This window comes from Dendrobates tinctorius, unplaced genomic scaffold (genome assembly GCF_039654945.1).
Source record: "Dendrobates tinctorius isolate UK_male_01 unplaced genomic scaffold, ASM3965494v1 ptg000292l, whole genome shotgun sequence".
In the NCBI taxonomy this organism is placed as follows: Eukaryota; Metazoa; Chordata; class Amphibia; order Anura; family Dendrobatidae; genus Dendrobates; species Dendrobates tinctorius.
Window position 1 is genome coordinate 7,693,624 of NW_027361959.1, and position 144,179 is coordinate 7,837,802.

Consider the following 144,179-nt stretch of genomic DNA (forward strand, 5'->3'; position numbering starts at 1 on the left):
CCTATGCCAGTTGGAAAACCGTTGGGCTTTTTCCTGAGAGAGAGACAACTTATCCACCACTTGGTCCCAAATCTGCTGCATTCTCTCTACCACTGTGTCCACACTTGGGCAGGTCAAAGATTCCACTTGCCCTGAAGAAAATCGAGGACGAAACCCAAAGTTACAGAAAAAGGGCGACATCAAAGTGGCAGAACTAGCTCTATTGTTTAGCACGAATTCGGCCAAGGGCAAAAATGAGACACAGTCATCCTGATCAGCAGATATAAAACATCTCAAATAAGACTCCAAAGTCTGGTTTGTTCTCTCAGTCTGCCCATTGGTCTGAGGATGAAATGCAGAGGAGAAAGATAACTGAATTCCCAGTTTGGAACAAAAAGCTCTCCAAAATCTGGAAACAAACTGGACTCCTCTGTCCAACACAATGTTCTCAGGAATCCTGTGCAACCGAACCACCTGTTGTAAAAACAAGAGCACCAACTCAGAAGAAGATGGCAACTTTGGGAGTGGTACAAGATGGATCATCTTAGAAGATCTATCACAAATCACCCAGATAACAGTCATTCTCTGAGAGACAGGAAGATCGGAAATAAAATCCATTGAGATATGGGTCCATGGCCTCTTGGGCACCGGCAGGGGCATCAACAACCCACTAGAACAAGAACAGGGTTTGGACCGAGAACAAGTCCCACAGGACTGCACAAAATTCCTGACATCACAAAATAAGGCAGGCCACCAAAAAGACCGACTCACCAAATCTCTGGTACCAAAAATACCTGGATGACCAGCCAACGCGGAGCAATGAATTTCAGACATTACTCTCTTCCTCCACTGGTCAGGGACATACAATTTTCCCATAGGGCAACGTTCAGGTTTGTCCTCCTGAAATTCCTCCAGGGCACGTCTCAAATCAAGTGAGATGGCGGAAAGAACTACACCCTCATTTAGAATGGTAGTAGGCTCGGTCACTATAAGAGAATCTGCAAAGAAACTCCTAGAAAGGGCGTCCGCCTTAACATTCTTAGTGCCCGGAAGAAAAGAGACCACAAAATTAAAACGCGTGAAAAACAAGGCTCACCTAGCCTGTCTAGGATTCAAGCGTTTGGCTGATTCAAGATAAATCAAATTCTTGTGGTCGGTGAGGACCACAACTTGATGTCTAGCTCCCTCCAACCAATGTCTCCACTCTTCAAATGCCCATTTCATGGCCAACAATTCCCGATTCCCCACGTCATAGTTACGTTCAGATGGGGAGAATTTTCGAGAAAAGAAGGCACAGGGATACATTTTAGAAGTCACCGGATCTTTTTGGGACAAAACGGCTCCTGCACCAATCTCAGAAGCATCTACCTCCACCTGAAATGGGAGTGACACATCAGGTTGCCGTAGAACCGGAGCAGAAGTGAATCTCTGCTTAAGCTCCTGAAATGCCGAGACTGCCTCTGGAGACCAATTCACCACATCAGCGCCCTTTTTGGTCAGATCAGTCAATACCAGAAAAATTACTTATAAATTTACGGTAGAAATTAGCAAAACCCAAAAACTTCTGGAGAGCTTTCAAAGAAGTGGGCTGAACCCAATCATAAATGGCCTGTACCTTGGCTGGGTCCATTTCAATAGCCGACAGGGACAAAATGAATCCCAAAAATGAAATCCTCTGTGCACCAAAGAGGCACTTTGCTCCCTTAACATACAGGGAATTTTCCCTCAAAATCCGGAACACAGTCCGGACATGTTCCACATGAGAATCCCAATCACTGGAAAAGATCAAAATATCATCCAGATAAATTATCAAAAACTTATCCACAAAGTCCCGGAAAATATCGTTCATAAAAGATTGGAAGACAGAAGGAGCATTAGTGAGCCCAAAAGGAATCACCAACTACTCAAAATGTCCCTCCGGAGTATTAAACGCCATCTTCCATTCATCCCCATGCTTGATGCGAATAAGATTATACGCCCCCTGAGGTCAAGCTTGGTAAACCAACAGGCACTTTTAACTCTGGAAAATAAATCAGAAATCAGGGTTAACGGGTACTGATATTTAACAGTGATTTTGTTAAGGGAACGATAGTCAATACAAGGCCTTAATGAACCATCTTTCTTGGCCACAAAAAAAACAACACCTAAAGGTGAAGAGGATGGTCTAATATGACCCTTCTCCAACGACTCCTTGATATAAGATCGCATAGTATCATGTTCGGGTACCGATAAGTTGAAAAGCCGACCCTTGGGAAATTTACACCCGGGCATTAACTCAATTGCACAGTCATAACTCCTATGAGGAGGCAAAGGCGCAGACTTACTCTCACCAAATACATCAGAAAAATCAGCCAAATAATCAGGAATATCATGAGACTGGGGAGAGGTGGAGAAAACAGGAGTGTCTCTAAGAGCACACTGACAACCCCAACTCACCACAGACACAGATTTCCAATCCAAAACAGGATTATGAGTTTGCAACCAGGGAAAACCCAGAACAATAGCATCATGCAAATTGTGCAACCCAAAAATGTACAATTTTCTTGGTGGTCCGGGGCGACCCGCATTATCACCAAAACTGGGGCTTATTCTCCGCCAAAGGAGTAGCATCAATACCCCTCAAAGGGATAGGAGTCCGCAGGGGTATCATGGAAAAACTACAACGTTTAGCAAAGTCTAAATACATCAGATTCAAAGCTGCTCCTGAATCAACAAAAGCCTTAGCGGAAAATGTAGACAAGGAGCAGATCAGCGTAATTGCCAAAAGGAACTTAGGCTGTACACTGCCCACGGCAAATGTGTGAGCAAAACATTTTTCTTGTTTAGGGCAGACAGAAATAGTATGAGAGGCGTCTAAATAGAAAAAACTTGCTTACTACCCCTTATAAACTCCTGACGTTGCGCCCTAGACAAAACCCTATCACATTGCATGGGTTCAGACGTTCGTTCAAAAGGCGGCAACGCCTCTCGTGTAGTTTTACGTTCACGTAAACACCGATCAACTTGAATGGCCAATGACATAGAATCGTCAAGACCAGAGGGAACAGGAAATCCCACCATAACATATTTTTCGGTTTCTGCCAAACCCTTCTGAAAGAGAGCTGCTAGGGCATCGTCATTCCATTTAGTAAGGACCGCCCACTTTCAGAATTTTTGACAATATAACTCTGCAGAATCCTGACCCAGGTTCAATGCCAATAAGGTTTTCTCAGCTTGATCAATAGCATTAGGTTCATTATACAACCGCAAGGCTTGAAAAAGTGCGTCCACATTAGTCAGAATAGGATCTTCAGGTGTCAGAGAAAAAGCCCAATCCTGGGGATCGCCACGCAGCAAGGAGATGACAATTTTAACCTGCTGCATGGAGCTCCCCGATGAGTTTGGCTTCAAGGCAAGAAATAGTTTACAATTATTCTTAAAATTCAAAAAATTTAGACCGATCCCCAGAAAACACATCAGGAGTAGGGATTTTTGGTTCAACAGCAGATGATTGAGCGAAATAGGCAGAAATTCTCTGCACTTCAGCAGCGAGCTGCTTAACATGATTAGACAATTGCTTAATCTCCATTAAAGAAAAAATCCTCCTATGACCCCAGAGAAAAAGAGGAAAAAATATATTAAAAAATTCTGACACTTTTTTTTTTACAATCCTTTCCTTCTTTTGAGTACCCTAGAGTCTGCGGTTAGGCTGGTGATTCTGTTATGATTGGGACACCGAGGAGGAGAGCAAGCCCAAGCTAAGCCACAGAAAACCAGAGAGGTTGGTAACTAAGTGGATTGCAGACCCCTGATTCTATCCACACAACTAGCAGTAGCCGTGGAGCGTGCCTACGATGATCCTAGACGCCTCGGCACAGCCGGAGGGCTAACTAAGCCTAAAGCAAGAAAGGGGAAATCTATACTGCCCCAGAGCAGAACCCAAAGGAATAGATAGCCCCCAAACAAATATTGTTGGTGAGACAAGATGAAAACACAAACGCAGATAGGAAAATAGACTGAGCAAATGATGGGGCCCATATTGACTAGACAGGACAGGAAAGGAAAGACACTGTCTGTAATCACGCAAAAAACCCTGCAAAAAAGGCCCAACACGTCTGAATGCAAAAATACTGAAGTCGCACGACTTCGCCCACTATATCAGCACTCTGGTATATTCTGAAAGCAGAGCAAAAAGAGGTCAATCTAATAAGGGACAAAAACAAACTGGCACAAGCAGTAACATATGGATGGTGATTTAGCACAGCACTAGCCGGAGCTGGCTGACCCACACAACACTGAAATAGACAAAACCAGATCAAATGTGAAAAGAATAGCAAAAGAACACTTAGCTGAACATGCTGGGACTGAGCTGGAAACTAAGACCTCAGGTGGCAGGAAAAAATCACCAGCAGGGATAGAGGGAGTCGGCTGTCTTAAATCCAGTCTGAAACCCCAGATCTCCAATCGTTGTCCTCATTATCAGGTGGCAAGCCTCTGTTAATCAAATCAGCTCCACTACCTCCAGTAACCACCAGAAGAAGCCCAGAAGGAGAACTTGCAACCCCTCTGTCAATTTGACCAGCTCCACTACCTTCAGTAGTAACCAGAGGTAGGCCAGAAAGCGAATTCACAACAGTACCCCCCCTTGAGGAGGGGTCACCAAACCCTCATCCACGCCACCAGGCTGATCAGGATGGGCCCGGTGAAAAGCACGAACCAATCTATCGGCATGAATGTCAGAAGCAGAGACCCAAGAATTATCCTCCAGGCCATAACCCTTCCATTTGAACAAGTACTGGAGTCTCCGTCTAGTCAAACAAGAATCCAATATTTTCTCTACATCATATTCCACATTGCCTTTAACCAATACAGGGTCAGGAGGCGCCACCATAGGAACCACTGGCTCCACAAACCTCTTCAACAGAGATTTATGAAACACGTTATGGATCTTAAACGTAACAGGAAGAGCCAATCGAAAAGAAACAGGATTAAGACTCTCCAAAATCTTACAATGTCCAATGAATCTTGGCTTGAACTTTGGAGACGCAACCTTCATAGGAATATTCTTTGACAACAACCAAACCATATCACCCACTTTAAACCGGGGACCAATGGTCAGGTGGCAAGCCTCTGTTAATCAGATCAGCTCCACTACCTCCAGTAACCACCAGAAGAAGCCCAGAAAGAGAACTTGCAACTCTTCTGTCAAATTGACCAGCTCGACTACCTTCAGTAGTAACCAGAGGTAGGCCCGAAAGCGAATTCACAACACATGCGGCTCCACTCCGTACACCTCGTACACACACGGCTCCGCTCCGCAACCCCTTACACACATGGCTCCGCTCCGTATACCTCGTGCACACACAGCTTCACTCCGTACACCTTGGATACACACGGCTCCGCTCCATACACCTTGTACACACTCGGCTCTGCTCCTTACACCTTGTACACACAGCTCTGCTACATCCACCCTGTAAACCCCTCCTGATCCCACACGTAAACTTCCCCCATCCAGCACCATGACAACCAGCACAGCAGAGTCTTGCAGACACTGAGGCCCCTGATCATGTGACCCCAGACTCCTCCCCTCCTGTGACCTCATCACAGGTCCTGTGCACACAGAGCACCCCAGCGACGTCATTGGTGGCTGTGAGTAGCTGTGGAGGGGTCTCTCCTGGAGGGCGAGGATGGGGTGCATGGGGGGTGTGCAGCTTATGCTAGCTCAGTGCTGGAAAAATAGACTCCCGAGCGGGACAGCGGGTGTGGAGGGGGTCAAAATCGGGACTGTCCCGCTGAAATCAGGACGGTTGGGAGGTATGTGTTACATTTGATTATGGCCCAATTCATGAAGATTAGCATTTTACATTTCTATTTTAATGAAGGGTTAACAGTGTTCAAGTTCCTAAAGGAAAAAAATGTGGCACTCTCTAAGCTAGTAAGATATAATCAATTGAGAAGGTATCTATAGGAATTTTCTCACCTGATGCAGTTGTTCAAGCAGAGGCACAACTCCTGCTTGAAGTATGGATGTATTTGCAAAAGACTGCTGCAGACCTGTTTAGGAGAGATTGGACCCTGAAACAGAAGTATACCACAAAGTAGATGTCAGACAGGAGGACCAGGGAATGGCGCTGTCTTTGCTAGTGAGAGAAATCAAGGTGCAGAAATTTCAGGTTGCTTATAGGTAAAATTTTATTCAAACTGATAAAAAAATAAAAACTATATACACAACGCATTTCGGCTGTTTGCAGCCTTCTTCAGGTGTATGGCGAAAATTAATTTGATCCTCCTTATATAGCCCTTTCCCAGTGTGAGAGAGGGGAGACAAAAGAGGATCCATGGTCCCATTCTTATCCTGGTATGATTGACCTCAATCCTTATCCTGGTATGCAGGGCCCGCATCTCTGTCCTGGTATGCACGCCCTCATCCTTATCCTAGTATGATTGGCCCCAATCACTATCCTGGTATGCAGGGCCCCCATCTCTGTCCTGGTATGCATGGCCCCATCCTTATCCTGGTATGATTGGCCCAGATCCTGGTATGCAGGAACCTATCCTTATCCTGGCATGCAGGGCCCCTATCTCTGTCCTGGTATGCATTGCCCCAATCCCTATCCTGGTATGCATGGCCTCAATCCCTATCCTGGTACGCAGGACCCCCATCTCTGTCCTGGTATGCATGCCCCTTATCCCTATCCTGGTATGCAGGGACTCCATTTCCATCCTGGTATATATGGCCCCTATCCTGGTATGCAGGGACCCCATCTACTGTTGAGGAACAAGAAGCCTTAGAAGTATTGGAGTCCCTTATCGACAGTAGTGAAAATCCTTCTGAGGTAGGCAGTTTTCCATCAAAGATGTATAAAAGGTCAAAAAAATTTCCTTCGCTGGGCCTTTGTCCAGCGGTTGATTTTTTTTTACTAAATTACCGGTAATTAAAACAGATATTGAAAAATTATCAACAGTTAAAAATGGGAAATATAATCTAAATAGGGACCAACAGAAAGCCATAAAGGAGATGCAACAATGGCAGGACGTAGTTTTTAAGGCCGCAGATAAAGGGGGGAATTTAGTCATTTGGCCTAATAAAATGTATGAAGAACAGGCAAATTTACTATTAAATGACACTGTTATCGCAGATTGCCATCTAACCCTTTACCATCATATCAAGCGGAACTTATTTTGAGAAATTGGTACCGAAACTCCCCACTTTTTATCTCATTCCCAAAATCCACAAAAATCCAGAGAACCCTCCAGGAAGACCCATTGTGTCCGGTAAGGAAGGCCTATGTGAAATAATTTGTGATACCCTTGAATATTTTCTGAAACTGTTGGTAACCAGTCTACCTTCATATCTTAAGGACACCACGTCTGCTTTAAAAAGACTCGACGATATGCAATTATCAGATGACATACTCCTAGTAACGGCAGATGTGTAGTCCTTATACACTTGTATAAAACATATTGATGGACTGGCTGCCACTTCGTGGTTTCTCAGAGCAAGCAATCTTAAGCCTGAATTAGTTGAAGTATTGCTTGTTCTGTTGGAATTCATACTTACACATAATTGTTTCATATTTGATTACGGATTTATGTGCAGAAACGGGGTACCGCAAAGGGGGCTTCCTGTGCGCCTTCATACTTGAATTTATTTCTCGGTTTTGGGTTAGAGAAATATTTACAAGTAATCCTGTCTTAGGCGCAGAGAACATACATCATTGGATGTGATGCATCAATGATGTCATGATCATCTGGGAGGGCTCAAGACAGGATTTGGAATTGCTCATGACAAGATTGAATGACAACAAATTAAACATCAGATTAACATATGAGGCAGGTAGAACGCTGAATTTTCTTGACTTACGAATTGATGTTGCCTTGAGTGTAACCATTTCCACGGATATTTTCAGAAAACCAACGGCAATGAATACCCTACTACATGCAACATCATCACATGTCCCCTCTGTGATTAGAGGAATACCAACCGGTCAGTTTCCCTGAGCAAAACGTATTTGTTCTGATGAACATGCATTTGAGCGACAATATCGGGATTTGACAAGAAGATTGAAAAATAGGGGGTATAGTAGGGCAATAATCCGGAAAGTTTATCAAAAGGCAAAACATGTGTTAAGAAATGAATTGTTGTTTAAAAATAATAGGGTTAAAGAAGATGATTCCAGCAATCAAGTACGTCTCATTGCCACTTATAATACTCAAAGGCCACAATTTTGTGAGATTGTCCGCAAACATTGGCAAATTTTGTTGACTGATCCTATTCTGAAAAAATGCTTTCCACCTCTTTCTATGATCACTGCCAGGAGATCAAAAAATTTGAAGGATATTCTGGTGCATAGCCATTACAAAACAGTTGGAAATGTAAGTAAAACATGGTTGGACGCAGTGGGCTTTTACTCATGTGGTCATTGTAAAGGGCTGCAGTAATATGATTAAAAGTAAAACCTTCTCTAATGCCATCGGTACAAGAACCTATTCCATCAGATGTTATATCACGTGCTCCACAAAAGGAGTTATTTATTGTGCAGAATGCCCGTGTGGCAAAATATATATCGGATTAACAGCACGGGAACTTAGGATTCGCACGAGGGAGCATGTGCGAGACATCGAAAAAAGTCAAACAGTGGATGATCCATCCACCTTAAAAACTATACCTTGGCATTTTTTTAAATATCATAACTGTGACCCAAGTGCATTGCAAATAAAAGGCACTGATGTTATGCATATGGGAATAAGGGGAGGAAATTTGGCAAAAAATTTAGCAAAACTTGAGAGTAAATGGATCTATAGGTTGGGCAGTACAGCCCCCCATGGGCTAAATGAAAATTTTGGTTTTGGTGCTTTTTTGTAGGCTATAATTAATTTTTTTAGGGGATTGGGTAGTCACAGGGTTTTATAATTTTAACATGGTTTTATTAATTAAGTTCTTTTTTTTCTTTTTATTGATAGTCTCTGTGATTTCGGACATAACTATATGTGAATTACTCCTTTCTGGCATTGGGTCATTATTACATTCGGAAGAACTAAAATCTGAAGATATCAGCTGGAGAACTATGACATTCTAATTGTATGGCTATGAAATTTATTCACTAAATGATTAATTTTTGGCACTTATCACTTTGTTACTAATTATTAATATGGAATTTTATTATTATTATTATTATTATTATTATTATTATATTCTAATTATTTGGCTATGAAATTCAATCAATTAATTTTTAGCACTTAGCACTTTTATCAATTATATAATATGGTATTATTATAATTATGGATATTTTGTTGTAGTAATGTTATGGTGTTTTTTATATAATGTCTACGAAATTTCATCATTATGATATGCTAATTATTTGGTTATGAAATTCATTCACAAAATTAATTTTTGGCACTTAGCACTTTAGTAATTATTAATATGGTACTATTATAAATATGGATATTCTGTTGTAGTGATATGGTTTTTTTTATATGTTTACAAAATTAATATTAAATAGTTACTAATATATATATAATTGCACACTATAAATATCATAAAAAAGATTTTTGTGCACGTTTAACAAGCACTTTATTATAGGGAGATAAATTAATAAATTAGAGATTAGAATTATGAGTTTATTATGTAATTTGCACGTTTAATAAGCACTTTATGAATTAGCAGACAAAAAAAATAGTTTTGCCAGGATATTATATATTGTTATTATATTGTAATATTGTATATTTAATTAGAAACAACAGCCACTAGTGGGTCATTAATTTATTTTATTGAAAAAAAAAACAATTTATCACTTAGTAGACAAATCCTTAGTTTACCAGGCGTGTGCGCGCTATGTGTCTCATGCCGCTTTCATGCTCACCTTTCTCCGGCATCATGTGATCAGCTGGCATGCATTGCGTCAATCACTATGATGCCTGGGTGCTTGTGGTCCAAAGACTGGAGATGACGAGCATATTTTGAGATCGTGGTAGCGATGCTGGGCGCGCCGTGGAAAACTCCCAGGTGACAATTAGGATTTACATGTGACCCGCTTGCAATGAATTGATTGGTCGTCGGAGAGTATTTTATGTCCGTCATCCCTCTTCCCTGACACGCCCCCTGAGGAAGTGTGTAATGAAACGCACGTCGGGGAGAGGAATAAGGACTGGACATCACACTTTATGTAAGTTCAAAAGACATTTTGCAAATAACTAAGGAATTGATTCACCTTTAATTTAAAAAGTTTTATTTACTCAGATAAAGCAGAGACACTTTAATGATTAATTGTTGCTATAGTAACATCTAGTATATGAACATTATAGTGGCATTTAGGTGTTGTCTGGCTCTATACTGGGTGTTGATATAGGCTGCATAATTAATATCAGACATAATTAATGGGCAAACTAGACTCTAATCTTCTGGTATAATATTTAATTCCAAATTGATCATTAAATATATTTATATGAACGTTTTATATAGTATATAATGATGTCCTTAACCTGAAAATTCCTCACATTGGAGGCATTCTCTTTTTATAAAATAATTTTGTTATGTGAAAAATAGTAAAGTGTAAATTTTTTTGTAATTATTGTGGTATCTTGTGCTTTATTGGTCACCTTTCTCTTGAAGTGGAGACTGGATTTCTATATTGCATGTTTGGCACTAAGTATATTTATGGTGGATCATATATGATTAAAAATGTATGCTTGTAAGCAGCACATAGCAGTGGCGTCATGCGCTGCTTACAAGCTGCCGAGGACAGCTGCCGGAATACTCACTGTTCTCTATGCACTATATGCATGGAGCGTAGTGAGTATTCATTGCTCTTTAGCGAGCACGGTGTTAGCAGCAGCCGCTGGCTTTCACGTGTGTCGCTACTACATGGAAGGAATATTCATTGCATTCCACACCTATGGGAGTGGAAAGCAGTGCATATACACTGCCTTAAGTATCCGGCACACTAAAACGCCCGGCTGCTGCGGCTAACACTGTGCTCGCTATTAAAGAGGAATGAATACCGTATATCATCGTGTATAAGCCGAGATTTTCAGCCCATTTTTTTGGGCTGAAAGTCCCCCTCTCGGCTTATACACGGGTCATATACCTGGGGGTCGGCGGGGGAGGGGGAGCGGGGGTGTCAGAAATCATACTTACCTGTCCTGCCGCGGTCTCTGCAGCCTTGCTTCTCCACTGTCTCCCTTCCTGTCTTCAGCGGTCATGTGGTACCGCTCATTACACTCATGAATATGCACATATTCATGAGTGTAATGAGCGGTACCACGTGACCGCTGAAGACAGGAAGGGAGACAGTGGAGAAGCGAGGTTGCAGAGACCGCGGCAGGACAGGTAAGTATAGTGATAATCATGTGTCCCCCGGTCCATCGCTGCTCACCGCTGTCTCTGCTGCATCCTGTGTCAGTGACTTTTAGGCAGCAGGGGGCGCGGTGACGTGGTTAGTGCACGCCGCCCCTCTGCTGGCTGAACAGTCACTGACACAAGAAGCGGAAGATAGCGGCGATGGACCCAGGAGAGGTGAGTATGGCATTTTTTTGCAGCATATGGGGGCATATTTTATGGAGCAGCATATGGGGCATAGTCTATGGAGCAGCATATGGGGAGCATAATCTGTGGAGAAGCATATGGGGGCATAATCTAAGAAGCAGCATATGGGGGGCATATTCTATGGAGCAGCATATGGGGTGCATAATCTATGGAGAAGCATATGGGGGCATAAACTATGAAGCAGAATATGGGGGCATATTCTATGGAGCAGCATATGGGGGCATAGTCTATGGGGCAGCATATGGGGGGATAAACTATGGAGAAGCATATGGGGGCATAAACTATTGAGCAGGGTCACGTGCCCCGTCCTGTGTGACACGGCCAGCAGGCCGCTATCTAATACAACAGGACTTGGCACGTGTAATTGTCCAGTGTGACGTGGCCAGCAGGCCGGTAAATAATACAACAAGACACAGGAGATAGGGAAACATTTACAACGGTGGGCTCTGCGATAGGGAACGGGGAATGTGGAGACCTCCTGTACTCCCCTGAGTCAGTGTCCCTAACACTCATAACATTCCCTACACAGGCTCCTCACCTGTCGTCAATCTGGAACCAGTCACCCTAGCACACCCTACACCTATTCCTTACTAGGGAGCTGGGTGGTGCAGGCACTGGCCCCACCGCTGTACTAACACCAACATGAGGAAAAGTGACAAACAGGCAAACACTTAGCTTTGCTCTGATGCACTTGCTCCAGGCAACAGAGTCCAACACCTGAGTGCATCTTCCTCCCACCGTGTCCAACACCTGGGTGCAGCTGTCCAGCAACGGAGTCCAGCACCTGAGTGCAGCTGTCCAGCAACGGAGTCCAGCACCTGAGTGCAGCTTCCAGCAAAAGAGTCCAGCAACTGAGTGCAGGTCTACACCATAGCTGCTACTCCACCAAGCTTTGCAAGAATTCTTCACTGACACCATAGCTCCCACTCCACCATGCTTTACACGAACTCCTCGCTGACACCATAGCTGCCACTCCATGACTCTGACTGAGCTGTCCTGGACTCTCCTGAGCTCCTTCCCAGCAACGGAGTCCAGCACCTGAGTGCAGCTGTCCAGCAACGGAGTCCAGCACCTGAGTGCAGCTTCCAGCAAAAGAGTCCAGCAACTGAGTGCAGCACTACACCATAGCTGCCACTCCACCAAGCTTTGCAAGAATTCTTCACTGACACCATAGCTGCCACTCCACCATGCTTTACACGAACTCCTCGCTCACACCATAGCTGCCACTCAAGGACTCTGACTGAGCCGTCCTGGACTCTCCTCAGCTCCTTCCTTCACCCAGCATGGTTGGAAAAGACCAACAATATCACCAACGTCAGTGAGCACAACTGACACACCTTTATTGAGTAAACACACCTGTTAGTGATTCCCGTGCAATTACACTAACCACCACCGGGGGCAAAACTATCTCTAAAAACACCAGTGCAATGACCATACTGGCCACCGGGGCAAAACTATCTCGAAGAACACCAGTGCAATGACCATACTGGCCACCGGGGGCAAAACTATCTCTAAGCACAAAGCTTAGAGAGAGGAAAAAAAAGAGGTTACCAGTGCTCTTATCTGACATGATCCCGCATGGATCATGACAGTACCCTCCCCTTAATGAGGGGCCTCTGGACACTCAAAACCGCTCTTCATCAGGAACTACCTACAGAGGGGACGCCCAGATCCAGAGTTCCCCCCAACAACCACCTGCACATCAGGTTTATGACAAACGCACCACTGGTATTGGCAATATACACTCACTGGCCACTTTATTAGGTACACCATGCTAGTAAGGGGTTGGACCCCCTTTTGCCTTCAGAACTGCCTCAATTCTTCGTGGCAGAGATTCAACAAGGTGCTGGAAGCATTCCTCAGAGATTTTGGACCATATTGACATGATGGCATCACACAGTTGGCGCAGATTTGTCGGCTGCACATCCCTGATGCGAATCTCCCGTTCCACCACATCCCAAAGATGCTCTATTGGATTGAGATCTGGTGACTGAGGAGGCCATTTGAGTACAGTAAACTCATTGTCATGTTCAAGAAACCAATCTGAGATGATTCGAGCTTTATGACATGGCGCATTATCCTGCTGAAAGTAGCCATCAGATGTTGGGTACATTGTGGTCATAAAGGGATGGACATGGTCAGCAACAATACTCAGGTAGGCTGTGGCGTTGCAACGATGCTCAATTGGTACCAAGGGGCCCAAAGAGTGCCAAGAAAAAATTCCCCACACCATGACACCACCACCACCAGCCTGAACCGTTGATACAAGGCAGGATGGATCCATGCTTTCATGTTGTTTACGCCAAATTCTGACCCTACCATCCGAATGTCGCAGCAGAAATCGAGACTCATCAGACCAGGCAACGTTTTTCCAATCTTCTACTGTCCAATTTCGATGAGCTTGTGCAAATTTTAGCCTCAGTTTCCTGTTCTTAGCTGAGAGGAGTGGTACCCAGTGTGGTCTTCTGCTGCTGTAGCCCATCTGCCTCAAAGTTCGATGCACTGTGCGTTCAGAGATGCTCTTCTGCCTACCTTGGTTGTAACGGGTGGCAATTTGAGTCACTGTTGCCTTTCTATCAGCTCGAACCAGTATGCCCATTCTCCTCTGACCTCTGGCATCAACAAGGCATTTCCGGCCACAGAACTGCCGCTCACTGGTTTTTTTTTCTTTTTCGGACCATTCTCTGTAAACCCTAGAGATGGTTGTGCGTGAAAATCCCAGTAGATCAGCAGTTTCTGAAATACTCAGACCAGCCCTTCTGGCACCAACAATCATGCCACGTTCAAAGGCACTCAAATCACCTTTCTTCCCCATACTGATGCTCGGTTTGAACTGCAGGAGATTGTCTTGACCATGACTACATGCCTAAATGCACTGAGTTGCCGCCATGTGATTGGCTGATTAGAAATTAAGTCTTAACACAGAGTTGGACAGGTGTACCTAATAAAGTGGCCAGTGAGTGTAAGTTCTGGAGGCACCACACATCTCCAAAGCTCCGTCCTGGGGAACGAGTTATATATGTGTATGTTTAATATGAGATGGTAAGACTCCACAACACACACCCACTAGATGGTTTTTTTTTTTTTGGTGGGACCCATACACACTCGTTCACACACAGATCCGGACCTGAACGTTTATTGCCACACATTCGTTTGTCAATAATCAGGGAACTCTCTCTGGGATTGACGACAGAGGCGTCCCCCTGTGTCACCACACTCACACCCCCACACTCCACCAAGGGGTACACCACCCCCCAACCCTTTCCACCACGAGGTCTGCACCTCCAGGGTTGGCTAATGGCGAGGGTAGAGACTTGCCCCTACTCACCCGCAGCACACCTGCTGCTCACACCAGTGAGGGAGGGGCCTGGGATTTGGAGGAAAAATACACTCCCTGGTCGCCTTCCTCCACACGACCAGGAGGGTCCGGCTTCTTCGGTGGTATGGAAGATTTGGCGTGAGCCCCACGGACTATAACACCAGTCTGCTCACTACCGGAACGTACCCCTTCACCTCGGGGAACCCCAGACAGCACCATGGGGACACCAACTCCACCCACCTGTCTGGGTGCGTCCGCCTGTATGAGCAAGTCCCGCTCCCCAGCAGCGACTCTAGGGGGCTTCATTGCCAGCCGCTATTTGATTTTCCGGTTGAGTCAGAGGGAAGGCCCCAGACCCTGATAACTGCTGCTGGAACTGCTTCAACACACCATGCAGCCCCTCACTCACCTCAGTGAGGCCCAGCAGCAATTACTCACCGGCCTGAACCAAAGGCCTACCAGAAAAAAAAAATGTAAGGTTGGTGATGTCATGGTGACGTGTGACTGGACACACCACCTCCAGCAGGGCGAATTTATATGACACGCGTGACCCTCGATACGCCGCCTCCAGCAGGGCGATTTTAAATAATAGAACGTGCAGCCGGATACACCGCCTCCAGCAGGAGAATTTCAGTAGTACACGTGTGTCTGGATACACTGCCTCCAGAAGGGCGAATTTCAGAATAAAGGGAAAAACCAGGCAAATACAATGGTGGCCCTGCGATAGGGAACAGGGACGTGGAGACCTCCTGCACTCCCCTGAGTCAGGGTCTCTACACTCCTAACGATCCCTAGGCCGGTTCCACACCGGGCGCCGATCAGGATACCTGAAATCCCTAGCTCACCCTGAACCAATTCCTTATTAGTGAAGTGGACGATGCAGAAACTAATCCCACCATTGCACTAAAACACACATTGAGGAAAGTGACAAACAGGAAAACACCACTTAGCTTTGCTCTGTTGCTAATGCTCCAAACAACCAAGCAACAGAGTCCGGCAACTGAGTGCATCTTTTCCTCCAACCGGATCCAACACTTGAGTGCAGCTTTCCAGCAACAAAGTCCCGGATCTGAGTGCAGCTCAGTTTTCCCAGTTTTTTGTGGCAAAATTAGGGGGGTCGGCCTATACACGAGTATATACGGTATTCACTCATTTCCACGCCCATGACCAACTGCTCCGCTGCTGCCATTCCCCCACCTCCCCACCACATCCATAGCAGGGACATCCAGACTATAAGATGCACCCCTCATTTCCCTCCACATTTTGGGAGGAAAAGAGTGTCGTATAGTCTGAAAAATATGGTAATTCATTCTACATTGTTCTTTTAAATATATATACCGTATATACTCGAGTATAAGTCGATCCGAGTATAAGTCGACCCCCCTAAATTTGCCTCAAAAACCTGGGAAAACGTATTGACTCGAGTATAAGTCTAGGGTGGGAATTGCCGAAGATACTGGTAAATCTAATGCTGCACAACATACAGTATGCCCCCAAAATGCTGCACAGTGAATGCTGGCCCAAATAATGCTGCACAACATACAGTATGCCCCCAAAATGCTGCACAGTGAATGCTGGCCCAAATAATGCTGCACAACATACAGTATGCCCCCAAAATGCAGCACAGTGAATGCTGGCCCAAATAACGCTGCACAACATATGCCCCCATAAATGCTGCACAGTGAATGGTGGCCCAAATATCGTAATGCTGCCCCCAAAGTGATAGGATTACCAGTAATCCTATCATGTTGCTGCCGCTGCCCCTGCTGGAATTAAAAAAAAAAAAACACTATACACTCACCTACGTTGATGACAGCTGCTCCTGAGCGTCGCCGGCTCTTCAGTGACTCAGGCAGAGGGCGCGTGCTTTCCACGTCATCGCGCCCCCTGCACGTCACTGCCGGAGGACGGGAGAGAGCGGCGCGCAGAGATTTTGAATGCTGCCGCGACCCTATCATCACCCGCCTCCAGGACGCTGCAGGGGACCGCAGACGAACACCGGGGACCACGGAGATGACTGGGACCGCGGAGACGACGGGGACCAGGTAAGTTGGCACCATGACCCGAATATAAGTCGAGGGGGGTCTTTTTCAGCCCCAAAAGGGGGCTGAAAAACTCGACTTATACTCGAGTATATACGGTAAATGAAGTTAGGATTAGTTTAAAGTAACTGGGCCACTTTGTGCATTCTTTTTGCAATTTAATAAAACATTACACAAAGCGTTGATTGTGCACTTTGATTATTTCAACTTTCCCCGTATGTACACAAGTCTCCGTCAACACCAACATTTTGAAGAGTGTACGTTCTTTTGTGGGAAGTGCCGTGACCATGTAGAAGTACAGGCGACAGAATCATCAAATTTACATCTCAAAAGTGGCATAAATTACAATAGAATAGGCCCCCACATTTCTGTCATATTATACATCACATTTGTGATGTAAATCATGATGTCTGTTTCATGCGCTCCGTTACACTTCTCTCAATGAAGCTCCGACCACTCTTCAAAATGGTGGTGGTGAAGTCAGGACTTCTGAACATATTGGAAAACTTATATTCTGGCAAAACTGAACAATCAGCACTGAGTGTAATGTTTTATGTTACAATAAATTATTAAAAAATGCAAGTCTTATCAGTCAGAAAAACTGAATTCTGCAGAATTTGTTGGCTGTAAAGAAATATGTAAAAAATATAAGCGTAAAAATAAACTAATTTACAGTTTTTGATGTTTACATTAAAAATTAGAGCAATTCTCCAGAAAGACATTAAAAGCCATGAAATCAATACATTTATAAAGCTGGTGTGTGTATGTATAAATACACACATGCATGTCTTTCTCAATATCTGACATGAAATCAGAATAAAACTTTCCCGTTTAAGGTCAATTAGGATTACCATAATTATTAATATTTGCCAAATGCCAGAATAATGAGAGAGAATGTTTTAAGGCATTTTTATTACTTACTGGAAAGTCAAGAGTTTACATAAATTAAGATTACTATGCCTTTAAACAATTCTGGACTGCCCATATGATGATGTCATGTGTTTGGAAGCATCTGAGTTAATTAGAGACACCTGTGGATGTATTTTAATGCTCACCTGAAACACACTGCTTCTTTGTGTATCATGGGAAAGTGTAAATAAATCAGCCAAGATATCAGGAAGAGAATTGTGGATTTGCACAAGTCTGGCTCATCCTTGGGTACAATTTCAAGATACCTGAAGGTGCCTCGTTCATCTGTACAAACAATTTTCCGCAAGTACAAACAAGATGAGAATATCCAGCCATCATACCGCTCAGGAAGGAGAAGGGTTCTGTGTCCCAGAGATGAACATGCTCTGGTCAGATGGAGCGGCCTTCACAAAGCCCTGATATCAATCCTATTGAAAATTCATGGGTAAAACTGAAAAGGCAAATGCTAGCAAGGTGACCTACAAACCTGGATCAGTTACACCAGTTTTGTCAGGAGAAATGGGCCCAAATTCCGACCAACTATTGTAAGAAGCTTGTGGAAGGATATCCCAAGCGTTTCACCCGAGTCAATAAGTTTAAGGGCAATGGTACGAAATACTGAGGCTATGTGCACACGTAGTTGGAAGTGCTGCGGATTTTGAAAAATCCGCAGGTCAAAATACCTGCGGTTTAGGCTGCGGTTTCACACCTCACAATGGTGAAGGTGTGAAACCGCAGCGGAATCCGCACAAAGAATTGACATGCTGCGGATTGTAACCTGCAGCAAATCCATGCGGAAAAAACCGCAGCATGTGCACAGCGTTTTTGGTATTACCATTGAAAACAATGGTATTGTACAATGCAGCAGAAACTGCTGTAGACCCGCAGGGCCAGAAACGCTGCGGATCCGCAGCAGAATCCGCAACGTGTGCACATAGCCTAATGAAAGGTATGTAAACTTTTGACTTTCCAGTAAGTAATAAAATGCCTTAACACATTCTCTCTCTCGTTATTCTGGCACTTGGCAAATATTAATAATTATGGTAATCCTAATTTACCTTAATAGGGAAAGGTTTATTCTTATTTTATGTCAGAAAAACATGCATATGTGTCGTTTTATATAATGTATGTACACTTCTGGTTTCAATTGTATTTATGTATAATATATATATGCACACTGCTCAAAAAATAAAGGGAATACTAAAATACCACATCCTAGATATCTCTGAAATATTCCAGCTGCAAATTTTTATTCATTGCATAGTGGAATGTGTTCAGAACAATAAAACATAAGAATTATGAATGTAAATCAAAATGAATATCCCATGTAGGTCTGGATTTGGAATGATACTCAATATCAAAGTGGAAAATCAAATTAAAGGCTGATCCAACTTCAGTGGAAATGCCTCATGACAATGAAAAGATGCTCAGTATTGTGTGTGGCCTCCACGTGCCTGTATGACCTCCCTACTGTACAACGCCTGGGCATGCTCCTGATGAGGCAGCGGATGGTCTCCTGAGGGATCTCCTCCCAGACCTGGACTAAAGCATCCGCCAACTCCTGGACAGTCTGTGGTACAACGTAACATTGGTGAATAGAGCGAGACATGATATCCCAGATGTGCTCAATCGGATTCAGGTCTGGGGAACAGGCGGGCCAGTCCATAGCTTCGATGCCTTCATCTTGCAGGAACTACTGACACACTCCAGCCACATGAGGTCTGGCATTGTCCTGCATTAGGAGGAACCAAGGGCCAACCGCACCAGCATATGGTCTCACAACGGTTCTGAAGAAGTCATATCGGTACCTAATGGCAGTCAGGCTACCTCTGGCGAGCACATGGAGGGCTGTGCGGCCCTCCAAAGAAATGCCACCCCACACCATTACTGACCCACTGCCAAACCGGTCATGCTGAAGGATGTTGCAGGCAGCAGATCGCTCTCCACGGCGTCTACAGACTCTGTCACATGTGCTCAGTGTGAACCTGCTTTCATCTGTGAAGAGCACAGGGCGCCAGCGGCTAATATACCAATCTTGGTGTTCTGTGGCAAATGCCAAGCGTCCTGCACTGTGTTGGGCTGTGAGCATAACCCCCATCTGTGGACGTCAGGCCCTCAGAACCATCCTCATGGAGTCGGTTTCTAACCATTTGTGCAGACACATGCAGATTTGTGGTCTGCTGGAGGTCATTTTGCAGGGCTCTGGCAGTGCTTCTCCTTGCACAAAGACGGAGGTAGCGGTCCTGCTGCTGGGTTGTTGCCCTCCTAATGTTAGGAACGGCTGAACGCACTAAATAAAAATAAATAATAAAGTGCGTTCACCGCTCGGGGTCCACCATGCAGTAGGTGTTACACCGCTGCTAGGTACTGACAGAGGAGCAATATGGCGGTATGATGCGCACGGGTTCAACTTCACCCGGAGTGCGCAGAGCGGGCTCTCTTCACACACAGAGGTGCCGATATGGCGGTATAATGCGCACGGGTTCAACTTCACCCGGAGTGCGCAGAGCGGGCTCTGTTCACACACAGAGGTGCTGCAACAAAAACATACAAAATGCTGAACCTGTTAGTGACACAGGCCTCAGGTATATGCACACACGGTATCAGGTCACAGGAGCAGGACCCAAGACAGAGGAGCTGCGTCCCTCTAGACCTACCGTGTGTGCGGCGTCGCTTCTGCGAGCGCCAAGAAGGGCTGCAACTGCAGCGCGGCGTAGGACACTGCCGCTCGACGACAAAGCCAGAAAGCAAGCGCAATGTCGGACGATAGCGTAGCGGTGTGCACAGTGGCTTAAGGCTTGCCACTGACTGGCGCTGACTGCTAAACTAATTCCCTATCCACATGCGCAATATCAGAGGGAAGGGGTTTTATAATGAGTCAGTCACCAGTAACATACATCCGTCACCATTCACACATAGCAAGTAAAGTATTGTCTATACTAGCACATGGCCGAACGGTCATGCGTGCTTTTTATAGCCATGCGGGACCTTCCAGATCTCCGAGATGGACCAATGAGATCTGGAGCAGGACCTGGGCACATGACTCCTGATCTCCAATGGGAGATTGTCTCGTGAGCGTGCCCAGTAGGAGCACATAGGAACTTAGTCTCTGGAGCGGTCTGCTGCAAAGTAATCTTGGCAGTAGATAGACAGCAGGAGACCGCGGAATGTGAGGCTCTGGAAAAAAGATAGGGAAGGGAAAGGGAATTTGTGCTCACCAAAAATAGTCCTGTAAGGCCTCTTTCACACTTCAGCTTTTTGTGTCAGTTAAAATCCGCCAAAAAGGCGGACAAGCGGATCCGTTCCTAACTAATGTGAACGGATGCCACAGGATCCGTTTTTTGACGGATCCGCTGAATGCAGAATTTTAAAGGAACCGCTGGCCGGGAAGGAGAGAGAGAGAGAGATTTTTTCGTCCACCAGAAAGGATTTCAGGGTTAATTTTCCGGCTGACTTCCTTTCTCCGTGCATGCGCACTGGAAAATGCGGATCCTACAGCAAAAAAAACGTTGCAGGGTCAGTCCAGGCATGCCGGCGGACGCAAAAAATTTGGCTGATCCGCAAAAAAACGGATCCAACGGATGGCCATCCGTCAAGATCCGCCGGTAATGCAACTCAATGGGGAAAAAAACGGATCCGCCAAGAAAAATGGCGGATCCGTTTTTTTCAAAAACTGGCGGATTTTGACTGGTCAAAAAACGGAAGTGTGAAAGAGGCCTTACGCATTTCGAACCTCACAGCAGGTTCTTCTTCAGAGGCATAAAACAGAATGAACTGAAAACTAATTATAAACATTCCCAACCAACCGAGAGACCCCACACATGTATGTAATCAAAGAGGCAAGCAATTAAGCCCTCAAATAACCGGTGGGGTCACTCCCTTGCTTGAAAAAAAACAAACACCTAAACATTAAATTACATACAACAAAACACATAAGATAGACAAAAAATCTACATTACATACATAGAAATATAGATAAATAACAATATACAAATAATATAATTATTCTGCTCATAATGCATAGAAGTTTGCAATCCTCAAGAGGAGAAAAAGGAATTCAAATTCAGTACTCAATAAAAATACATAAGATCATTTCTATAGTTTAGACCTTGCGGGTACCGTGCATCAAGTGCAAGTATCCAGAACGCTTCCCGACAATGTAATAAATGCTCCCAGTCACCCCCCCCCATAGGGGGTTTTGCTACCCGTTCAATTCCCTTCACTCTGAGACCACATAAATTAACCCCATGAATTTCAAGAAAGTGTTTGGATAAACTAGACACATTCTTGTGGCTAGACATGGACTCTGGATTGGAAGCAGTAAAGTGCTCACTTAATCTTTTCTTCAAACTACGTGTGGTACAACCAATGTAATAAATACCACACAATGTGCATTCTGCCATATACACTAAATGTGTAGTGTTGCAGTTCATATAAGTTTTGATTTTATAGACTTGTTGTGTGCTATAATTAACAAATTTATCTGTGATGTCCATATAACGGCATAAGCCGCACAATTTTTCACCACACTTAAAGTTACCCACATAATTAAGCCACGTTGGTTTGGTGCAATTGGATAAAGCGAGGGAGACAAAAAATGGCTCAGATTTTTAGCTTTTCTTGGGACACACCTATATCCTCCAGCTAATTTTGCGATTATGTGTTCTGTTGCATGTAATTTAATGTTTAGGTGTTTTTTTTTTTTTTTCAAGCAAGGGAGTGACCCTTGATTTGAGGGCTTAATTGCTTGCCTCTTTGCTTACATACATGTATGGGGTCTCTCGGTTGGTTGGGAATGTTTATAAATAGGTTTCAGTTCATTCTGTTTTATGCCTCTGAAGAAGAACCTGCTGTGAGGTTCGAAACGTGTAAGGCGTGGGGGTTCCTTCCCCTTCTGGTTTTATTTTGAATATATGTGAATAAAGTTTCCTGTGGATTTTATCAAGTCTCCAGTGTCGGATCTTCTTCTTCTTATGTGAGGCCCTGGATACCTGCAGAGCAGACGCAGAAACCTGATGCCTAACACCTATGGCCCCCTCCATGTCTCCTGATGTACTGGCCTTTCTCCTGGTAGCGCCTCCAGCCTCTGGACACTACGTTGACACAGTAAACCTTCTTGCCACAGCTCGCATTGATGTGCCATCCTGGATGAGCTGCACTACATGAGCCACTTGTGTGGGTTGTAGGGTCTGTCTCATGCTACCACGCATGTGAAAGCACTACCAACATTCAAAAGTGACCAAAACATCAGCCAGAAAGCTTTGATACTGAGATGTGGTCTGTGGTCCCCACCTGCAGAACCACTCCTTTATTGAGGTAGTCTTGATAATTGCCAATAATTTCCATCTGTTGTCTATTCCATTTGCACAACAGCATGTGAAATTGATTGTCAATCAGTGTTGCTTCTTAAGTGGACAGTTTTATTTCACAAAAGTTTGATTTACTTGGAGTTATATTCTGTTAAGTGTTCGCTTTATTTTTTTGAGCAGTGTATGTATATATATATATATATATATATCCACAATCAAGAACTGCTGCAGGTTTGGCGCTTCGTATTTATGTATTGGATGTGGTAAATAGACTGCAGCGCTTTGGACGCAGCGAACATGCGCTGAATCGAAAGTGCTGCTACTACCGGATCGTGGGCACCCAACCTATGACTTATTCATATTCAAGGAAAAGAAGGTCCTGTAATCTATACCTCCTCACTGCAGTATCTCTTGAAATGCCATTATTCCTGGGCCTCAGTATACCTCCTCTGCAGTATCTCCAGTAATGTCTTTGTTCCTGGGCCTCAGTATACCTCCTCACTGCAGTATCTCCAGTAATGTCATTATTCCTGGGCCTCAGTATACCTCCTCACTGCAGTATCTCCAGCAATGTCATTATTCCTGGGCCTCAGTATACCTCCTCACGGCAGTATCTCCAGCAATGTCATTATTCCTGGGCCTCAGTATACCTCCTCACGGCAGTATCTCCTGTAATGTCATTATTCCTGGGCCTCAGTATACCTCCTCACTGCAGTATCTCCAGTAATGTCATTATTCCTGGGCCTCAGTATACCTCTTCACTGCAGTATCTCCTGTAATGTCATTATTCCTGGGCCTCAGTATACCTCCTCACTGCAGTATCTCCAGTAATGTCATTATTCCTGGACCTCACTATACCTCCTCACTGCAGTATTTCCAGTAATGTCATTATTCCTGGGCCTCAGTATACCTCCTCACTGCAGTATCTCCTGTAATGTCATTATTCCTGGGCCTCAGTATACCTCCTCACTGCAGTATCTCCAGTAATGTCATGTCATTATTCCTGGGACTCAGTATACCTCCTCACTGCAGTATCTCCAGTAATGTCATTATTCCCGGGCCTCAGTATACCTCCTCACTGCAGTGTCTCCAGTAATGTCATTATTCCTGGGCCTCAGTATACCTCCTCACTGCAGTATCTCCAGCAATGTCATTATTCCTGGGCGTCAGTATACCTCCTTACTGCAGTGTCTCCTGTAATGTCATTATTCCTGGGTCTCAGTATACCTCCTCACTGCAGCATCTCCAGTAATGTCATTATTCCTGGGCCTCAGTATACCTCCTCACTGCAGTTTCTCCAGTAATGTCATTATTCCTGATCCTCAGTATACCTCCTCACTGCAGCTTCTCCAGTAATGTCATTATTCCTGGGCCTCAGTATACCTCCTCACTGCAGTGTCTCCTGTAATGTCATTATTCCTGGGTCTCAGTATACCTCCTCACTGCAGGATCTCCAGTAATTTCATTATTCCTGGGCCTCAGTATACCTCCTCACTGCAGTATCTCCAGTAATGTCATGTCATTATTCCTGGGCCTCAGTATACCTCCTCACTGCAGTGTCTCCAGTAATGTCATTATTCCTGGGCCTCAGTATACCTCCTCACTGCAGTGTCTCCTGTAATGTCATGATTCCTGGGCCTCAGTATACTTCCTCACTGCAGTATCTCCAGTAATGTCATTATTCCCGGGCCTCAGTATACCTCCTCACTGCAGTGTCTCCAGTAATGTCATCATTCCCGGGCCTCAGTATACCTCCTCACTGCAGTATCTCCAGTAATGTCATTATTCCCGGGCCTCAGTATACCTCCTCACTGCAGTGTCGCCAGTAATGTCATTATTCCCGGGCCTCAGTATACCTCCTCACTGCAGTATCTCCAGCAATGTCATTATTCCTGGGCCTCAGTATACCTCCTCACTGCAGTGTCTCAAGTAATGTCATTATTCCTGGTCCTCAGTATACCTCCTCAATGCAGTGTCTCCTGTAATGTCATTATTCCTGGGTCTCAGTATACCTCCTCACTGCAGTGTCTCCTGTAATGTCATTATTCCTGGGTCTCAGTATACCTCCTCACTGCAGCATCTCCAGTAATGCCATTATTCCTGGGCCTCAGAATACCTCCTCACTGCAGTGTCTCCAGTAATGTCATTATTCCTGGTCCTCAGTATACCTCCTCACTGCAGCATCTCCAGTAATGTCATTATTCCTGGGCCTCAGTATACCTCCTCACTGCAGTGTCTCCAGTAATGTCATTATTCCTGGGCCTCAGTATACCTCCTCACTGCAGTGTCTCCTGTAATGTCATTACTCATGGGCCTCAGTATACCTCCTCACTGCAGTATCTCCAGTAATGTCATTATTCCCGGGCCTCAGTATACCTCCTCACTGCAGTGTCTCCAGTAATGTCATTATTCCCGGGCCTCAGTATACCTCCTCACTGCAATGTCTCCAGTAATGTCATTATTCCCGGGCCTCAGTATACCTCCTCACTGCAGTATCTCCAGTAATGTCATTATTCCCGGGCCTCAGTATACCTCCTCACTGCAGTGTCGCCAGTAATGTCATTATTCCCGGGCCTCAGTATACCTCCTCACTGCAGTATCTCCTGTAATGTCATTATTCCTGGGCCTCAGTATACCTCCTCACTGCAGTGTCTCCAGTAATGTCATTATTCCCGGGCCTCAGTATACCTCCTCACTGCAGCATCTCCAGTAATGTCATTATTCCTGGGCCTCAGTATACCTCCTCACTGCAGTATCTCCTGTAATGTCATTATTCCTGGGCCTCAGTATACCTCTTCACTGCAGTATCTCCAGTAATGTTATTATTCCTGGGCCTCAGTATACCTCCTCACTGCAGTATCTCCAGTAATGTCATTATTCCCGGGCCTCAGTATACCTCCTCACTGCAGTGTCTCCAGTAATGTCATTATTCCCGGGCCTCAGTATACCTCCTCACTGCAGCATCTCCAGTAATGTCATTATTCCTGGGCCTCAGTATACCTCCTCACTGCAGTGTCTCCTGTAATGTCATTATTCCTGAGCCTCAGTATACCTCCTCACTGCAGTGTCTCCAGTAATGTCATTATTCCTGGGCCTCAGTATACCTCCTCACTGCAGCATCTCCAGTAATGTCATTATTCCTGGGCCTCAGTATACCTCCTCACTGCAGTGTCTCCTGTAAAGTCATTATTACCGGGCCTCAGTATACCTCCTCACTGCAGTGTCTCCAGTAATGTCATTATTCCTGGGCCTCAGTATACCTCCTCACTGCAGTGTCTCCAGTAATGTCATTATTCCTGGGCCTCAGTATACCTCCTCACTGCAGTGTCTCCTTTAATGTCATTATTCCTGGGCCTCAGTATACCTCCTCACTGCAGTGTCTCCAGTAATGTCATTATTCCTGGGCCTCAGTATACCTCCTCACTGCAGTATCTCCAGTAATGTCATTATTCCTGGGCCTCAGTATACCTCCTCACTGCAGCATCTCCAGTAATGTCATTATTCCTGGGCCTCAGTATACCTCCTCACTGCAGTGTCTCCTGTAAAGTCATTATTACCGGGCCTCAGTATACCTCCTCACTGCAGTATCTCCAGTAATGTCATTATTCCTGGGTCTCAGTACACCTCCTCACTGCAGTGTCTCCAGTAATGTCATTATTCCTGGGCCTCAGTATACCTCCTCACTGCAGCATCTCCAGTAATGTCATTATTCCTGGGCCTCAGTATACCTCCTCACTGCAGTATCTCCAGTAATGTCATTATTCCTGGGTCTCAGTATACCTCCTCACTGCAGTATCTCCAGTAATGTCATTATTCCTGGGCCTCAGTATACCTCCTCACTGCAGTATCTCCAGTAATGTCATTATTCCTGGGTCTCAGTATACCTCCTCACTGCAGTATCTCCAGTAATGTCATTATTCCTGGGCCTCAGTATACCTCCTCACTGCAGTATCTCCAGCAATGTCATTATTCCTGGGCCTCAGTATACCTTCTCACTGCAGTATCTCCAGTAATGTCATTATTCCTGGGTATCAGTATACCTCCTCACTGCAGTATCTCCAGTAATGTCATTATTCCCGGGCCTCAGTATACCTCCTCACTGCAGCATCTCCAGTAATGTCATTATTCCTGGGCCTCAGTATACCTCCTCACTGCAGTGTCTCCTGTAATGTCATTATTCCTGAGCCTCAGTATACCTCCTCACTGCAGTGTCTCCAGTAATGTCATTATTCCTGGGCCTTAGTATACCTCCTCACTGCAGCATCTCCAGTAATGTCATTATTCCTGGGCCTCAGTATACCTCCTCACTGCAGTGTCTCCTGTAAAGTCATTATTACCGGGCCTCAGTATACCTCCTCACTGCAGTGTCTCCAGTAATGTCATTATTCCTGGGCCTCAGTATACCTCCTCACTGCAGTGTCTCCAGTAATGTCATTATTCCTGGGCCTCAGTATACCTCCTCACTGCAGTGTCTCCTTTAATGTCATTATTCCTGGGCCTCAGTATACCTCCTCACTGCAGTGTCTCCAGTAATGTCATTATTCCTGGGCCTCAGTATACCTCCTCACTGCAGTATCTCCAGTAATGTCATTATTCCTGGGCCTCAGTATACCTCCTCACTGCAGCATCTCCAGTAATGTCATTATTCCTGGGCCTCAGTATACCTCCTCACTGCAGTATCTCCAGTAATGTCATTATTCCTGGGTCTCAGTATACCTCCTCACTGCAGTATCTCCAGTAATGTCATTATTCCTGGGCCTCAGTATACCTCCTCACTGCAGTATCTCCAGTAATGTCATTATTCCTGGGTCTCAGTATACCTCCTCACTGCAGTATCTCCAGTAATGTCATTATTCCTGGGCCTCAGTATACCTCCTCACTGCAGTATCTCCAGCAATGTCATTATTCCTGGGCCTCAGTATACCTTCTCACTGCAGTATCTCCAGTAATGTCATTATTCCTGGGTATCAGTATACCTCCTCACTGCAGTATCTCCAGTAATGTCATTATTCCCGGGCCTCAGTATACCTCCTCACTGCAGCATCTCCAGTAATGTCATTATTCCTGGGCCTCAGTATACCTCCTCACTGCAGTGTCTCCTGTAATGTCATTATTCCTGAGCCTCAGTATACCTCCTCACTGCAGTGTCTCCAGTAATGTCATTATTCCTGGGCCTCAGTATACCTCCTCACTGCAGCATCTCCAGTAATGTCATTATTCCTGGGCCTCAGTATACCTCCTCACTGCAGTGTCTCCTGTAAAGTCATTATTACCGGGCCTCAGTATACCTCCTCACTGCAGTGTCTCCAGTAATGTCATTATTCCTGGGCCTCAGTATACCTCCTCACTGCAGTGTCTCCAGTAATGTCATTATTCCTGGGCCTCAGTATACCTCCTCACTGCAGTGTCTCCTTTAATGTCATTATTCCTGGGCCTCAGTATACCTCCTCACTGCAGTGTCTCCAGTAATGTCATTATTCCTGGGCCTCAGTATACCTCCTCACTGCAGTATCTCCAGTAATGTCATTATTCCTGGGCCTCAGTATACCTCCTCACTGCAGCATCTCCAGTAATGTCATTATTCCTGGGCCTCAGTATACCTCCTCACTGCAGTGTCTCCTGTAAAGTCATTATTACCGGGCCTCAGTATACCTCCTCACTGCAGTATCTCCAGTAATGTCATTATTCCTGGGCCTCAGTATACCTCCTCACTGCAGTATCTCCAGTAATGTCATTATTCCTGGGTCTCAGTATACCTCCTCACTGCAGTATCTCCAGTAATGTCATTATTCCTGGGCCTCAGTATACCTCCTCACTGCAGTATCTCCAGCAATGTCATTATTCCTGGGCCTCAGTATACCTTCTCACTGCAGTATCTCCAGTAATGTCATTATTCCTGGGTCTCAGTATACCTCCTCACTGCAGTATCTCCAGTAATGTCATTATTCCTGGGCCTCAGTATACCTCCTCACTGCAGTATCTCCAGCAATGTCATTATTCCTGGGCCTCAGTATACCTCCTCACTGCAGTGTCTCCAGTAATGTCATTATTCCTGGGCCTCAGTATACCTCCTCACTGCAGTATCTCCAGTAATGTCATTATTCCTGGGTCTCAGTATACCTCCTCACTGCAGCATCTCCAGTAATGTCATTATTCCTGGGCCTCAGTATACCTCCTCACTGCAGTATCTCCAGTAATGTCATTATTCCTGGGTATCAGTATACCTCCTCACTGCAGCATCTCCAGTAATGTCATTATTCCTGGGCCTCAGTATACCTCCTCACTGCAGTATCTCCAGTAATGTCATTATTCCTGGGTCTCAGTATACCTCCTCACTGCAGCATCTCCAGTAATGTCATTATTCCTGGGCCTCAGTATACCTCCTCACTGCAGTGTCTCCAGTAATGTCATTATTCCGGGCCTCAGTATACCTCCTCACTGCAGTGTCTCCAGTAATGTCATTATCCCAGGCCTCAGTATACCTCCTCACTGCAGTATCTCCAGTAATGTCATTATTCCTGGGCCTCAGTATACCTCCTCACTGCAGTGTCTCCAGTAATGTCATTATCCCAGGCCTCAGTATACCTCCTCACTGCAGTATCTCCAGTAATGTCATTATTCCCGGGCCTCAGTATACCTCCTCACTGCAGTGTCTCCAGTAATGTCATTATCCCAGGCCTCAGTATACCTCCTCACTGCAGTATCTCCAGTAATGTCATTATTACCGGGCCTCAGTATACCTCCTCACTGCAGTATCTCCAGTAATGTCATTATTCCTGGGCCTCAGTATACCTCCTCACTGCAGTATCTCCAGTAATGTCATTATTCCTGGGCCTCAGTATACCTCCTCACTGCAGTATCTCCAGTAATGTCAGTATTCCTGGGCCTCAGTATACCTCCTCACTGCAGTGTCTCCAGTAATGTCATTATCCCAGGCCTCAGTATACCTCCTCACTGCAGTGTCTCCAGTAATGTCATTATCCCAGGCCTCAATATACCTCCTCACTGCAGCATCTCCATTCTAGCCCGCTCTGTAATGAGGTACCTATCCTGGAGTCTATGACAAGCTCCTATAATCTCCTCCATTCTGGTCCTGTCACTAATGAGCCGCATACATTGGAGTTGCTCCTGTAACGCCACTGCCGTCTCCTCAGCCCTGGACTCTGCCTGGAGAGGAGGCTCCGGGGAGATCTCTCTGCAGCCTCTGTCGCCGTCTCCTCCTCACCAGTGAGCCGCCTAGAATGGAGTTGCAGTAAGTTACAGGATCAACTCCAATCTAGATACACCAGTATGGAGAACGCCTCCTTTCTACACTCAGTTCTTCGTCTCTGTGTCCTGGCGCACTTTCCGGTGACGTCAATGTTTTGCGACAAGCAGCAAGTCGCGCCTTCCTGTCTCCACGTGATTGCTGTGGTGCAGCGTGTGCGAGGTCGGAGCTAGAGTCATGGCGGATCAGCGTGTGGTGCCCAGCGATCTATTCCCTCACGTGCTGCGGTTTTTGCGCGATAATCAGTTCACTAATGCAGCGAAAGAGTTCATGAAGGCGACTGGAGTGGTGAGTGCCGGGGGCCATGTAATGGGGGTCGCAGAGCGTGTGCAGCCCGGGGCTACCGGAGCTGCCTGTACAGGGGGGCTCAGCATTGCTGTCTGGCTGTAGTGGGGGGAGGCGAGCGTCGCTCTGTGGTTGGAGTGGGGTGGCTGAGCGTCGCTCTCTCTGGCTGGAGTTGGGGGGGGCTGAGCGTCGCGCTCTCTGGCTGGAGTGGGGGGGGGCTTAGCGTCTCTCTCTGGCTGTAGTGGGGGGGTGAGCGACGCTCAGCCCCCCCCCCACTGGAGGGCTGTGTTGCTCTCTCTGGCTGGAGTGGGGGGGGCTGAGCGTCGCTCTCTCTGGCTGGAGTGGGGGGGGGCTGAGCGTCGCTCTCTCTGGCTGGAGTGGGGGGGGGCTGAGCGTCGCTCTCTCTGGCTGGAGTGGGGGGGGGGCTGAGCGTCGCTCTCTCTGGCTGGAGTGGGGGGGGCTGAGCGTCGCTCTCTCTGGCTGGAGTGGGGGGGGGCTGAGCGTCGCTCTCTCTGGCTGGAGTGGGGGGGGCTGAGCGTCGCTCTCTGGCTGTAGTGGGGGGGGCTGAGCGTCGCTCTCTCTGGCTGGAGGGGGGGCTGAGCGTCGCGCTCTCTGGCTGGAGTGGGGGGGGCTTAGCGTCTCTCTCTGGCTGGAGTGGGGGGGGCTTAGCGTCTCTCTCTGGCTGGAGGGGGGGGCTGAGCGTCGCTCTCTCTGGCTGGAGTTGGGGTGGCTGAGCGTCGCTCTCTCTGGCTGGAGTGGGGGGGGGGGCTGAGCGTCGCTCTCTGGCTGGAGTGGGGGCTGAGCGTCGCTCTCTGGCTGGAGTGGGGGGGGGGGGCTGAGCGTCGCTCTCTGGCTGGAGTGGGGGGGGGCTGAGCGTCGCTCTCTGGCTGGAGTGGGGGGGGCTGAGCGTCGCTCTCTGGCTGTAGTGGGGGGGGCTGAGCGTCGCTCTCTCTGGCTGGAGGGGGGGCTGAGCGTCGCGCTCTCTGGCTGGAGTGGGGGGGGCTTAGCGTCTCTCTCTGGCTGGAGGGGGGGGCTGAGCGTCGCTCTCTCTGGCTGGAGTTGGGGTGGCTGAGCGTCGCTCTCTCTGGCTGGAGTTGGGGGGGGCTGAGCGTCGCTCTCTCTGGCTGGAGGGGGGGGGCTGAGCGTCGCTCTCTCTGGCTGGAGGGGGGGCTGAGCGTCGCGCTCTCTGGCTGGAGTGGGGGGGGCTTAGCGTCTCTCTCTGGCTGTAGTGGGGGGGTGAGCGACGCTCTCTGGCTGGAGTGGGGGGGGCTGAGCGTCGCTCTCTGGCTGGAGTGGGGGGGGCTGAGCGTCGCTCTCTGGCTGGAGTGGGGGGGGCTGAGCGTCGCTCTCTGGCTGGAGTGGGGGGGGGGGCTGAGCGTCGCTCTCTGGCTGGAGTGGGGGGGCTGAGCGTCGCGCTCTCTGGCTGGAGTGGGGGGGGCTTAGCGTCTCTCTCTGGCTGGAGGGGGGGGCTGAGCGTCGCTCTCTCTGGCTGGAGTTGGGGTGGCTGAGCGTCGCTCTCTCTGGCTGGAGTTGGGGGGGGCTGAGCGTCGCTCTCTCTGGCTGGAGGGGGGGGCTGAGCGTCGCTCTCTCTGGCTGGAGGGGGGGCTGAGCGTCGCGCTCTCTGGCTGGAGTGGGGGGGGCTTAGCGTCTCTCTCTGGCTGTAGTGGGGGGGTGAGCGACGCTCAGCCCCCCCCCCCCCCACTGGAGGGCTGTGTTGCTCTCTCTGGCTGGAGTGGGGGGGGCTGAGCGTCGCTCTCTCTGGCTGGAGTGGGGGGGGGGCTGAGCGTCGCTCTCTCTGGCTGGAGTGGGGGGGGGGGCTGAGCGTCGCTCTCTCTGGCTGGAGTGGGGGGGGGGGCTGAGCGTCGCTCTCTCTGGCTGGAGTGGGGGGGGGCTGAGCGTCGCTCTCTCTGGCTGGAGTGGGGGGGGGCTGAGCGTCGCTCTCTCTGGCTGGAGTGGGGGGGGGCTGAGCGTCGCTCTCTCTGGCTGTAGTGGGGGGGTGAGCGACGCTCTCTCTGGCTGGAGTGGGGGGGGGCTGAGCGTCGCTCTCTCTGGCTGGAGTGGGGGGGGGGCTGAGCGTCGCTCTCTCTGGCTGGAGTGGGGGGGGGCTGAGCGTCGCTCTCTCTGGCTGGAGTGGGGGGGGGCTGAGCGTCGCTCTCTCTGGCTGGAGTGGGGGGGGCTGAGCGTCGCTCTCTGGCTGGAGTGGGGGGGCTGAGCGTCGCTCTCTGGCTGGAGTGGGGGGGGCTGAGCGTCGCTCTCTAGCTGTAGTGGGGGGCTTAGCGTCTCTCTCTGGCTGTAGTGGGGGGGTGAGCGACGCTCAGCCCCCCCCCCACTGGAGGGCTGTGTTGCTCTCTCTGGCTGGAGTGGGGGGGGCTGAGCGTCGCTCTCTCTGGCTGGAGTGGGGGGGGCTGAGCGTCGCTCTCTCTGGCTGGAGTGGGGGGGCTGAGCGTCGCTCTCTCTGGCTGGAGTGGGGGGGGGGCTGAGCGTCGCTCTCTCTGGCTGGAGTGGGGGGGGGCTGAGCGTCGCTCTCTCTGGCTGGAGTGGGGGCGGGCTGAGCGTCGCTCTCTCTGGCTGGAGTGGGGGCGGGCTGAGCGTCGCTCTCTCTGGCTGGAGTGGGGGCGGGCTGAGCGTCGCTCTCTCTGGCTGGAGTGGGGGCGGGCTGAGCGTCGCTCTCTCTGGCTGGAGTGGGGGGGGCTGAGCGTCGCTCTCTGGCTGGAGTGGGGGGGGCTGAGCGTCGCTCTCTGGCTGGAGTGGGGGGGGCTGAGCGTCGCTCTCTGGCTGGAGTGGGGGGGGCTGAGCGTCGCTCTCTGGCTGGAGTGGGGGGGGCTGAGCGTCGCTCTCTGGCTGGAGTGGAGGGGGGGCTGAGCGTCGCTCTCTGGCTGGAGTGGAGGGGGGGCTGAGCGTCGCTCTCTGGCTGGAGTGGAGGGGGGGGCTGAGCGTCGCTCTCTAGCTGTAGTGGGGGGGGTGAGCAACGCTCAGCCCCCCCCCACTGGAGGGCTGTGTTGCTCTCTCTGGCTGGAGTGGGGGGGGGGGGCTGAGCGTCGCGCTCTCTGGCTGGAGTGGGGGGGGGGCTGAGCGTCGCTCTCTCTGGCTGGAGTGGGGGGGGGCTGAGCGTCGCTCTCTCTGGCTGGAGTGGGGGGGGCTGAGCGTCGCTCTCTCTGGCTGGAGTGGGGGGGGGCTGAGCGTCGCTCTCTCTGGCTGGAGTGGGGGGGGCTGAGCGTCGCTCTCTCTGGCTGGAGTGGGGGGGGGGCTGAGCGTCGCTCTCTCTGGCTGGAGTGGGGGGGGGCTGAGCGTCGCTCTCTCTGGCTGGAGTGGGGGGGGGCTGAGCGTCGCTCTCTCTGGCTGGAGTGGGGGGGGGCTGAGCGTCGCTCTCTCTGGCTGGAGTGGGGGGGGGGCTGAGCGTCGCTCTCTCTGGCTGGAGTGGGGGGGGGGCTGAGCGTCGCTCTCTCTGGCTGTAGTGGGGGGGTGAGCGACGCTCAGCCCCCCCCCCCACTGGAGGGCTGTGTTGCTCTCTCTGGCTGGAGTGGGGGCGGGCTGAGCGTCGCTCTCTCTGGCTGGAGTGGGGGCGGGCTGAGCGTCGCTCTCTCTGGCTGGAGTGGGGGGCGGGCTGAGCGTCGCTCTCTCTGGCTGGAGTGGGGGGCGGGCTGAGCGTCGCTCTCTCTGGCTGGAGTGGGGGGGGCTGAGCGTCGCTCTCTGGCTGGAGTGGGGGGGGCTGAGCGTCGCTCTCTGGCTGGAGTGGGGGGGGCTGAGCGTCGCTCTCTGGCTGGAGTGGGGGGGGCTGAGCGTCGCTCTCTGGCTGGAGTGGGGGGGGCTGAGCGTCTCTCTCTGGCTGGAGTGGGGGGGGCTGAGCGTCGCTCTCTGGCTGGAGTGGGGGGGGCTGAGCGTCGCTCTCTGGCTGGAGTGGGGGGGGCTGAGCGTCGCTCTCTGGCTGGAGTGGGGGGGGCTGAGCGTCGCTCTCTGGCTGTAGTGGGGGGGTGAGCGACGCTCAGCCCCCCCCCCCACTGGGGGGCTTAGCGTCTCTCTCTGGCTGTAGTGGGGGGGTGAGCGACGCTCAGCCCCCCCCCCACTGGAGGGCTGTGTTGCTCTCTCTGGCTGGAGTGGGGGGGGCTGAGCGTCGCTCTCTCTGGCTGGAGTGGGGGGGGGGGCTGAGCGTCGCTCTCTCTGGCTGGAGTGGGGGGGGGGGGCTGAGCGTCGCTCTCTCTGGCTGGAGTGGGGGGGGGGCTGAGCGTCGCTCTCTCTGGCTGGAGTGGGGGGGGGGCTGAGCGTCGCTCTCTCTGGCTGGAGTGGGGGGGGGCTGAGCGTCGCTCTCTCTGGCTGGAGTGGGGGGGGGCTGAGCGTCGTTCTCTCTGGCTGGAGTGGGGGGGGGCTGAGCGTCGTTCTCTCTGGCTGGAGTGGGGGGGGGCTGAGCGTCGTTCTCTCTGGCTGGAGTGGGGGGGGGGCTGAGCGTCGTTCTCTGGCTGGAGTGGGGGGGCTGAGCGTCGCTCTCTGACTGGAGTGGGGGAGGCTGAGCGTCACTCTCTCTGGCTGGAGTGGGGGGGTGAGCGACTCTCTCTGGCTGGAGTGGGGGGGCTGAGCGTCTCTCTCTGGCTGGAGTGGGGGGGCTGAGCGACTCTCTCTGGCTGGAGTGGGGGGGCTGAGCGACTCTCTCTGGCTGGAGTGGGGGGGCTGAGCGTCTCTCTCTGGCTGGAGTGGGGGGGCTGAGCGTCTCTCTCTGGCTGGAGTGGGGGGGCTGAGCGTCGCTCTCTGACTGGAGTGGGGGAGGCTGAGCGTCGCTCAAGGGCTCAGCTCTGTATTAGCCAGTGCTTATCATCTGTCAACTAACATGGATGAGTGCTGTCTATACAGTGTCAGTGATGAGGTGCTACTGTGTGTGTGAGATTGTGCTCAGCATGGTCCGGAGTCACAGCGCTGCACACAGGAGTATTTACCCGTCCGAGCGACTGAAGTCACTGGACTCCATTACTCCTTTGCTCTGATATTTGCCTAGCTCGGACGTTATGTCGTACTATAAATCCAGCAATATTTCCTGTCCACGCAATAACGCGGCCATTTCCAGACTAGCATTCTATAAGCTAATTCAGATGTCACACTTTGGCATGTGACTTCTATTTGTGTTTACGAATAGAACTTGTAGCTTTTGTAGTCTGTTGGGATATTCACAAGTCAGTGAGCCCCATAACATATGTTATGGCGCCTATAGAGTGGGAAAAATGTCTGCTGCTCATGGTCCTGATTGGCTACTATAGTCTGGTGACAGCCGTCACGTCATGCTGGTGTAAAGCTGTGGTCAGTAAATTAGGTGTTGTTTTGGGCTTAGTTCACACTGTATTCTGTTGAAGCCATCTCAGGCATATATTTGCTATTGATTCACATTGTAAAAAATGTACCGCCCAGTTTCCTTTTTTCCTCTAGAACGCTTCTATATACAATATACGAAGGGTTTTTTCCACCGAAATTTGGCACATTTTTATCTGTTTGATAGTGAGAAAATGAGGTTATATAACCTGCATTTTGTTACGAAACTCTACACTTTTCTTGTCACTTCCCACTTTGCAAAATATGGATTAACCCCTTAACCCCCAAGGGTGGTTTGCACATTCATGACCGGGCCAATTTTTACAATTCTGTATTAGTGGTAAAAATTCATTCATATAACTTGCGTTTTTATTTGTGAAAAAAATGGAAATTTGGTGAAAATTTTGAACATTTTTCAATTTTCCAACTTTGAATTTTTATGCCCTTAAATCACAGAGATATGGCACACAAAAAACTTAAGTAACATTTCACATATGTTTACTTTACATCAGCACAATTTTGGAACCATAAATTTTTTTTTTGTTAGGCAGTTACAAGGGTTAAAAGTTGACCAGCGATTTCTCATTTTTGCAACACCATTTTATTTTTACGGACCACATCACATTTGAAGTCACTTTGAGGGGTCTATATGATAGAAAATACCCAAAAGTGACACCATTCTAAAAACTGCACCCCTCAAGGTGCTCAAAACCACATTCAAGAAGTTTATTAACCCTTCAAGTGCTTCACAGGAATGTTTAAAAAAATGAACATTTAACTTTTTTTCACAAAAAAATAACTTCAGGTCCAATTTTTTTATTTTACCAAGGGTAACAGGAGAAATTGGACTGCAAAAGTTATTGTGCAATTTGTCCTGAGTACGCTGATACCTGATATGTGGGGGGGGGACCACTGTTTTGGCGCATGACAGAGCTCAGAAGGGAAGGAGCGCCGTTTGACTTTTTAAAGGGAAAATTGGCTGGAATTCAGATCGGATGCCATGTCACGCTTGGAGAGCCCCTGATTTACCTAAACAGTGGAAACCCCCCACAAGTGACCCCATTTTGGAAACTAGACCCCCCCCCCCCCCCCCCCCCCCCAGGAACTTATATAAATATGTGATGAGCTCTTTGAAACCCCCAAGGGCTTCACAGAAGTTTATAATGCCCGGGCGTGAAAATAAAAAAAATCTTATTTTTTCCACAAATATGATCTTTTCACCCCCAATTTTTATTTTCCCAAGGGTAACAGGACCCTAAAAGTTATTGTGCAATTTGTCCTGAGTTCGCTGATACCCCATATGTGGGTGTAAACGACTATTTGGGCGCATGGCAGAGTTTGCAAGGAAAGCAGTGCCATTTGACTTTTTTGGCTGGAATTGAGATCGGACACCATGTCACGTTTGGAAAGCCCCTGATGTTCTAAAACAGTGGAACCCCCCCCACAAATTACACCATTTTGGAAACTAGACCCCCAAGGAACTTATCTAGATGTGTGGTGAGCACTTTGAACGCCCAAGGGCTTCACAGAAGTTTATAATGCCCGGTCATGAAAATAAAAAATCATATTTTTTCCACAAACATGATCTTTTAGTCCCCAATTTTTTTATTTTCCTAAGGGTAACAGGAGAAATTGGACCCCAAAAGTTGTTGTCCAATTTGTCCTGAGTATGCTGCTACCCCATATGTGGGAGAAAACTACTGTATGGGCACACGTCGGGGCTCGGAAGGGAAGTAGTGACGTTTTGGAATGCAGACTTTGATGGAATGGCCTGCGGGTGTCATGTTGCTTTTGGAAAGCCCATCCTGTACCTAAACAGTGGAAACCCCCCACAAGTGACCCCATTTTGGAAACTATACTCCCTAAGGAACTTATCTAGATGTGTGGTGAGCACTTTGAACCCCCCAGTGCTTCACTGAAGTTTATTACACCCGGGCGTGAAAATAAAAAAATCATATTTTTTCCACAAGCATGATTTTTAGTCCCCAATTTTATTTTCCCAAGGGTAACAGGAGAAATTGTACCCCAAAAGTTGTTTTGCAATTTGTCCTGAGTAGGCTGATACCCCATATGTGGGAGTAAAACACTGTTTGGGCGCATGGCAGAGCTTGGAAGGGAAGGAGCACGATTTGACTTTTTCAGCGCAGAATTGGCTGGAATTGAGATCAGACGCCATGTTGCATTTGTAGAGCACCTGATGTGCCCAAACAGTGGAAACCCCCAATTCTAACTCCAACCCTAACCCCAACACACCCCTAACCCTAATGGGAAAATGGAAATACTTTTTTTTATTTTATTATTTTTCCCTAACTAAGGGGGTGATAACGGGGGTTTGATTTACTATTTATAGCGGGTTTTTATATTTGGCAGCTGTCAAACGCTAAAAGACACTTTTTATTGTAAAAATAGTTTTTGCATCACCACAGTTTGAGAGCTATAATTTTTCCATGTTTTGACCCACCGAGTCATGTGAGGTCTTTTTTTTTGCGGGACGAGTTGTCGTACCATTTTCGGGCACGTGATATTTTTTGATCGCTTTTTATTCAGATTTTTGGGACGCAGAATGAGCAAAAACCAGCATTTCAAAAATGTCTTTGGGGGGGGGGGGGGTGCGTTTACACCGTTTCGTGTGCGGTAAAATTGATAAGGCGGTTTTATTCTTCGGGTCAGTACGATTACAGCGATACCTCATTTATGTCTTTTTTTATGTTTTGGCGCTTTTATGCAATGAAAACAATTTTATATAAAAAATAATTATTTTTGCATCGCTTTATTGTGCGAGTTATAACTTTTTTATTTTTCTGCTGATGATGCTGTGTGGCAGCTTGTTTTTTTTTCGGGACAAGATGACGTTTTCAGCGGTACCATGGTTCTTTATATCCGTCTTTTTGATCGCGCATTATTGCACTTTTTGTTCAGCGGTATGATGATAAAGAATTATTTTATTTTTTGCTTTGTTTTTTATTTTTTAAGGGGTTCGTTAAAGGGGTTAACTAATGGGACAGTTTTATAGGGCGGGTCGTTATGGACGCAGCGATACCAAATATGTGTACTTTTATTGTTTTTTTTTTTGTTTTTTTTATTTCCAAGAAATGAATTTATCAGGGAATATTTTTTCCTTTTTTTTAAACTTTATTATACTGTCCCAGGGGGGACATCACTGTCATGTGACAGATCGCTGATCTGACACATCACAGATCGCTGTGACAGATCAGCGATCTGACACAGGCATTGAAGCAGACTTTCTCATGCCTGCGCTCAGAAGGTCCCCGCCGCCTTATTGGATCCGGGGACCTGCAGGGAAGGAGGCCCCTCCCTGCCGATGCTTCCCTAAACCCCCAGTACACTGCGATCGTGTTTGATCGCAGTGTGTCAGGGGTTAACATGTCGCGGGCGGTTCGTGAACGCCCTTGACACATAGTGCCGGGTGTCACCTGTGATAATCAGCTATGACGTACTATCCCGTCCTTGGGAATTAAGTCCCAGGGCACATGGACGGGATAGTACGTCATATGACAGAAAGGGGTTAAAGACTGAAGGTTATAGATAAATTGTCGGCCATTATGATCTCACTTGTTGCATCTTTACTGACAGCTAAATTTAAGAAGTATTTGGTACCTGATCTGTCAAACAGTAATTAAAAGGTACATAAAGGGAAGATCTCGATAAGTTTTTTTTTCTTTTATTGTTCTTGTTAAAGGGACTCTATCAGCAGGATTTTGCCACCTAATCTGAGAGGCACATAATTAGAGGCCTGCTCCCTCCTCTGACGCTGGCCGGATCGCTGTATTCGGCCAGCTTCAGTTCCCCTGTGGTTCTTCCATGCTGCAAGAGAGAAATCTCCTTTCTCCTACGCCTCATTGGGGGACACAGAGACAGTGGGTGTTATGCTGCTGGCCACTCGGAGGACACGAAGTAAACACAGAAAGAAGTTAACTCCTCCCCTGCAGTATACACCCTCTCGCTGGCTGGGAATTCCCCAGTTCTTGCTTAGTGTCTGCAGGAGGCACTTGGGTCTGGTTTCAGACCCCACCGTTTTTATTTTATTTTTGAATTTTCTGTAAATTTTTATTTTTTAGTTAACGGAGTGAAGGGGGCGACGGTTCCTTTCTAAGGCCCGCTCTCCCCCGAACCAACAACAGGCAAGCACGTGGAGTATACCTCCCCGTACACTTTCCTGCGACGATTGGGGCTGATTCTTCTGGCGATGGTTCCTTTACGGTCCCGGTACCCCACACGGATACGAGGGCGAGCGCATGGAACGCACGGAGAATAATTCACCAGCACTTTCGGATGCGCTGAATCAGCCCCATAGGCCTCAGAATCCGAGATGGGATGAAACCTGCAGGCTCCTAGACAGCACAGACGGCGCGAGCACCGGATTGGAGGTATCGGGCCGGGTCTTGGTCCCTGGGAGAAGCGCTGACCGTGTCTCAGCGGCGGCATACCGACGCCCCGTCGCGGCTCCCCCCTTCGCCCGGCGCTCGCCGCGGGTAGGCCCAAAAATTTAGTACCCGGCTTTTCGGCCTACCAGGTCTTAATTTACATAGCGCCGCCGACCACGTCTTTGTTGCCTCTCGCTCTGTACGAGACGCACCCTGCTAGTCTCGGGTGCCATGTCCTTAACCCCTTCTCTGCTCCTCGGGCTCTGGGACGGCTGCGGGGGGTGCGCGCACGGATGGACAACACCTGATGACGCTACAGGGCCACCGATATTCCTCCCAGGGACACAGCATTTGGACCACGGGTAAGGCCTGTTTCACACATCAGTTTTAGTGTTCAGTCAAAATCCGCTAAAATGGCGGATAGCGGATCCGTTCCTGAACTGACCACAATGTTTGTGACCGGACCGTTATTTTAACGGATCCGTGAAAGGAAGAATTTTAAAGGAACCTCTGCCTGGGGAGAGAGAGAGAGATTTTCCAGCCGCCAGAACAGAGTTTAGGGTTAAATTTCCGGCTGAGTGAAGTCTTTCAGCCATGTGCAGTGAGGAGTGCGGATCCTTCCGCCCGAAAAAACGTTACATGCTCCGTTCGGGCATGTCGGCGAACGTCAAAATTTTGGCGGATCTGCAAAAAAACGGATCCAACGGATGGCCATCCGTCAAGATCCGCCGGTAATGCAACTCAATGTGGAAAAAAACGGATCCGCCAAAAAAATGGCGTATCCGTTATTTTTTTTTTTTGCATAACGGCGGATTTTGACTGATGGACAAAAACTGATGTGTGAAACAGGCCTAAACTGCATCTGCCTCAGAGCAAAGCTTAACCCCTTCGCTGCACATTCCCTGCAGCCCAGGCTCTGCTTGTTACCCTTTCACGGGCACTATGTCTCAGTCTAAGAAAGCAAAAGGGGGCTAATAAGCGCACTGCGTTCTTTACCTCTGGAACTTCTTGCAAGACTGCCTTGCCCAGTACCCAGACTAATCAGCTATGCACGGATTGCGACCCGGCTTGTGCTAAAACGCCATCCGCCGCCGCTGTAAGGTGCTCCCTGCATTTAGTTCCTCTGTGTGGGCTGCGTCCTTGTCACGGTCTGTGTAGTCACTGACCAAGGCTATAGACTCCTCCGGGAATCCTCTTTAAGTCACAACGCATCTTTACCGCCCGAGGAGGGCTTTTTCGACGGCCGGGAACCGTCTGCCTGCAGGCACCGTGCTCGTTCAAGGGATCCTCAGGTCTCTAGAAAGCAGACCAATGACACGTCCCCTAGTCACGCTCGCGATTCAGCATCTGCGAGTTCTGGCTCTCCCTCTCCTAATGTTCGCAGAGAACATGTCTCTGAATTCGAGTCTGACACATCAGTCCCTCAGAATTCCCCAAATGTCCATGAATCGCTTGATTCTCTGACAGTCAACAAGTTTCTGACGTTGGACAAGGAGAATATTCCCGCTTCTGAACACGTTATCTCCTTTAAGAGGACTAAACGTGAACGCAGGGTATTTGCCAGCCATCCGGAGTTGAAGGACATTGTCTAGAAACGTAGGAACCGACCACATAAGCGGTTCACAGGGCAAAAGCCTATTGAGGCTGAATACCGCTTTACTCCATATCTGCTGAAGAATTGGTTACAGTCCCCCACGGTGGATTCTCCTGTATTGTGCCTTGCTCCTAAAACGCTTCGATCCGTTTCTGAGGGCTCTTCAGTCAGAAACCCCTCCAATCGTCAAATTGGCTCCCTCGCCAGTTCAGTTTTTGGAGTTTCAGGTGCCGCATTTTTCCCATCTTTCGCGGCGACTTGAGTGGCTAAGGCATGGCCACTTGGGCAGAAGTCTTAATTACTGCCTTCGAATCAGATAATTCACGCAGGGGATTTTGCAGTAGACGCCTCTTTAGATGCCGCTAATTGCGCTGCTAAGGCAGACGCTAATGCACTATCGATCAGTAGAGCCCTATGGCTACGCAACTGGCGGGCAGATTCCACCTCCAAGAGATTAAAGGCTTCTCTGCTGTATCAAACTGGTCTCCTGTTTGGACAAGAACCTTGACCAGCTCATTTCTGACACTTCTGTGGGGTAAGAGTAGGTTTCTTCCCCAACAAGGGGCTGCCCGGCCGTTTTCGGAATCAACAGCCGACTAGTTTTTCGACCTTTTTTCGACCTTTTTTCGCAACAGCTCCAGCTGGTCCTCCACAACCTTCTCTTCTGGATCAGGTCGGTTCCCAGATCTGTCACAGACCTAACCGGTCTTGGAAACCCAGGCCAACAGCATCTGGATCTAAGGAAGCGGTTCCCATAGATCCTCCACTCAGTGACTTGTGGTATCCAGCCGACACCGACAAAGTAGGCGGCCGTCTGCTGTCATTGAGAATGATTCAGCGGTTTTTATTCAAACCTTTCTTTGTGGTTCCAAAGAAGGAAGGAATGATGCGGTCCATACTGGACCTCAGGCTGTTAAATCAGTTTGTCAAAGTACGGCGATTCCGAATGGAATTCCTCCGGTCGGTGTCGCTTCCATGCAAAAGGGGAGAGCCCCTATCATCCAGCAGTTCCTGCATTTTGCAATTCGAGAAGAACACTTCTAGTTTGTTGCCGCCCCCAGGGTCTATACCAAGGCCATGGCGGCTGTCATGGCCATTCTCCACGCTCGGGGAGTGGTGGTACTGCTGTATCTGGACGACCTGCTAATCGAGGGTCCATCCCTTCCAGCCTGCGAGAAATCCGTGGATATCACAGTAAATACACTTTCTCACCTGGTTCTGAAGATAAACTTCGAAAAGTCTTCCCCAACACCGGTCCAGCAGATTTCCCTTTTGGGAATGGTCTTGGACACCTCCCGTGGGTTGGTCATTCTCCCTCAAGAGAAGGCCCGAGCTTTGCAACAGGCAGCGCGGACTCTTTCCCGTCTGGTCTCTCATTCTATTCGTTTCAGCATGAGAGTTCTCGGTAAGGTGGTGGCAGCAATGGAAGCTGTACCATTCGCACAATTCCATCTCCGCCCTTTGCAACAAGCCTTGCTGTTGACTTGGGACAAGAACCCGTCTTCCCTGGACCGTCGGTGCCTTCTGTCCCTGCGGATCAGACAAGCCCTCAAGTGGTGGACACTGAAATCCTCCCTGAGGCAAGTGAGGTCTTTTCTCCCAGTACAATGGTTGGTGGAGACCACCAACGCAAGTCTTCTGGGGTGTGGTGTTTCGTCACCACACGGCACAGGGTCGTTGGTCAATTCGGGAGTCGCGTCTCCCCATAAATGTTTTGGAGATACGAGCAATCAAAATAGCCCTACTGAGTTTCCACCATCTCCTCGCAGGTCTCCCCATCAGGATCCAATCCAACAACGCCACAGCTGTAGCATATATCAACCATCAGGGGGGTACTCGGAGCAGGATGGCCATGCACGAAGTGAGTCACATCCTCTATTGGGCATAGACCAACCGTTCGCCCATCTCAGCGATCCTCATCCCGGACATAGAGAATTGGGCGGCAGACTTTCTCAGTCGCCAAGCCCTTGCCTCGGGAGAGTGGTCTCTTCATCCGGAAGGTTTTTAGCAGATTTGCCATCGTTGGGGCACTACGGATGTGGATCTTATGGCCTCAAGGCTAAACAACAAAATTCCTCGATTCTTTGCCCGATCGTGTGATCCAGGCGCCATCGGAGCTGTCGCCCTAGTTCTGCCGTGGCACCAGTTCCGGCTCCCGTACATCTTTCCCCCTCTCCCCTTGCTCCCGAGGGTCATCAAGAAGATCAGAGCAGAGGAAGTATCAGTGATCCTAATCGCGCCAGATTGGCCAGGTATGGTACGCAGAACTTGTACAACTAGTCGCCAACGTCCCTTGGCGACTTCCAGATCGCATGGATCTACTCTCTCAGGGTCCGATTTTGACGGCGTGGTCATTGAATCCTGGATTCTAGCACAGGCTTGGTTTTTCTCATGACGTGATTTCCACCATGATTACTGCTAGGAAGTTCGTGTCCATGCGCATTTATCACCGCACCTGGAAAACCTTCTTTTCGTGGTGCAAGGATCATGGTCGATCCCCTCTAGTGTTTTCCATTCCTGCAATATTGGAATTCCTTCAGTCAGGATTAAAGTAAGGCCTCGCGCTTACTTTGCTCAAGGGCCAAATTTCTGCCTTGTCAGTGCTATTCCAACACAAAATTGTCACCAAACTTCAGGTCAAAACGTTCATTCAGGGAGTTTCTCATGTAGCGCCTCCCTATAAAGGGCCATTCGAATCATGGGACCTTAACTTGGTTCTCGGGGCCTTACAGGAGGCTCCTTTCGAACTGTTGCAGGACGTATCACTACCTATTCTCTCTTGGAAAGTGGTGTTTTTAGTGGCAAGTATGTCAATCACACGAGTTTCGGAATTGGGGGCCCTGTCCTGCCGTCAACAGTTCCTGAATTTTCATCAGCACAAGGCAGTTCTCAGGACGTCCCCGTCCTTCCTGCCCAAAGTCGTATCCTCTTTCCATCTCTATGAGGAAATTGTTTTGCCCTCGTTTTGTCCTGCATCGGTCCATCGCATTGAGAAGGCCCTCCACACCCTGGTTAGGGCTCTGAGATGGTACATCTCGCGGACAGCTCCCTTCCGCAAGTCAGATGCCCTGTTCATACTTCCAGAGGGGTATGGGAAAGGTCTAGCCACTTCAAAAACCACGCTAGCCAGGTGGATTTGCTTGGCTATTCAGGAATCCTACCGTGTCTGGGACACACCTGTCCCAACAAGGATTAAGGTGCATTCTGTCCGCTCAGTGGGCGCCTCTTGGGCCATTCAACTCCAGGCGTCGGCAGAACAGGTCTTCAATGCTGCGACTTAGTCCAGCCTACATACCTTTACAAAACATTACCAAATTCATTCTCAGGCCTGTCCGCAAGGCTGCGACTTGGTCCAGCCTGCATACCTTTACAAACATTGCCTAATTTCATTCTCAGGCCTCTGCGGATGCAGCTCTTGGCAGACGCATCCTGCAATCGGCAGTACCACAGTATTGAGTCAGTGGTACATGGGGTATTGGCAATTTTATGTTCCCCACGCAGGGACTGCTTTATGACGTCCCACTGTCTGTGTCCCCCAATGAGGCGTAGGAGAAATATGGATTTTTGTGTACTCACCGTAAAATCCTTTTCTCTGAGCCAATCATTGGGGGGCACAGCACCCACCCTGTTTGGCCTATTGGCTCACTGTAGCATTATTAGGTTTTGACAGAGTTATGATTGTCATTCGTTTAATGCTCCTACTGCTTTTCAACCGATCTGGGGAATTCCCAGCCAGCGAGAGGGTGTATACTGCAGGAGAGGAGTTAACTTTTTTTGTGCTTACTTAGTGCCCTCCTAGTAGCAAGCAGCATAATACCCACTGTCTGTGTCCCCTAATGATTGGCTCGGAGAAAAGGATTTTACGGTGAGTACACAAAAATCCCTATTTTGCTATCAGCCTGTTAGGCCTATCAGTTTGCAGCATAACCATACCCCTGGCTTGTAGTGCCAGTCTTCAGGAGCACACTACTCTTAACAACCAGGAATTCGGGAGGCAGAAAAGCTGTGTGCTCCTGAGCATATAGCATGAGAAAACCCTTTTAATTATATGTTTAAGTATTTGTTTGCACAGAAACCTCAGCAGTCTCCTGTGTGTAACAAATGTCAATGTCTCTAATTTAACTTTTTTTTTTCCCCCTATGACAGAAGGATCAGGACGCTAGCCCGGCTTCACTTCTAGATATCTTCAGTGACTGGATTAAGTAAGTTACTTAGTCTCTTTTCCACAACCTACTTGTATAAAAACTAAAGTAAAAGTTGTAAAATGACTGTGTATGTGCTAGTTTGACTTTTCCAGCCACCAGGAAATAAAATCTTCTATATTGATAAATAGAAGATAACCTGAGAAGTGACATTTTATCCTCATACAAATGTCTAAACAGAGCAACACAATTTGTTTAAAGCAAACCTATCACTAGGTTTAGCTGATACGAGATATGGTCAACACCTTTCAGTGCTGATATACAGTATTCTAAAATGCTGTATATCAACCCGACTTGTAAGGGGAGAGAAAGAACTTTTCTTATACTCGCAGGGGCGGTCGGGTCCTAGTCTGGCGCCTCCCATCTTCTTACAATCACCGTCCACCACCTTGCTTCATGTTGATGGCGTGTTCCTTCATCATTCACATAACCTCCTTGGCATCGCGCTTCTGCACAGGCGTACTTCTCTTCCCTGTTGAGGGCAGAATAAAGTGTGCATGTCTGTTTGACCTTTCCTGGCGCCTGCGAACTGCAGTACTTTTCTTTGACCTAGTCAGGGCCAAGAAATACGCCTGCTCAAGAGCGCGATCACGAGGAGGCTGTGGATGACTAAGGGACGTGATATCAAAACGAAGCAAGAAGATGGGAGGCACAGGACCAGTGACACACCTCGACCTGGATCGCCCCACAGGTGAGTATAATAGAAGGTCTTTTTCTTCTCTTGCAGGTTGGGTTGGGGGCAGATATACAGAATTATAGAATGCTGTGCATCAGGGCTGAAAGGTGGTGGCCGTATCTCATATCAGCTAAACCTAGTGATAGGTTCGCTTTAAAGAAAAGACTCAATAGTCTAAAATATTTTTAAGGCTTATTCCCACAGTAACTCTCGCCCCTGTGGCCTGTTAGGGTACAAGGATGTGTCAACTTTACCTTCTGCTCATGACTTCTTCTAGACAGTGGATAGGTTGTCTTGGATTAGAGATATATGGCTGCTTTCTGCCAAAATCACTGCATATTCTGCTTTATTGAATTGAATGAGGCAGAGCTGCTACTTTAATTATTATTTATTTATATAGTGCCATTAATTCCATGGTGCCGTTCATGAGAAGGGGGGTTACATACAAAGTTATAGATATCGTTTACAGTAAACAAATTTACAATGACAGACTGGTACAGAGGGGAGAAGACCTTGTCCTTGGTGACTTACATTCTACTAATGTAATAGATAATGGGGAAGAGACAGAAGGTAGGGGGTGCAGCAGCTCGGGTGGTGGTGAGGTGGCAGAATGGCTATAGCAGGCTGTAAGCTTTCCTGAAGAGATGGGTTTTCAGGTTCCGTCTGAAGGATCCGAGGGTGGTGGATAATCGGACGTGTTGAGGCGTGGCATTCCAGAGGATGGGGGATATTCAGGAGAAATCTTGGAGGCGGTTGTGCAAGGAACAAATAAGTGTGGAGGAGAGAAGGAGATCTTTGGAGGATCGAAGACGTGAGGGAAGATATTGGGAGATAAGTTCAGAGATATAGGGAGGGGAAAGGTTGTGGATGGCTTTTTAGGTCAGTGTTAGTAGTTTGAACTGGATTTGTTGGGGAATTGGGAGCCAGTGGAGGGATTTGCAGAGGGGAGGAGAGAGGTGGATTAGATGGGCAGCAGAGTTGAGGACAGACTGGAGTGGTGCAAGAGAGTTGGAGAGGAGGCCACAGAGGAGAGTGTTGCAGTAATCGAGGCGGGAGATGATGAGGGCATGCAGAAGAGTTTTAGTAGAATGAGGGCTAAGGAAGGGACCAATTCTGGAAATATTTTTGAGTTAGAGGCGACAGGAGGTGGCAAGAGATTGGACGTGTGGTTTGAAGGACAGGGAAGAGTCGAGACTTACTCCGAGGCAGCCGATTTCAAGTGCGGGAGAGAGCATGATACCGTTTACCATAATAGATCAGGTAGGGAAGATACGTGAGAAGGAGGAAAGATGTTGAGTTTGGTTTTGTCTACATTGAGTTTTAGGAAGCGAGAGGTGAAAAAGGAGGGTATGGCTGATAGACACTCCTGGATTCTGGACAGCAGAGAGGTGACATCTGGGCCAGAGAGGTAGATCTGAGTGTCATCCGCATATGAGTTGTCCTAGGCCAAGGGTATGGATAGAAAAAAGTAGGGGTCCCAGGACAGAGCCTTGAGGGACTTCAACAGAGAGAGGGTGGGATGAGGAGGTAGTGTGGGAGTGGGAAACGCTAAATGTGTGGTTGGAAAGGTAAGAGGCGATCCTGGACAGGGCAAGGTCTTGATGCCAAGGAAAGAAAGAAAAAATCTGTAGCAGTAGACCGTGGTCTACTGTGTCGAAGGCAGAAGACAGGTCGAGAAGGAGGATGGAGAACTGTCTGTTAGCTTTGGCTGTGAGAAAGTCATTAGTAATTTTGGTCAGGGCAGTTTCGGTGGAGTGGTGGGGGCGGAAGCCAGATTGGAGGTTGTCAAGGAGAGAGTTAGATGAGAGGTGGGAGGAAAGTTGAGCATGGACATGCTGCTTAAGGAGTTTGGAAGCAAACGGGAGCAGTGATATGGGGCGATATATGGGCATAGCAGTTGGGTCAAGGTTTGTTTTTTTTTTTGAGGAAAGGTGTGATGTTGGCATGTTTGAAGGCATAGGGGAAGGTACCAGAAGATAGCGATAGGTTGAAGAGATGGGTTAGGGCTGGAATGAGCGTGTTAGTGAGGTTGGGGAGCAGGTGGGAAGGGATGGGGTCAAGTGCACGGGTGGTGATATGTGATTTGGAGAGGATGTGATTTGAGGAGGATATGAGTTGGCTCTCCTTCAGTGATGTTGGAGAGAGAGGTGTTTAGGGAAGGGCAGAGGTCTGGTATGTGGGGTGGTGGAACAGTAAAGGTTTGCCTTGTTTGGTCAATCTTATTTTTGAAGTAGGTGGCAAAGTCCTCAGCAGAGATGGGGGTAGTTGGAGGGGGCATTGGTGGGCGGAGGAGAGTTGAATTTGCTGAACAGTTGTTTTGGATTGTAGGATAGTGAAGATACAAGATTTGTGAAATAGGTCTGTTTAGCAGAGGTGAGGGCTAATTTAAAGGCAAGTGTAGCTTGTTTGAAAGCAGTGAAGTCGTCTGGCAGGTGTGTTTTCTTCCAACGCCGCTCCGTGACCCTGGATGATTTTTGAAGTTTTTTGGTGAGATTGTTGTGCCAGGGTTGCCTATTGATTTGTTGCACTTTGCCATGCGTGAGGGGTGACGGAGTCTATGGCTGATGTGAGGGTGGCGTTATAGAAAGCGGTGGCACTGCACGTGTCATGGACTGAGGATATGGAGGACAGAGGTGGAAGAGAGTCTGACAATCTATGGATGTTTGGTGCTGTATGCGGAAAAAGGCAATCCTGAACAACAATATTAAGGCTTTGTTCACAATAGCAGATTACATAGCATCATTATTGCCGACCAGTGACTGATAAATCCATCATGTATGACCGCTACTTCCCACATCATAACTACAGTATAGCCATCACTGCTTAGAGTTCCCACAAGGTAAATATCATTTATAAAAATAAACATAAACAGACTATAGTGATGTCTGGTAACACAAATAAAAATATCAGTTCTTGAAACCACAACCTAAGAGTGGTATGAGTGGTGGTATCAGGGCTGTGGAGTTGGAGGCAGTGTAAAATGTACCAACTGACTGCTAAAATATATAAAACGTGTACAATAGCACAATGCATGGTGTGATGTAAATTTTTTCATATGAATTTGGGAAAGTTATGAAATGTCCTATAATGTCTGCTCTGTTCCTGATCTAAGGATCTCGGCTTTTAGCGGAGATAATCTGTGCTGCACTTTATGTACATGCTCAGTAGGGGGGCAGTGCTGCTGAGTCAGTCAGGGAATTTGTGGAGTCAGAGGTTTGGCTTACCAACTCCACAGCCCTGGGTGTTATCCCCACTGACATAAATCGACCAGCTCCCTCTATAATGGTCCTCTTTCCCCCCCCCCCCAAAAAAAAAAAAAAAATCTGGAATCACCCTCTGTCACCAGGCTGCCAAACTCCCAGAATGGTCACGAAGAACAGCTCACAGAAAATAAAAATTCTCTTTATTCCCACAAAAATTCAGTGCACTTAAAAATGTTTAAAAAGAAGCTTATTGGGAGGGTCTTCATGTGGTGCTGTGCTTAGCGATTCATAATGCGGACTGCTGAGTGGTCACTGGTCACTCACTGACCTGCCCCCTAGTTTACATAATGAATATTTTATATATTTGTATTTAAAAAAAATCCCCATCTGCAAGCAGGTGCTGGCTCTTCACTGAGTAGTCTTTTTGATGGTATCCATAGATTCCTGAAAAAAAATCAGTCTGCGCAGTAGCAACTAACGAATCGCCTCACGCTTAAAGGAAAGTATGGAGCTATACAGCCTTTGTTTGACTCTGTGTAAGGCCAGGATCAGACATGCGAGGAATGCGGCCAAGTCTCACATGTTAATACCCGGCACTGCCGCCGGCACTCGGGAGCGGAGTGTGCGGCCGTATTCCTGGCATGTGTGATCCCGGCCTTAGAGAGATTCTCCCCATAAGATCAATGCTTCTGAGGGGTGATATTTCTGTATAGTGTCTTGTGAAAGTATTCACACATCACCCCCTGGGCATTTTTTGTGTTTTTCTATCCCACAACCTGGAATTTCACTTTTTTGAGGGTTTGCATCACTTCATGTAAAGAACATGTCTACAACTGTGAACATTTGGTTTTCTTATTGTGAAGCGAATGGGTAAAACAAAATAATTGTAAACCATTAGTGAAACAGCTGCCTGTGGATGGATACCTGGCCTTGGTATTTCCCTTGTCATATCTGTAAACTCGTAAAGAGCTGGATATTGACTTAAAGGGTCACTTAATATGGTGGTAATGGTGGTTTCCGAAAGGTGCCACCCGTTGGCTGGGTCCTTCCCTGGAGGAAGATCTGGCTAGTCCCGTGTTTGAGACTCTTAAATGAGGCTCCACGGACTTTATTTGCATATTCGTAATAACCTGACCAAGCAAGACAAGACAGTACAGGAGGAAGAGGTAAAGAGCGTTACTTAATCTGCCTGTATTACCCTGCCTGTGTCATTTTTAATATCTATAATCACTGACAATCTCTTTGAACCCACTGTATCCCATAAAGTCCAGATTACTTCAAAACACTCAGTAGTGGTGTTTATTAAAGCTGTGAGATATTCCATACTTAAGGCTAGTTTCACACTAGCGTTTATTCGACGCAGTGCACGTCGCCGCTAAGCCCCGCCCCCTGCCGGCTCCCTGCCCGCCCCATCCGGTCATTGCCGCCTACTATCGCACATGGACGCTTGCGATCTGCGCACCCTATCTTTAGCATAGGGTGCACAGATCGTGCGCTAGTAGGATTTTGGTGCGCGCTGCACACTTTTGAAGGTGCGCGCTGAACGCAGCATGTTGCATTTCAGCGCGCACGGCGCACCTTCAAAAGTGCGCAGCGCACGATCTGCGCACCCTATGCTAAAGATAGGGTGCGCAGATCGCAAGCGTCCATGTGCGATAGTAGGCGGCGATGACCAGATGGGGCGGACAGGGAGCCGGCAGGGGGCGGGGCTTAGCAGCTCCGTGCGCTGCGTCGAATAAACGCTAGTGTGAAACTAGCCTAAAGCATCCCGTATTGGTGAGTATAACTCACTGCTTGATGGAGATTGCTGACCTCCATTTACAATCTTTCAAACATCTTACAGCTGATTTTTTTTTATAACCCAACCCTGACTCGTTCTTCTCAACTTTGTCCATGACTTGTTTGGAGATCTTGATCTTCATGGTGTTTGGCTAGTAGTGCCTCTTCCTTAATGGTGTTGCAACCTCTGTGGCCTTTCAGGAAAGGTGTGAATATACTGACAGATCATGTGACACTTAGATTGCACACACATGGACTTCCTGTCACTAAGTATGTGACTTATGAAGGTAATTGCTTGCACCAGATATTTTTAAGGGCTTCATTGCAAAAGAGGTGAAAACATATGCACATGCCAATTTTTAGTTATTTGATCCCATAAATTTAACTCCTTACTGCCATGTGACGTACTATCCCGTCCATGTGCCCTGGGACTTAATTCCCAGGGACGGGATAGTACGTCACAGCGATTATCACAGCTGACACCCGGCACAATGTGTCAGCTGATTATCACAGCTGACAACCGGCACAATGTGTCAGGGGTGGTCACGGACCGCCACGACACGTTAACCCCTTGCACACCGCGATCAAACACGATCGCGGTGTACCGGGGGTTAAAGGGAGCATCGACAGGGAGCTCCCTCCGTGCTTCCCTGAGCCCCCCACAGCAGCGCAATGTGCAGCGCTGCTGCGGGGGGGCTCCATCCCTGCAGGTCCCCGAATCCAAGATGGCGACGGGGAACTTCGGGGGCCTGCAGGGAGCTGGCTTCCTCATGCTTGCAAAGCGCAGGCAAGGAGGAAGCCTGTGACAGATTTCTGATCTGTCACAGTGATCTGTGATGTGACAGATAAGCGATCTGTCACATGACAGCTATGTCCCCCCTGGGACAATGTAATAAAGTTAATAAAAAAAAAAAAGTGTAAAAATAATTTAAAAAAATTGCTAAATTAAAAAAAATAAAAAATTCCCTAATTCATTTTTTGGAAATAAAAAAAAAAACTATAAACATATTTGGTATCGCCACGTCCGTAACGACCTGCCCTATAAAACTGTCCCATTAGTTATCCCCTTTAGCGAACCCTTTAAAAAAAAAAAAGAAGCAAAAAATATTTTATCATACCGCTCAACAAAAAGTGCAATAACGCACGATCAAAAAGACGCATATAAATATCCATGGTACCGTTGAAAACGTCATCTTGTCCCGCAAAAAACGAGCTGCCATACAGCATCATCAGAGAAAAATAAAGTTATAGCTCACAGAATAAAGCAATGCAAAAATAACTATTTTTTATATAAAATTGTTTTTATTGCATAAAAGCGCCAAAACATAAAAAAATGACATAAGCGAGGTATTGCTGTAACCGTACTGACCCGAAGAATAAAAGGGCTTTATCAATTTTACCGCATGCGGAACGAAATTCATGAAACGCTGGTTTTTGTTCATTCTGCGTCCCAAAAATCGGAATAAAAAGCGATCAAAAAATGTCACGTGCCCGAACATGATACCAATAAAAGCGTCAACTCGTCCCGCAAAAAATAAGACCTCACATGACTCAGTGGGTAAAAATATGGAAAAATTATAGCTCACAAAATGTGGTGACGCAGAAACTATTTTTACAATAAAAAGCGTCTTTTAGCGTGTGACAGCTGCCAAACCTAAAAACCCGCTCGCTATAAATAGTAAATCAAACCCCCTGTTATCACCCCCTTAGTTAGGGAAAAATAATAAAATTAAAAAAATGTATTTATTTCCATTATCCGGTTAGGGCTAGGGGTGTGTTGGCGTTAGGGTTGGAGTTATAATTGGGGGGTTTCCACTGTTTGGGCACATCAGGTGCTCTCCAAATGCAACATGGCGTCTGATCTCAATTCCAGCCAATTCTGCGTTGAAAAAGTCAAATGGTGCTCCTTCCCTTCCAAGCTCCACCATGCGCCCAAACAGTGTTTTACCCCCACATATGAGGTATCAGCCTACTCAGGACAAATTGCAAAACAACTTTTGGGGTCCAATTTCTCCTGTTGCCCTTAGGAAAATAAAAAATTGGGGGCAAAAATATCATTTTTGTGGAAAACAAATGATTATTTTATTTTTACGCCTGGGCGTTATAAAAGCGCTCACCACACATCTAGATAAGTTCCGTGGGGGTTCTAGTTTCCAAAATGGGGTCACTTGTGGGGAGTTTCAATAGTTTAGGCACATCAGAGGCTCTCCAAACGCACATGACACCCGCAGACCATTCCATCAAAGTCTGCATTCCAAAACATCACTGCTTCCCTTCCGAGCCCCGACGTGTGCCTATACAGTAGTTTTCTCCCACATATTGGGGTATCAGTATACTCAGGACAAATTGGTCAACAACTTTTGGGGTCCATTTTCTCCTGTTACCCTTGGGAAAATAGAAAAATTGGGGACTAAATGATCATGTTTGTTCAAAAAATGCAATTTTTTTATTTTCACGTCCGGGCGTTATAAACTTCTGTGAAGCACTGGGGGGGTTCAAAGTGCTCACCACACTTCTAGATAAGTTCCTTAGGGGGTCTAGTTTCCAAAATGGTGTCACTTGTGGGGGGATTCCACTGTTTAGGTACATCAGGGGCTTTCCAAACGCGACATGGTGTTCGATCTCAATTCCAGCTAAAAACGTCAAATGGCGCTGCTTCCCTTCCGAGCTCTGCCATGCGCCCAAATAGTCTTTTACACCCACATACGGGGTATCAGCGTACTCGCGAGAAAATTGCCCAATAAGTTTTAGGGTCCTGTTACCCTTGGAAAAGTAAGAATTGAGGGTGAAAAGATCATTTTTGTGGAAAAAAAGATTTTTTAATTGTACGGCTGTACGTTATAAACTTCTGTGAAACCCTTGGGGGTTCAAAGTTCTCACCACACATCTAGATAAGTTCCTTGGGGGGTCTAGTTTCCAAAATGGTGTCTTTTGTTGGGGGTTTCCACTGTTTTGGTACATCAGAGGCTTTCCAAACGCGGCATGGTGTCCGATCTCAATTCCAGCCAAAAAAGTCAAATGGCGCTGCTTCCCTTCCGAGCTCTGCCATGTGCCCAAATAGTCATTTACACCCACATATGGGGTATCAGCGTACTCAAGACAAATTGCACAATAACTTTTAGGGTCCTGTTAACCTTGGGAAAAAAAAAAGTGGGGGTGAAAAGATCTTTTTTTGTGGAAAAAATATGATTTTTTAATTGTACCGCTGTACGTTATAAACTTCTGTGAAGCCCTTGTGGGTTCAAAGTTCTCACCACATATCTAGATAAGTTTCTTGGGGGGGGTCTAGTTTCCAAAATGGGGGGGTTTCCACTGTTTAGGTACTTCAGGGGCTCTCCAAACGTGACATGGCATCCGATCTGAATTCCAGCCAATTTTGCATTGAAAAAGTCAAACGGCGCTCCTTCCCTTCTGAGCTCTGTCATGCGCCGAAACAGTGGTTCCCCCCCACATATCAGGTATGAGCGTACTAAGGACAAATTGCACAATAACTTTTCCAGTCCAATTTCTCCTTTTACACTTGGTAAAATAAAAAAAAATTGAACCTAAAGTATTTTTTTTGTGAAAAAAAAAGTTAAATGTTCGTTTTTTTTTGTTGAAATATTCAAAAAATTCCTGTGAAGCACCTGAAGGGTTAATAAACTTCTTGAATGTGGTTTTGAGCACCTTAAGGGGTGCAGTTTTTAGTGTCTCTTTTGGTATTTTCTATCATATAGACCCCTCAAAGTGGCTTCAAATGTGATGTGGTCCGTAAAAATAAAATGGTGTTGCAAAAATGAGAAATCGCTGGTCAACTTTTAACCCTTATAACTGCCTAACAAAAAAAATTTTGGTTCCAAAATTGTGCTGATGTAAAGTAAACATGTGGGAAATGTTAGTTATCAAGTTTTTTGTGTGCCGTATCGCTGTTATTTAAGGGCATAAAAATTCAAAGTTGGAAAATTGCGAAATTTTCGCCAAATTTCCTTTTTTTTCACAAATAAACGCAAGTTATATGAATGAAATGTTACCACTATCGTGAAGAACAATATGTCACGAGAAAACAATGTCAGAATCGCCGGGATCCACGGAAGCGTTTCAGAGTTATTACCTCATAAAGGGACAGTGGTCAGAATTGTAAAAATTGGCCCTGTCATGAACGTGCAAACCACCCTTGGGGGTTAAGGGGTTAATCTTTGCTTATATTTTTCTCATTTCACCAACCAAATATGTTGGTTGTAATGTAACAAAATGGGTAAAAAGCCAAGGGGGCGAATACTTTCACAAGCCACTGTATATATGAGCCCTATAGAACATGACTTTTTTTTTCCTGATGGGTTTGCGCAGAATGAAACATCTGTATGTCTTTGATGCCTCTATATAAAACTTGAGGCAGATGGAGCTTGTCAGCCTCCCAATTCCCACAAACAAATGGCGCTATATTAGTGCGACGTGAACACTTACAAGAAGTGACGTGTATACACAGGATGCAGAAATATATGTATCCTATATGCACGATATAGATATACAGATATATGTTCTGCCGCTGTTGTTTAACGCATTGAAAAAATAAACAATTATACTGACCTCTCCATCCACTCCCCGCCATTCAGTGTCCTCTTCGGAAGCAGGCAGCTGACTTAAGCCCCCCAGTCGCATGCGTGCCGATGTCAGCTGCCGGCCTCTGCATTGCCATACGCTGTGCCACAATAGACTGCAGCTGAATGTGTGTCTGCCCGGTCACATCTTCTGAGACTGCGGTTGTTACGCCGCTGCTTACAAGGTGTATGCACGTGTTGTTTCGGGTGCACTAGTCTTAAATCCAGGCTTGCTTTTCCCCTTTCTGTGTAAAGTTTCATATCTTTTGATGTAACCTAATTTCAGATCACCAGATTCAAAGAAAAGGAAACATCCTGTCAACGGTTTACCAACTAAGAAATCTGGAAAGGAATCCAGCAGCGATGAGAGTTCCAGTGAAGAAGATGAGCCACCTGCAAAGAAGCAAGGTAAAACATCAGATTGATATGTTGCTTTTCTCAAATCTTTAAATGCTTGAAAGGTGACGTACACCTTCACATGGAATTTATATTTGGATCATTTGCTTCCTGAATGCAAATTTCACCCTTTAAATAGCTGGGAATTTTGTTTTTGGCTTTTTTTTTTCACCTTCTACCAAGAGCGTAAACATTTTTTTATTTTTCCATTGCCATGGACATCTGAGGGCATGATTTTTGCAGGCTAAGCAATAATTTTGAATTCTGCCATACCATGTACCGAAAAATGGAGAAAAAAAATATATATGGCATGGGGTAAGATGGTGGGAAAAAAAAAAGCAGTTCCGCTGTTATGATTACTTATTAAATTTGTTTAGGCAGGTGAGGTGACTGCAGTTATGGCATTTTGATTTTTCCGCCCTTTTTTTACTGTGTGAATTTTTTTTTTTTTTTAAAGTCTTTAAATAATATGACTTTAGTCCTGTTAGGGGACCACTTGTTTTAGAGATTGTCTAAAAACAGTTTATAATGCTGCGTTCACACGTCGCGTTTTTTTCACGTTTTCTCGGCGGTTTTAAACGCACGATATTGCCGCGAAAACGCAAAAAATAAGCATCCCATGCAATCCTATGGGATTCCACAGTGCTGTGCTAATGCTGCGGTTTTTTCCGTGGCGGAATCGCTTTGCGGTAAAAAACGCAGCATGTTCATTAATTTAGCAGAATCGCGGCGATTCCGCCCACATAGGAATGCATTGTTCTGCTTACTTTCCGCATGTTGCTGTGCCCACCATGCGAAAAGTAAGCAGAACATTTGCGGATGGTACCCACGGTCCGGAGGAGAGGAGACTGTCCTCCAGGCTGAGAGTACCATATCCCTGTAAAAAATAGAATTAAAATAAAAAATATTGTTATTCTCACCTTCTGGCGTCCCGCGCAGCCTTCCCGCATCTCTCCACGCTCCCGGCATCTTCCGGTCCCAGTAATCCTTTGCGAGATTGACCGCGATGATGTCACGGGAGCACGACGTCTCGCGGTCATTCGCGATGACGTCACGGGAGCACGACGTCTCGCGGTCATTCGCAATGACGTCGCGGGAGCACAACGTCTCGCGATCATTCGCGCAAAGAATTACTGGGACCGGAAGATGCCGGGAGCGTGGAGAGAGGCGGGAAGGCTGCGCGGGCCGCCGGAAGGTGAGAATAACAATATTTTTTATTTTTTTTAATTATTTTTACATCCTATCTTTTACTACTGATGCTGCATAGGCAGCATCAGTAGTAAAAAGTTGGTCACACTAGTCGAACACTATGTTTGATCAGTGTGACCAACCTGTCAATCAGTTCTCCAAGCGATGCTCCAGATCGCTTGGAAAACGCTAGCATTCTGCAAGCTAATTACGCTTGCAAATCGCTAGTTTTTCCGCGGGAATTTAAAATGTGATTTTCCCGCGGAATGGAATTCCGGAATTCTCGCGGTTACTTCTGCGGGAGTTCCGCTACGTGTGACCGTAGCCTAAGGGAATTCTCTGTCTCTTATAAAGCTCACAGGAGCGCTGACATGACAGAAACGGGGGCTTTCAGCATTGTAACCCATCAGTACCCTCCGATTGTGTTGTGGGGGCTGGAGGGAACGGATACGTGCAAGAAATTGCGCGCATACTATTTAAGTGCTGCTTTTAAATTTGACAACATCATTTGAATGTTTAACAGCATCAGCTAATATAGCTGGCATCACAGCAACATGTGGTCGGAGCTCAGTTCCTGAGCAGCCTTCATTTACGCAGACCCCTTCCCTGGATGTTAATTCACGTCGTAATGTGGAAAGGGGTTAAGTAAATAGTCTTCATAAAAATAATTGCACCATATTGAAGCTGCATAGTGTCTGAAAGGCTTTTGGCTGAGTACTTTTGCACACTTGATGTTGTATCCCTGAAAAAACCCGAATAGCACACATACACGTGAATGAGGCCTTGGATAGCTAGAGCCAGTGGTTGTACACATCTGGAGTAGAAACGAAAGTATCTAAACTGTAAGGCTATGTTCACATGTGACATTTTTTTTTCTTCTTTTTGCTGTAAATTTTAAACTGCATTTTACAGTTCCAGCAAAGTCTGAGATTTCAGAAATCTCATGCAGACACATTGGGTTTATTTTCCTGACTGATTTGGAAAGTAAGTGAAGACTGCAGCACTCTGGTACCTACAGCTCACAATAGGAAATTACAGAAGGCGACACTTCCACAAGAGAAAAATCGGAAACTAGTATCAGGCTGCAAAGTATATATCAATGGGTCTGAAAATGAATGATTGAAGATTGCAGACAAAGTTTTATTAAATACTAGCTGAAGAGCCGGCGCTGCCCGGGCATATAAACTAACTACAGTTGATTATAACAAATTATAATGTGTATGTGTGTGTATGTATGTATATATAGCTGAGTGTATAGCACCACCCACTCCGCATAGCCACATTCACTGTAATATCCCACATCATCCCGTCAGCTAGAGCTACCGGACTACTACCCCTAATATCCCACATCATCCTGTCAGCCAGAGCCATCGGACAACTACCACTAATATCCCACCTGGGGTGAGAATCAGAGCGCTGAGGGATTCACCCTAACTTCCATACCGGAGATCCCTTTAAGAGAGCCTGGGGTCCGTACCAGAGCATTTGAAGGCAATTGCCCTGACTTCCATACCGGGGATCCCTTTAAGAGAGGCCTGGAGTCAATACCAAAGCGCAGAGTGGATTTGCCCTAACTTCCATACCAATGATCACTTTAAGAGACCCTGGAGTCAGAACCACAGCGCTGAGTGGAACGGTCCTAACTTCCATACTGGGGATCCATTTAAGAGAGACCTGGGGTCAAAACCAAAGTGCTCTGTGCTTCTTTCTAGGGGGCAGACAATGGCTGGGAGCTTTTGTTCCCAGGAATGCTAGATTTCTTCCACCCAGTCAGTGTCTGCTTAGGTGTTGTCAAGTGGGAAAACTTGTTCATAGCAACCAATCACAGCTCAGCTTCTTTTAACCAGCTCTGGTGAAATGAAAGATGCTTCGTGATTGGTTGGTGATACACACAAACATACATTCAGTTTTATATATATATAGATAGGCAACCAATAGCACGAAAAACAAAAAAAATTTAATGAATCTTTCTCTTGTGTATTTTAGCCACTTCAGCAAGCAAAAAGCCCATATCCAAAACTCCTCCTTCTAACAAAGCCAAAAAAAGCAGCAGCGAAGACTCCAGTGATTCTGAGGAAGACACTAAGAAAGCTCCACTGGTATGTTACACATTCTATTAACTCCTTAATCACCCATGATGTACATTTGTACAATGTAAGTCGCTAATGTAAGTATGAAGCTGGCTTAGCAGCTGAGCCAGCTTAACCCCTTCATGACCGTAGCAGTTTTCGTTTTTCGCTCCCCTTCTTCCCAGAGCCATAACTTTTTTTATTTTTCCATCAATATGACTGCTTATTTTTTATGGGATGAGCTGTACTTTTGAACGACACCATTGGTGTTTTACCATGTCTTGTACTCAAAAACGGGAAAAAAATTCCAAGTGCCGTGAAATTGCAAAAAAAAGTGCAATCCCACATTTGTTTTTTGTTTTGGCTTTTTTTTTTTGCTAGGTTCACTAAATGCTAAAACTGACCTGCCATTATGATTCTCCAGGTCATTGAGTTCATAGACACCAAACATGTCTAGGTTCTTTTCTATCTAAGTGGTGAAAAAAATTCCAAAGTTTGCTTAAAAAAAAATTGCCCATTTTCCGAGACCCGTAGCGTCTCCATTTCTCTATCGCCTCATTGGGGTACACAGGAACCATGGGTCTATGCTGCTGTTGCCACTAGGAGGCTGACACTATGCACATGAAAAAAGTTTGCTCCTCCTCTGCAGTGTACACCCCACTGACTGGCACTAAGTTTATCAGTTTTAGCTTAGTGTCAGTAGCAAGTGAATACTGGTCTTTCATTAGACCTTTATCTACCTCAGTGTGCGTCGTTCCTTTTCAGGCACCCAGAGGGATGTTGTGAACAGTCACTACTGTACTCCCACAAAGAGACTGAGTATGGCGTGTACTGCCATCTCGTATCCTCATATGTCTGGCCGGCAGGACCACAGCCCCTAACACAGAAGCGTATTCAGGTGAGCTGGATCCTGTCCTGCCTTCGTCCCTCTACCCACTCGCCCACCAGAGCCTGTCGGTTTGTGGAGACGCGGACATCCCGCACCGCTTGATCTTCGGACGTCCGATATTCAGGAGTGGAGGTATTTCTCTCTTTCCCCCCTCCCCTCCAGGACCCGGAGTAAAATAAGAAATTGAAGATCAGGGAGATAAAAAAAAAAAACAAAAAAACATGCCTTTATTTCATTTTTGGGTATTCCCCTTTAATCCTCCTTTTCCAGTCACAATGCTGGATATCTGACCGAGATCCAGCTGGTGGAGTATTGATTACACACAGGGCACGTCTCATACCTTGCTCTGTGTCCTGCCCGCAGCTGCGCATTTGGATCTGTGCTTACTGGCTACCGTGCCGCTCTCCCATGCTCCAACGGTCACCAGCGCTAATCTAGGTCCCGGCTTCGGCTGGGCCTAGCTGCAGAGTTGGCTCCGCCCCCTTTTCCTTGTTCTTCGGGCGGGCTTTTCTCCCACCCGTCGCTTCAGATGTTCCCTTCCGGCCTGCGGCTAGTCTCGCCTCCCACGGCTTCTTCTCTCCGCCGGAGCCAGCGCCATCTTACTGCTCCAGGACCTGGTTCTTTGCTCCGCCCCCTCTTCTCCTCCCTGCTTTTCGGGAGTTTGTTCTCCCGTCTCCTGAGGTTTCTGCTGGCCTGTGGCTAGCTCCGCCCCTCGGCCTCATCCCCCTCTGGAGTCAGCACCATCTTGCTGCTCCAATGCCTGGCGCTTAGCCCCGCCCCCTTCTCATCTGGCTTTTGGCACGGGCTTTGCAGCATACACCAGCAGCGCGTGCTTTTTGTCCCATGGATCTTGCCTCCCTCCTCGCAGGATCCTGTTGGTGCCTTCGTTACTACCTGGACCGAATACCTCACGGGGGACATGAGTTCTGACGTTCTACACGAACTGTGAGTAGCTGCTCTGCAGCCTGACACTCTCCTCTGCATCTTTTCTGTCCCCTAACCTGGCATCAGTTAGTGGGTCTGCTCATCATGCCTAAGCATAAAGGAGAGCCTGCTCGTCTCCCTGCTTCCTCTTCCTCTGACTCCTCCACCCTTGTCAGACACTTCATGTGCTCTTTGTGCAAAACCAAACTCCCCTAAGGTCAGTCCTCTCCCTCTGTCAGGACTGCAGCAACCCCACTGTGCCTACTGCCCAGGAGTCCCTTCCCACCCCAGGCGAGACTGAGACACCTGTTTAAAACAGGTGACATGTCGCGACTCACCGCCAGAGCCCACCTCAAAGCGGGGGATACTGCCAGCTGACGTACTATTCCGTCAGCTAGCAGTAGGAGGTTAATACCAGGCAGACCTTGGATGTGTTATTTAGCTGGCATCTGTCTGTGACTGCAGCAACTGGAGTTGGTTCTGATCTCTGCAGTTAAACCACTTAAATGCTGTTGCTAATCTGTAATAGTGGAATTTTCTTGCTGCCATTGCAGGGAAATGTCACTATGGCAGCCAGGGGACTGCGGGAAGACCATGTAACTGCTATCTTTGTTCTAAGAAATTCAGCCCACAAGCTGATCTTAGAACATTGATTTCTCTATCTATTGGAATACTGTGGTGTTGCATAGTATAAAGCATCAAACAATTGCAAGTTGAAGTCCCCTAAGGGAATTTAAAAAAAATAGGTAAAAATGGGGAAAAAAATCTTTATGAACAATACATAAGAAAAATAAAAGCTTAAATCGCCCCCTATCTTCCCTTGCAAAAATACATAAAAAAATAAACGTTAGACACAGATGCCAATATCTATCAAAACGTAAAATTACTTAAACTGCACATTTAACACATAAAAGAAAATTGGAATGCTATTTTTCTGACGCTGTACTTCTCCCACAATATTTAGTTAAAAAACAAAATGACACTTGTATCCCAAATTAGGATCAATTAAAACATCAAGCTCTCATACAGTTAAGTCGCCGATAATATAAAGGTATGGCTCTTGGAATGAAAGGGGAGCAAAGAAATATCTAAAAACAATAAACTGTGTAGTCATGAAGGGGGTTAAACATGCGTCTTGCGTCTTTTTCTCGTCGTAATATTGTGATCAGGAATGGATTGTAAACTGATAAAGAGTCCAATGAAAGAGTTCCACAAAGGCCATTTTCAAACGTCTCTAAAAGATGAGCTGTATTCCGATTGCAATACCCGGGCCGACCGCTGGTTCTCCTGACCTGAGCTAACCGCCACACAGTCATATGTGAGGCAGCTCAGCTTGGATCAGGAGGGGGAGCCGGGTATTGCAATCCAATTATGATCTGTTTTCATGGATGTGTGGAACTACAGTCATATGTTAAAGTTTGGGCACCCCTATTAATGTTAACCTTTTTTCTTTATAACAATTTTGGTTTTAGCAACAGCTATTTCAGTTTCATATAGCTAATAACTGATGGACTCAGTTATATTTCTGGATTCAAATGAGGTTTATTGTACTAACAGAAAATGTGCAATCTGCGTTTAAACAAAATTTGACCGATGCAAAAGTATGGGCACCTCAACATAAAAGTGACATTAATATTTCGTAGATCCTCCTTTTGCAAAAATAACAGCCTATAGTCGCTTACTGTAGCTATTAATGAGTTCCTGGATGAAGGTGTTTGTGACCATTCCTGTTTACAAAACAATTCCAGTTCAGTTAAGTTTGATGGTCGCCGAGCATGGACAGCCCGCTTCAAATCATCCCACAGATGTTCAATGGTATTCAGGTCTGGGGACTGGGATGGCCATTCCAGAACATTGTAATTGTTCCTCTGCATGAATGCCTGAGTAGATTTGGAGCGGTGTTTTGGATCATTGTCTTGCTGAAATATCCATCCCCTGCATAACTTCAACTTCGTCACTGATTCTTGCACATTATTGTCAAGAATCTGCTGATACTGAGTTGAATCCATGCGACCCTCAACTTTAACAAGATTCCCGGTGCCGGCATTGGCCACATAGCCCCAAAGCATGATGGAACCTCCACCAAATTTTACTGTGGGTAGCAAGTGTTTTTCTTGGAATGCTGTGTTTTTTAGCCTCCATGCATAATGCCTTTTTGTATGACCAAACAACTCAATCTTTGTTTCATCAGTCCACAGGGCCTTCTTCCAAAATGTAACAGGCTTGTCCAAATGTGCTTTTGCATACCTCAGGCGACTCTGTTTGTGGCGTGCTTGCAGAAACGGCTTCTTTCGCATCACTCTCCCATACAGCTTCTCCTTGTGCAAAGTGCGCTGTATTGTTGACCGATGCACAGTGACACCATCTGCAGCAAGATGATGCTGCAGGTCTTTGGAGGTGGTCTGTGGATTGTCCTTGACTGTTCTCACCATTCTTCTTCTCTGCCTTTCTGATATTTTTCTTGGCCTGCCACTTCTGGGCTTAACAAGAACTGTACCTGTGTTCTTCCATTTCCTTACTATGTTCCTCACAGTGGAAACTGACAGGTTAAATCTCTGAGACAACTTTTTGTATCCTTCCCCTGAAAAGCTATGTTGAATAATCTTTGTTTTCAGATCTTTTGAGAGTTGTTTTGAGGAGGCCATGATGCCACTCTTCATAGGAGAATCAAATAGGAGAACTACTTGCAAGTGGCCACCTTAAATACCTTTTCTCATGATTTGATACACCTGGCTATGAAGTTCAAAGCTCAATGAAGTTACAAAACCAATTTAGTGCTTCAAGAAGTCAGTAAAAAGTAGTTAGGAGTGTTCAAATCAAGAAAATAAGGGTGCCCATACTTTTGCATTGGTCAAATTTTGTTTAAATGCAGATTGCACATTTTCTGTTAGTACAATAAACCTCATTTGAATCTAGAAATATAACTGAGTCCATCAGTTATTAGATATATGAAACTGAAATAGCTGTTGCAAAAACCAAAATTGTTATAAAGAAAAAAGGTTAACATTAATAGGGGTGCCCAAACTTTAACATATGACTGTAGCTAAAGGGTACTTCACACTAAGTGAGATCGCTAGCGCGATCGCTGATGCGTCACCGATGTGACACAACAGCGATCTCGCTGTGTGTGGCACGCATCAGCGACCGCCCCCCCCCTCGCCGGGTATCGCTGATCGTGCAGGAATGTCCTGGGCCATTTTTTGATTGTTGGTCTCCCGCTGGCCAGCATGCATTGCTGCGTGTGACAGCGGGAGACCAACGATCAGCGAGCTCCCAGTGCTGTAAGCTGGTATCCAAGGTAAACAGCTGGTAACTAAGCGCCGGGATGTCACAGTGGCTGTGACCAGGTTCGTGGACCCAGGCGGTCATTGCAAATGTTGGAGTGTAATAAAATGAGAATAAAGTTTATATATGAATACGTGACGCCACCTGTGGTATTCTGGTCAGAGGTGACCAGCGCTGCGGTGTTGTTCCCCTGAGACTGTTGATCTGTCGCAGCTGAGGTGAAAATGGCTCTCCACAGGTAGAGCAATAGTCCCAGGGCCGTTGAGAGTTCTTTTTAGGGGTGATGATGTCAGGTGGAGTGGACGATGTAGCAGTGCTAGGTGCAGAAAGGAGACAAAGGACTTAGTTGAATGTAGTTCCAAGGGGCTTTACTCACAGTCTGGTGCACACAGATGCCCACTTCGGTGCTGAGTCCTCCAGGCAAAGGGGTCCAGTCAACTTTCAGGCAAAATGAAGTACACCCTTCCAGCACTCCCTGTCAGTTTGTACCTTTCTTGGCCGTCTCCTCACACTATGCTGATTATACTCCTTCCTTCCTTTCAGCTTCTCACAATCAAGTGTAAATTCGCTATGGCCCATAAAGGAACCACAGCTGTCAGCTTGCTAGTTAAGTCACAATGTCTACTCCACTAGGCTAGGGGCTGAGACCCTCCTGCGACCTGGATTCTTCCCCCACCTGACGGCCGTCAGCGTGGGACGAGCCCCACGGGGAGCACTCTCCACCCGTGCCTCTAGAAGAACCACTCTTTCCTTCAGGGAGCCTTTCTTAGAAAACAATCCGTCCACCAGCCCTCCTGACAGGAGCTGCGCCAGACACGTCTTGTCACTTCCCCTCCCTCTGAGGGAACTCTCCAACTGACTACAAATCTCCCGCTCTTTTCCTAAGCTCCGCCCACCTCCAAGCAGGGACCATAAAGGATGCGCTGCTATGCTCGTGTGTGCGGGATGTGAGTGTTGGAGTCTGGTCGGGTGCCCCCATCTTACCTGGTCGTGAGATACCACACCTCTGGATGAGGTGCAGTACCTCTGTGGCTACTGGACCCGCAGGGGCGCCACACAAGCTCTTAGTTACTTGCTATTTACCCTGGATACAAGCGTCCTCGCTGGTCCTGATCACTGTTGAGTTTGCCTGTTTGACAGTTCCCCAGCAATCATGTAGCGACGCACCAGCGATCCTGACCAGGTCGTATCGTTGTCGGGATCGCTGGTGCGTCGTTTAGTGTAACGGGACCATTACCCTGTGTTTTGCGTCCACTTCTGGTGCTGACTGATGTGACTTTCTTTATCGCCTTATTGGGGGACACAGATTACCATGGGTGTATGCTGCTGCTGCTAGGAGGCTGACACTATGCAAAACAAGAAAATTAGCTCCTCCCCGGCAGTATACACCCACCGACAGGCACCAAGCACCTCAGTTTGTGCTTAGTGTCTGTAGGAGGCGGACCGGGATCTCCCCAGATCCGCAGTTAACTTTTTTCCCTTAGGTTTTCTAGTAGAACGTTTTTAATTCTTTGTCTTTTGTCTTTCAGATTCAAGTCGGGAAACAGGGTGTAAGTTTCACCCTGATTTCCCATATCAGGCGGCTGAGCGAGCAGTGTGGCGTACCCCACATCGCAACTCTCAGTACCGCTGGCAGGACTTTTTCCCTATCACCTTCTGGTGCTATGGGTTGTGGGCAGGTGGCTGGTCCTTGCCAAATCCCCCTCCTCACCCCTCTCTCGGGACAGGGCTGAGAGGAAGACGGCGATCGCAAGTAGTGCATCCTCCACATCCAACAAGAGGTTAACGCCGTCTTCTGCAGGATGCGGGTACAGAGGACATTTCCCAGCGGCTTGCCTTATGCTCGTGGGCCCCTGTGATCATCCTCTTCAGGGACGTCAGGTAAGTGCCTGTACGATCCCTCCAGCCCCGCAGTGTTACCAGAGAACCCATCGGGAGTAACAGCTACAGGCTTCCCTGTTTGAATCTCCCGCCTCTCTCCCCTGCCTGCCGCGCACCGCTCTCATCAGCCGCGCGCCTCCCTATCTATATTCAGGGGGGCACAGAACAATTCACAGCCTGGGCAGGGATTTCAAGGGAATCTGCCGGCATTGTACCGTAATATCGGCGTTTTTTATTGTCCTGAGTAGTTATCAGGCACCGGGCTGCGGCGGCATCAGTTTCACTTTCACTTTCGTTTCAGCTGCTTTCAGCGCGTTTCCTCCTCCTTCTGAGCGCGCTTTCCTGCGCGCCTTTCCTATCCTATCACAGGGCTCCTTTCTATTTTGCCATAGCCAGCTCCCTTCTCCCCGCGCCCTCCTTACTGCCCTTATCCAATCGCGGCTCAGCTGCTAAGCTCCGCCCGCCGCTTCCTTTATACAGTAGTTCCTGGTCGTCTTTTCTCTTCCTGTGTTGCGTGGGGGACACGTCGGCTTTCTCTGCTCGCCTGAATCTCGGTAGGCTCTGCGGCTCAAATTAGCTCCTCTCCGCATTTTTTCCCCCTAACTCGTCTGGCCATTCAGCGCAGGTTACTTAGGCCCAACCCTTCAAGGGGTCTCAGCTTCAGGCCCACAGCTACCCACTACGCTTGTGCGCGCTGTAATAAGAAGTGGGCTTCAGGTCAGTCATCCCCCTTCTGTCCGTCCTGCAGGCCTTCCATTATGTCTGCCTCTCAGGAGCACACCGAGTCCCGGGATGAGGATGCTCCACCTCCCCCAGAGTGGACCGTGGTAATGTCTCAGTCGGTCGCTGACTTGACTAAAGTTTCTCAGTCTCTGGTCCAGGTCTTAGAACGATTGCCTCAGCTAGCTACAGCCACCTGCGCACCGACCGCCTCTCAAGGTGAGTCGTCCGCACCTGACCGCGACCTTCAGAGAGAAAGATCGGGCAGGAGTTCTAGGCGATGACTCCCAATCGGGGTCTAGTCCAGACGCCGACAACGCATCTAAAACACGGGACATGGTCGATAGTCTCATTTCGGCTATCTTCCAAACCCTTAAAATTAAGCAAGATAAAGCTCCCCCTCAGGAAGGCTCTGTGCTCTTTAAACGAGCAAGGCCCCCATCTCGAACCTTTCCCAATCACAAAGAGTTCGAGACTACCTTGTCCAAACACTGGGAGCGCCCTGAGCTACGTTACTCAGGCCGCAGGTATTTAGACGTCCTGTATCCCTTTGATGCGGACCTGCTCACAAAGTGGACCAAGACTCCCGAGGTGGATCCCCCAGTGTCACGGATAGCCTCAAAAACGGTTCTATCCCTGACAGATGGGGCATCGCTTAAAGATCCTACTGACAGGCAGATTGAATCTCTGGCTAAGTCAATCTTTGAGGCATCCGGCGCCTCCCTCTGTCCTATTTTCGCATCCGCCTGGGTGGTGAAAGTCATTTCCGCTTGGGCTAAAATTCTTCGCAAGGGCATCTTAGCGACAGCTTCTCAAGACAAGTTAGCAGATCTGGTAGATCAGATTAACCATGCGGGTAAATACCTTTTGGCCGCCTCCTTGGACGCGGCCGGGTGTGTAGCTATGGCTAACAGCAACGTAGTCGCTATACGCCGAGTCCTTTGGCTAAAGTCATGGAATGAGGATACTACTTCAAAAAAGTCGCTTACTAATCTGCCATTCCATGGCTCTAGGCTCTTTGGAGCCAAGCTGGATCAGATAATCTCCGATGCCACTGGCGGTAAAAGCACTTCTCTCCCCCAATTCTTGACCAAAACGCTTTTTTAACAGAAAGGGTTTTCGGCCGTTCAGGTCCTTTCGTCCCTTCTCTTCCACGGAAAGATCTGCTCCGCAAGATCGCTCTTCCACCACTAGGGAGAAGAAAAAGGAAAAAAAAAAAAAAAACCTTCTTGCAAGCCCCGCTCCCCGCTGGAGATCTAGAGGTCTTCAGGCGCCAGTTCCGGCAGGTTTTCCTCCAAGTGACGGGTCACCCCCACCTGGAAGTTCTTCCAGGGTGGGAGGCAGACTTTCCCTTTTCGTCGATGCTTGGCTGTCCGCTGTCGACTACACTTGGGTCAGAAAAATCGTCGCATCCGGTTACAAGATCGAATTTGCTTCCCCCCCAAACAGACGGTTTTTCCTGTCTCGACCCCCGAGACAGTGGTCCCTTATTCCAGGGTTTCTTCAGGCCATTTCCTCCCTTCTTTCCGCCGGAGTGATTGTTTCCGTCCCCCCAAACGAACGGGTTTCAGGGTTTTACTCAAATCTCTTCGTAGTCCCGAAGAAAGACGGCTCCCTTCGCCCAATCCTGGACCTCAAATTGCTCAATCGCCACGTGAAGATTCTTCATTTCAAAATGGAGTCCCTTCGGTCGGTGAGAGCCTCAATGGAACCCGGAGAATTCCTCTGCTCGGTGGACATATGGGATGCCTATCTTCACATACCTGTTTGTTTGCAACATCAGAAATATCTTCGGTTTGCGATTCAGGAAAATCACTACCAGTTCACGGCTCTCCCCTTCGGCCTAGCCTCCGCTCCCTGTGTTTTCACAAAGGTGATGGCAACAGTCATGGCCATCCTTCGCTCCAGGGGGATCCTCACCATCCCTTATCTGGATGATCTCTTGATCAAGGGCTCGTCCCGCCAAGACTGCCTTCAGAGTCTTCAGATAACCCTGGACACTCTCTGCGTTCTCGGATGGCTAGTCAACAAGGAGAAGTCCATTCTGATCCCCACGCAGCGTCTGACTTTTCTGGGCATGGAATTCGACACTAACCTGGGCCGGGTGTTTCTCCCGAGGGAAAAATTTACGGCTCTTTCCAAGGGTATCAAAATCCTCAAACGGCCAGCGCCCATCCCCCTTCGGTCCTGCATGAAGGTTCGGGGGAAGATGGTAGCTTCCATGGAAGCAGTGCCCTTTGCACAATTTCATCTTCATCCCCTCCAGCTATGCCTTCTTTCAGCCTGGGACAAGTCCACGCTGTCCTTGGACCGTCCCATTCTCCTCCCTCTCAGAGTGAGGCAATCCCTGACTTGGTGGGCAATGCCAGCGTCGGTTCTACAAGGGAGGTCTTTCCTTCCGCTTCAGTGGCAAGTCATCACCTCCAATGCCAGCCTTCTAGGCTGGGGAGCGGTGTTCCATCAGAAAGCGGCCCAAGGCCGCTGGAATCCACAGGAGTCTTTTCTGCCTATCAATCTTCTGGAGATCAAAGCAATCTTCCTGGCCCTTCCTCGCTGGCAGCCTCTCCTCGTCGGCAAGCCAGTCCGCATTCAGTCGGACAATGCCACGGTGTGGCGTACATAAACCACCAGGGGGGCACTCGCAGAAAGCAAGTAATGTCAGAAGTGGCCAAGATACTGCACTGGGCGGAATGTTACGTTCCGGCAATCTCAGCCGTTCACATTCCAGGGGTGGAAAATTGGGCAGCCGACTTTGAGTCGTCAAGGTCTAGCGTCAGGCGAATGGGCTCTTCATCCCAAAGTCTTCGATCAGATATGACAGCGCTGGGGCTCACCGGATATCGATCTCATGGCATCTCGGATGAACCACAAAGTTCTGCGCTTCGTAGCCAGGTCCAGGGACCCTCTAACCGTCACTTGCGACGCCCTAGTAATACCGTGGTCCCAGTTCCGACTTCCTTATCTGTTTCCGCCTCTTGCCTTGATCCCACAAGTGGTCAAAAAGATAAGATCGGAAGGCGTACCAGTTATTCTAGTGGTGCCAGACTGGCCGAGACATCCTTGGTACGCGGAACTGGTGAACATGCTCGCGGACGTTCCCTGGAGGCTTCCAGACCGTCCGGATCTTCTCTTGCAAGGCCCTCCTTTACCACGAGAATTCTCAGTCTCTGAGTTTAACGGCATGGCCATTGAGGCCGCAATTCTGAGAGAATCAGGTTTGTCTGACCAGGTGATTCAGACTATGATCAGAGCCAGAAAACCGGCCTCTTCCCGCATTTACATAGGTACTGGAAGGCTTTTTTCCGTTGGTGCGACGATATCTTTCAGATGTCCTTTTCTATTTCATCCATACTTGGGTTTTTCCAGTCTGGTGTAGAGGCGGGTCTGTCCATCAGTACCCTCAAGGGCCAGGTCTCCGCTCTATCTATCGTCTTCCAATGAGAGCTCGCTTCCTTGTCGCAGGTTAAGACCTTTCTCCAAGGGGTCGCCCATGTGGCTCCCCCTCATCATTCGCCGATAGACCCGTGGGATTTGAATCTCGTCCTTAGTACTCTTCAAAAGGCGCCGTTCGAGCCTATCCAGGACATTCCTTTATCAATTCTCTCATGGAAGGTAACCTTCTTGATTGCCATTACATCCATCAGAAGAGTTTCTGAGTTGGCGGCCTTGTCATGTCGTTCCTTCACTTCTTCCGAAGGTGGTGTCCTCTTTCCACATCAGTGAGGATATCGTTCTCCCATCTTTGTGTCCTGCTCCTTCTCATCCTCTTGAGAAGTCTCTCCACAAACTGGACGTAGTTAGAGCCTTGCGTGTCTATCTCGCCAGGACCTCTTCTTTTCGTCAGTCCGATTCTTTGCTGGTCATCTCTGAAGGTCACCGGAAAGGGCTTCCGGCTTCTAAATCCATGATCGCTCGCTGGATTCGTTCGACCATTCTGGAAGCTTACCGTCTTCAGGAAAAACGGCCCCCTCCGGGAGTGAGAGCTCACTCCACCTGGGCTGTGGCGGCTTCGTGGGCCGTTCGTCACCAAGCTTCAGCTTTACGAATTTGCAAGGCCGCGACCTGGACGTCCTTGCACACCTTTGTGAGGTTCTACAGGGTTCATACCCAGGCCTCGTCTGATGCAGTTGTTGGAAGGAAGGTTCTGCAGGCGGCGGTGGTACACCGGCCGACCTAAGCCTTTCCTATTCTTTCGTTCCTTATTGCTGTTCCCGCCCTTGGGACTGCTTTGGAACGTCCCATGGTAATGTGTCCCCCAATAAGGCGATAAAGAAAGATGGATTTTTGGTTCTTACCGTAAAATCTCTTTCTTGGAGCCTTCATTGGGGGACACAGCACCCGCCCTGTTTAAGTTGTACTGTGTTGGGTCTTTGAAACACTTGTTGGGTTAGTACATATGTTTAGTGTTTTCTCGTTGCTTCTCCTACTGCTTTCTCACCAACTGAGGTGCTTGGTGCCTGTCGGTGGGTGTATACTGCCGGGGAGGAGCTAATTTTCTTGTTTTGCATAGTGTCAGCCTCCTAGCAGCAGCAGCATACACCCATGGTAATCTGTGTCCCCCAATGAAGGCTCCAAGAAAGAGATTTTACGGTAAGAACCAAAAATCCATCTTTTCTTCTACACTCTATACAATTGGAGCCTCCCACCCATATCATTGCCCTTCATTTTTCATCTCCTTTTTTCCTTCAGAAAAAGGCCACCCCTGTGGTTAAAGCAGTGAATGTGAAAGCTGCACGTCAGAAAAAAGCTGAGGTCTCCAGTTCTGAAGACGAAGCTCCCAAGAAGAAGCAGCCACCTGCTGCCAAGTCCCCAGGTACAAGCTGCTTGCTCACCTCTTTAGGTTTTGCTCTTTCATTTATAAATCTATAAGCAGCAGAAAACTTTCTTAGGTTTTTAATCTGTTGGTGATGTGTGATGTACGTTAATGTCACGTGTGCAGGGAGGAGGGGTGGTGTTTGGGTTGTCTAATGAAGGTACTCAAGTCTCCCAACTTGGTACTCTTGCAAAACCTCTGCTGCATAATAGCAAAACGTGCTATGTATCCCAAAGTAGTGCCAATAAAATCTACAGCTTACCCCACAAAGACAAGCCCTCAAGCTGCTTAATGCAGTGTGCCTAGTACTAGTAAGTGATGACCATATGATTTTACTTTAAAGTAGCAGCAAAGGCAACTCCAGTGGCAAAGACTGCCGCAGCAGCGAAATGTAGAAAATCTGACACTAGCAGCAGTGAAGAGTCTGATGACCGCGAGCCAGCCAAGGTAAAGCACTATTAATCATACAGTCAAATTGCACAGTGCCATTAAGCTTGACTACGTTGGTTATACTAAGGGTTTTTCTTTTCTTGTATACTAAAGACCGCTCCTGCAAAGACTCCACCAATCAAGTCCCCTGCAGCTGCTAAACCACAGGTTAATAAGGTAGCCAAGGGAAAGAAAAGCTCCAGCAGTGATGACTCTGACAGCTCTGAGGATGAAGCCCCAGCTGCGAAGGCCAAACCAAAGCCAGGTAATAGATTTTCCCTTACAATTAGAAATGGTCCAGCATCGTACGTGACTGCACCATCCCGTCTTCAGCTGGCCTTAGTTTTGAGTTGCATTTCCAAAACTGTTAGGACGTTAGGTTATCCCGAGCTGCAAATATTCAGATTTGGTTTCAATCACACAGTTTTTACAGGTGAATAAAATTAGTTTCACCTGTGAAAATTGCATGACCATAATCCACATTACGAACCACAACAATTTTCTTGAAGAATTGATGTTTGTTTGTTTTTTTCCCTCCATTTTGACTACACAGTATAAAAAAAACCAAAAGGCGAGCTCTTCTGCAGAACCTGACCTCCATTATTTGGGTTCAGGCAAATGTCCGATCACCCGCAATGCATGGACGGGTCACGGGGCTCCTGACCAGAGTTTGACATTCTCCTAGAAGTATAGGGATGTATCATGCTCTGGCTGTGAGACCCGCGGCCAGTCCGTGCATTGCGGTCCATGATCAGACAGATCCACGCACGTCTGCATGAGCCCTTTGTCAGTATATGGCAGAGCACAGTAGCTCCTGGTGAACCTAGTTGGCTACAGAGAGTTACCGTTATGAACATGTATGTTTTGGACAGTCCTCACACCTCACAACTGGAACCATACATATGATCAGATATTTTTTATTTTATTTTAGTGGTTGACTTTGCATATGCTAGGCATAGAAATGTATTATTAGGTTTCCTGTATGTTTTGAGATTATTTCTAGCATAAGTTTTAGAACCAACCTTTTTGTTATCTGCTTTTTATTTTATTTTTATTTTGTTATCTGCAATGAAGGCGCATACAGTGCTGTTCCTCCCCCTGCAATGGTAAAGAAAGTCAAAGTGGGTGCAAAAGCTACTCCCAAGGCAATTGCTAAAAAGGCAGAAAGCAGCAGTGACTCTTCGGATAGTGAAGAGGAGGAAGAACCACCAGCCAAAAAAGGTACATTTATTTATTTTATTCTTGGCAATTGCTGGTTAAGTATCAAATTTAACCCTTTGCCGTAAAATAATGTACATGTTTGTCAGCAATGGGTTTACCGTGTGTGGAGGGGCTTAAAAGCTTTCTCCACATGCGATGGATGCTGGCAAAGTGGTATTTTTTTTCACCATGTTATCCCACTAGGATTTTTTTCCCTCAAGGATATGTAAAGAGAAAAATAAAATTAAACAAGGGGAGGGAAAAATGCAACTATAAAAACTAAAATTAGCTGTGGAGACAAGGGGTAAATCTGAACTGATTTTTTTTTTTAAATATATATAATAGGGGGCTGAGATCGAATACCCCTCCTGCACTTGAATTAACAGTTGAAGATTTCTGTGGTGTAAAGATGATGCTTTTTGTGTTTTGTAGGTAAGACCACTCCAGGCAAATCCCCTGCACAAGCCGTAAAGCCAGCCGCTAAGAAGGCACAAGAACCGTCCAGAGATTCAGGTTAGTTTTACAAACAAGTAGAGCTTTTTCTTTCTTTAACCCCTTCACGACCTTTCGATTTTCCCTTTTTTACGCTTTGGTTTTAATTTTTCCGTCAATATAGCTGTATGAGGGCTTTTTTTTTTTATGGCGAGATGAGTTGTACTTTTAAATGACTACATTGATTTCACCATATAGTGCAGTGGAAAACTGGGGAAAAATTTCCAAGTGCAGTGAATTTGCAAAAAAAAGTGCAATTCCACAATTGTTTTGTTTGTTTTTTTTTTTATTTACCATGTCCACTAAATACTAAATAAAACTGACCAGCCATTGTAATTCTCCAGGTCTGCACAAGATATGCAGATAAGAAACATAGGTTCTTTTTTTATTTAAGTGGTGAAAAAAAAAGTCAACATTTTTTGTGGGATTTGGGGCTCGGTGAAGGCTTACTTTTTGTGCCCTGAGTTGTTTTTATTCATGCCATTTTGGGGTAAATATAATGTTTTAATCGCTATTGTTATTGCACTTCATTGCAATATTGCGGCTGCCAGAAACAAAAAAAAAAATTCTGGCGTTACTTTCGATTATTTTTTTTCTCGCTACACCGTTTACCAACAGATTAATTTACTTTATATTCTGATAGATTTGACATTTTTAAACCCAGTGATACCAAATGCGTTTTTTTTTTGTTTTGTTTTATTTTAAATGTGGCTAAAAGTGGTGATTTGAACTTTGATCCTGCTATGTGCAGTATAAATCATGATCTCCTATGAACGCCGACCATCAGCGCCCCGTCATCACGTGGAGCAGCATATGGGGGCATAAGCTATGGAGCATCTTATGGGGGCAGCATATGGGGGAATAATCTATGGAGCATCTTATGGGGGCAGCATATGGGGGAATAATCTATGGAGCATCTTATGGGGCATAATCTATGGAGCATCTTTTCCAACCTAGGCTTATACTCGAGTCAATAAGTTTTCCCATTTTTTTTGTGACAAAATTAGGGGGGGTCCGCTTATACTCGGGTCGGCTTATACTCGAGTATATACGGTATTTATTATTGCAGTTTCCATAAAAGTGTCTAGTATATGAAAATATAAAATTACACGTGCACTAAAAAAATGGCCAAATGCCATTTTTTTGTCACCACGTTTACCCCCAAAAATGCAATAAAAAGTAATTAATGCCTGGGAACTCCAAAATGGTATTAAAAAAAAATAAATAATGCAGCTCGGCGCAGCCCCATCTATGGAAAAATAAAATTTATGGGTCTTGGAGTATATTGTAAAATATTTTTTGGAGTGATTCATGTTGCCAGAATATTTTTACAACACAATAAAAGCCTTTAGGCTGTGTGCCCACGATGCGATTGTTAAGCGTTTTTGCCGCGATTTTCGGTGCAAAAATGTTTAAAAATCATGTACAGAACACACCCCATGCATTCCGCACATGCTATGCTAATGCTGCGCTTTTTTCCGCGGCGGAATCGCATCGCGGAAAAAATCGCAGAATGATCACTATTTTGTGCGGAACCGCAAAGAATTGCCGCGATTCCGCACCCATAGGAATGCATGAGAATCGCTTACTTCCCGCATGTGGCTATGCCCACCATGCGGGAAGTTAAGCGTCTCATGTGCGGTTGGTACCCACGGTGTGGAGGAGAGGAGACTGTCCTCCAGGCCCTGGGCACCATACCCCTGTAAAAAAAGAATAAATAAAAAATCGGGGTATATTTACCTTCCAACGTCCCGCGCTGCATCCCCGGCCTAAGCGTTCCCAGTAATGCCTTGCGGCAAGGTCCTGTGATGACGTGGTCTCGCGAGATCGCTATAGTAGCGCGAGACCAACGTCATCACAGGTCCCGCAAGGCATTACTGGGAACGCTGAGGCCCGGGATGGCAGCGCGGGACGTCGGAAGGTAAATATACCCCGATATTTTATTTTTTTTATCATTTTTAACATGTTATCTTTTACTATTGAGGCCGCATAGGCGGCCTCAATAGTAAAAAGCTGGTCACACTTGTCAAACACTATGTTTGACGAGTGTGACCAACCTGTCAATCACTTTCCAAGTGATGCTTCAAATCGCTTGGAAAGTGCTTGAATTCAGCACACGAAAATCGCGGTGAAATCGCGCGGAAAAAAACGTGCGATTTCTGGGAAGGAGTCTGGTTTTCAGTGTGCGTTTTAACACGCAACTTGGGCACATAGCCTTAAAGATGAACCTGAAAAACAAAGCTGCATTTTTTATTACCCATTTTTTAGTACATTTTTTGGTAAAGTGAATGATGTCATTCAAAACCATAACTTGATCAGCAACAACAAGCTCCTGTAGAGCGATGCCTGCAAAAAGTTTTTACTCTTGGAGGAAGAAAAAGAAAAAAGACACAGTTAAAATGAAAATTGGCTGTGACTTCAACCGGATAGAAACTGTAATCTTAAACCCTTCCCCAAATATGACATACTAGTACATCAGATGTCAGGCCTGTTCTTTGACGCTGGCTCAGTAGTTGAGCCCGCATTTTTGTCAGCTGATGATGGCTGTTATTCAGCGAACTGCCTCTAACAACAGCATTTGGAGCAGAGCTCCGCCCGTGGCTGTTAACCTGTTAAATGCTGCCGTCAGTCTGACACGAGCATTTATTTCATGCAAGCTGTCCAGAGGGCCAGCTGCCTATTGGCCCGATTTCAAGATGATAATCGTGGGTTTACTATCATCATGGTGCTTCCTTGAAGGCCCACATATTGCTGGCATTTATGGGAGACACTGATTCTTGCTGTACACGGAATTGCTGTGTATTGTACAAGTGACGAGAGGATCACAGATTCAAGTCCCCTTACAAAATACAGCCAAAAAATATATATATTTTTTTACTTCAAAATTAACCAGATATAATAAACTTTTTAATTAGAAAAAAAATCAAAACCCCAGAAATGCATTTTTTTCGCGTGCTGAAAAACCTGAAAAGTATGCAATATGAGGTAATCAAAACTGTTTTTAACCCAAATGGCGCAATAAAAATGTCAGTTCAGGATGCAAAAAAACAAGCCCAGCTCCAAAAATTCTAACAAAATGTTATAGGTCTCGAAAAAGAGAGTCAAAAGGTTTTTTTTCTTTTTTTAGTACAAATTTCCATATTTAGTATCTATGCTCTCATTAGCTATGTAATCTTACTGTTCTGTAGAATCTTATTGCCAGGTATTTTCTACAATATAAAGACACTGAAAAAGTTATAAACTATTGTTGAATTGTTCTTTTTTTTTTTTTTCCCTCAATTTTGTTGCGCCTAGAATTTTTTTTTTCTAAGTATATCACTTGATAAAATGGATGGTGTTATTCAAAAGTACAACTCGTCCCGCCTGAAAAACAATTCATATGGCTATATTGACAGAAATATTTAAATAAAAAAGTTATGGTTCTTGGAAGAAGGGAGGGTTAAAAAGCGCAATAGAAAACCACATTTGCCATGTCGGGAATGACATAGTTCTTTTGGTTGAAAATTCTTTGTCATTTAATTCAGTTGCAAGTTGTTATTCACACCACTCGTAGGACTTAATGTCATCTTATGTCTAAGAATAAAAATTGATTAATTTCCATTAGATTCAAGTGATGAAGATGAAAAAAAAGTGTCCAAACCAGCACTAAAAAATATTGCTGGCAAGGTTTCCACCCCCTCAGCGCAGAAAAGTGCACCTGTAAAGAGTGCTGCAAAGCCCACTCAGAACAAAAAAGACTCCAGCTCCTCTGACAGTTCTGGTGAGTGTTTCATTTTTTTTTATAGTAATATTATTTCAATGGTAGGGATATGAAAATTTTACACTGAATGTAATGTTATTTTAATTATATGAGCCATATGCCTTTATTCTTGCAGAATTCCTTTAACTTCTATTATCCAGCACAGATTTAACCCCTTTACAACATGCGCTGTACATGTACTATGCATGTCGTGTCCTTCCCTTTGATGTGGGCTCTGGCACATGTCAACTGTTTGAGCAGCTGACATGTGCCCCTAACAGCTGTGGGTGGAAACGCCATTAAATGCCGCTGTCCATCTCTGACAGTAGCATTTAATGGGATCGTGCCTTAAGCGCGTCACTAATTCCACCCATCGGTGCCCATGTCACCTGACTGTGGGTCGCCGATAGGTTGGCATGACAACTCGGGGTCTACAGGAGACCCCTGTGGTTGTCATTGCTGGATTGCAATGAGCGCCACCCAGCAGCCAGTGGTCATGTCAAGTGAGCATTTCTGCCACACACAGGCGATCTGATCATTGCCTGTGTGTAGCGGAGACGATCGGATTATCACAGCTTCTAGTCTGCCATAGAAACTACCATGGAGACTATTGAAGTAAAAAAGAAAAATTGTTATTAAAAATATTAAAAAAAAAGTTCAAGTCGCCCCCCCTTTCGCCCCATTCAAAATAAAACAAATAAAAAAAATCAAACATACACGTATTTGGTATCACCGCTTTCAGAATCGCGCGATCTATCAATATTAGAAAAAGAATTAACCCAAACGCTAAATGGCGTAATGAGAAAAAAATTCTAAACACCAGAATTACGTTTTTTGGTTGCAACATAGCATTAAAATGCAATAACGGGCGACTAACCCAAAGATAGTATATCTGCACCAAAATGGTATCATTAAAAACGTCAGCTCGGCACGCAAATAATAAGCCCTCACCCGACCCAAGATCACGAAAAATGGAGACATTATGGGTATCGGAAAATGGCACAAGTTTTTTTTTTTTTTTTTTTTTGTGTGTGTCTATGAACTTGTAATGACCTGGAGAATGATAATGTCAGGTTAGTTTTAGCATTTAGTGAACATGGTGAAAAAAACAACTATGGAATTGCGCTTTTTTGGCAATTTCACCACACTTGGAGTTTTTTTTTTTCCCGTTTTCAGGTACACGACATGGTAAAACCAATGGTGTCATTCAAAAGTACAACTCGTCCCTCAAAAAACAAGCCCTCACATGGTCATTTTGACCAAAAAATAAAAAAAGTTATGGCTCTGGGAAGAAGTGGAGCTAAAAATGAAAATGCAAAACCAAAAATACCTCTGGTCATTAAGGGGTTAAATAAAAAACAATCTAGACATGTGTGGTATCTACAAACTCAAAATGACCTGGAGAATAATAATGGCAGGTCAGTTTTAGCATTTGGTGAACATTGTAAAAAAAATTAAAAAAAAATCCCCAATAAACAGTTGTGGAGTGGCACTTTTTTTTTGCAATTTCACTGCACTTGGAATTTTGTTCCCGTTTTCGAGTACGTGATATGGTAAAAGCAATGGGTTCGTTCAAAAGTGCAACTCGTCCTGCAAAAAACAAGCCCTCACATGGCCATATTGACAGAAAAATAAAAAAAATTATGGCTTTGGGAAGAAGGGGATTGAAAAACAAACGCAAAAACAAAAAAGAGCTACAGCTTGAAGAAGGGGTGATAGAAGTTAATTTAAAGGGAACCGGCCAGCTGATATACATGCTGCCCAAACAGTGGGCATTGTGTATCCGCTCCTGGCTTTCAAATCACAGCCATGTATGGTTTACTCTGAGACACTGCGGCGTTCCAGAGAAAACCTACATTTTAATTATCGCCAGGGACTGAGCCACGTGGGTGACTAGTCGTACAGGCAGGTCCCTTGGCGGCTTCTTCCCACCTGCTGACAGTGACTGATAAGTGTCTGCCTATAGGCAGAGGCTTGTCAGTGAGTCATCGGGCGGGGAGAAGCCGCCGGAGCACTAGGTGTGCTGCTAGTCACACGCGCAGCGGTGATTAAAAGTATGTTTTTCATACATACAATAAAAAATACATGGCTGTGATGGCACAGTCAGAGGCTGATATATGCTGCCCACAGTTTGAGCAGCATATATCCTATAACATTCATAGCTGTGGCTATACAGTCAGTAAAATGACTCTTATTAACAGACTCAAGCGATGAAGACAAGGCACCTGCAAAGCCAGCTGCAAAAACTCCACCTGCAAAGCCCGCTGCAAAAGTGACCCCTGCAAAGCCAGCTGTAAAAGTGACCCCTGCAAAAGCCGCTGCAAAAGTGACCCCTGCAAAAGCCGCTGCAGCCAAAAAGGAGTCAAGTTCTGACAGCTCAGGTGAGCAGCCTGTTTCAGGCATGTCTAACAAACATGGCAGTGCACAGCCATAGTGCTGAGCAGACGGAGATGTACATAGCAGAGAATATCTTCATATGTGTAGCTTACAGCGACACACGCCAGGGTTTTTTGTCAGATTTGTACCAAACCATTAGAAAAAAACTAACGTTTTCATGAAGTCTGATTCTTATGGAGATACAGGAAGTATGAAATAGAGCCATAATGCAGTCGTGACTCAGGGTTTTCCCACCACTAATTTTGCTTTTGCGTGAAGATTTGCTGTGGTGGGTAATATTATCCACAAATCTGCAAGGTTATGAGCACATTGTGGAATGAAAGTTTTACGCCTACTGCTGTAAAATCTAGGCAATTTTTTTCCCTGCACTGTATTTATTTTGGAAAGTTATCCACATTAACAATCTTTACCAAATCCACCATGGCTAACCCCTTCATGACTGGGTGATGTTTGTTTTTTGCGCTTCAATTTTTTCCTCCCATTTTGTCAATAGCCGTAAATTTTCCTATTTTGCCGTCGACATACAGCCACATGTTTTTTTTCTATGGGACGTTGTAGTTTTGAACTGCACCTTTATATACTGTAAAAAAAAGTTTACTGAAACCGTGAATAAAAGATGACTCCACCATTGTGTTTTTTTGTTTATACGGTATTCATTGCCCCCTAAAAAAGTGACTTGACAACATTAATTTCTCAGGTCAGTACAATAATGGCATGCATAGTTCTTTTTATGTATAGGGGTATTCTGAAGTTTGGAAGTAATCTCTAGCTACAAAATAGGGGATAACTTCGAGATTACTAGGGGTTTGACCACTGGGCCCACCGCCCATCTCAATAGCCAGTGTTCTTAGGAGCCCCATGTGAACAGAGCGGTGGGCCATTCACTCCCTTTATTCTTAGTGGGACTGCTGGAGATAGGACCGCCATTGTCTGTGCTGGTTTACGGCATGCCCCAACTTTATTGAAGTTCATTGCCCTGTTGAAAGTACTGGAAAGCACTAGTGCAGTACTAGTACTAGTGCAGCACTGGCAGACTGCTAAGTGTACACTTCCCCTGTAAGAGAGATCAGCAAGTTAGTGAGCAGAGGCAATTGGGTATGGAGTGCTAAAAAAGAACCTGTCACAGTGATAACATGTCTGACAGCCACTGAGCACATAACTACAGAAGCCCTTGGACTTTGTCAAGTTTTGAATTGAAAGACAGGTACACTCTCAAAGGGTAAAAATCCGCCATAAGGCCAGCTCCAGTCGCTGCTGTTAGAGGAAAATGCTGGCACTGTATCAGCATGTGTGGGCTCCAAACACTGGCACCCAAACCTGTGATGTACGCACAGTGTCACACATAGGGAAGGGTTTAAAATATGGGCATAATTTATAGAATTTTTTTTTTCACTTTTCTCAGTATTCTCTGTAACGCCATGTGATTTGGAGCAGAGATGGCGCAGGTTTAGGCGTTCTGCCTATGTAATCACTTGTGGGCGCCCATTGTACTATACAGTCTACAGTTTGCTGTGGTGAAAAGATATCTGCTGGCTGCAGTATAACACCTTATATTCCACTCTAAATGATGATTATATCTTCTAAGCGTTCTTATAAAGGACTCCTTGTTTTGCAATTGTAGGATGCCAACCAGATGCTAGACAGTTGTGGACCTCCTGATTTCCCTTGTGTGTGATTATCACAGGCACTGCAACTTCTATCATGTAACATAGATTTAATATTTAAGAGTAATATTCATCTTTCAACTGTCAAATCTGATGTGCTGTGTCATGGCCATGTTGTGTTGTAAACTTGACATACAAAGGATTTATTGTATTGCCGCTCTTTGTGTTAGTGTATTGCAGTAGCACTTGTGTTAATAGCTATGCTTATAAGGTTAGAAAAATCTAAATGGAGACTATAAATTCAAATAGGCTGTATATTACATTGATCATCCCTTTATAAACAGAGTCAAGTGATGAAGAAGAAGAGGCACCAGCGAAGTCCGCTGCAAAACCTGCTGCAAAAACTCCACCTGCAAAAGCTGCTGCAAAAGTGATCCCTGGAAATGCTGCTGCAAAATTGACTCCAGGAAAAGCTGCATCAGCTAAAAAGGCCGCCAGCTCTGACAGCTCAGGTGAGTGGTGGTTGTATTCCTTGACAGTCTCAAAGAGGATCTTTCACCACTTTTAGCATGTCACTTTCATGTGCCCTGATAATTAGTAGCCGTGAGCAGGTTTTTTCCGCAAGCTGTTGTACTATTACTGAGCACTCAGTATGAACATAGAAGTTTTATTATACAGCCAACAATTTATTTTATTGGCCCAGAATGATGGTTTTCTCTTCCAGCTATTTAACTTCTTAGATGCTGCTGGTGGTATCAGCTATGGCATATGCATTTTTTGGGGGTTTTTTTTGCAGAAGCAGGAGGCTCCCCACAATGCAATTTCGTTTTCTGTTAGCCCAGGCGACATCAGTCATGTAATAATTACATTTTTATCAGACAAATCCAACACTGTAATGTACCTGTGTTGTGTTGCAAACTTATACCTAAAAACAAGTGCTGTCCTATTCCTGCTATGTCATAAACATCCATAGTTAAGCCTATAAGGTTGGAATAGCAAAATGGAGATTACAGATTCCTGATTGGCCGTGTGTTAATGTATTTACAGATTCAAGTGATGAAGAGGATCAGAAGGCACCAGTGAAGCCCCCTGCCAAAACTCCAGCTGCAAAGCCTGCTGCGAAAGTAACCCCTGCAAAGGCTGCTGCCAAAGCTGCAGCAGCAAAGAAGGATTCAAGCTCTTCTGACAGCTCAGGTGAGATTACTCTAATATCCCTACAGCAGATTATAGAATTTTCATTCTTTTTAAAGGGAACCTGTCACTTAATTTTTTGATATTAAATCTACTCCAGTGTGGTGTTAATGATGCAATGTGTTATTTTCAAGCAAAACGGTGCCGCAATAGTCTCCAAAAAAAAAAATCCGTATTGTTATATTCTACCTTGTCTTCCAGTCATGGGTGTGGGTTCGCGTTGGTTTCAGGCACCGTCTCATCATCTTATCCACGCCCACCCACTTTGATCAATCTGCACTAACTGGCCCAACATCACAGGAATCCTTTCTGTATCCCGCACTTGCGCAGTGATGAGCAGCTCTCGGGCATGCGCACTGAATCCTGGTGTACATCTCCAGGTTTATTTACAGTGTTCGCATGCTCCTGAGCCGCTGCGAGTCACTTGGTTTCTGATGTCGCAGTTGAGTGGCGCATATGCGGTACATGGGCTGTCTCCCCGCCACTCAGATGCCACCGCAGACTGCAGTACATGTGGGCAGGATCTGCTCACATGCCTGATGTCAGCCCTCCATCCTCTTCTGTGTGTTTGCAAAAAGATAGGGAAGGATGAAGTTTAGGATCACAGTGCAGGGCCATTTTGTTGATGACTGCAAAATGATACTGAGTTGTGGACAGTGTAACCAAGAACAGCCGGCAGAGCTGATTCTGTTAGTTGGTGCTGCTTTCTGTATCTTAAACTGTGATTAAATACAAGGAGTGTATCACGTGCTGCAATTAATACCAGCGTGTTACACACCTCATATCTAGATAACAGGGCTCAGTGTAGTGTATCAAATGATGGAGTTAGAATCACATATCTGGGGTGTATCACACGTGATGAGATTATATATACAGGTCTGGGGCGTATTATGCATTATGGGATAAGATACACGGAATTTGGATGCATCACACAGGATAGAATTAGATATGCTGGTCTGGGGCGTGTCAAGCATGATGGGATTAGATACACTGGTCTTGGGCAATGATGCATCTATATATTACCTTGAAAAATAACTTGTATCTTAAAAGATATTGACAACATAGGGACATTTTTGTTAAATTTTCATATTTTGTAATAAAATTTATTTTAGTAGTTTTCATTAATAATGTGGCCTTGTAATGCATATTTTATTGCTGGCGGCAGAATAGTTTCATATGAGATTTGGGGCTGGGGTGTACATTAAAATCATGGGGCCCCATAGCAGAAGTTGTAATTGCCCCCCATCACCCCACCCCCCCAAAAAAAAAAAATTCTACTGGGTGGCAGAAGTGTATGTCTCACAGCTTTGCATCCCTTACCAAACTAATTTTCCTTTTATTAAAGCACCTAGATTACCCTTTCAGGGCCTCCATAAAGTATGATGCCAACAAAAGTGCCACACAAACACAATTTTATTTCTTCACAGTTCCTTCCCCAAGTAGTGTGTTGACCCTACTGTACCCCCCTCAATTCCGCAGGCAAAGTACAGATACCCCAACACAGTATGACCCCCCCCCCCCCAACAGTATTATAGACTCCACACAAACCTTTATATTGTAGAATTGCTTGCATACATTATCAAGGCTCCCTTTAAATATAATGGACCCCACATATCCTTCCATATAGGTACAATGCACCTCATATTCTTCCATATAGTATAATGCACTCCCCATACTCCGCCATATATTATAATGCACTCGCCATAGTCCTACATATTGTATAATGCACTCACCATAATCCTCAATATAATTTAATGCACATCCCATAGCCCTTCATATAGTATAATGCACTCCCTATAGTCCTCCACATAGTATAAGGCACTCCACCTACTCCTCTATATAGTATAAGGCACTCCACCTACTCCTCTATATAGTATAAGGCACTCCATCTACTCCTCCATAGAGTATGAGGCACTCCAACTACTGCTCCATAAAGTATAAGGCACTCCACCTACTCCATATAGTATAAGGCACTCTCCATAGTGGTCCATATAGCATGAGGCACTCTCCATAGTGGTCCATATAGTATAAGGCACGCTCCATAGTGGTCCTTATAGTATAAGGCGCTCACCATAGTGGTCCATATAGTGTAAGGCACTCTCCATAGTCCTCCATATAGTGTAAGGCACTCTCCATAGTCCTCCATATAGTGTAAGGCACTCTCCATAGTCCTCCATATAGTGTAAGGCACTCTCCATAGTCCTCCATATAGTGTAAGGCCTGTTTCACACTTCCGTTTTTGTGTCCGCCAAACGGATCCGTTTCCGTTTTTTTGACGGAAACTGATGCAAACGGATCCGTTTTTTAAAAACGGATCCGTTTTTTTGACGGATCCGCGGTAACCGTAATGGAAGTCTATGGGACAAAAAAAACGGATCCTGCAAAAAATGGCGGATCCGTTTTTTTACGGAAAACAACGGATTTTGACGGATTTGAAAAAACGGAAGTGTGAAACAGGCTTAAGGCACTCCCCCATAGTCCTTAACTTGCGCTCCAAAGCAGTTGAGGACTATCACAGATTTTATTGCATACACAGCTTTGCTATGGCAGTGTATGCCTCCGTCAGAGAAAGATTTTACGGTGAGTAACCAAAAATCCAATTTTTTGAGGATACATTGTCAGTATTAGCCAAGGAAACTATATTTTATCATGTGCATTTTAAACTGTTGATGTATAAAATCGGATGCCACACAGAGGTAAAAAGCGGACACATGGATGGCAATATGGATGAAAATCGGATTATTTTTCATACTCTCGTCTCCCCAGCCTTACGAACCCCCTGTGTTGGTTATACTGTATATAGTTAGTAGTGCAAAGCTTCATTTATTGCAACACTTCACCCTTTTCAAAGTGGTATTATATCGACAAGTAAAGCATTGTGTAAGTGTTACATGAATTCCAAACTTTTATTTTGTAGAATCTGACAGTGAGGAAGAAGCTAGCAAGAAACCTGCACCTAAACAGACTCCTGTAGCAAAATCTCCGGCAGTCCCTAAAGGCAAGACTGCAGAGAGCAGTTCAGATTCTGACAGCTCAAGTGACGAAGAGGAAAAAAGAAAAGTAGTTAAAACGGTCAAAAACCCTGCTTCTGTGCCTGTTTCTGCAAAAAAAACCATTGCTGTAAATAAATCAAAGGCAAGTAGTAGCTCCTCATCAGATACTTCCAGTGATGAAGAGGAGAAACCTAAAAAACCTGCTGTGAAAAAGAAAAAGTCCGTCCCAGTAAAAAAAGCAAGTAGCAGTTCTGAGGAAAGTAGCTCAGAAGAGGATGAAGCTGAGCAGCCCGCATCCACAAAAAAGGCTAAAACAGCTACTCCAAAGACTGCAAACTCCACACCAAAAGCAGTGGCCAAAAAAGCTGCAGAGAAATCAGAAGATAGTTCCTCCAGCGAAGATGAAGAAAGTGGTACGTTTCTTTCTTTTATGAGTTAAAACCTTTACGTCTTGCTTTCTGACATTGCTAATCACTAGAACGGAGTGACAGAGGGGCTAGGAATATGCCATGATACTTAACGTTACAGCTCCACCATTTACGCATCCTTCCAGGAGAAAACTTAGGTGGAGATAAAATGGCTATGTAACACTCTTAAATAGTTGAAGGGGTTGTGTTTTCACCTATCTCTAGATTTTTTTTTGGGTCCGACCATAAAAATCTGCACTAATCGGCAGAAGGTGGATCGTGTATCCCTGTTATGACTGGCATTGTGTATGGCCGACTTCCACTCCATTCATTCTCTGTGGGATTGCCGGAAAAAGCTAAGCGCAACGCTCAGCATAAGGAACACTGGCACTCATCATAACTGGGATAAAAGTTCCCCGTTCTGCCAATAGGATGGGTGACCCGCAACAATCAGCCAGTTATTGCCTATCCCTATAAGTTTTTCCACTGGACTTCACCTACTCTGTTTAAATAAATTTTATAATTATTGGGGTCTGACCACAGGGGACCCCCACCAAACAGCAGAATGGGGAACGGTTATCCCTTTAATAATGTACGACAGTGCGATTGCTTGTCTTGTGCTCTTTTCATTCCCTATGGGGCTGCTTAGCGCTATGCTTCACTATTTCCAGCAATCCCATAGAAAATGTAGCGGCGGTTATAAGTGGGATAAAATTCCCTATTCTTCTGTTTGGTGGTGTCCAAGCAGTCAGACATTCACTGATCAGCAACTTATCACATATTCTGCAGATAAATGATAACTTTTATATCACTGGACAACACCTTTAACCCCTTCCTGACATGAGACGTACTATCCCGTCCACGGTACCCGGGCCCGTATGACCGGGGACGGGATAGTACGTCTACCGCGATCAGCGGCGCCCACGTGGTGAGCGCCGCTGATCGCGGCCGGGTGTCAGCTGATTATCACAGCTGACACCCGGCACTATGTGTCAGGGGCGGTCACGGACCGCCCCCGACACATTAACCCCTTGCACACCGCGATCAAACGCGATCGCGGTGTACCGGGAGTTAAAGGGAAGCATCGGCAGGGAGGGGGCTCCCTCCGTGCTTCCCTGAGCCCCCCACGGCAGCGCAATGTGCAGCGCTGCTGCGGGGGACTCCTATCCTCCAGGCCCCCGAATCCAAGATGGCGACGGGGGCCTTCGGGGGCCTGGGGAAGCTGGCTTCCTCAGTGCCTGCAAAGCGCAGGCATGAGGAAGCCTTGTGCACTGCCTGTGACAGATTGCTGATCTGTCACAGTGATCTGTGATGTGACAGATCAGCGATCTGTCACAGGACAGTGATGTCCCACCTGGGACTATGTAATAAAGTAAAAAAAAATTTAAAAAAAAGTGTAAAAATAAATTAAAAAAAATCGCCAAATAAATTAGTAAAAAAAAAAAAAAATATTCCCCAATAAATTCATTTTTTTAAAATAATAAAAAAAAAAAACAATAAATGTACACATATTAGGTATCGCCGCGTCCGTAACGACCTGCCCTATAAAACTGTCCCATTAGTTAACCCCTTTAGCGAACCCCTTAAAAAATAAAAATAAAAAACGAAGCAAAAAATAATGATTTATTATCATACCGCCAAACAAAAAGTGCAATAACGCGAGATAAAAAAGACGCATATAAATATCCATGGTACCGCTGAAAACGTCATCTTGTCCCGCAAAAAACAAGCCGCCACACAGCATCATCAGCAAAAAAATAAAAAAGTTATAACTCGCAGAATAAAGCGATGCAAAAATAATTATTTTTTATATAAAATAGTTTTCATTGCATAAAACCGACAAAAACATAAAAAAATGACCTAAATGAGGTATCGCTGTAACCGTACTGACCCGAAGAATAAAAGCGCTTTATCAATTTTACCGCACGCGGAACGGTGTAAACGCACCCCCCCCAAAAGAAATTCATGAAACGCTGGTTTTTGTTCATTCTGCGTCCCAAAAATCGGAATAAAAAGCGATCAAAAAATTTCACGTGCCCGAAAATGGTACCAATAAAAACGTCAACTCGTCCCGCAAAAAATAAGACCTCACATGACTCGGTGGGTCAAAATACGGAAAAATTATAGCTCTCAATATGTGGTGATGCAAAAACTATTTTTACAATAAAAAGCGTCTTTTAGCGTGCGACAGCCGCCAAACATAAAAACCGCCATAAATAGTAAATCAAACCCCCCGTTATCACCCCTTTAGTTAGGGAAAAATAATAAAATAAAAAAAATGTATTTATTTCCATTTTTCCATTAGGGTTAGGGCTAGGGTTAGGGCTAGGGGTGTGTTGGGGTAGGGTTAGGGCTAGGGTTAGGGTTAGGGCTAGGGTTAGGGCTAGGGCTAGGGTTAGGGCTAGGGCTAGGGTTAGGGCTAGGGCTAGGGTTAGGGCTAGGGTTAGGGCTAGGGTTAGGGGCGTGTTGGGGTTCGGGTTGGAGTTAGAATTGGGGGTTTCCACTGTTTGGGCACATCAGGGGCTCTCCAAATGCAACATGGCGTCTGATCTCAATTCCAGCCAATTCTGAGTTGAAAAAGTCAAATGGTGCTCCTTCCCTTCCAAGCTCTGCTATGCGCCCAAACAGTGTTTTACCCCCTCATGTAGGGTATCAGCCTACTCAGGACAAATTGCAAAACAATTTTTGGGGTCCAATTTCTCCTGTTACCCTTAGGAAAATAAAAAATTGGGGGCAAAAATATCATTTTTGTGGAAAAAAAATGATTTTTTTATTTTCACGTCCGAGTGTTATAAACTTCTGTGAAGCACTTGGGGGTTCAAAGTGCTCACCACACATCTAGATAAGTTCCGTGGGGGGTCTAGTGTCCAAAATGGGGTCACTTGTGGGGAGTTTCAATAGTTTAGGTACATCAGGGGCTCTCCAAACGCACATGACAACCGCAGACCATTCCATCAAAGTCTGCGTTCCAAAACGTCACTGCTTCCCTTCCGAGCCCCGACGTGTGTCCATACAGTAGTTTTCTCCCACATATGGGGTGTCAGCGTACTCAGGACAAATTGGACAACAACTTTTGGGGTCCAATTTCTCCTGGTACCCTTGGGAAAATAAAAAAAATGGTGACTAAAAGATCATGTTTGTGGAAAAAATACGAATTTTTTATTTTCACGCCCGGGCGTTGTAAACTTCTGTGAAGCACTGGGGGGGTCAAAGTGCTCACCACACATCTAGATAAGTTCCTTGGGGGGTCTAGTTTACAAAATGGTGTCATTTGTGGGGGGTTTCCACTGTTTAGGTACATTAGGGGCTCTCCAAAGGCAACATGACACCCGCAGACCATTCCATCAAAGTCTGCATTCCAAAACGTCACTACTTCCCTTCCGAGCCCTGACGTGTGCCCATACAGTAGTTTTCTCCCACATATGGGGTAGCAGCGTACTCAGGACAAATTGGAAAACAACTTTTGGGGTCCAATTTCTCCTGGTACCCTTGGGAAAATAAAAAAAATGGTGACTAAAAGATCATGTTTGTGGAAAAAATACGAATTTTTTATTTTCACGCCCGGGCGTTGTAAACTTCTGTGAAGCACTGGGGGGGTCAAAGTGCTCACCACACATCTAGATAAGTTCCTTGGGGGGTCTAGTTTACAAAATGGTGTCATTTGTGGGGGGTTTCCACTGTTTAGGTACATTAGGGGCTCTCCAAAGGCAACATGACACCCGCAGACCATTCCATCAAAGTCTGCATTCCAAAACGTCACTACTTCCCTTCCGAGCCCTGACGTGTGCCCATACAGTAGTTTTCTCCCACATATGGGGTAGCAGCGTACTCAGGACAAATTGGAAAACAACTTTTGGGGTCCAATTTCTCCTGGTACCCTTGGGAAAATAAAAAAATGGTGACTAAAAGATCATGTTTGTGGAAAAAATACGAATTTTTTATTTTCACGCCCGGGCGTTGTAAACTTCTGTGAAGCACTGGGGGGGTCAAAGTGCTCACCACACATCTAGATAAGTTCCTTGGGGGGTCTAGTTTACAAAATGGTGTCATTTGTGGGGGGTTTCCACTGTTTAGGTACATTAGGGGCTCTCCAAAGGCAATATCACACCCGCAGACCATTCCATCAAAGTCTGCATTCCAAAACGTCACTACTTCCCTTCCGAGCCCCGACGTGTGCCCATACAGTAGTTTTCTCCTTCGTCTCATTGGGGGACACAGAGACTGTGGGTGTGTGCTTCTGCCGTCTGGAGGCCGACACTAAGTGTACAAAAAAAGAGTTAGCTCCTCCTCCGCCGCATACACCCTCGCCCCTAGGCCGGGCGTAACTCAGTTTTTTGCTTAGTGTCTGATGGAGGCACACGCAGTCTGGAGTTCCAGACTAGATTTTTTTTTTTTTTTTTCCCTTTTTTCTATGAAGATAAGATAGGGGCGACGGATCCTATAGAGAGGATCCGATCTCCCCAAATCACCAACGGGCGACCACGTGTGAGTAACCCTCCACGTGTCCTCTCCCGCACCGAGGGACACATCTGGGACTTTTTTCCAGACATCTATTTTTTAACGAAAGAGGGGCAACGCGTCCTGATTAGAGGACTCGGTTTCCCCACAACTTCATCAGGCGCGTGTGAGCAGAACCAGTGGTCAGCCTCCACGTTGTTCCTCTCCTACAACAGCAGTGTATGGAGGCCCCGTCCACCCCTTGGTTGTGAGTCCAGGGGGCTGAATCGGAGACGCAGGTGAGAGCGGGAGCGGGGGTTCCGGTACGCCGCGAGTAAAACCGACAGAGCCCCCCCCCCCCCTCCCCCCGCCTGCACGGCGGATGGTCCTGCTCACCTTTTAATATATGGGGGATCCGCTCCTGGAGCGCACCGCAAGTTGGCGTTGCACCCGGGCTCCGCACGCCGCGTGTATCGGAGCGCGGCCGGAAGCCCGCCGGCGGTCGCGGCCCCGCTGCAATCGCGCGAAGCCGCGCGCCGACTTCCGGTGGTAGCCGGAAGTCCCGCCCGCTGACTTCCGGTGGTAGCCGGAAATCCCGCCCGCTGACGAGACGCGCGATATAGGTTCCGGAGAGACTTCCGCCCTAACACCTCGCATCCACGCAGGGGTACTGCAGACAGGAGCCGGTGGGTGAGTGTATCTCCGTTTGGAGAACCACGCTGCTTGTCAGGGAAGAGGTTACCCTCCTCCTCCTTCTACTCTGCCTTCAGCCTGTGCAAGTATGTCTGCCAAAGGGAAAGCTCACTCTTTCCTTTACGCGGTTTGCGTGTCCTGTGGGGTCAGGCTGCCAAAGGCACAGGCGGGTAAATATTGTGAAGCCTGTGAGTCGGAGCGCGCCCAGGAGCCCCCCACTGTTTCTGAACCCAGGGGTCAGGACCCCCCGGAATGGGCGGTGTCCTTATCGCAGTCTATGCTGTCCCTTACAAGGGCAATTGAATCCCTTCAGGGCCCGGGCAGGAGCAGGGAGGGGGGTCTGCCGGCGGAAGAGAGCTCGTCCTCGTCTCAGGACCCTCCAACCATTAGAGGTCGCTCCAGTACCAGGCAAGCTCATATCAAGAGGGTTCGTTCCCCGTCAGCCGGACCCTCCGGGGCTTCGGCGGCGGGTATTAGGGCATCCCGTTCCCCGTCACTGAGCTCTGGGAGCGATCAGGATGAAGGAGAGGAGGAAGAGGCCTGGAATCTAGAAAGTCTGGGGTTCCAGGATTCGGTGGACAGTCTCATTGAGGCAGTCAACCAGACATTAGAGATCGAGGACGATGTGCCCACAGCCTCAGGTCACAAGGTCTCTTTTAAGAAATCCAGGCGACCACATAGAAGATTTGCCACGCATCCGGAGTTTGAGGAGCTAGTCCAGAAACATAGAGATCACCCGGATAAGCGTTTTGCAATGCAAAAAGCGCTGCAGGCAAAGTATCCGTTTCCTCCTGAGCTCCATAAGGCTTGGGTAGAGTCGCCAGTAGTGGACCCTCCGGTATCACGTTTAGCATCAAGATCGCTATTGTCGATACCCAGTGTTTCCTCTATAAAGGACCCAACTGATCGCCTCATGGACGGGCTTGCCCGCTCGGTATATGAGGCAGCAGGGTCGGCTCTGGCCCCCTCCTTTGCGGCGACTTGGGTGGCTAAGGCCATGGTTTCGTGGGGGGACGCTCTGTATAAGGCCCTCCAGGACAGGGATCTCCCCGCGGAGGTCTTAGAGGTGGCAAATCAGATGTCAGGAGCAAGTGATTATCTTGTCAGCGCCTCACTGGACGCGGCCGAGTGCTCGGCGGTGGCGGCGGCGAATGCGATCGCCATTAGGCGTGCATTATGGCTGAGACTGTGGAAAGCGGATTCTATCTCTAAAAAATCCTTAACCTCATTGCCGTTTCAGGGCAATCGACTGTTCGGTGAGAAGCTGGACAAGCTTATCTCAGAAGCCACAGGGGGGAAAAGTAGTTTCCTTCCGCAGCAGAGAAGTTGCCCGGCATTCAGGCAAACGCAAAGGCGTTTTCGACCCTTTCGTAGCCCCTGGGGGGGGACTTCGGCCAGGGCGTACTCCTCCGCAAACGATGGCCAGAGTAGGGAAAAACAAGTCTCTTACAGGGCCAATCCGCTGGGTAGAGGCCGAGGCCATTTACCCAGAGCGAAGGGGGCCAAGCCCCAAAAGCCTCCAGCTAAATGACTGGAGGCACTCCGTACCTACGGACGACAGAGTGGGCGGACGCCTACTAAGGTTCAGCCACGTTTGGGTCGCAGTGACACGCGACACTTGGGTGGCAGAACTTGTATCGTCCGGGTACAAGATAGAGTTTGTCGGACGGCCACCTCAGCGATTCTTCCGTTCGCGACTTTCCAAAACAGATTCGCAGGCGGAGAGTTTGTTACAGGCTGTAACATCGCTACAGCACAAAGGGGTCATCGCCCCAGTGCCGCAGGGCGAAGAGTCGCAGGGGTTTTACTCCAATCTTTTTTCGGTCCCCAAAAAAGACGGGACTGTGAGGCCGGTTCTGGATCTAAAGATCCTAAACAGATTCATCAGGGTCAGGCGATTCCGGATGGAATCCCTCCGCTCGGTCATTGCAGCCATGGATCCAGGGGAATTCCTGGCCTCAATCGATGTGCAGGATGCATATCTGCATATTCCGATATTCCCCCCACACCAGAGGTTCCTGCGATTTGCGATCGGAGGACGTCACTTCCAATTCGTGGCTCTGCCCTTCGGTCTGGCCACTGCCCCCAGAGTCTTTACAAAGATAATGGCGGTGGTTATGGCCATCCTGCATGCACGGGGCATAACGGTGTTACCTTACCTGGACGACCTTTGGGTAAAGGGGCCGTCGTTTCAGGAGTGCCAGGACAATGTCAGTATTACTCTGGATACCCTGGCCCGTCTGGGCTGGCTGATCAATTGGAGCAAGTCGTCTTTGGTTCCAGCCCAAAAAATCGTGTTCCTGGGCATGATTTTCGACACCTCCCGGGGGCTGGTGATCCTCCCTCAGGACAAGGCGCAAAAAATCAAGCAAGGGATACGGAACCTTCTACAGCCGGGCTCCAGATCCATCCGGTATGGCATGAGTGTTTTGGGCAGAATGGTGGCGGCGATAGAAGCAATCCCGTTTGCCCAGTTCCATCTCCGGCCGCTTCAGCATGCGCTCTTGACAGCATGGGACCGGAGGCTGCTGTCTCTCAGTCATCGGTGCAAGTTGTCTCCGCTGGTACGGGGTTCACTCCGGTGGTGGACTCGCGACTCGTCTCTGGTCCAGGGGAAACCCTTTCCCCCGGAACAATGGTTGGTGGTGACGACCGATGCAAGCCTGCAAGGTTGGGGAGCAGTTTTCCAGAGTCACATAGCCCAGGGGCGGTGGTCCGTTCAGGAGATAGTTCTCCCGATCAACATTCTGGAGATACGGGCAATACGATTGGCCCTACAACATTTCCAGTGTTTCCTGAGACACCGGCCGGTGCGCATCCAGACGGACAATGCTACAGCAGTAGCATATGTCAACCATCAAGGGGGCACGCGCAGCCAGGCAGCCATGCGCGAGGTCGGACTGGTACTATGTTGGGCGGAGAAGAACCGCGTGGTAATTTCAGCGGTGCACATTCCAGGAGTCGAAAACTGGGCGGCAGATTTTCTCAGCCGACAGGGGGTCGCGGCAGGGGAATGGTCCCTGCACCCCGAGATCTTTCAGCAGATCTGCCAACGGTGGGGGACACCAGACGTGGACCTTATGGCATCCAGAGAGAATGCCAAAGTACTAAGGTTTGTCGCTCGATCCCTCGATCCGCAGGCAATCGCAGCAGACGCGCTGGTGCTCCCGTGGAACCAGTTTCGTCTCCCGTACTTGTTCCCCCCGCTGCCGCTGCTTCCAAGAGTTATCAGGAAAATAAGGAGAGAGAAGGTTCCAGCAATTCTGCTGGCCCCAGACTGGCCCCGGCGGGCCTGGTACGCAGATCTGGTCCAACTAGTGGTGGACGTACCCTGGCGTCTTCCAGATCGGCCGGACTTACTGTCCCAAGGGCCGATCTGCCATCCGAACTTAGGGGCCCTGTGTTTGACGGCGTGGCCATTGAATCTTGGCTGTTAACACAGGCAGGATTCAGACGCGATGTGGCGGCCACGATGGTGAGTGCCCGAAAGCCTTCCTCGGCGAGGGTGTATCATCGAACTTGGGAAGTTTTCTTCCGTTGGTGTAGGGATCGTGAAGTGGCTCCTCTGGTTTTTTCGATCCCCAACGTACTGGCTTTTCTACAGGCAGGGCTGGACGCAGGGTTGGCCCCGAGTTCCCTCAGAACGCAAATCTCGGCCCTGTCGGTACTTTTCCAACGAAAAGTCGCTTCCGTCTGGCAGGTTAGGACGTTTATGCAGGGGGTCGCACATTTAGTACCCCCCTATAAGGCGCCGACGGAATCATGGGACCTGAACTTGGTGCTCAGAGCCCTTCAGGAGGCCCCTTTCGAACCATTGCAAGAGGTCTCCTTACCTTACCTGTCCAGAAAGGTCGTTTTTCTAGTAGCCATAACGTCTATTAGGCGGGTTTCGGAATTGGCGGCCTTATCTTGTAAACCACCGTTCCTAACCTTTTATAAGGATAAGGTAGTTTTAAGGCCAGCTCCCCCCTTCTTGCCGAAGGTTGTGTCTGCATTTCATATCAACGAAGACATCGTCTTACCCTCATTTTGCCCGGCACCGGTGCACAGGGTAGAGAAGGCTTTGCACACCCTGGATCTGGTAAGAGCTCTTAGGAGGTATGTGACAAGGACGGCGCCATTCCGCCAGACAGACGCTCTATTCGTGGTTCCAGAGGGACGGCGGAAGGGGCTCGCTGCGTCCAGAGCGACTTTGGCCAGATGGGTTCGCCTGACGGTCCAAGAAGCTTATCAAATCAGTGGCACGCCGGTTCCGGCAGGGATCAAGGCTCACTCGGCACGGGCAGTGGGTGCCTCATGGGCACTACGACACCAGGCTTCAGCGGAGCAGGTATGCAAAGCAGCTACCTGGTCCAGTTTACATACGTTTGTCAAACATTATAACGTACATACCCAGGCATCCTCGGATGCAAGCCTGGCAAGAAAGATTCTCCAGGCAGCAGTTGCGCACCTCTAATCAGGGGCGCAAATTAGCAGGGATTGGGTGAGCTAAGATCCCGCCCAGAGGACTGCTTTAGGACGTCCCACAGTCTCTGTGTCCCCCAATGAGACGAAGGAGAAACATGGATTTTTGTGAGTACTCACCGTAAAATCCTTTTCTCCGAGACGCTCATTGGGGGACACAGCACCCACCCTATCAGCCAGTTGGCATTTACTTATTTTGAGTTTTACAAATCCTTGTACAAGGTTTAGGGTGGCCCCCTTTTTCAGACATATAGTTTCTTGCCTGAGTTTAAGGCGCGTTCTCCTACTGCTTATGCACTAAACTGAGTTACGCCCGGCCTAGGGGCGAGGGTGTATGCGGCGGAGGAGGAGCTAACTCTTTTTTTGTACACTTAGTGTCGGCCTCCAGACGGCAGAAGCACACACCCACAGTCTCTGTGTCCCCCAATGAGCGTCTCGGAGAAAAGGATTTTACGGTGAGTACTCACAAAAATCCATGTTTCTCCCACATATGGGGTATCAGCATACTCAGGACAAATTGGACAACAACTTTTGGGGTCCAATTTCTCCTGGTACCCTTGGGAAAATAAAAAAATGGTGACTAAAAGATCATGTTTGTGGAAAAAATACGAATTTTTTATTTTCACGCCCGGGCGTTGTAAACTTCTGTGAAGCACTGGGGGGGTCAAAGTGCTCACCACACATCTAGATAAGTTCCATGGGGGGTCTAGTTTCCAAAATGGTGTCATTTGTGGGGGGTTCCACTGTTTTGGTACATCAGGAGTTTTCCAAACGCGACATGGTGTCCGATCTCAATTCCAGCCAAAAACGTCAAATGGCGCTGCTTCCCTTCCGAGCTCTGCCATGCCCCCAAATAGTGGTTTACCCCCACATGTGGGGTATCAGCGTACTCAGGACAAATTGCACAATAACTTTTAGGGTCCTGTTACCCTTGGAAAAATAAGAATTGAGGGTGAAAAGATCATTTTTGTGGAAAAAATATGATTTTTTAATTGTATGGCTTTATGTTATAAACTTCTGTGAAGCCCATGGGGGTTCAAAGTTCTCACCACACATCTAGATAAGTTCCTTAGGGTGTCTAGTTTCCAAAATGGTGTCATTTGTGGGGGTTTCCACTGTTTTGGTACATCAGGGGTTTTCCAAACGCGACATGGTGTCCGATCTCAATTCCAGCCAAAAACGTCAAATGGCGCTGCTTCCCTTCCGAGCTCTGCCATGCGCCCAAATAGTGGTTTACCCCCACATGTGGGGTATCAGCGTACTCAGGACAAATTGCACAATAACTTTTAGGGTCCTGTTACCCTTGGAAAAATAAGAATTGAGGGTGAAAAGATCATTTTTGTTTAAAAAATATGATTTTTTAATTGTATGGCTTTATGTTATAAACTTCTGTGAAGCCCATGGGGGTTCAAAGTTCTCACCACACATCTAGATAAGTTCCTTAGGGGGTCTAGTTTCCAAAATGGTGTCATTTGTGGGGGGTTTCCACTGTTTTGGTACATCAGGGGTTTTCCAAACGCGACATGGTGTCCGATCTCAATTCCAGCCAAAAACGTCAAATGGCGCTGCTTCCCTTCCGAGCTCTGCCATGCGCCCAAATAGTGGTTTACCCCCACATGTGGGGTATCAGCGTACTCAGGACAAATTGCACAATAACTTTTAGGGTCCTGTTACCCTTGGGAAAATAAAAATTGGGGTGAAAAGATCATTTTTGTGGAAAAAATATGATTTTTTAATTGTACCGCTGTACGTTATAAACTTCTGTAAAGCCCTTGTGGGTTCAAAGTTCTCACCACATATCTAGATAAGTTCCTTGGGGGGTCTAGTTTCCAAAATGGGGTCACTTGTAGGGGGTTTCCACTGTTTAGGTACATCAGGGACTCTCCAAACGTGACATGGCGTCCAATCTGAATTCCAGCCAATTTTGCATTGAAAAAGTCAAACGGCGCTCCTTCCATTCTGAGCTCTGCCATGCGCCGAAACAGTCGTTCCCCCCCACATATCAGGTATCTGCGTACTCAGGACAAATTGCACAATAACTTTTGCAGTTCAATTTCTCCTGTTACCCTTGGTAAAATAAAAAAAATTGAACCTGAAGTATTTTTTTTATGAAAAAAAGTTAGATGTTCATTTTTTTTTAAATATTCAAAAAAATTCCTGTGACGCACCTAAAGGGTTAATAAACTTCTTGAATGTGGTTTTGAGCACCTTAAGGGGTGCAGTTTTTAGAATGGTGTCACTTTTGTGTATTTTCTATCATATAGACCCCTCAAAGTGGCTTCAAATGTGATGTGGTCCTAAAAATAAAATGGTGTTGTAAAAATGAGAAATCGCTGGTCAACTTTTAACCCTTATAACTTCCTAACAAAAAAAAATTTTGGTTCCAAAATTGTGCTGATGTAAAGTAAACATGTGGGAAATGTTAGTTATCAAGTTTTTTGTGTGCCTTATCTCTGTGATTTAAGGGCATAAAAATTCAAAGTTGGAAAATTGCGAAATTTTCAAAATTTTCGCCAAATTTCCGTTTTTCTCACAAATAAACGCAAGTTATTTGAATGAAATTTTACCACTAACATGAAGTACAATATGTCACGAGAAAACAATGTCAGAATCACCGGGATCCATGGAAGCGTTCGAGAGTTATGACCTCATAAAGGTACAGTGGTCAGAATTGTAAAAATTGGCCCGGTCATGAACGTGCAAACCACCCTTGGGGGTGAAGGGGTTAAACTCCCTCTTACCAATGTCTGTGCTGAAAAAAAGCCCTTTCATCCCTTCATAACTTGGATATTTGGAGTAACCTGTTGTATAGGTATGGGGGCAATTGTGTTCTTAGCTTGTAAAACTTTACGCCATCTGATTCATCTGTTACAATTTTGGTGTCTGATTTAAAGTTTGATTTTGTATTTTAGGAAAAACACCCGAGAATAAGAAAATTAAAGTTTCAACTCCAAACACATTCCCCAAGGCTAACAAGAAGGTGAGAAAATAAGTACAGTTGCAAAGAAGAGTATCTGCTGGCTGGGAAGTCAATTGAATGCCTTTATATTAAAGGTTTAATTTTACCATGTATTTAGAAACCATGAATAAAATCCTGATCCTTTACAAACATGTCTGTATTGTGTTTATTGCGCCAACATGGCTCCTACGAGGATCTCAATAAAAGAACTGGCCTTGATTTATTAAATGTAGTCATTAATCCGTTAAGGAACAGGGAATTTTTTGTTTTTTGTTAGCTTCTTCCAAGAGCCATCACGTTTTATTTTTTTTATTTTTTTTGTGTAGACAGACATATGAGGGCTTTTTGCGGAATAAGATGTTTTAAATACCATCAATTTTGACATACAGTGTACTGAAAAACGGGAACAGAATTCCAAAGTGGGATGAAATTGTGCAAAAATGCAATTCTGACTTTTTTTTTTTTCTTTTGGATTTTGTTTTTATGCCTTTCATTGTACTGTAAAAATGACATGAAAATTTGATTCTCCAAATCAGTGCTATTATGGCCATGCCAAACTTGCATAAATGTTTTTTCTATTTACATAATCAAAAAAAAATATGACTATTCTAAAGATATTTTTTGCTTTGTGCTGCCATTTTTTTCAAGACTAAAAACATTTTTTCTGCTGATTTGAGCTGTCCGTTTTTTGCCTGGTGAGCTGATGTTTTTATTGATACTGATTTCGTGTACGTACGTTTTGATTTCTTATTCTTTTTTAAGGAGATGAAGTGACCAAAAATAAGCAATTCTGACTTTTTGATTATTTTTTTGTTTCCTTTGTTTTCTAATTGGGTTAATTTAATTCCATATTTTGATAGATTGAACTTTTTTTTCTGGACATAACAGTTTTAATTTTCCTCTCCAATTTTTTTTAACTTTTTACAAATATTTTACTTTTTTTTTGGTTTTTTAACATAACTCGAACTGCCGATCTTTTGAATGCTTTTACTTTATATACTGCAGTACTTCTGTGTATAGTGAAAATCTCAGTCTCCTATGGAGGTTAGCTTGTGGCTGAGCTTCATGGGAGAACTGAGATTACGGCGATGGTACCTCAGCAGGCCCCCACACTGCCATTGTAACCAATCGGTCCCCAGCGTTTGCATCGTTGTAAGCCATTGAGGGCCAATGCACATGAGGATCAGCACGTGCTCCATTTAAATGATGCTTTCAAAGATTAACAACCGCAGCTGGAGCCATATAAACACATTTAAAGGGGTAGTCCCATCTCAAAGGTCCTATCCCAATATGTAGTAGGTATAATATTGGCAAATACAATTAGAAATGTAGTGTAGTTCTTCCGATTTGCTATGTCGCTTACCCCATATAGGGCACTGTCACCAGTCGTTACCATAGATACCTAAGCTACATGGAGTAAGCGACAACAAATCAGAAGAACTATACTACATTTCTAATTGGAGGTATTTGTTAATATTATTACATCTACCACATACTGGGATAGGCTTTTGGAGATGGGAAAACCCCTTTAAGCAGTTAACAGCAGAGTAGGGAGCTCTGCTCCTGCCACTGCTGTTAGACAGATGCCGGCTGTGTAATATTCTGAACCCCCTCCACCCATAGGACCTCTTTCCAGAATGTTAATTCTTATCCTGATATGGGAAGGGGTTAATACCACATGAATTTACAGCCATTACCTTTGTAGGCACTTCAAGATCTATAAATGGGAGATACTTATTGTATTTATGCAGTTGAATGTATTGTAATCATAGGTTTTTAGATTTAGAACAAATTTAGACATTGAATTGAAAACCTATTGTTACAGAACTGGAACTAAATGTTGGTGAAAGGTTATTACTTTAACACCTTAAAATCCTGCATTACAGTTAAGAATCCCTGCAAAAGTGATGGCTACACATATGCATTTATCAAGTGAAGAAAATAGGGATTTTTGTGTACTCACCGTAATATCCTTTTCTTCGAGCCAACCTATGGAATCTGAGAAAAGGGAAAAAAACCCTATGAACCCTCAAATTTCCTTGGGTACGAACTATGAGAGAATGCCGGGCTTAATAGGAATAAACAAGAACACAAGACTTGCACACACATCTCAGAGCATATGGCTATTGTAGAGGAAGTGTGGAGGCCTCAACCCAACACCGTTCCACACTCCTTTCCATGGGCACAGGAGAAAAGATGGGTCATCTGCAACTTCAACCAATGTTAATTGTGTGTATAGCATGCAAGATAAGTTTTCATAAATGACACTGGTGTGATTTTACTCTGTCGCTTTAGCCTTGTATCCATAAATACAGGACTTGAAAGGTGTCCAAATACAAGTTTCAATGAAAAGCAACGTACCGTCATCTTTGTCATTTGTAATAAAACTTGTGCTTTTTGGGTGTGATGCAGGAAGGTGCCAAAAACATCCCGTTCCGAAGAGTAGTTGAAGAGGAAGTGGAAATTGATCCTCGGGTTGCTAACAATTCATTTGAAGCAAAGGTATGATACTAATATTTTTTGTTTGCAAGAATTCCAGCTATTCATTTTGTTGCATCTGTTGTCTATCCAAATTGTGCATGTGGTAAAGTCATGACGGAGGCTCATACTCTACCTGTACAGCAGCCTGTAAAAAATGTCCTATAGTGCAGCAGACACTAGCAGCCATGGGGCTCAATTCACTTGAATATTTTCCATCTGCATTCGTCTGCTAATACTAGGAACTAGGCACTCCCTGTAAAATCTTTCTCTGAGCCGTAGGCGTGGCCTAGGCAGCAACAGAGCAGGACGTGTTTTGTCTGCGCTCCCATTCTGAGGCCACAAAATTCACTAAAAACAGGACTTTTCCTAGCAAAAAGGACCACACCACCCCTCATCTGAAGCCCTGAGAGGGGAGGGAGGAGGCAGACTCACCGGAATCGCTGCTTCGGTGAAAACGTACCGGGATTGCTTTGGTGGAGGCCTGGGGACGCCGTCTTTTTCCCGGGTGCTGTGACGGAGGAGGAGGTGGGCTGTGTGGCTGAGCTGCTGGAGGTCTGAACCGCTGGAGATCTGGGTCTGGCCCCGACCGCTGACGTCCGACAGGCGAGCAGGAGCTTGATTGACCAGCGCCACCCGGTAGCGGCCTGGAAGCGCGTGTGGCTGGGAGAGGGAGACTCGTGGAGCCACGGATGCAGTGTTTGTGAGTGGTTAGCAGCGGTGCTGTGGGAGACTTCTGAGCCTGGTGGCGAGACCAGAACCAGCTGAAACCCGTCCGGGAGTCTGCGGGCACATTCCTACAGGAGACACGTTACTGTGCGGCCCTTTTCTCTCTTTTCCCGCCATAGAGCGGACAGCGCCATCTTAAGGAAAAAAAAAGGGAAGACAACAAGCCCCATATTGGAATCTTCCTGTCGCTGAATAAGCTGCTGGGTGCGTCGCATAAATTAGGACTGAGAGCACCTCTTTAATTTGAGCCTACGCTGCTGGCAGCGAACATCCAGTTCAATTTTTCATGAGTAACCCAGGACTTTAACTTCTCTTATTGTTCTGATAATATTCTGGGGTTGCTCTGTTTGTTTCATTATAACACAATAGCGACATCTACTGGCCACAATAAGAAGTATGCTGCATTTTTAGCCAAAATGAATAACTAACTTTTTCTTTTTTTTATGTCCAAGTGGTGATCCTTGCATACCACGCTATCAGAAGCTCAATTATGGTAAAAAATCTTTCTCTGAGCCTTCATTGGAGGACACAGGTAACATGGGTGTATCCCGCTGCCACTAGGAGGCTGACACTAGGCAGAAAAAGTTTACTTCTCACCAGCAGGCTACACCCATCAACTGACAAGGAGCAAATCAGTTTGTGAGAAAGCAGTAGAAAAGGACATTACCCTAAATTGAACCAATAGAGGCACAAACAAGGGCATGTGCTGTGTCCTCCAATGAAGGCTTCAAGAGATTTTACGCTGACTGCCCAAAATCTTATTTTCACTTCATCCATGACAACATACCTGAAAGAGAGTGCCAAGTGATGTCAGGTGGGTATATGTCCGATAAGATGACTGCTCGCATCGCTGGAGCGGGCGCTTCATCCAACCCTGGGAAAACATCTCTTAAGGCAACTGGATTTTGGAAATAATAAGGACAGGCTTAAAGATAAAATTTTGTCTGATTCAATGACGGACCTTCCAAACGTTTCAAGAGTCGCTTTATTTTATACAAGGAGATATAAGGTAATATCAATTCAAGGCCCTGCCATTCGGTTTGTCTGTGCCGCCAAGAGCATTCACCAAGTACTCTTATTATTCCATACATAAATGACTTCCTGATCATGGGGAAATCAGAAAAGCACTGCACAGCACAGCTGTGAAAAGTTGGGGTCATCTTAAGAGCTTGGCTGGATTTTAAAGACATACAATTCAAATTTATGTCCGCTAAAGATAGTCCTTTTTGGGTCTCATTCTAGGTTAAGTCAGACTTGCCTTTTGTTACCTGAAGGGAAGAAAGACCACATAGTAGCCCTAACCTCAATGGCAATGTACCTTCCAAAAATGACATTGAGGATGGATGCAAGCAAGTTAGGTTTGGGGGCACATCTTAGAGATCAGATGATTCAGGATTCTTGGTCGTTTCACAAAAGGGGTCAGCCTTCAGACCTAAAGGAGTAGTGGGCAGTAGACAGAGCACTGAAAGGGTTTCTTGCGTCCCTCCTCGGTCGCCACGTTCTCGTCATGTCAGACAATCGCGTTACAGAGGCTTATATCAATCACCAGGGAGGAACAAGGTCCCACTTCCTAATGGTAGCAATAAACACTCATTTTCAACTAGCAGAACACCTTCTGTCCCTAACAGCGTTGCATATAAAGGGGACAGAAAACACCAGAGCAAACTTCTTAAGTCGGAACAGACTGAGGCAAGGGGAAGGGACCCTAAATTCTGAGGCGCTTCAGCAGATGATAGACTTGTGGGGGTTTCCAGAGAGAAATCTGTTTGCCAACAAACAAAAGGAGAGTGAAGAAGTTCTGATCATTGAATCAAAAAGAAAACCCTACTGCGATAGATGCCCTGGAGATCCCTTGGAACTTCAGGATAGCATATACCTTTCCTCCATTAGTTATGATCCCGGCAGTTTTAAGTATTATCAGGGGGGATCAGGCAAGAGTGCTTTGATAGCTTCATTTTGGCTGAAAAGGCCATGGTTTTCCTTAATGAGGTGAAGGCCGACGTCCGATCCATGGCTCTTCACGTAGATTCGGGACCTTCTCACTCGAGGTACAGTTTGTCATTCTCAAATGAAAGGCTTTACATCTAACATTATGGAACTTGAGAGGGCACTATTGAGTCAAAAGGAGTTCTCTCCAGAATTCGTCTCCACCTTATTGGAGTAGAAAACCGATAACAAAATTTTTTTGGCAGAACTTGGAAAAAGTTTTTCGAATTTTCAGGCAAGAAATTAGTAGGAAAGGTTCCAATTAAGCCCATTTTAGAAATTCGCCAAAGGGGTTTAGAACTTGAGTTAGCTACTAATACCCTTAAGGTTCTCGTGTCAGCCCTGGGAGTACTATACGATTACAATCACAGTCTGGCAACTAACAGGTGGATATCGAGGTTGGTGACAGATCTGGACAAGTCCCAATTCCAAAAGTTCCCCCGTGGGACCTAAACTTGGTGCTAGGGGCGTTACATAAAAATCCATTTAAACCATTGCAATAATAATCAGTAAAATACCCCATACTCTGAAGACCATAATATTTGATATCAAGGTGGATCAAGGAGACTATTACTTTCGCTTACTCTGCTCGTAAGGTGCCAGTTCCAGACTACATCAAAGCTCATTCCTCCAAACCTTTGCGGCCTTCTTGGCAGAGAAGGCAGAAGTATCTATTAACCAGAGATTGTAAGGGCGCAACGTGCTTCTCACCTTCTACATTCTTTAATCAATACAGAATAGATCTATCCTCCTCTGCTGTCCTAACCTTTGGTAGAAGGGTACTGCAAGCAGTGGTCCCTCCCTAAGGTGATTCGTTCTTCTGTAATTCAGATGGGTATGTAATTGATGAAGGGAAAACATCAAGGTTATTTGACTGTAGCTGGTTTTTCCAGAATCCATGACAGCAGCCTTATATCCCCATCACCGCCTTTGTTTGTTTTCTTTTTTTGTGTTTTTTTTTCTTTTCACTGTGTTGGTGTACACTGTAGAGTTGGGTGAAATAATGATTTGGTGCTGGTTGTGTACTCATTTTTTTTTTTAGGTGCTTTCATGCTCTTTAGCACAACTGATGTCGGGTGTTTATACCGCCCTTTTATTTCAGTAGGTTTCCTGTCCTTAGTGAAGGGATCCCTCTCTCTCTTAAGGCCCCGTCTCACTAAGCAATCTCGGTAGCGAGATCGCTGCTGAGTCACAACTTTTGTGACGTAACAGCGATCTCACCAGCGAGATTGCTGTGTGTGACAGCGATCAGCGAGCGGCCCCCCTGCCGGTATCGCTGATCGCTGCAAGAAATCTCTGGACATTTCTTTGGTCGCTGGTCTCCCGCTGGCCAGCACACATCGCTGTGTGTGACAGTGGGAGACCAGCGATCAGGTGTAAAAAACAATAAAAAAAATAAAAAATATAGTTATTCTCACCTTCCGACGTCGCGTTCAGCCATCCTGCCTCTCTCCACGCTCCGGTCCCAGTGATCCTTTGCACGAATGACCGCGAGACTTTGTTATCCCGCGAGACCGTGACATCTCGCGGTCATTCATGCAAAGGATCACTGGGACCGGAGCGTGGAGAGAGGCCGGAAGACTGCGCGGGACATCGGATGGTGAGAATAACTATATTTTTTATTTTGATTCTATTTTTTACAGGATGGCCAGCGATGCCGGGCGCTCGGCATCGCTGTGCTGATCGCTGGTGAAGCTGTCTGTGTGACAGCTCATCAGCGATCACATAGCGACTTACTAGCGATCCTGACACCTTGATATCGGTGTCTGGATCGCTGGTAAGTCGCTTAGTGAGACAAGGCCTTTAGGTGGGCGGTCATTGGCTCTGGAAAAACCAGCTACTGATAAGTAACCTTAGTGTTTTTCCATCGCTTCATTGGGTGTGAAAGGAAACCATAGGACATCCTAAAGCAGACCCTAGTGTGGGGAATAAAACAGCTACTCGCGGATCTGATTTCAGTCTGCTGTTGTACGCAGAACTTTCCTGTTCAGGCTGACATTTACTGAAGCATAGGTGAGTACAGTGTAGAACTTGGAGAAGGTATGGACACAGACCAGAAAGCATCCTAGCAGCTGTAAGGCAGAGGCCTGATGGCAAACAACCCGGGAAAGCTCCAATGCACATGAGGTATGAGCAGTGACCCTGAGCTGGAGCAGATTTTCCTTCATTTTGCACCCTACCATGACGTGAGTTTAAATCCATCGGGCAATGTGAGTCTTGAAAGCGGGTAGACCACCTTCAGAAATCACAAAGATATCCGAACGTCTGTAGGATGCTGTCCTTATGAAGAAAGGATGGGACACAACGTGGGTGTACCTTATCCTCATGGCTGACCAGGAAAAACACAGTGGGAAAAGATTCAAGTTCAGAGACACGCCATTATGGAGGTGATTGCTACAGGATCGAAATCTTCCAGGTAGGCAAAGAGAGGAACATTGTAAATGGGTTCAAAGAGTGAACCTTGGAGAACGGGCAAGACTGTGACATTTCACGACTCCAGGATGAGCAACTCCCTGTAGCAAAATTCTGATTTGGGCACTAGAGGCCAAGAAGTTTTGGAAGAGGATAGAAAATGGTGGGGACCTGACCTTTTTAGGGGGCTGAGATACAGTAGAGTCTAGGCATGAAACACAAATAGACCCAGCTACGCTCACAGGATCTCCACAGTCTTTTGCGTCAATAGGTAAAGTTCTATTCTATAACTTTGTATATAGATTAACATGCCTTCATATTAATATAATAGTGGCCACTTGGCTTTGTATCTGAGCATGTATGTAAACCTTTGTTGTCATGCACTCGCACTTTTGATATGAGGGTATCTGATATGAAGTTTCATTATATTAAAAAATATTTTTGATTATACAATGATTGTAGTTACAATTCCATACGTAACCTATGTATTACATGACTAGTTTCTATAATCTTTTGGACTTCTTTTATAAACTAGTGAATTAATTAACCATTACAAGTGTATGCAAAAGTCTAGCCTGTAAGGATGACCCCAGGATAGTGCGGAGATGTTGAGTTCAGCCAAAAAAAAAAATGCGGTAAAGCTCTGATAAGACTACTGTGCTCAGTGTTCTGCCCTGGTGATTGATGTAAGCCACGGCTGTGGCGTTGGCCAGATAAATGGCCCTAAAGGTTGAAAGGAAGAGAGGATTCCTGTGTTTCCAACAGGCCTGGGCCGCAAGCTCCTGGAAGACAGCTCCCCAACCCTGAAGACTGGACTCTTATGACGACCTTTTGGCAGAAAAGGAGAGTCACGTGATGAATGAGGAGAGGAATGCCAAGTCATGAAATGCTTTACTCAAGGGGGAAGGACAAAGGGCAGATCTAGGAATGTTACCGTACTTTCAAGTTGTGAAGGGTCAGCTGAAAAGAACGAGTGTGAACTGAGAAAACAGAACTGCTTCCAATGCTGTCACGATTTTGCCCAACATGCTCATGCAGAGCTGAAGGGGACAAGGGAGATCGTTACTTGAGAGACTAGATCTTGAGGAGAAGGTGGGGTTTTTCTGCCTCGTAGACCAGAAAGGATACAGTACTGACACAACTCCACACACTGCACTCGGTCTATTGGTAAAATATCATAATGACACAACTTCACTTTTCTGCCCTCACAAGCCGTATCTGAAAGAAATAAAAAATCAAAGAAAAGAAATTATTAAACAGCAAAACCCCAAAGGTAGAAACAAAACTTGGTCCAGACTCATTTCTGCCTCCTACTGACACTGAGCTAAAACTTATTGATTAGCTCCTTGACAGTTGGTGAGCGTACACTTTTGGGTATGAGTTAATGTTTTTTTGCCTAGGGTCAGCAGCATACACCCATGGTTTCCTGAGTCCCCCTATGAAGCGATAGAGAAACTACAATTACATATATTTGCAAGTGTTTTTTTTTTGGTCCTGCTAGTGGTTTTGTTTTAAAAATACGCAAGGAAATTGTGCCTATAATACGTTTCAGTGACCAAGGTTTCATCACTTTTTCTGTGAAGTTGTAGCTTTTTCCTGTGAGGGAAAATCCTCTATTTGACTGTGATGTGTTAGTAGACCTTTATACAAACCATTTACTTGGCATTTGTTAAGTTTATACTGTTTTTAATTTTTTCCCTTTTTTTATAGAGAGGAGCAGATGGCGACTGGGGGCAGAAAGCCAATAATGTTTTAAAATACACAAAGGGAAAATCTTTCCGACATGAAAAGACAAAGAAAAAGCGAGGCAGCTACTGTGGAGGCGCAATTTCCACATCTGTAAATTCTATTAAGTTTGATAGTGAATGAACTAAACTCTAAGTTCCTATGGACATAAATGAAATTATACTTTAATCCCTTTCTGGACTCATGTTGCGTCCGTTCAACATTTTATTTTTTTATGGCACAGAGAATCTGACTTGTTTAAAACATTTTTTCTGTATACAGTGAAAAGTCTTTCAAGCAGTCACCCAGATTTGCATTCAAAGTGGACTTTTAGGGAGGTAGTCTTCTCTAAGATGTCCAGAATTTATTTTGGAATGTAGTCTAGTGCAGAAAATCTGGTCTCAATAAGGGTGGTATTCTGGGGAATATTTACTATATTTATATATTTGGAATTATTAGGCTTTTTTAACTCCTCATTACAGCTGATTACCCAGTCCTAATTTAATTTTTTTGTGTGTGCTGATTTTGTAGAATTGGAAAATGAATACAACCTTGTTTTTTTTTTTGTTTCAAACCTATCTTATGAATTTATTTGTGCTGGATTTAAAAGGAAAAATAAATGAATGGAATTAAATGTCTTTAAAATACAAAGAACAAGAGTCAGACAGTCATATATGCACTTTGACGGGGATCTCTACTCAAAGGTATTTAAAGTGATCCTGACACCTGATACATTCTGCCCAATCCACAGGCAGCATTTATCAGGCACTGTTTGCATGATTTCAGCCATGTATGTATGTTTACTCTGTCGCCTCATTGGGGGAGACAGAACCATGGGTGTTATGCTGCTGTCCACTAGGAGGCGACACTATGCATAATCTGAAAAAGATTAACTATGGCTCCTCCTCTGCAGTATACACCCCTGGACGGCGTCAGCCTTCTCCAGTTTTTGCTTAGTGTCGCAAGGAGGCACACCTAAATAATTTTTTTTTTTCACTCTGTTTTTTTCCCGGATGACAGATGAAGAAAAGCGGGTCTCCTGTGAGACTCCCGGCATGGCTCTTTCCTCGGCCCCCTATTATGGGGTGCCCGGTTGAAGTAGAGATGGTCGTTCCCCATGTCGCTCCTTCCCCAGTCCTGCGGGTGCTGGCTCGAAGTTGAGTCAACCTACAAAAGTCAGTGACTACCCAGAGTCAGTCCCTGACCTTCCTGGGGATGCTATTCGACACCTCCAGGGGGCTGGTGCTCCTTCCCAGGGACAAGGCACTGGCTCTCCGTCTGGGAGTTCGCATACTCCTCCGCAATCCCCCCCGATCTCCGGTTTGCCATGAGAGTCCTCAGCAGGATGGCAGCAGCAATGGAGGCGGTACCATTTGCCCAGTTTCACCTCCGGCCTCTTCAACTAGCCATCCTCAGGTCCTGGGACAGGAATCCTTTCTCCCTCGACCGGGAGTTCCGGCTAACATCGTCCACCAGGAGGTCCCTACACTGGTGGCTCAAGCCAACTTCGCTTGCAAGGGGAAATCCTTTCTCTCAGGTCAATGGAAGGTCCTGGCCACCGATGCAAGCCTGACAGGTTGGGGTGCGGTGCACCTACATCACAGGGCACAAGGCAAGTGGTCACCAGTGGAAGCAACCTTGCCCATCAACATCCTGGAAATTCGGGCCATCCCCCTGGCATTGAGAGCCTTTCATCACTTGCTGGCAGCCTCTCATATCAGGATACAGTCAGACAATGCCACGGCGGTGGCATATGTGAATCACCAAGGAGGGACCCGCAGTACCCAGGCGATGAGAGAAGTGGCTCATATCCTCCACTGGGCGGAAGACACGAGGTCGGTACTCTCTGCAGTCCACATTCCGGGTGTGGACAACTGGGAAGCCGACTTCCTCAGCAGACAAGGAATGGACTCGGGGGAGTGGTCTCTCCATCCTGAAATTTTTCACCAGATCTGCCATCGCTGGGGGACCCCGGACGTGGATCTAATGGCATCCCATCTCAATGCCAAGGTCTCCAATTTCATAGCCAGGAAACGCGACCCGCGGTCGCTCGGAGCGGATGCCCTGGTTCAGGACTGGACCCAGTTCCAGCTTCTCTACATTTTTCCACCCCTCCCCCTGATCTCAAGAGTCGTGAGGAAGATCAAGCAAAAGGGAGTTCCAACCATCCTGATCGCGCCGGACTGGCCCAGACGTACATGGTACGCCGACATCGTACAACTTACAGCAAACGCCCCCTGGCGTCTCCCCAACCGTCACGACCTTCTGTCACAAGGTCCGTTCTACCATCAGAACTCGGGCTCTCAATTTGATGGCGTGGCCCTTGAGACCTGGGTTCTAGCCCAGGCAGGGCTCTCACCGGACGTCATTACGACCATGATTAGGGCAAGGAAGCCAGCCTCCGCCAAGATCTATTACCATACCTAGAGAGCTTTCTTTACCTGGTGCCAATCTCGCGGACAGGTCCCACTCTTATTCCCTCCCAAAGGTACTTGGTTTTCTTCAATCGAGCCTGGACGCCAGGCTATCTCTAGGCTCGCTTAAGAGCCAGGGTGTCGGAATTGTCAGCACTCTCCTGCAGACTGTCCTTCCTAGCTTTTCACCAGGACAAGGTGGTTCTCCGTACAGTACCATCCTTCCTTCCGAAGGTTGTGTCCAACTTTCACCTCAATGAGAAAATTTCACTGCCGTCCCTTTGCCCGGTCCGGTTCATAGAGTGGAGAAGGCTCTGTATACGCTTAACCTCGTCGGGGCATTGCGTATATACGTGTCTAGGACTGCACCCTTCCGGAAGTCTGATTCCCTTTTCCTTCTTCCGGAAGGCGTTCGCAAGGGTCTGCCGGTTTCCAAAGCTACCCTTGCCAGGTGGATCAAGTCCACCATACAAGAGGCTTACTGCCTTAACAATTCTCTTCCGGCCGGTATCACGGCACACTCTACGTGGGCAGTAGGGGCCTCCTGGGCCATTCAGCACCAGGTTTCGGCACAAGTGTGCAAGGCTGCCACTTAGACTAGCCTATACATGTTTACGAAACACTACAGTGTTCATACCCAGTCCTCAGCAGATGCGAGCCTGAGTAGACGGGTTCTGCAGGCAGCAGTGCCTCAAGTTTAGGGACCTGCTAGCACAATATTCGTCCATTGCTTCCCACCCAGGGACTGCTTTGGGACGTCCCATGGTTCTGTGTCCCCCAATGAGGCGACAGAGTAAAGGAGATTTTTGTGTACTCACCGTAAAATCTCTTTCTCAGCCTCTAATTGGGGGACACAGCTCCCACCCTGTTGCCCTTACGGGCCGTTGTTACGGTTCAGTTCTCATATTGTTCTTTGAGCTCGTAGAGAGTGGCCTTCTTACAGGCATGGTTATGTTTCTGTTAATGTTCCTCCTAATGCTTTTGCACAAAACTGGAGAAGGCTGACGCCATCCAGGGGTGTATACTGCAGAGGAGGAGCCATAGTTAATCTTTTTCAGATTATGCATAGTGTCGCCTCCTAGTGGACAGCAGCATAACACCCATGGTTCTGTGTCCCCCAATTAGAGGCTAAGAGAAAGAGATTTTACGGTGAGTACACACAAATCTCCTTTTTTATCAGGGCTGTGAAGTCTGAATCGGAGCCCATTTTGGTGGAGTCGGTGTCATGGAAATTGAGGAGTCGGAGTCTGAGGTTTGGTTTATCAACTCCACAGCCCTGTTTTTGACTCTAAAAAGCTGCAACAACTCACAGAAAAACATCTTATTTCTCAGATTAGAAGATGCACACAGGAAAGCAGGGAGAAAAAAATAAATGTCATAGTTTTGTTGCCACAAAGTGGGAAATCCTGAGAAGACGTGCTTATTCCAAATTAAATTGCAAAAATTCAAATACGTGCATGGAAGAGCCACTGTAATAAATTAAGAATCCAAGCAGATCTCTCTTTATTACATAATCCGTTCAGTCTTTATATAGGTTATTAGTATTCATGCATTGTAACAATATAATTGGCTAATCTTATCTAAATATGTGCTTGTATTAGCATACATACATCTAATTGGCAAAGTTAACACCCAGCTTGTGGTCTGTGTCCTACTGCTCCTAAATTTCATTTCTCTGATTTTCTATGTCTTTACACAAAGACATTACTGAGGCCCCCTTATCTGATCATGGACTCCATATTGGAAGGAAAGATATACATGTAGAAAGAAACAAATGTGAAGTCAGGATAGATAAAATATAAATCCTGTTCTCACAATATAATAATTAAACCTCCATGAGTATCTAATAATTAGGAATAAGTAACACTTTTAAGGGTATGTGCACACATTGGCTATTTGCAGCAGATTTTTCTGCACAAAATACAAGAGGCTTTGCAAGGAAAACTCACAAGTACATTTTTAATTGTATTTTGTTACCATTCATTTGAATAGTTGAAAATGAATGACAAAAATGCACAGCGACAATAAATAAAATTGCTTAATCAGTGCTTAAATGCACGTACCAGAGAAGAAAAAAAGAGCATTACAAAAATGATACGAACGTGTGTAAAATTAATATTTACTTGTAAAAATATAACATCAATTAAAACCAAAAATTAGCCTGAAACACTGACGTGCAAAGGCTGCTGTAATGCCAAAATGACAAATATACATGGATCAAATAGCACATCTGGAAAATGAATATGGATTAAACTAAATGTAGCAAGTAATGTGTATTAAATTACAATATCCATAAAACAAGCAGAATCTCAAACAAATCTCTATCTAAATAAATAAAATTTGTGCTTAATAATGACCCCTTTAGCTTGTGAACTAAAAAATACACACAAATGAATTGGATTGCTCCAAGTTAGGAGCACCTTAAGGTGTAATCTGAGTGGATGTCTGGACTCCAGAGGACCAGTAGAGAGCGCTGTATATCTTGATGTGAAGTCAGATTAAATGATATTTGCCAGATAAACGTGGGTTAATACCACGGCTCTTCCACAATGTGAAGCTGTGGCATGAGATGAGCCAACAGGACCTTCTTGATGTCACCGGTCACGTGATAGATTACAGGGAGCGTCGTGGACCAATTCCTCTTCGACTAGTTTAGGAAAAAACACGGTTTCCTTCATCAGGGATGGTCCAATGGAGGAATTGGTCACCTTAAATATCTTCTGGTGCAACCCTTAATTGAATCCAAATAATTCAACCTCAGTTTAACCCGTTAGGTGCAAGAACTGTCCATATTAACCCCTTTCTGCCATGAGTCGTACTATCCCGTCCATGTGCCCTGGGACTTAATTCCCAGGGACGGGATAGTACGTCATAGCGATCAGCGGCGCCCACGTGGTGAGCGCCGCTAATCGCGGCCGGGTGTCAGCTGATTATCACAGCTGACACCCAGCACAATGTGTCAGGGGCGGTCACGGACCGCCCCCGACACGTTAACCCCTTGTACACCGTGATCAAACACGATTGCGGTGTACCGGGGGTTAAAGGGAAGCATCGGCAGGGAGGGGGCTCCCTCCATGCTTCCCTGAGCCCCCCACGGCAGCGCAATGTGCAGCGCTGCTGCGGGGGGGCTCTTTCCCTACAGACCCCCGGATCCAAGATGGCGACAGGGGCCTGTAGGGAGATCGCTGATCAGTCAGTGATCTGTGATGTGACAGATCAGCGATCTGTCACAGGACAGTGATGTCCCACCTGGGACAATGTAATAAAGTTAAAAAAAAGAAAAGTGTAAAAATAATTTTAAAAAAATCGCTAAATTAGTAAAAAAAAAAAAAAAATATTCCCAAATAAATTCATTTTTTGAAAATAAAAAAAAAAATAAAAGTACACATTTGTATCGCCGCGTCCGTAACGACCCGCTCTATGAAACTGTCCCATTAGTTAACCCCTTAAAAAATAAAAATAAACGAAGCAAAAAATGATTTATTATCATACCACCGAACAAAAAGTGCAATAACGCGCGATCAAAAAGACGCATATAAATATCTGTTTCCACTGTTTAGGTACATTAGGGGCTCTCCAAAGGCAACATGACACCTGCAGACCAATCCATCAAAGTCTGCATTCCAAAACGTCACTACTTCCCTTCCGAGCCCCGACGTGTCCCCATACAGTAGTTTTCTCCCACATATGAGGTATCAGGGTACTCAGGACAAATTGGACAACAACTTTTGGGGTCCAATTTCTCCTGTTATCCTTGGGAAAATAAAAAAAAATGAGGACTAAAAGATGTTTGTTGAAAAAATACGATATTTTTATTTTCACGCCCGGTCGTTATAAACGTCTGTGAAGCACTGGGGGGTTCATAGTGGTCACCACACATCTAGATAAGTTCCTTAGGGGGTCTAGTTTCCAAAATTGGGTCATTTGTGGGGGTTTCCACTGTTTAGGTACATTAGGGGCTCTCCAAAGGCAACATGACACCTGCAGACCAATCCATCAAAGTCTGCATTCCAAAACGTCACTACTTCCCTTCCGAGCCCCGACGTGTCCCCATACAGTAGTTTTCTCCCACATATGAGGTATCAGGGTACTCAGGACAAATTGGACAACAACTTTTGGGGTCCAATTTCTCCTTGTACCCTTGGGAAAATGAAAAAATTGGTGACTAAAAGATCATGTTTGTGGAAAAAATACGATTTTTTTATTTTCACGCCCGGGCGTAATAAACTTCTGTGAAGCACTGGGGGGTTCAAAGTGCTCACCACACATCTAGAGAAGTTCCTTGGGGGGTCTAGTTTCCAAAATGGTGTCATTTGTGGGGGGTTTCTACTGTTTTGGTACATCAGGGGCTTTCCAAACGCGACATGGTGTCCGATCTCAATTCCAGCCAAAAACGTCAAATGGTGCTGCTTCCCTTCCGAGCTCTGCCATGCGCCCAAATAGTGGTTTACCCCCACATGTGGGGTATCAGCGCACTCAGGACAAATTGCACAATATCTTTTAGGGTCCTCTTACCCTTGGAAAAATAAGAATTGAGGGTGAAAAGATTGTTTCTGTGGAAAAAATATGATTTTTTAATTGTACCGCTGTACGTTATAAACTTCTGTGAAGCCCTTGTGGGTTCAAAGCTCTCACCACATATCTAGATAAGTTACTTGGGGGTCTAGTTTCCAAAATGGGGTCACTTGTGGGGGGTTTTCCACTGTTTAGGTACATCAGGGGCTCTCCAAACGCAACATGGCGTCCGATCTGAATTCGAGCCAATTTTGCATTGAAAAAGTCAAACGGCGCTCCTTCCCTTCTGAGGTCTGCCATGCGCCGAAACAGTGGTTCCCCCCACATCAGGTATCAGCGTACTCGGGACAAATTGCACAATAACTTTTGCAGTCCAATTTCTCCTATTACCCTTGGTAAAATAAAAAAAATTAAACCTGAAGTATTTTTTTGTGAAAAAGTTAAATGTTCATTTTTTTTTTTTTTTTTAAATATTCAAAAAATTCCTGTGACGCACCTAAAGGGTTAATAAGCTTCTTGAATGTGGTTTTAAGCACCTTAAGGGGTGCAGTTTTTAGAATGGTGTCAGTTTTGGGTATTTTCTATCATATAGACCCCTCAAAGTAGCTTCAAATGTGATGTGGTCCGTAAAAGTAAAATGGTGTTGCAAAAATGAGAAATCGTTGGTCAATTTTTAACCCTTATAACTTCCTAACAAAAAAAAATTTTGGTTCCAAAATTGTGCTGATGTAAAGTAAACATGTGGGAAATGTTATTTATTAAGTTTTTTGTGTGCCGTATCTCTGTGATTTAAGGGCATAAAAATTCAAATTTTGAAAATTGCGAAATTTTTGCCAAATTTCTGTTTTTTTCACAAATAAACGCAAGTTATATGAATGAAATTTTACCACTAACATGAAGTACAATATGTCACGAGAAACCCAGCACTCCACCGAGGTAGATGGCTTCAGATTCCCATCTACCCACAGAGATTTGCGTAGCTGCCCCTGTGATAAACTATATATAGGACGCACAAAGCGTCAATTACGAGTAAGGTTGAATGAGCACCTTAGGAATATAAATAAAAAATTCCTAGGACATCCCTTGTCTAAACACTTGCGAATATCATGGGGATCCCCTATGGGAACGACAATCACAGGTCTCCAAGTTGTGCGCAAAAGTTGGAGAAAAGGAGACTATATTAAGCAAATGTCCCGCATGGAGAGTCAGTGGAATTTTAATATGGACAGTCTTGCACATAACGGTTTAAACTGTGAGGTTGAATTATTTGGATTCAATTAAGGGTTGTACCAGAAGATATTTAAGGTGACTAATTCCTCCAGTGGACCATCCCTGATGAAGGAAACCATGTTTTTTCCTCCCTGTAATCTATCACGTGACCGGTGACATCAGGAAGGTCCTGTTGGCTCATCTCACGCCACAGCTTCACATCGTGCACACTGCATGCTGGCACGCCGCTGGAAGAGGGGAGCATGGAATGTCTGTCACCGGCCGGGACAGCACTCCTGAAGAGCCGTGGTATTAACTCACGTTAATCTGGCAAATATCATTCAATCTGACTTCACATCAAGATATACAGCGCTCTTTACTGGTCCTCTGGAGTCCAGAATCCACTCAGATTACACCTTAAGGTAAAAACTACCTAACTTGGAGCGATCCAATTCATTTGCGTATTTTTTAGTTCACTACAAGCTAAAGGGGTGCATTATTAAGAGCAAATTTTAATAATTTATTTATATTTTATTGATCACATTGGTGGTGTGTGTTCCTAATTTGCAGCAAGTGTTCCTCTCTTTTTTTCTACAGATACTAGCGCCACCTACAGTCTATACTAAATCTCTGTCTAAAAAGAAAAACCCAAAAGATACTAATCAGATAGTTAGAAATATCAATAAGCTGAAATAGAAAAAAATGCAACTGTATAGTACAATGGGGTGCAAATTGTATGTAATATTTAATCATTAAGTGTTCTGCCTTCATACACGTTGACACGGTGTGCACTCTAGCATACAGCATAAACCACCTATCTTCCAAGATAAGCAAACTGTTCTCTGTAATCTAACTTGTTTATTGGTGAAGAGTATAGAACATGTGGTAAAACTATAAAGAATACAAACGACATAGGTAAGTATTGGGCAGATGATCACACAGCTAAAACAATTACAGGAAGTATACAGTGTGATGCAAACTTTACATGGAATACACAGGTGTCTAATTATATCTGCTGTGCAATGGCTGCCATACAGTTAATAACATCTCTGAACAACTCTGCATTGCAAGAAAAGATATTAATCTTACCAGATATGCTTTACCAGGATAACGAACTCGAGTTGGGGAGTTACAAGAGGACAGATAAACACGTGCGTCTCATGAAATACACAGAAGAAAATGGCATCTCCCTCATCCCAGATACATTGCTTCAATCCCACAATGCATCACTCTGTTAAAGACACAGGCTGTAAAGCTATTTAAGACTGCTATAAATTCAGCCACCACTAGATGGTGCTAATTAAATCGTCACATAATGCAAACATATTTGCCCTATGTTCAGAGGGCAGAACAAATAGAAAATGTCTGTGTTTATATGAACACAAAGATAACTATGTAGGTAACCCACGTGCCAAGTCAGAAATAGAGGAGGTGATATAATATGGGATCCATTAACCAAAGCAATAAAGATTTCAGCGGAGGCAGGCCCAATAGCTGAAAAATGCAGTAAAAAACACTGAAAGAATTGACATGCTGCAGATTGTGAATAAACAATGGTTCAAATCCGCAAGGAAAAATTAGCCCTGCTGTTCTGTTTGTATTGGCTATACACTTGTACTGGTCGGGTCAATATGACCTGACCTATTAAAGTCTATTAATTTTGACCTTTAACTGTGTGGACGTGGTTAGTCAAAAACAAATGAAAAATCAAAATTTCAGTTTTCTATAGAAAATAACGCAAAGGGTTGTACAGGTTCACTTATTGCTATAGTCAGGCATTCTTACATTCTGCACAGAAGTACTCACGTGCTTTACATAAATATTTACTATGCCTAGAACATGTAATATTTGTTTTATCACACAAAGATGGACAAATGTTGCATCTTTCCTTTAGGCTTTTCCCAGTGCTGGTGGAGACTGTGGGTTTGCGTTGTTGAGCATGTTACTGGATATGGTTTACTATTGGTGATGAGCGAGTATACTCGTTGCTCGGGTGTACTCTGAGTATTTTGGTGTGCTCAGAGATTTAGTTTGTCGACACAGCTGCATGATTTGCTGCTGCTGGACAGCCTGAATACATGTGGAGATTCCCTAACAAACAGGCATTCCTTACATGTATTCAGGCTGTCCAGCAGCCACAAGTCATGCAGCTGTGTCGGCAGAAACTAAATCTCCGAGCACGCCAAAATACTCGGTGGACACCCGAGCAACGAGTATACTCGCTCATCACTATTTACTATGGCTGCTGCTCCTTCACTTTGGGGTTTTACGTTTCTTCCTAAAATAGATGGCAAAACAAGTGACTTTTCTAATTCTTCCAGAAAGAGTTTTTGTTTATGCAGTCTACTGGTGTTCCAATGGAGGTTTATTAAAAAAACAAATGTTTTGTAGGCAGATAAATCAAGAATGTTATAGAATAAAACCATTGGCCGCCGATTGCGTTTATAGTTTGCTTGTGTACGCGGCTATTAGTTGATCTAGTGTATCAACTCCCCCTTTGGTGGAATTTTAATTTAATATTATCTATGGCTTTTAGTCACCTTGACTACTTACTGCATTGTCATGGTGCATTGTTCTCATCAGAATGACCTGTTTTTTGGGGGGAATGTAAGAAACCACTGTCGTATCTCCAGTAAAGCTCTATATATACTGTTTGAATGGCCACCTACCTTGGAAGCCACAAGTTGTTCATCCACAGTGACATTTTCTCCAGTATTGGATATCCATTTATCACAAACTTCTCTAATAGTGACTTGTTATTTGAGAATTATCTGATGTTGGCACAGGACAATATTTCTGCCTGGGCAGAAGGCTGGAAGTTCCAAATGACCTTTTGTTTTTAGACTGAATTGCTTGCATCGGACTAGCTGTCTGGGTATCGTACCTCATCAGATTCAACATCAGAATTCTCATCTTCAGAATCTGAGGTGTTGGCAAGCTTTTCCAATTTAGCTTTACTCGATGTCTTCGCCACATTTTTAACCAACTTCCCAAATAATGGGCACTCATGGCTTTCACGGTGAAAACCAGCGTTGTAGAATAAAATAGCACTAAATGAATAAACAACAATAATGAAATTGCAGAAAACGCTAACCAGTTTAGCAACAATAAGCACTTACAGTGCCTACAAGTAGTATTCAACCCCCTGCAGATTTAGCAGGTTTGATAAGATGCAAATAAGTTAGAGCCTTCAAACTTCACACAAGAGCAGGATTTATTAACAGATGCATAAATCTTACAAACCAAAAAGTTATGTTGCTCAGTTAAATTTTAATAAATTTTAAACATACAAGTGTGGGTCAATTATTATTCAACCCCTAGGTTTAATATTTTGTGGAATAACCCTTGTTTGCAATTACAGCTAAGAATCGTCTTTTATAAGACTTGATCAGGCCGGCACAGGTCTCTGGAGTTATCTTGGCCCACTCATCCATGCAGATCTTCTCCAAGTTATCTAGGTTCTTTGGGTGTCTCATGTGGACTTTAATCTTGAGCTCCTTCCACAAGTTTTCAATTGGGTTAAGGTCAGGAGACTGACTAGGCCACTCCAACACCTTGATTTTTTGCCTCTTGAACCAGGCCTTGGTTTTCTTGGCTGTGTGCTTTGGGTCGTTGTCTTGTTGGAAGATGAAATGACGACCCATCTTAAGATCCTTGATGGAGGAGTGGAGGTTCTTGGCCAAAATCTCCAGGTAGGCCGTGCTATCCATCTTCCCATGGATGCGGACCAGATGGCCAGGCCCCTTGGCTGAGAAACAGCCCCACAGCATGATGCTGCCACCACCATGCTTGACTGTAGGGATGGTATTCTTGGGGTCGTATGCAGTGCCATCCAGTCTCCAAACGTCACGTGTGTGGTTGGCACCAAAGATCTCGATCTTGGTCTCATCAGACCAGAGAACCTTGAACCAGTCTGTCTCAGAGTCCTCCAAGTGATCATGAGCAAACTGTAGACGAGCCTTGACATGACGCTTTGAAAGTAAAGGTACCTTACGGGCTCGTCTGGAACGGAGACCATTGCGGTAGAGTACGTTACTTATGGTATTGACTGAAACCAATGTCCCCACTGCCATGAGATCTTCCCGGAGCTCCTTCCTTGTTGTCCTTGGGTTAGCCTTGACTCTTCGGACAAGCCTGGCCTTGGCACGGGAGGAAACTTTCAAAGGCTGTCCAGGCCGTGGAAGGCTAACAGTAGTTCCATAAGCCTTCCACTTCCGGATGATGCTCCCAACAGTGGAGACAGGTAGGCCCAACTCCTTGGAAAGGGTTTTGTACCCCTTGCCAGCCTTGTGACCCTCCACGATCTTGTCTCTGATGGCCTTGGAATGCTCCTTTGTCTTTCCCATGTTGACCATGTATGAGTGCTGTTCACAAGTTTGGGGAGGGTCTTAAATAGTCAGAAAAGGCTGGAAAAAGAGATAATTAATCCAAACATGTGAAGCTCATTGTTCTTTGTGCCTGAAATACTTCTTAATACTTTAGGGGAACCAAACAGAACTCTGGTGGTTTGAGGGGTTGAATAATAAATGACCCTCTGAATAAACTTTTCACAATTTAAAAAAAAATTAAACAAAGAAATAACATTCTTTTTTGCTACAGTGCATTTCACACTTCCAGGCTGATCTACAGTCCAAATGTCACAATGCCAAGTTAATTCCGAATGTGTAAACCTGCTAAATCTGCAAGGGGTTGAATACTACTTGTAGGCACTGTATATACTACAGAGAAACAGACCTGTACTCAAAGCCCATCCATCTGAAGTAAATTGCAAATGTATTTAGGGCACAGACCTGCAGGAACTGGAGAAATTGACACACAATAGTAGATGGAATAGATAAACCACAATGATACTATGTCATTTATGTGACTGAAAATATGGTGGGAGATTTGTTTAAAACAGTACATATGTAACAATCAGAAGTTATACTAAAAAAACCCAATTGTGATGACACAGCATTTTATCTTAATTAACCAGGCATCTATTTTCTTTAAATTACGAAGAATAGACTGTTATCTGTATGTTGACTTTTGAATTTGTATTTCTGGTTCGTCAAGAAAACAGCCTTTTGTTCGTGTAAGCTTGTACTATTGACTTGTAAGTTGACAATTTGTTGTAACATATTGTGCTCTTATCCTGAATGGCTAGTGATACAGGGTCATGGAACAATGATGTTTGCTCATATGCTGATTACACATTTTCCAGGATAGCTAGTTAACTTGCAAAATAGAGGAGGAAAAACTGCAAATAGATTACATAACCAAACAATGCGAGTTGGTCTTATCACCATTCTTCCTATTTACCTGTGAATACTGGCTGAAGGACAGTTAAAGGGAATCTGTCGCCCTTTTTTGAGATATCATATAATGATATCATTCAATTGTGTGTTACATAAGGATTCTCTTAGTACTTTTGATTCCCCCTGACCCCGCACCTTTCATGCATAAATACCTTTTTTATATCGGTTCAGATGTATGTAAACTGCCGCTGTCCGGTCCGCTGGGCGGAGCTTATTCAACTGCTTCCCCCTCCCTGCCCTTGCTCTACGCATTTCTTCTTGTGTTGAGCAAGACAGGGAGGGGGGAGCAGGTGAATAAGCCCCGCCCATCAGACCAGACCGTGGCAGTTAACATACATCTGAATCGATATAAAAAGGTATTTATGCATGAAAGGTGCGGGGTCAGGGGGTAGCAGAAGTACTAAGAGAATCCTTATGTGACACACAATTGAATGATATCATATTATATCTCTAAAAAGGGTGACAGATTCCCTTTAACCATAAAAAGGTTATATGCCTCTGTAACAAGAGACAGATTCAGCCCAGACATCCAAAATCAACCAGAGGCTCTACAGGACAGAAGCCAAGACATCATGGCTCCATCACGAGGGAATCAGATTAATCATTCTACAGGATGCCAGCTTAGGAGACCACGGCCCCAACTGGAAGAATACAGATCTGCTTCATTGACCATCGTGAATCCATAAATACATTTGGGGTAGACAGGATTTGAACACACCAGTTGCCTGAACCCCATGGATACGTTTGTGGGGGCCAGGAAGGGGATCACCGGTTGCCTGGCTCCATGGAGATGTTTGGAAAAGCCAGGTTGTGACTCTGTGGTCACCTGACTTTGTACCTCAATGGACTATCATCTTCCTAAGCTTGTTTCATTCTCTGTGCGTGCCACAGGTGGGGTAGTCAGCCCTGGAAGCTCTGAAGTAACAGCTGTTCTTATCGCGGTGAATCGGCGGAATGGTAAAACTCTAATTTTACACCATCTTGGGTATTTTGCTGGGACTAGTCTGTATTATTTGCCTGTTTTGTGGTTCAATAAAGTATTGCCACACTGTTTTGCCTTCACCCTGTGTTGTCTGAGGAGTGTTATGCCCATGGAAAGAGGAGAGCGGGAGTTCGGTGGAATGATCCCTGGTCCATGTGGTTTGGGCTAGCACACCAGGGCACTCGCTGACCTCCCGTGTCTCCACCACACTCATAACACCTATCCATAAACAAAATTTGCCTAACTATGAGTTGCAGATCCTCATAACAATTAATCTGCAGCTTCACAAACTTTTACTGCATTAAAAAGGATAATGCCAGCTTACCATACCATTGAAGTTTATAGGAGTCCAGCGGGCCCACAGAACCACGAGCCGACCACTCATGTATAGCAATTGCAGGAAAAAGAGGAAATGTTCCAGCTTCTGGTATTTTTTTTAGAGTAATCTTCCATCACAAAGCAATTAAAAATATAATGGACAGGAACAGGAGCAAGCAATTCTTTTTGAACACTGTTGTTCTTTATCGAGCTTACTTGAAAATGACCAAACACCAGTCTTAAAATACACAGGTGCAATTAAACAACACACATGAAAAATTAACTAATTGAAACAAACACTGTGAGAAACACAAAGAAAATGAATAACTATTAAAATCCAGATGGATAATAAAATAAAACCAGAGGAATAAGAGATAAATGGAAAACGTGAAAACATGAAACTATTCAAAATCTCAATAGTGATAAGCTATTTCATTTCTCAAATTCAATCCCAAAGGGGAACTAGTACCCAAGTAAAAAATCTAGAACGCCTCCCTCACCATTAGGCGTATTCGCATATCGGTACCTCGAGCTTGCGCTAATTATAATTTTCTCGAAAGGAAAAACCTTGAGGGGTGAGAAATTGCCTTTGTGTATTGTCAATAAAGTGTTTGGATGCAGAGGATATATGCCTATTGTTAAGGTTATTACCAGAAATATCAATGTTTGTTGATGCAAACTTTTAATTTGCAAGATGTACATCCAGTGTACAACTTATTACAGGCTGTACATTCGATGGCATAAACAACGTGATCAGTGTTGCAATTAATAAATTGCTTTATGATAAAACTCTTGTCAGAATTGGAAAAAGAAGAACACTGGCGCGCAAAGCTCTGCAGGTTCTGCAGTGCCGGACTCCACAATGAAAAAAGCCTTTAAATTTTAGCCAGGTACCTGCAGACATAGAGTTTGAAAAAAAAAAAACTGGGAGACAGTCGATTTGCCAGCAAAGGTGCTTTCTTGGCAACTACAGAACATCCAGATTTGAGAATAGAAGAAAGAATGTCATCCTCAAACAATAAAGGTAAGTGGTTTAGTACTATCTGTTTAATACTAGATGATTGTGGACTGTACTGAGTGGAAAAAACTGGTTTGTTTGAGTGTGTGGTGATATTGTGGTTAGGTTCCTTGGGAACAAGCAATGAAAGTCTGTGTGTTGTTTTTTTTTATCACAAATGGATTGTGCTCTTTTAAATAGCCAGGGAGGATATCCCAGTTTTGCAAGTCTGCAATTTAATTGACTGCTTTGAAAACTGCAGGCAGTGGGGTTACTACAATTTCTTTTGATATGAATGTGTTCGCCAGTGGTAACCGCTTTAGCTACATGTTTGGGATGACTACTATAGTCCATGATGGTATTGCCTGAAAGTGGTGTTCTAAAATTAGAGGAGACAACAAATTTGTCTACCACACCAGTGAACTCCAAGTCCAGGAATGTGATCCTGGAGGGATCATGGTTGATGGTAAATTGAAGGTTAAATTCATTTGCATTTATGTATTCGCCAAAGAGTGGAATGGAAGACACACTGCCACCCCAACTAAGGAGTGTATCATCAATGTAACTGACACCACTCAATGGACTCCAACAATGGGTTACCCGGAGAGTACAAAAATAATTCCTCCCAATAAGACATCACCAGATTTGCTAATGAAGAGGAGACACTCCTCGATGTTGTAAAAAGTAGGAGCCATCAAAAAAAAATTGAGACATGAGAAGTGTCACCACACTGCTTCTTCCTGCCTGTTGGGATGCTACGTCTCCCTCCCCCTGTGTGCTGCTGTCCTCGCTCTGCATGTCCTCCTGCCAGGTTGGGTCAGTTACTATATCATCCACCACCTCGGCTTCCACTTCTGCACCCTTGTCCTCCCGACTTTCTGGCAATTGAGTCTCATCATGGTCCACCTATTGTGACACGTTCCCACTGTCGCCTTCTTGTGAACATAGCTGCTCAAATATTTGGGCATCACTACATGCTATCTAATCTTGTCCCGCTTCAAGTGGACCGGGCAAGAGGTCCGATTCTATAAATGGAAAAGTGAACAGCTCTTCGGAGTGTCCAAGTGTGGGATCAGTTGTCTCCGGGCACTCAGCATGGCGAGAGGAAAGAGGATAAGGGTGAGGACGGTCCAGACTCACGGCTACTCAGACTTGACCATGTGGAAGATAGGGTGCTGGTGGTGGTGGAAAAGTGACTGGAAGCATTATCCGCTATGCAACCAACAACCTTTTGACACTGCTCTAGTTTCAATATTGCTATTCTGTGGACCCCTATGAATTCGGACAGGAAGTTCATGCGAGAAGATGTCTGTTTGTTGTGGCACATTTTCAGCTTGCCCACGGCCTCTGCATGCACCATCACCAGTCGCTTCCCCTTCCCTTGCCACGCGCCTTGCCCATTTTAAATGGACTACAATATATTCCACGTTTACTACAAATGGCTGAATTGGGAGCGAACTTGTATGTGATCCGTGTGCAGGAAAACCACACTTTGGAATGTAGGTAAAAAAATATTTTGTATTATCAAACTGGTGTCAATAACTAGGGTAACACACAGCAAATACAGTGGAATGTAGGCCTGTAATGCAACAATTTGTAGCCCACAAATAGATCAGGCGTCTGACGGAGATACAACACTGTTCCATATGTGGCCTGTATTTTTTATTTTTACCCCAAAATAGACTATAAAACTATGGTAAGACACCGCAAAAAAAGGCGAATGTAGGCCTGAAATGCAACAATTTGTAGCCCACAGATAGATGAGGTATCTGACGGCGATAGCCCACTTTCAAATATCTGCCCTGTATTTGTTTGTTTTTTTGGCCAGCAAAATTGTGTCAATAAGTAGGCTATGACAAAATTTTGAGCGAAATGATACGTGATCTGTGTGGCGGACAAAACCCAGTGTAAAATATCTGCCCTGTAGCTAAATATTTTTGCCAGCAAAATGGTGTGAAAAAATTGTATAAGACATTCCAAAAAACTTCTACAGTACCACAAAAAATGGTAGATTTTTCTGCGCACTCAGATGTGATGCCTGGGATGGGCTAACCTGTTTAAAATTGCTGAATTTTCACGCTGTACTATCAAAAGGATTTGGTTGTAGTCTGCAGTGTCAACAAGCAAATGCAGAAAAAAAAGGCATTCTGGATTGCTTTGGAAAAAAATAATCAGGATTAAGATGAAAAGAAAATTATTCCTAGCCACTGATACCTGGGGCTACGTACATACAGTTGTGGCCAAAAGTATTGACACCCCTGCAATTTTGTCAGATAATACTCAGTTTCTTCCTGAAAATTATTGCAAACACAAATTCTTTGTTATTATTATCTTCATTTAATTTGTCTTAAATGAAAAAAACACAAAAAGAATTGTCCTAAAGCCAAATTGGATATAATTCCACACCAAACATAAAAAAGAGGGTGGACAAAAGTATTGGCACTGTTCGAAAAATCATGTGATGCTTCTCTAATTTGTGTAATTAACAGCACCTGTAACTTACCTGTGGCACCTAACAGGTGTTGGCAATAACTAAATCACACTTGCAGCCAGTTGACATGGATTAAAGTTGACTCAACCTCTGTCCTGTGTCCTTGTGTGTACCACATTGAGCATGGAGAAAAGAAAGAAGACCAAAGAACTGTCTGAGGACTTGAGAAACCAAATTGTGAGGAAGCATGAGCAATGTCAAGGCTACAAGTCCATCTCCAAAGACCTGAATGTTCCTGTGTCTACTGTGCGCAGCGTCATCAAGAAGTTTAAAGTCCATGGCACTGTGGCTAACCTCCCTAGATGTGGACGGAAAAGAAAAATTGACAAGAGATTTCAACGCAAGATTGTGCGGATGTTGGATAAAGAACCTCGACTAACATCCAAACAAGTTCAAGCTGCCCTGCAGTCCGAGGGTACAACAGTGTCAACCCGTACTATCCGTCGGCATCTGAATGAAAAGGGACTGTATGGTAGGAGACCCAGGAAGACCCCACTTCTTACCCTGAGACATAAAAAAGCCAGGCTGGAGTTTGCCAAAACTTACCTAAAAAAGCCTAAAACGTTTTGGAAGAATGTTCTCTGGTCAGAAGAGACAAAAGTAGAGCTTTTTGGGCAAAGGCATCAACATAGAGTTTACAGGAGAAAAAAAGATTCATTCAAAGAAGAAAACACGGTCCCTACAGTCAAACATGGCTGAGGTTCCCTGATGTTTTGGGGTTGCTTTGCTGCCTCTGGCACTGGACTGCTTGACCGTGTGCATGGCATTATGAAGTCTGAAGACTTCCAACAAATTTTGCAGCATAATGAAGGGCCCAGTGTGAGAAAGCTGGGTCTCCCTCAGAGGTCATGGGTCTTCCAGCAGGACAATGACCCAAAACACACTTCAAAAAGCACTAGAAAATGGTTTGAGAGAAAGCACTGGAGACTTCTAAGGTGGCCAGCAATGAGTCCAGACCTGAATCCCATAGAACACCTGTGGAGAGATCTAAATATGGCAGTTTGGAGAAGGCACCCTTCTAATATCAGGGACCTGGAGCAGTTTGCCAAATAAGAATGGTCTAAAATTCCAGCAGAGCATTGTAAGAAACTCATTGATGGCTACCGGAAGCGGTTGGTCGCAGTTATTTTGGCTAAAGGTTGTGCAACCAAGTATTAGGCTGAGAGTGCCAATACTTTTGTCTGGCCCATTTTTGGAGTTTTGTGTGAAATGATCAATGTTTTGCTTTTTGCTTCATTCTCTTTTGTGTTTTTTCATTTTAGACAAATTAAATGAAGATAATAATACCAAAGAATTTGTGATTGCAATCATTTTCAGGAAGAAACTGAGTATTATCTGACAAAATTGCAGGGGTGTCAATACTTTTGGCCACAACTGTATGGTCAATATATGTAATAGGCAGCAGCAGCAGACAGTAATGGAATGGACCCTCTTCAGCCTGTCTGCATTTTCCATTGACAGGCCCTCTGGCTTACATTCATGCACTGAAAATGACACATCTGCCTCCGGCATGAAAAGGAAATTTCTCCTTGTACCGTGGGTCAAGAGAGGTGCACAGCCAGTATTTCATGGTGAAAAAAATGTGTTTTTCGCGAGGATCTTGGGAAAGGCATCTGGACATGAACTGTGCCATGTGTGGCAGACTACGAAGAGTCAAACGTTCAGTGTCCTCACCAGGATGAACACTATCCATCCTCTCCTCTTCAGGCCATCGATGCTGGACAGGCAAGAAGCTGGGATTGGGAGTCCCCTCCGTAGAGCAGACCAAAAACTCCTGTTCCTCCTCTTCCTCATCATCACCCAATGTGACCTGAGAATATTGTGTGAGGCTGGGCTGTGTGGTATCAGCCACTGTAAAATCTTGCTCCATAGCCGCATGCTAGGCAATCAAAGCTTCCTCTTTGAGATTCTGCAGCAAATGTTTTAATAAAACAGAGCAGCAGGATGGTTACGATGTTAATAGTGTCATCAGCGCTCACCATCTTTGTGCAGTACTCAAAGTTTTGAAGAACCTCACATATGTCAGCGATCCACTCCCACTAGACAGTTATGTGTGGGGACTGAGCGTTACTCTGACAGGCATTGAGAAGCTGGAATTCAGACATTGCCCTCTGCTGCTCACTAAGCCTTGCCAATATATGAAAGGTCGATTTCCATCATGTGGGCAGGTCACAAATCAGTTGGTGATGAGGCAAATTAAAGCACTGCTGCAGCAAAGCGAGACCAGCGAAAGCCTGAGATGACTTTGAGTAATGTGCTTTCACATGACATACCTTGGCAAGTAGGTCCAGCAAGTCAGGGTATGTTCTTAAAAACCGCTGTATAAACAAGTTCAGCACATGGGCCATGCATGAAACATTTACCAGCTTTTCAAGCTTTAAAGATGCTACCAAGTTACGCTCACTATCGCACACAACCAGACCTGGTTGGAGGTTCAGCAGGGAGAGCCACTGATTGGTCTGGTCTTTTATCCCTTTCAACAGTTCTGCTGCGTTGTAAAGTTTATTACCTAAACAGATGAGATTCAGCAGAGTGTGCTTCCGCTTCACCAAGGCAGTGATGCAGTCCTCCCAGCTGGGGAGTGATGGGGAGGCTAATTCCACTGAGGAGAGACAGGAACTGGAATATGAGGAGACTGAAACCCTGATGGAAGTTGGGCCTGCTACTCTTGGTGTGAGTAAGATGTGTGATGTCCCACTCTCTGACTCTGTCCCAGACTCCACCAGGTTCATTCAGTGTGCCGTCAGAGAAATGTAGCATCCCTGTCCACAAGAACTTGTCCACGTGTCTGTGCTTACGGGGACCTTCCGTTACTGCATTGGCCAGAGCACGGTTGATATTGTGTAACACATGCTTATGTAATGCAGGGAGGGCACATCGAGAAAAATAGAGGTGGCTGGGAATCGAGGCCTGTGGGGCTGCCACCACCAAGAGGTCACGGAAAGACTCAGTTCCCACAAGCTGAAATGGCCACATTTCCAGGGCTAGCAATCTGGCAATGTGGGTGTTTAGCATTTGGGCCTGTGGGTGGATATTTCTGCTTCCTGTGAAACGTCTTGGGAAGCGACAACTGAATGCTTGGTTGGGACATTGAACTGGACTTTGTTGCTTACTGTTGTGTCTGTGCCACCGTAGGTTGTGGGCAGGAACCATCAGTGCCTGCTTTTTGGACAGCAGATTGGGAAGGCCATTGTCACTGTCACGCTTCGGCAGGTTGGCGCGAGCGAGGGGGTTGTGGCCCCACCTTGCCACAAACTAGACTAACCTGGCAGGGTCGTGACTAAGACAGCTACCTCTGTCTTCACTGGCGCCTCTGATGGTGAGGTCAGGTTTGTGCAGCAGGTAGCTGCCAGGTGCCACTCCAGGGTGGTGTCTGGTTGTGGCTTCTGATCCCACTAGGGGACAGGACGCGTGGACAGGTGCGACTGACAGGCAGGTGAGCACAACAGGCACGACTGGTGCCCTGGCAGGCGGACACGGCTGAGACACAGGCAGGAAAGCACAGCTGAGTCACTGGCAGGCGGGCACGGCTGAGACACTGGCAGGCGGGCACAGCTGAGACTGGCAGGCGGGCACGGCTGAGACAATGGCAGACAGGCACGGCTGAGACACAGGGACATGGGCAGGAAGAAGTGGTGTATGAAGGAACAGGTAGAGGCCTGTTCACACAGCAGGTACTGGTACTGGCAGGAAGGAATGGTGTATGAAGGAACAGGTAGAGACCTGTTCACACAGCTGGTGCAGGTGAAGAACCGCAAGCCTGCGGTGAGGAGCAGCAGTTAACAGCAAAAGTTTCTGCAGCAGTAGAAGCAGAACAAAGCAGAGCCACAAGAGTGTGGAGCATAAGCAGAGCCACAAGAGTGCAAAGCACAAGCAGAGCCACAAGAGTGCGAAGCACAAGCAGAGCGACAAGAGTGCGAAGCACAAGCAGAGCTGCAAGAGTGCGGAGCACAATCAGTGCCACAAGAGTGCGGAGCACAAGAAGAGTCGCAATAGTGCGGAGCACAGGCAGAGTCACGAGAGTATATGGAGCAGGCAGAGTCACAAGAGTACAGAGCAGGCAAAGTCACGAGTACAGAGCACAGACCGAGCCGCCAGAATACAGAGCACAGGCAGAGTCACAAGAGTGTGGCGCACAGGCAGAGGTAGGACTAAGTTCAGACAAGGTAATGGTACAAGACAAGGTGCAGGGAGCCAAATATACTGCCTCCTGGTGGGCAGAGAGGACACATGCAAGGCAAGGAACGATAGCACAGGGATCAGGATATTCTGCCTCCTGGAGGGCGGACGGAGAGGTACAAGGCAAGGTGAGGAACAATAGCACAGGGATCAGGATATTCTGCCTCCTGGAGGGTGGACGGAGAGGTACAAGGCATGGTAAAGAACTATAGCACAGGGATAAAGATATTCTGCCTCCTGGAGGGCAGACGGAAAGGTACAAGGCAAGGTAAAGACCTAAAGCACAGGGATCAGGATATTCTGCCTCCTGGAGGGCGGCCGGAGAGGAACAAGGCAAGGTAAAGAACTATAGCACAGGGATCAGGATATTGTACCTCCTGGAGGGCAGACGGAGAGGTACAAGGCAAGGTACAAGGACACAGAGACTAAGATATTCTGCCTCCTAGAGGGCAAAAAGACAGACACAGGACTAGGAATCAAGCCTCCAGAGAAGGCAAAACATAGGACAGGACCTGGCAACTCAGCAGCAAGACACTAACTGAGTTAAGGCTTTGCACAGGCCGCTACCACCAGGTGGAGCTGCCCTAAATACTAAAGGCCTCTAGGTACTTGGTCAGGGACACATTAGACAGGTGCACCCTGATTCAATAAGAACCAGAGTTCTGGCGCTGCCCCCTATACACACAGCCAGGAAGCATGCAGAGAGCAGGCAGGAAGCAAGAGGCACACAGCATGGAGCCGGCAGCAGACAGAACACACAGCAAGGCCTGGAGCAGTGAGTAAGTTGGTGTGTGGGGGATGGGAGACCATGCAGTGATGCCGGCAGGGTTGTTACAGCCATAACACAGGGGAAGGGGTAGTCATTTTGTATCTAGGCATTCCTCCCACCTACTGGGGTGCTTGGCTGCCATATGCTTTTGCATGCTGATGGTGCTCAGTTGGCAGTGTCCTTGCCTCTTAGCTTGGTGTGGTAGATGCCATTTGTCGGAAAGACTTAAAGAAAAAAACTGCCATACAGGAGAACAAAAAGAAAGAGAATTCACAGCACACTATCTGTAGGGTGATTCAAGAAAGGTAATTTATTGATGTGGTCACAAACAATATTCGTAGAGCAGAGAAGAAAAAACGTGTTTGAGCAACTATATTCAATTGACATTTCGACCGATCTCCGGCCTTATTCAATATGCCACCTTATAAAGGGAAACGCCTGCGTGGTCCTTGTGAATGTAGGAAGTAGGAGTAGGCATTCTGAGCAGCGCTCCTGCGCTCTGCCCCCTTAAACAGTGTGCGTTTCTGTGTCGACTCTCTGACCAACACACCCTTGTCTGAGTTCGACAGTGGTGTAGCACGCTAACCAAAGTTTGACAGGAAATTAGAACGAGATACAGTCACCTTCTGATCTGGCACATGGCCTTGGCAGGCACCACCACATCCATGTCCCTTAACGTCACTTTCTCATATTGACTGCGTTATGAAAAAAAAAATTCCTGGCATTATTTTTCACAAGTACCATCACAGATGTGTTATGTACAAATTCCCTGTATCTAGCAATGTGTGGCTGTTTTTTTTCAGATATCAGATTTTTTACACACGGCAACAGCAGACTCACAAAAAATACAGGTAAATAGTCACGTTTGAGTATCTCAGCAGACTTTGTGCCAGACGGACAACTGCTAGATAAAAATATACATTTTATTTAATTTATAGAAAATTAAAATTTTTTCATATTGCTTTGCTGACACAGGGCAACAGCAGACTAAGGAAAATAATTGCAACTGTTAAATTGTGTTGTTTGCTTATCTCTGCACGGATTGCGCCAGTGACACAACTGCTAGATAAAGATATGCTATTTATTTAACCAATAGAAAATTAGTATTTTTTATATATAGCCTTGCTGACAAACGGCAACAGCAGACTAATGAAAATTATTGCCACTGGTAAATTGTGACATTTGCGTATTTCTGCACAGATTGCGCCAGTCGCACAACTGCTGGATAAAGATACGCTATTTATTAAACCAATTGAAAATTAGTATTTTTTTATATCGTCTTGCTGACACAAGGCAACAGCAGACTAAGGCTGGTGTCACACTAGTGAGGAATACGGACGAGTGCTATGCGATAAAACATCGCATAGCACTTGGACCGCTGTTAATATATGGGGCAGCTCCCATCATCGTTTTTTTTTCTTGGCCGTATCATACGTGCAAGTGAAATCACAGCATGCTGCGATTTGCTGCTTATATCGGCCGAGACTCGCCAGTGCAAGTCTATGGGTGCGAGAAAAAATCGCATACCACACAGACCCTCCGTGTGACTTGGGAGAAATACACACCGGTGTCCTTTGAAAAGCCAGCAATTCATGTGCGGTGTACAGTAAAATCACACAGGTTAGAAAAGAATAAATATATACATCTATACACATAGAATACATATAGATGTCAGTGACACACACACACACACATATACAGCTCTGGCAAAAATTAAGAGACCACTGCAAAATTTTAGGTATATTTTTGAGTAATAAGTAAATTGCTCTTTTATTCTATAAACTACTGACAACTTGGCTTTGAATTTTCAAGCACTAAATTTTGTATTTATTTTCAGAAAATGAGAAATGGTCAAAAGAGCAAAAAAATGCAGTGCTTGCAGACCTCAAATAATGCTAAGAAAACAAATTCATAATCCTTTAGAAACAACAATACTAATGTTTTAACTCAGGAAGAGTTCAGAAATCAATATTTTGTCTAATAACCATGATTTTTACTCACAACTTTCATGCATCTTGGCATGCTTTCCACCAGTCTTTCACACTGTTTTTGGGTGACCTTACGCCACTCCTGGTACAAAAATTTAAGTGGTTCTTTGTTTGATGGCTTGTAAGTATCCATCTTCCTCTTGATTACATTCCAGAGGTTTTCAATGGGGTTCAGGTCTGGAGATTGGGCTGGCTATGACAGGGATCGGATGTGGTGGTCTTTCTTCCACACATTGTGTCATGCCACACAGCTAGGTCAATCATTGTCCTGCTGGAAAAAAAACAGTCCTCAGAGCTGGGGAACATTGCCTGAGCAGAAGGAATTAACTGTTTTTCCAGGATAACCTTGTATGCGGCTTGATTAATACATTCGTTGCAAATATTAGCTTGCCCAATTTCAGCCTTGCTAAAGCATCCCCAGATCATCACCGATCCTCCACCAAATTTCACAGTGGGTGCAAGACACTGTGGCTTGTACGCCTCTCCAGATCTCCATCAAACCATTAGACAACTAGGTGTTGGGCAAAGCTGAAAATTAGACTCATCAGAGAAGATTACCTTACTTCAGTCCTCTATGGTCCAATCCTTATGGTCTTTGGCAAACTTCAGCCTGGCTCTCCTTTGCTTCTCATTGATGAAAGGCTTTTTTCTAGCTTTACATGACTTGAGGCCTGCCTCTAGGAGCCTGCTACGAACTGTACTTGACGTGCACTTCACCCTAGCTGCCGTTTGCCATTCCTTTTGAAGGTCTCTTGATGTCATCCTGCGGTTGCTGAGTGACAATCGAATAAGATGATGGTCATCCCGGTCAGTGGAGAGTCTTTTTCGCCCTCTGCCAGTCTATAGCTTTGTTGTTCCCAATGTCTGCTGCTTGACCTTGTTGAAATGGACTGCCGTGTTAGAAATTTTAAGGATGGAGGCAACATGAAGCTCACTGTATCCATCTGCTTGTAAAGCCAGAATCGAGCCCTTCTTTTCCTCACTCAAGAATTTTCTTTTCAACTCCTCTGACATGGTTAAAAGTTATTTTTTCATTGCTATTACTTTTGGGTTATTACTAGCACTTGTTTTGCCATCCAGCTTGTCCTATTGCAAGAGGATTGTGAACACCACAGCAGGGTTTTTTTTATATACTTTCCTTCATTAAGTAAGATTTAGTTCAGGTGATCACCTAATCAGAAGCACATTAAGTAGAATGAGGTGTACTCTGGTTGGAATTCAACTAACACTGGAATGGCTGTCAGACATGTAGAAAAGCTGATTTTTATAAAACTATGCAGTGGTCTCTTAATTTTTCCCAGAGCTGTATATGTTTTGAAGAATATTTAGTTTTAAAATGATGTGTCAGTGACAGAGAACTGCTGTATGTAAGAGCTCATGCTAAAATCGTATTGCATACGGATGTCATACGGATACTAGATGCGAGGAGATCACATCATCACATTGCAAACAGATTACATACGGATCACTATACTGAGAATACTTCCTGCGATTCTCAGCTGAGAAAATCTGACAGATTTTCCATACAGCAAGTGTGAGCCCGACCTAAGGAAAATTATTGCAACTGGTAAATTGTGACGTTTGCGTATCTCTGCACGGTTTGCAGCAGTCGCACAACTGCTAGATAAAAATATGCTATTAATTTAACCAATAGAATTTTTTTCCAGTTTTTATATCACCTTTATAAGACATGCCAATAGCAGACTCAGGGTAATTACTGATAAATAGTGATGTTTCCGTAGCTAAGCAGGCTTTGCACCAGTTGCACAACTGCTAGATAAATATTAGCTATTTAAGCAATAGGCAAGGAATTTTAGCATTTACCTTTTAAAAGTGATGTTACTGTATGCTGGCCCTGAGGAATATTACTTAGCTGTAAAAAAAAAATTATTTTTTTTATTTGCTGGTATGCAGGAATATTATGTAGCTCAAAAAAATGGGTTAGTATATGCTGGTACTAACTAATATTATTTGGCTCTAAAAAGAGCTGCTTTGTATTTTATGGTAGTAGATGAAACCCTGACTATCTGTCCCTAATCCCACAGTCTGTTTCTAAACTATATAACACTTTGCAAACTAGCAGAGATCTCCAGCATGTACTTGCAATGATGATGTGATAAAACCAAGGTGCCTGCCTTTCACTCTCCCTTTTATTAAATCTCTCCCTAAACTATCTCTACCTAACAAAGAACTAATCATCTCCCACATGAGCTCTTAACCCCTTCATGACCCAGCCTATTTTGACCTTAATGACCTGGCCATTTTTTGCAATTCTGACCAGTGTCCCTTTATGAAGTAATAACTCAGGAACACTTCAACGGATCCTAGCGATTCTGAGACTTTTTTCGTGACATATTGGGCTTCATGTTAGTGGTAAATTTAGGTTGATAATTCTTGCGCTTATTTGTGAAAAAAAATGGAAATTTGGCGAAAATTTTGAAAATTTTTGAAAAATTTTTTTTGTTAGGAAGTTATAAGGGTTAGAAATTGACCAGCGATTTCTCATTTTTACAACAAAATTTACAAAACCATTTTTTTTAGGGACCTCCTCACATTAGACCCCCAAAGTTGTTGTGTAATTTTTCCTGAATACGCTGATACCACATATGTTGAGGTAAACCACTGTTTGGGCACACATGGGGGCTTGGAAGGGAGAAAGCCCTGTTAGACTTTTTGAACGCAAAATTGGCTGGAATCAATGGTGGTGCCATGTTGTGTTTGGAGACCCCCTGATGTGCCTAAATAGTGGAAACCTCTCAATTCTAACTCAACCTTAACCGCAGTACACCCCTAACCACACCCGTAACCACAGCCCTAACCACAACACACCCCTAACCCTAATCCCAACCCTAGCCATAACCCTAACCATAAGCCTAACCCCAACACACCCCTAATTCTAATCTTAACCCTAATTCCAACCCTAACCCTAATTCCAACCCTAACTCTAACCCTAATTTCAACCCTAACCCTAATTCTAACCCTAATGGAAAAATAAAAATAAATATATTTTCTTTATTTTATTATTTCTCCCTACCTATGGGGGATGATAAAGCGGGGGGGTTATTTACTTATTTTATTTTGATCACTGTGATAGTTTATCACAGTGATCAAAATGTACATGCAATGAATGAATGAATCTGCCATGCGGTAGATTCGGCGGGCGCACTGCGCATGCGCCTGCCATTTTGGTAGATGGCGGCGCCCATCGATGAAGATTGGAGAGACACCGGGAAGTACGGGGACTTGGAAGGTACCGGGACTCGGGAGGTACCGGGGGAGTGGGGTGATCGGAAGGTGGGGGGAGTGGAGGGCAGGGGAGGGGGAGCAGATACTGACGGCAGTGGCAGATCACCACCGTCAGTCGGTGGCAGGGGCCAATCACCCCCGTCAGTCGTAGGGGGGTCGGATCTCGGTCTCCAGCCATGACTGATGCTATTGCAGCATTGGCCATGGCTGGATTGTAATATTTCACCAAGTTTCATTGGTGAAATAATACAATCGCTCTGATTGGCTGTTTCACTTTCAACAATCAGTGATCGTAACCATGGGGGAGCAAAGTCACCCGACCCGCAAGAGGGCGATCAATTCATGGCGCCACATAGGCATCATGGGTCGGGTTGGCACGACTTTTCATGACACCTATGTGGCGTCAAAGGTTGCGAAGGGGTTAAAAGAGCTTTCTGCAATCATAAACTCTCCCTATACGCTGCTTTCACTCTCCCTACGCTCACTACGCTCTCCATACGCTGTTTCCAGCTGCAATGTGCGCCGGATGGTGCCGGCAGGGATTAAATATCCTCTAAATGCTGTAAGGCCAGCCAGTCACAGTAATACCACACCAAAGATGGCGCTGGCATTACTGTGATTTGCAAGCAAGCCCAGCATGTTCTTTGGCTGCAAAAAGCACCAAACCTGTTTGGCGAGTCACTCGAATATACTGAGGCGAATACCAAATTACTCGCTGAGTAACGAGTAGCCCGAGGAGTATATTATTCGTGCGAGTAACAAATAGTGCCGAATGTATTTATGCATCACTATTATTAATATAAGAAAACACTGGGGATATTTTAATTATTATAAGGAGATACAAGTCAGGACATTATTATAAGAGGTCAAGAGGGGCTTTATTAAAGGAAGCACAGGGGAATTATTATAAGGCATCACAAGATGTGGTTTGTGCAGAGGTGATAGAATGTGAGGTTCACACTCAGCACATGTGAGAGACGTGACAGAGTTTGGAGACACCATGGAGAGCGATCTGCTGCCTGCAACATCCTTCAGCACGATGGGTTTGGCAGTGGGTCAGTAGTGGTGTGGGGTGGCATTTCTTTGGAGGGCCACACAGCCCTCCATGTGCTCGCCAGAGGTAGCCTGACTGCCATTAGGTACCGAGATGAGATCCTCAGACCTCTTGTGAGACCATATGCTGATGTGGTTGGCCCTAAGTTCCTCCTAATGCAGGACAATTCCAGACCTCGTGGCTGGAGTGTGTCAGCAGTTCCTGCAAGATGAAGGCATTGAAGCTATGGCCTGGCCTGCCCGTTCCCCAGACCTGAATTCGATTGAGCACATCTGGGACAGCATGTCTCGCTCCATCCACCAACGTCACGTTGCACCACAGATTGTCCAGGAGTTGATGGATGCTTTAGTCCAGGTCTGGAAGGAGATCCCTCAGGAGAACATCCGCAACCTCATCAGGAGCATGCCCAGGCATTGTAGGGAGGTCATACAGGTACGTGGAGGCCACACACAATACTGAGCATCATTTTGACTTGTTTCCACTTTAATTTTGTCTTGTTTTGATTTTCATTTTCACTTGTTTCCATTTTGGGGGTCTCCAAATACAGGCCTCCATTGGTTCAAAAATTTGATTTCTATTGATGATTTTTGTGTGATTATGTTGACAGCACATTCAACTTTGTACAGAACAAAGTATTCAATGAGAATATTTCATTCATTTAGATCTAGGATGTGATATTTGAGTGTTCCCTTTATTTTTTGAGCAGTGTACTTTAGAGCTTTATTCCTGCATTAAAAGCATGACTTATATTTGTATGTGTGCCAATGCAAATTATATCATTTTCTCTCGATATGTGATAGTTAATGAAATATCAGTCAAATCTTTTCCCTAAGTAGTACTAATTATGTATGAGATGTAGGGCAAGTGTAGTAAAATGCTTACTAATTGTCATCCTCCTTGGTTTCCAGCGCTGCTACAGTCCTCTTTTGGGTCACGTGAGCACAACCCTCCATTGCCACTCACACAAGGACTGCTGGGGCATTGCTACTTCCATCAATGTAGGCCTATGAAGCTGAAGAATGAGGCTCCATAGACTTTCGAATCATACATAAGCACAAGTGTGATCCGAAGAGTCTGTTTTTAGGTCACGTGATCCAGAAGACAAACGTTGCGGCACTGGAAACCGAGGAAGATGGTGATCTGTAAGTATTTTACTACACTCACACTAGATCACATACAAAAGTAGTACAATTTAGAGAAAGAAACTAGGAGTATCCCAGTCCTGCAGGGCGTTGCTGCACTGACACTAATCCAGGAGGACACGGTGACATTGAGTCCTGCTCCACAGCCAGTGAGAACGTCAATTACACACAGGAGGATGTGATTACAGTATCTGATGTCAGACTAAATATTGCGTCAACCTGAAGGAATCATTATCTAATATATAAAGCTCAATGTGGGTATGTATGTTTGTATGTATGTATGTATGTCCGGGATTGTCATCCGCACTGTTGCAGCTACAGCCACAAAATTTGGCACAGTCACACGTCTGGACCCCGAGAGCGTCATAGGCTATGTTGTGAGGCGAAATGTTTACCCCGCGCATTCCAATTCACCAAACAATTTTGCCCCTATCTACATAATGGGGAAAAAGTGAAAGGAAAAGTGTTGGAGGCAAATTGACAGCTGCCAGATGTGAACAAGGGGGACTTAAAGAATGACAGCGATGGCGCCAAAGAGTATATATACCGTACAGTTGCTAAGGTGGGGCCCTGACATAGGACACTCACCACACACGGGGATATGAACACACACAAAATGCACCACACACTACCACGTGCTTCAACACATATACCACCCACAGCACACATTTCACCACACATACACCAACCTCGCCACATAAAAGTCGAAACACAAAAGTCGCCACTCAAAACTCGCCACGCTGTCCCAGAGCTGTTTAAAAGATGAAAAATGAGCTGTGATTGGTTGCTATCAGCAACAGTTTTCTTTGTAGACAGTTGTGGTAACTGAGGCCTATTATTCTTATCATTTCTATGGTGTTATCGTCCTTCTGTAAAGCTGGAAATAACACAATTTATTACCGTGCCAACACAGACCACCCTCTGACACAGACTGCAGGTAGAGCCCAGTATCACAGGATAGGATTAGATACACGGCTCAGCAGTCAGTATCACACAAGATAGGAATAGATACACGGCTCAGTAGACCGTATCACACAGGATAGGATTAGATACACAGCTCAGCACACAGCATCACACAGAATAGTATTAGATACACGGCTCAGCAGACAGAATCACACAGGATAGGATTAGATGCACGGTTTTTATGTGCAATATAATCATTATAATTTGTTATAACTAACCACAGTTGGTTACTATGCCCAGGCAACGCCGGGCTCTTCAGCTACTACAAATTATAATTGAAGTGGTCGTCCACTTTATTTTGAAGACACCATTTTTGGAACTTATGGAATGCCAGTTGATGGAGGAGCATGTGACTAGACCTGTCCTTCAGCCTCCTACAAATTAGAAAGCAGCTTACCCTCATGCAGAGTTTTTAAGTTGAAGAAGGCTGATGGACAGGTCCGGTCACATGTTCCTCCAATAACTGTCATTCTGAGAACAGGAGACCTGTACAGTCTGTGAGGAAGGAGGCACTAACAGTAGCAGTAGAAATACCTGTACTACTTATATAATTGTAAGTGCCACAAAATCATGCCCACAACATACTGTATTTCTGAAAATAAAAATGACTTACCCCAGCTGGACAAATTCCTATACTTGACTTCAAAAATTAGTGTAAATTATAATGGAAATCTAAGCTCAAGTTATAGCTTGTGGAGCACAGATAGCTAGCTCTAGATGGACCTGAATACACTGAATACATACAGTGAATGAAATTCCATTATTAGTAAATTACACCCATCTTCGCTTCTGAGGCATCTAACAGTAAGAACAAAATTTGATATATGATTCATGAATTTTAAATTTAAAGTAAATCCTCGCTGAACAAGGTTCATAATCAGGACAAGCTTTAACTATAACCTCTTCACGACCTAGGGATTTTCCATTTTTGCATTTTCGATTTTCAGTCCTCTTCTTCCCAGAGCTAACTTTTTTATTTTTCAGGGCTTATTTTTTTTGCAGAACAAGTTGTTCTTTTGAATTCCACTATTCATTTTACCATATAGTGTACTGGAAAATAGGAAAAAAAAAAGTGAATTCTGAAAGTGTACAGAAGATTTACATGCTGTCATATGCACGTCAGTTTTGACATGTTCCTTGTAATCACATCAGCCCGTGGGAAAGAAATGATCCTGTGATATCATCCATCTCTTTACAATGCCATTTCAAACAAGCACAATTGAATTTTGGGCTTTGCCCGCCACCACCACCATGTCCTCCGCCATGTCATTATGCGGCCCTAGCTTTTAATTTTGAGAGTGCCACCATGTGCTGTGAAACCTGCGATTTGTAAGGTCCACAGTTCATTTTTGCCACTGGATCCCAAAGAAACAACTAGGGTGAGGGTGAAGCTGCTTTAAGGTGAATATAATACAGGAGATGGGTGAGCTATATGATCTATGTCAGTAAATTTGATTCTAGCAGACAGGAGTGCCATTGACCAATCTGTACAAGTCTTCACATTTCTTCTGGAAACCACACAACCAGGCAGAATGTATCTTTTGCATGGTTTTGAGCAACAATGGAGTAATTACAGGATATGTCCCAGAGAGTGTCACGGTCTGTGGAGTGTATTACTCAGGTAACAGGCAGTGCTATACAGCTCAGGTAAAGGCCTTAGCGTGGCGATGACCATGCTCCAATACATGTAAGGCTGCAGCCTGAATAGGTCTGTGGAGCATATTAACCTATTTTCTTAGACGTGCTTAAAATGTACAGAAACTGGCCAAAACCCCACCACCATTTTTTATAAGGGCCCAAATTTAGAAAATGCAAGGGAAGCAACAGTATAATTAAGAGACAAAAGTCTCATTTAGGAGCCTGGAAAAGTCAGCAATGGTCTTTGTCCAGCATCAGACAATGTAAATTGCTAACAAATATGTAGGCCCTATCTAACTCAAAATTTGTGAACAGACATACACTACCGTTCAAAAGTTTGGGGTCACCCAGACAATTTTGTGTTTTTCATGAAAACTCATACTTTACTAATCGAATGAGTTGCCAAATGAATTTAAAATCTAGTCCAGACATTGACAAGGTTCGAAAAAAAGATTTTTATTTGAAATAATAATTTTCTCCTTCAAATTTTGCTGTCAAACAATGCTCCCTTTGCAGCAATTACAGCACTGCAGACCTTTGGCATTCTAGCAGTTAATTTGCTGAGGTAATCTGGATAAATTTCACCCAATGCTTCCAGAAGCCCCTCCCAGAAGTTGGTTTGGCTTGATGGGCACTTTTTGCGTACCATATGGTCAAGCTGCTCCCACAACAGCTCAATGGGGTTGAGATCTGCTGACTGCGCTGGCCACTCCATTACAGATAGAACACCAGCTGCCTGCTTCTTCCCTAAATAGTTCTTGCATAATTTGGAGGTGTGCTTTGGGTAATTGTCCTGTTGTAGGATGAAATTGGCTCCAATCAAGCGCTGTCCACAGGGTATGGCATAGCATTGCAAAATAGAGTGATAGCCTTCCTTATTCAAAATCTCTTTTACCTTGTGCAAATCTCCCACTTTACCATCACCAAAGCAACCCCAGACCATCACATTACCTCCACCATGCTTGACAGATGGCGTCAGGCACTCTTCCAGCATCTTTTCAGTTTTTCTGCATCTCACAAATGTTCTTCTGTGTGATCCAAACACCTCAATATTGGATTAGTCTGTCCATAACACTTTTTTCCAATCTTACTCTGTCCAATGTCTGTGTTCTTTTGCCCATATTAATCTTTTCCTTTTATTAGCCAGTCTCAGATATGGCTTTTTCTTTGCCACTCTGCCCTGAAGGCCAGCATCCCGGAGTCGCCTCTTCACTGTAGTTGTTGACACTGGCGTTTTGCGTGTACTGTTTAATGAAGTTGCCATTTGAAGACCTGTGAGGCATCGATTTCTCAAACTACAGACTCTAATGTGCTTGTCTTGTTGCTCAGTTGTGCAGCAGGGCCTCCCACTTCTCTTTCTACTCTGGTTAGAGCCTGTTTGTGCTCTCTTCTGAAGGGAGTAGCACACACTGTTGTAGGAAATCTTCAGTTTATTGGCAATTTCTCGCATGGAATAGCTTTCATTTCTAAGAACAAGAATAGACTGTCGAGTTTTACATGAAAGTTCTTTATTCTGGCCATTTTGAGAGTTTAATGGAACTAACAAATGTAATGCTACAGATTCTCAACTAGCTCAAAGGAAGGTCCGGTTTATAGCTTCTATAATCAGCCAAACTGTTTTCAGCTGTGCTAACATACTTGCACAAGGGTTTTCAAGGGTATTCTAACCATCCATTAGCATTCTTACACAGTTAGCAAGCACAAAGTACCATAACAACACTGGAGTGATGGTTGTTGGAAATGGGCCACTATACACCTATGAAGATATTGCATTACAAACCAGACATTTGGAGTTAGAATAGTCATTTATCACATTAACAAGGCATAGAGTGTGTTTCTGAATCATTTATAGGGAAATTTCTAAGTGACCCTACACTTTTGAACTGTAGTGTATATACTGACAAGGGACAACTGAACACTGCACTGGGACAACAAATTGGACATGGTTTCTGACTGTTGTGTCTGTCCAACTGCAGGTTGTGGACTGGAGGCCTCAGTGCCTCCTTCCTGGACAGTAGAGTGGGAATGACGTAACACAGGGGAAGAGCCAGTAGTTTCACTCTGTCACAGATTTTGTACCCAGGCGTTCAGCCCACCTACTGGGGTGCTGCATATAGGAGCAGGATATGGCGTAT

At 45.7% G+C, this 144,179-nt stretch overlaps 1 protein-coding gene across 4 annotated transcripts; it reads left to right on the plus strand.

Annotated features, from left to right (window-relative positions):
- The first annotated feature begins 30,385 nt into the window (after positions 1-30,385).
- Positions 30,386-109,031, plus strand: NOLC1 (nucleolar and coiled-body phosphoprotein 1). Of its 4 annotated transcripts, none has more exons than XM_073560076.1 (17): positions 30,387-30,637; positions 46,052-46,107; positions 56,629-56,750; positions 59,913-60,025; positions 72,384-72,507; positions 72,854-72,954; positions 73,051-73,201; positions 74,011-74,157; positions 74,569-74,649; positions 78,233-78,388; positions 80,569-80,748; positions 82,713-82,880; positions 83,416-83,562; positions 86,477-86,965; positions 99,466-99,533; positions 101,925-102,014; positions 108,828-109,031. In XM_073560076.1, the coding sequence occupies exons 1-17, from the start codon at positions 30,527-30,529 to the stop codon at positions 108,984-108,986; spliced, it is 2,463 nt and encodes an 820-aa protein (XP_073416177.1). In that variant the 5' UTR covers positions 30,387-30,526; the 3' UTR covers positions 108,987-109,031. The 4 variants fall into 4 exon arrangements, with proteins under 4 accessions (XP_073416179.1, XP_073416178.1, XP_073416177.1 ...); XM_073560075.1 differs by having other exon boundaries at positions 30,388-30,637; positions 72,851-72,954; XM_073560078.1 differs by lacking the exon at positions 80,569-80,748 and having other exon boundaries at positions 30,386-30,637; positions 72,851-72,954.
- The last annotated feature ends 35,148 nt before the right edge of the window (positions 109,032-144,179 follow it).

Excerpts from the sequence above, each read along its gene's own strand:
- NOLC1 (XM_073560075.1), top strand. The coding sequence starts at position 30,527 with ATGGCGGATCAGCGTGTGGTGCCCAGCGATCTATTCCCTCACGTGCTG. Across the intron at positions 72,955-73,050 it reads ATGACCGCGAGCCAGCCAAG|ACCGCTCCTGCAAAGACTCC; the intron begins GTAAAGCACTAT and ends TGTATACTAAAG. Across the intron at positions 86,966-99,465 it reads CAGCGAAGATGAAGAAAGTG|GAAAAACACCCGAGAATAAG; the intron begins GTACGTTTCTTT and ends TTTGTATTTTAG.